The sequence below is a fragment of the Dysidea avara genome, chromosome 4 (genome assembly GCF_963678975.1).
Source record: "Dysidea avara chromosome 4, odDysAvar1.4, whole genome shotgun sequence".
NCBI classification, from domain to species: domain Eukaryota; kingdom Metazoa; phylum Porifera; class Demospongiae; order Dictyoceratida; family Dysideidae; genus Dysidea; species Dysidea avara.
Window position 1 is genome coordinate 20,562,194 of NC_089275.1, and position 140,793 is coordinate 20,702,986.

The window sequence follows — 140,793 nt, forward strand, 5'->3', positions numbered from 1 at the left end:
CAACTCATCTTAAGGGGAATTAAAAAATGCAAAACAGGAATGAACTCTACCAGAACTCGCCTGCCAGTCACTGTCCAGATGCTTCATAGCATCAGATCCCTTCTCTCTAAGGAAAGTCCCTCCTACAACAACACCACACTCTGGACCATGTGCTGTCTCACTTTTTTTGGCTTTTTAAGAGTCAGTGAGTTTACAATTCCTACAGAAAGCTCATATGTGCCTTCTTGCCATTTATCACTTAGTGACATTGCAGTTGATAACAGGAAGAACCCCCATCTACTACAATTGTTCCTAAAGCAGTCCAAAACAGACCCATTCAAGCAGGGTGTCAAAGTGTACATGGGCGCCACTGATAGCCCAGCCTGTCCAATAAAGGCAATCCTCTCATACCTTGGAAAAAGGAGCAGGCAACCAGGCCCACTTTTCATCACTAAGGATGGCAAAGGCTGGACCACAGCTATGTTTCACACAAGGCTAAAGTCTCTGCTGGACAACCTCAAGCTAGATAAGTGCTGCTACAACACACATAGCTTCCGCATAGGAGCAGCAACCTCTGCATCGCTAGCCAAAATGTCAGATTCCCACATACAAACTCTTGGTCGCTGTAGAAGCAACGCATTTCAACGATATATCAGACCTCCTCCCAACGAGGTAGCAAAAATGTCCAAGATTATTGCAGCAGGTTATCAATGACACACTAGACACAACTTAATGTATAATATTCACTTCAGTACATGAATGCCATGGCAGAGTTTGTTAATCCTTTGTTTTTGAAAAAAAAATATTCTCAGACATTTACATTAGTCATATGCACTAAGTGCTGTTCCGGCATGACACTGAACTCACAGACCAGCTACTTACACAAAGATCCAGATACTTGGGCAAAAGGTTCCCCACCCTTGCACATCATGGGGCCCCTTTCCGTGGCTTAAAGGAAGGCCTTTGGTGTGTGGAATGCCTCTAGGCACCAAATTCCTTCCCTGCCCAAGTATCGGCACACCTGAAAAAATATAAGACCTGGCAGGCATTTTACTCCAAAATTTTTGGACTGAAAAATATTTTAAATTCAACAAGGCAACTGGGACCAGGTGTAGATACCAAACCACCACCACTAACACCAGTTGGTGGGAGGCGAAGAGCTACCAGTGCTATATACCCCAGATGGGTCAAAGGTGAGTCAACTAATCAATGAAATGTAATTTAAAATACCTTTAAACAAAGTTAAGGTTGAAGGTGACGGCGGCCCCAAAATAATCATCCGTAGACGCGAGACAATAATAGGAATAACAGCGCTTTAATAAGAGTATTAATGCATGTGCAATAGCACGTGGCGCCAGCCGTTTGACAAGTAGCCGTCAAGTGTTACCCTCCTCTCCCATCCCTGTATCTGTACTTCACCCCATTTCCACAGCCGCAAGATTAAATAGCAACATATGCTCATAATGATACATATCACCGGCAAAATAACGAGGTTGACACACATACAGTGGAATGGCACACATTGTTGACACACATAATTTATACATAACTTCACATAATCCACTGCTTCAGTGGCAGCACAAATATTGCAAACATATTATTACTGACACAACTAGGTGTCACCAGCCAATACTGCATGCTGTGGCAATCTTATTGTGGTGACATGATGTTGTCTAATTTGTTGTACTCATTAGCTCACTGCAGGTGAACCTATATCTCCGCTCTTCTAAGTGGATGTGCAGACAGGCACCTATCATGGGCCATTGCCAGCTCTTCTAAAACACAGGAGTGCCTGGCATGTGACTCTGTCACGGGTCACCCACAGCTCTGCCTTGTCAGTGCTGATACAATTATTAGCCAACACTGCTGATTATATTACTGCTTTTATTGTTACATGTTACTCTGATGTACTCATTAGCTCACTGCAGGTGGCCAAATGCCAACCGGCAACGCCATCATGGGCCACTGTCAACTCCTCCACAAGCATGGGAGCGTCTGGCATGTGACTCCCTCATGAGTCAATGTCACCTCCCCCGACAGGAGTATTGATAAAAGCATGGGAGTGCCTGGAGTGTGACCCCCATCATGGGTCAGTGTCAGCTCCCTCCAAAAGGAGTGTTGACTCGCAGCTATGCCACAGCTGCATAGTGTCAGCTCCTGCCTTTCCTAGTGGAGTGCCGCCCCTATGACTCACTCATGGGCTAACTCCACACATTTCAGAGGGCAGATCAACACATGGCTGCCCTGTGCCAATGTCGGTCATGCCACTCTGATGCAGAGCAGTAAAACAGCTCTAGCTGCATTTGCAGCATCTCCATTCCTGATAGAGGGAATGTGATAGTACCTAGTCTCTAGGAAGGTTGCTTATAGTATTAAAACCCAGTCATGGCTTAAAGGAAGGCCTTTGTTGTGTGGAATGCCTCTAGGCACCAAATTCCTTCCCTGCCCAAGTATCGGCACACCTGAAAAAATATAAGACTTGGCAGGCATTTGATCCCAAAATATTAGAACTGAAAAATATTTTAAATCCAACAAGGAAACCGGGACCAGGTGCAGATACCAAACCACCACCACTAACACCAGTTGGTGGGAGGCAAAGAGCTACCAGTGCTATACGCCCCGGATGGGTCAAAGGTGAGTCAACTAATCAATGTTAAGTGGCAATTTCAGTTGTATCATACATGTCTGGGAAGATACCTGCATGTATAGCAGAAAGTAAACACACATATACTTACACATGTACTTTCATTAAAAGAAAAAGAACAAGGTATGCTATGAATAATACTACTGTTGACTACTGAGGAACTCTTACAATGCTCTATGTCTATTGGTTATGGATACTATCACTTGCTATCGATGTGGTAACTAATGTGGGCAAATGTGAGCTTATAAAATATATTATAGTGCCCATTAATGAATAATTTTAAAGAAACCTCATATCCTATTGTAATGTACACTATACACATATACCTTATCCACTAAGATACATAATTGAATAATGTCTACTTATGCAAAATGTGTTACTAGGCAACACAAGCAATGACACATGTTCGATGGTAAATGCTGCACCAATTGGCAAAGATGCACACAATTCCTTACCTTTAATCTTTTTTACTAATGCTATCTATAGCAACCACCTCCATATGCACAGATAACATGCAGCCTCACAAAACACCTATGCAAATATCCTTACAATCGTATGCATGTAAATGGTACTATATAGGACATCTAATGGGATGGGTACAAATACAAGGAATGCACATATACATAACATACATATACGGTGGAAAGATGTACTGAGAGGCAAGGACAACAGCTGGTGGAAGGAAAATTTGCATATGCCTTGCAATAATTTTGCTGTCATATGGAATGAGCTGCATGATTATATAGCAAGAGAGGCCACACATTTAAGGCTGCCAATTTCAGTGGACCAAAGAGTTGCTGTCACCATTTGAAAACTGGCAACAAATGTTGATTATAGAACACCGTCTGAACTGTTTGTAATTGGAAAATCCACTGTTTGTAAGATTGTAAATGAGACGTGTTGACAAATTGTACTCTATTTATTACCAAAGTGTTAGAATTCCTCATGGAGAAAGGCTTAAAGATATAGTTGAGGGTTTTGAAACTTGTTGGGGTTTTCCACTGGCTGCAGGAGCTATAGATGGGACACACATTCTAATAATATGGTTACAGCACAGTCCGGCAGATTGCTATAATCAAAAGGGATATTGCTCTATATTAATGCAGGATTTGGTAGATTATCATGGTATCTTCATGGATGTATATGCTGGTTGGCCTGGAAAAGTACATGATGCTCCTGTGTTTACCGATACGAAAAGGAAGATGGGATATGTTATTTCCAGACTGCACCATAGGTGGTGTTCAAGCGTGTAAAACTTACCAATGTTACACATCTGTTTGTTTTAGGTTCCATTAGTTACCCTAGGTGATCCTGCTTACCCTGCATTACCTTGGCTCATGAAACATACCCGATAGCTGTTAATCCACATACTACTGATAGACAATGCAACTTTAACTACTGGCAAAGTAGAGCAAAATTAGGTGTAGAGAGTGCTTTTGGAAGACTAAAGGTGATTGCAACAGTGGATTGATTTGCAGATAGATAACACAGTTACAACACTGGGACTTGTCACAATATATGTGAGACACTGTCCTGAAGAGTGGATAAGAGTGGATTTTGAAGCTGAGATTGCAGTACCAATGAGTCACAGTCTCAGAGATGGAGCTTCCTCATCTGTCCGTAATGCTATTATGGAACACCTTTGTACACATTAAATATTCTATGTCTTCTGTAAATTAAACCTTCGATAAACCAGTACATCAAACATTATAAATGAAGTATGGACCCAAGCAATAAAATGTAGTGAAACAAAAGATGAATGATGGTATTCAGTGGGAAAATCCCTACATAGGCATGTTATATTAATCATTTTGTTCAATTCCAAAGTAGGGATTTTTCCATTGAGCTCCATGCTGTAATACCATCATTCATATCTTGATTCACTACATTTTATTGCTTGGATCCCTACTTCTATTTTTTAAATATACTAATTTGTTTGATTTTTTTATTATAGCATACTGCTATACATGTGTGACTGTTCTATTAGGGTGACTGCTGTATTAGAGTTTTGAGTCAGCCTTTCACCCTACTAGGGGATGCGTCACTATTTCATTGTGCTAGCATTATGAATACAACTAGACCAATAATAACAGGGTGTGTCATCATGATAGATTGTTAAGAGGTGTGGTTTCAGTGCTCGATCATTATTAATCAACCAAGATCGTGTTAATAGGCATGGCATTGAACCTATCATGAAGTTAAAGGTATCTACCGAGTGTAAGCGCTTCAAAAAAGTTTGTGGTGTCTAAATATGTCGCTTAAGGAAAGTGTTGATAGGAAAAATTAATGCCCCAATATGATTTTATTGCATAGAGAAGGAAGAAGACTAGAAGATTAAAGGGAAGACAAGAAGCAGAGGGTACACCCTCATTGGAACCCCACAAGGCACATCCCACTGGTAAGTTTATTATTGTGGCATAAAATGGTGGCTGTGTGCTGCTTCATTTGGCCTCCAGCCTTGCGACTGTGGTCAGGCAGGCAGGCAGGCAGGCGGGCAGGCGGGTGGGCAAGCAGGCAGGCAGGCAGGCAGGCAGGCAGGCAGGCAGGCAGGCAGGCAGGCAGGCAGAAACCCAAACCTCTATGATCCCTAATATACAGTACTACCACACTGTATGATGTTTTGGAAACACTTAGCAGCAAAATATGAACACCAATCTTATTGTAGCACTGGTTAGCTTCAAGTGCTTATTATTATTATTATTATTAATAATTAGCAAAGCCCACAGGCAACACACTAATGTCCATTACAATTACACACAATACCAATCAGATTGTTCTTGAAAGTGTCAATGTCAATCTTGTCAAGATCAGAGATAGGTAGTTGGTTCCATTGAATAATTGTTCATGGTAAGAAAGAGTACTTGTAAACATTGATTCTTGTTGGTAAGTGAAATAGCCGGCTTGAGGGGGTGGTTGGAACGAGTGTATGATACTGGAACTGATGGAGGTATATAACGATTGGGTATGACTATTAACCTTCTCAAAATTTTGAATAGCAAAGTAAGTCAAGTCATTGTCCTTCTGTCTTGGAGACTAGGCCATTCATGGTATTTCAGCATATCTGTTACACTGTCGTGCCGTTGTTCACTAGATCTGAACCATGGTTTGTTTAGAAAAAAATGAGTAGCCCGATGCTGGATCATTTCAAGTTTGTATATACTTGTGTTGTGGTGGGCATCCCAGATGGCTGAACAATACTCAATGGATGGTAGTAGTAGTTGTTTGTATAGGTGGTCTTTAATTTCTATTGGTGCAGTGTGCAAGGTCCTTTTTAGGAAGCCAAGAAGTTAGTTAGACTTGCTGCAAATATAGTTGATATGGGGGTCCCAGGATAATCTGTGATGAAGACGGATACCTAAAATAGTTATGTTCCAATACTGTATTGAGTGGATGTTGGACATTTTGTATATAAAGTTGCTTTTGTTGTGATGTAATGTTATTTGTAAAATGTTACATTTAGGAATATTGAACTCCATCAGCCAGTCACTTGCCCATTTAGTTAAAGAAATTAGATCATTCTGCAGAATGTGATGGTCATTTGGTGTTGCTATAACTTTGTAGAGTAACATATCATCTGCAAACAGTCGTATTTTACTTTTGATGTTCATAGCAATGTCATTGATATAAATTAAGAACAGTACAGGGCCAAATACAGACCCCTGAGGGACACCAGATGTCACTTCACAAATAGATGATTTGGAGCCTTCCACTACAACTTGTTGTGTTCGACCGTGGAGAAACGATTTCAGCCAATGTAACATGTTTCCTCTAATTCCATAATATTCTACTGTGTATAGGAGTTTTGAGTGTGCTACTTTATCGAATGCTTTGGAGAAGTCTAGTATTGCAGCATCGACTTGATGGTTGTTGTCCATGTGTTAAGCAATATCATTAATGGTAATGAATAGTTGAGACTCACAGGAGTGCTTGGATCTGAAACCAAATTGGTTTTCTGATAGAATGTTTTGGTCTTCTAAATGTTTCATAATTTGGCTTACTAAAATAATTATGTTTCATTGTTTTGCAGACTACAGATGTGAGTGAAATAGGACGATAGTTTCTTGGGTCAGATTTTGTTTCTTTTTTAAATATTGGAGTAACATAAGCATGTTTCCATTCAGATGGAACGGTACCAGACTCTAATGATTGTTTAAAGATGTGAGTTTACATAGGAGAGATTTCAGTTGCTGTAGTTTTCAGTATGTATGGATGAATGGAATCTGGTCCAGGAGATTTGGATGAATCTCAGTTGGATAATAAGTTATAGACTCCTTGTTCAGTAATCTCAAACATTGGCAAAGATGGAAATAGAGATGGACCTTTATCAGGCATGATGGAGGTATCCTCGGTTGTAAATACAGATTTGAAATGTTGGTTTAATATTTTGGCTTTATCGAATGGATCTGTCATGGTATGGCCACTTTGTGGATTTTTTAAAGTGCTAATGCCACAGTTTCCTTGTTTTCGAGTTTTTAAGTAGTGCCACAATGGATTTTTTATTGTTGGATGCTGAAATTAGGTTTGCTACATAAGATTTGTGTTGATGTTTAAGTTTATAATTCACCTCCTTCTGTAATTAACCAATCGTTTTCACGATGGTGGCACTGTGCTCAGTTGTATACTCTTTACTTTTTTCGTATTAATCACTTTAAAGTAGTAGACATCCATGGTAAATGAGTCCTTGTGCTTAATACTTTGGTAGGAGTATGATCCTTAATGATTTGTTGTAGGTTTTGTGCAAAGAACATCCAGTTTTCATCTAAGTTTTGAGGTGTAGAGTTATTTAACTCAAAGTAAATATGTGATAGTTCTGACAGTTTTTCTCTGATTGTATCCCAGTCAGCTGACTTGTAGAGGTTGATGGTTCGGGGATGTTGTTTAATCATACATGTCGGAGTTTGGACAGATAATATGACTGCATCATGATCACTAAAACCAGGAACTGGCTCGCAGGACAACACAGAATCTGGGTGAGTGGTGAAGCATAAATCTAATGTATTATTATTACCTCTAGTTGGAAAAGTGACTAGCCGAGACATCTGGGTGTCTTTAATGAGTTTTTCATGGAAGTGACATGGCATATATGAGTCTGTTAAAGTACCGTGTTCCCAGTCAATGCCTGGACAGTTGAAGTCACCACCAAGAATGACTCGGATATGAGGGTATTTCTGCTTGATTGCATCTACAGAGGATTGTAAGTCCTTACTGTGTCGGTTGAGTGGAGGGGACAATAAAAAGAACCAACGATTACATCATTGTTCTTGCCAACACGAACATACGTCCACACAATTTCAATAGGTGAGTTAGTGTCTATTTGTGAGGAGTGAATAGTGTTCTTGACTGAAACAAATACACCGCCACCATAGTTGTTTCTGTCTTTCCTGTAAGTATGAAAGTTGGGTAAGGGCCAGATCTCAAAATGGAGACAGACCACGATTGGAGTCCAGAGACAAGATTACAGGGCTGTGCTGGCTCCTTAGTGGTTGATATGTAGCAAAATCTACAGAAAAAATGCCTGGCCAACATTATCAGGCTGTCCACCAGTAGACCACTGATTCTTGCCAAGCCAGGTCCTTCACAAGGCCTAAAACCACCATTCGAGCTATACACACCACCCAGAAAAGATGTCCGTTGAAACCAGCCTCGAGTAGTTTTGAGTGGTGCTGAGTGTCAAAACTACTAATACAATAGTGTAGCTATCCACTGGTGGTGTTAGTTTGATTTTGCCTGATGTGTGATTTGGATCGGTTTTGTAAAATCTGGTCACATATACAATGTACATTACATAAGACACATGAGGATGGATGTATCATGTGTGACACATATTACAAATGTTTCTTCTATAAAGGTGCTTTTCATCGTGTAAGATACTTCTATGATGGTTTTTATGGATGGCAGTTTGGGGAGTGTGCATCACCTTGGGGGGGGGGGGGGGGTCCCATGGTATACCATACTGTATGAAGTAGTACTATATGATACCGTATAACTACCATTAGATAGTGACTTGCACAAATGCAAAGAATTGTCTATATGCATGACACTGAAGGAATTTAATTTTATTTAGTGTTTAATCAATAAAATGTTAGATGAAAGTACTACAAGACATATACAAGCATGCAAGTGTAAAATGTTAACCATTAAAAACTGTATTAAAGTGACAATTTAAAAAAGAATATATACGTATAGCTGTGCTGCATTGCATTAAAAATTATTATAAAATATTTCATTAGCTACTCAGCAATAAATCACTTCTGGGTACAGTATAGTACTTTAAAAATACAGGGATCAGCTATATCCTTGTATATTCGATTCTTAACCCAACTTTCACTTTGAGTTTCTATTTCTCTCAATAGTGAAGTAGTATCATATACCGTATAGCTGGTAATTTTCGAAAGGTTTTTATTTTCGGATATTTCGAAGAGGCCCTTCTCTTCGATAATAAATTCCCACGTCCGGTTTGTTTTTCGAAAATAAATTCCCACAAGTGAAAGCAACCATCCAACTTTCGGCGATTCGTTCGTGTATTCCTCGAGTTTTAGCTCAGTGTTGCTGATGATAATGGGTAAACTGTATCATTACTGTACCAATAACCAGAAAACAGGTGATCCAGAATGGGAATTGATGCCGTCTGCTCTAGAATCTATGGTGATTAGGATACTATGAGCTAGCTATGATCGAGCGTGATCGTGCCAGTGAGTTCACTCCACCCGAGACTCCCTCAGTCTTCTCTCCAGTGCACAGGAATGGGGATTATTCCATTAGTAAGTCAGTTTTCGGCAAACATTCACGCATCTTCATAATTTGTGACACGAATTTCCGTTTATTTGAAATCCATCCGGACTTCGAAATATGCACTCTTCGAAATTAAAATCTTTCGAAATTCAGATTTTGCTTCTTGTACGAAAATTTCTGTTTCGAAAATAACCCGCTATACGGTAGTACATAAATACATCATCCTGTAACCATGTGCTGATAATCTTACGCAATGTTTGCTTTGCTGTCTGGAGTGGATGTCATCCAAACTGTTAGCTATTGTCTGTAGGTAGATCAGTATTGAAGATAGTTGGCTAGTGTGATTGGTTAGATCTGAATTGTTCGGTGTGAACAAATAATTCTGCAGCTGATGTTTTAGTGACATGGCTAAGGGAAATTCTTGCATTCAGTAGAAAAATCTTGAAATGTTGTTTTTAGTATAATACTAGCAACTGGATTTTTTGTAGCAACTGAAAGATTTAAATCCTTCAAAATCTGAGCATTTTCCTGTAATGCTTTAGCTGCACAGTATACTATGACTGTTTGATGCTGATCAACAGTTGTTTTTTTGCAGCATTATTTATCTCAGGATTATTACAATGGTTATGATCCTGGTCAGAACCCTGCACCATGCAGCTGAAAAGAACAACAATAAAGAATTTCAGGAGCAACATGTTTCAGTAATAAAAGTTAGTTGCTATCCAAACACTTTAGTAGGTAATACTTGAACAACTTATCTTATCAAACAAGGATTGATCAGCTGTTTATATACTACATATGTGTGGGAGTGTTAAATTACAATTACATAGTGGGAAATATAACAATCATCAATTATCCTAGCAACAATAGTTTTTAAAGGAAATATAGCATAACAATTTCCACCAATAATTCCTTAGTGAGAACTCACAAAGGATGCAAACATGAGCATTGGTAATGATTTCCATATACGTATGTATTTGAATAGAATAATTAGGGTCCATAGCTAGTGGGGTATATTTCTTCATTGGTAGCATTAATAAAACTGTTTGATACACAGTATAGGAGAATTGTGAGATGTGCATTATCTTAAATATATATTTGTTGACTTGATGTCATGTATTACTCAATTAACTCAGTAATTTTCTCACTGCCTCACTAATTAGACACTTTTCCACAAGCTTTCCATCAGTGTTGTTGATATACAATAGATTACGGGGATATACTATTATCTCGATAAATAAAATTGTTATCGCAATTACAATAAGTCATTTAGCTATCTCGACAATCTCTTTATCTAAATTATCTCCCAGCTTTAGCTGAAAGTTACTTAACAAGAGCATTGGTTATTTAAAACAAGTTGATGTTGTGCTACTTCTAAAAACCAGGCGCCATGCAGCTAGCTAACTCATCTGGAATAACTATAGACAGTATATACTACTATGAATTAACCAACTATGTATTACTACCTTACAATAGGGTAGTTTGGGTTGTGCAATAATATAATTAGCTATTTCTCGTATTTCGTAATTCATGAAATATTCGTAATTTGTTCAATTACGTTGCTATGCATTGCTAAGGAAGGGTTTGTTAAATAAACCGCTTTTACCAACATATTACGCACAAAACTATCTTCTAAACTGTTTTATAGTGTGACTAACGTGTTTTTTCCCACAAATTCTCTCGACAAAGCCTCAAAGCTGCTCTTCATTTTCGTTCGCGTACGTAAGGGATACGCCCCCTTTCAACTCGAAGCGATAGGCTATTGGATAGGTTAACATCTGTTAAAAAGCCTAAAAAGGTTAACATCTGTTAAAAGACTGTTCCACCTCATTCTACTGGATAGGTTAACATAGGTTAAAAAGCCCCAAAGCTGGCCATAGGCCGGCTTTGGGGTATACAAATACAAAAAGAAGTGAAATCTAATCAAAAACAGCCAAGCTGTAAAAAAAGGTGTGCGGCCCTTGAAAAGGCTTTGGTGAAAAAAGATGTGAAATCCAAGGTGGTGGCCAAGAAATGGCTGTGATGGTAGACTAATGGTAAAAATTTTAATAACGACAATTGAGGTGAATTTTGTGCCAATTGACCAAGCGGCACCAAATTCACCTGAACTGTCGTTATTAAAATTTTTACCATTAACATACCATCACAGCCATTTCTTGGCCGCCACCTTGGATTTCACATCTTTTTCACCAAAGCCTTTTCAAGGGCCGCACACCTTTTTTTACAGCTTGGCTGTTTTTGATTAGATATATATATATATATATATATTTATTTATTCAAATTTCTGCTATCTTGTTGTTAGAGCATATCCCAATAGGTAGGATGGCTTCCTTTTGCACTAATTGTATACCATTTTCCTAGGAGCGCAGGAAGCAGGGGGACATAGAATAGTGCCCCAATACTGCATTTGGCTAGCATCTCAACTGTCTTCTTACCATTAACGTTTCAGATTACTAGCTACTCTACCTTTAATTAATCAACAATCCATAAAGATGATTAGATTAGATTATTTTGTGCGTCATGTTCTGTTGTAAGTTTATTTACATTGTTTTTGTAGCTACTTGTACCTGTGTGTATGTCTCTGTAAGGGGAGCACATTTGCAGGCTTTGCCATTTGTGCAACCCTTGTCTTTTTACAGAAATTGATAAATCTAATCTAATCCATAATACATTTACAACATTTTCAGGGTCAGATTGCATGCATTGTAAGACTACTAGCACAAGAGACATTCCTTTTATCTAATAACTATAGTTATAGCTATATAGTCAGTAGCTATAAACACAGTACATTTTTTAAATTTATATATATATATATTTACAGCCCGATTCACAATAGCTATACGGTAGTTCCTTAGTCTTAAGCGCCTTCATTTTTTTAATTTTGTGACGTAACGTAATACGTACTGGAATAGCCATTTCCGTAGTCATGAACATCATTTCCGTTCCACCTCATTTTAATTTTGCGGTTTGTGTAACAAAGAACTTGATACATGGAGTCAACCAGATGTAGATCTACTTGGATTTGTGCTTTAGTAACTCTGTCGCTAATTGCACTGCTATATACCTCGAATCACAACATTGACCATCATGCGTTCGAAGCTTGGCCGAGGGCTTTTTCATCCCCTCCAGAACAACCACAGAAGCTACCGCTTGGAAAAAAGTCGTCAAATTCAACAGGGAAACTCCCACGACGAGTGATAAACAGAGTAAAGTCGGTTGTATTATTCGTCGGCCACGCCCATAGTGGACACAGTATTGTGGGCAGCATATTGGACAGTCATCCACATATTGTTGTATCACACGAGCTGGACTTGTTCAATAAAATGAAGATTCACCCAGAGTGGAGCAAATCAGAAATCTTTAATGCATTTTGGAAAATGTCTGTAAGTGCTTCAACGTCGGGTCTAAGGACTGACAAAAACAAAGCATTCAAAAAAGGCTATACACTTGCTATTCCAGGTTTGTATCAAGGTACATATGAATCATACATTGATGTTATTGGGGATAAGAGAGGTGGTAGGATGACACAATTGCTTAATCGTGATCCTAAATTGTGGAAACAACTCTATGACAGGTTAATATCAGTTACCAGTGTACCAGTAAAAATATTTCATGTTATCCGTAATCCATTCGACAATATTGCTACTTCAGTATTGTTTGTTGCCAAACGTTCTCCAAATTCTACTAAAAGTATCACTGAACTGAAACAAGAGGGCCATGTCTACACATTTGATCCAAAGTTAATTGACAGCCATACTAAAGTGTACTTCAAGAATTACCAAGCCATAGAGGATGCCAAAGTGAGATTCGACCTTGATATAATAGAGGTACATGGTAAAGATCTGATTGCCGATGGAAAGAAAGTTATCAATGAAATGTGTGATTTTCTACAAGTGACCTGTGACGACCATTTCATAAGTGTATGCAGTGATAAGATATTTCCAAAAGAGTCAAAAACACGTTACCAATTCCACTGGGAAGACTATCAAATCAAAAACGTTCAAAATAGAATTGAGAAGTTTAGTAATTTACATAGATATGTTAAATTTGATTCATGATGACAAAATCTGAATTTGTGTATAAGCCTAATTTGTTCTCGTATCTCTTCTGCATCTTGCACCTAACTAATGCGACATGCATGGATACCATGATAATCAACTAGAGCACTTATTTGTGGTCATTTTTATATACATGAGGAGGATTTTAATATGGCAACCTCTCATTTTAGCTATTTTCCAATATGATATCCAACTAATATAAATATAGCCGGCTATTACTCTGACCCCACTCGGGCTTTTGTCGTTGGTTGATTTCTAGAGAGTAGAGACTTGATACACTCTTTAGTTTTCTGAAGCTATGCTACTTACATAGATTGCAATTTGAATTTTGTGCCTATATATGTATTCAAGTGCAAAATTTGATATCAATATATATATATATGTACAAAGGTGTGGGGACAAGGGCAGGGTACATGTCATGATGTCACACATCTACACTAGTGTAAAAATAATTTAAAAAATTAAAACATGGGAATAGAGATCGTTGAAAAGAGTTAAGAAAAAAGGGTCAAACAAGCCAGCATGTTAAACACACAGAGATCTCTATTTGGACTCAATGGGTATAGTAAAAACTAAGAAAAAAAATAGTTTCTCTGTAAATCAGGGGCAGGTAAGTACTGAGAATGCTTCTGTAAAAATGTTTATTGGAGTCCAATAGAGATCTCCCTGTGTTTAACATGCTGGCTTATTGTTTCCATACTTTTTTTCAGTTTCTCAACGTTTTAATTTTTAAATTTACTTTTACACCAGTTTGTTTACTTTTTATAAAGTGTTGGTGGTGCTTGATATTACACAGTATTAAACGTGTATATCAAGTTAGTCATCATGTACAGTAGCTGTTAAGTAGTCAGCCTAATAATAATATCAGAGTTAGCAAACACCAGTGTATCATTTCCTTACCATTGAATATACTTTGTACTATACAGCTTTGACATATCCAACTATAGGCAGTGTATAGCATATCATGCTGTTGTCAGCAATGGTATGGCTTCTGATTATTATATGCATGCACACTTGTGTAGCCATGTGATCACAGTAAGTCAAGTACGCAGTAGTACACAACAACATTGTTGCTCTGGTATAAACTTAATACACTGTAGTTAAATATAGGTAATGATATAGGGTTTCCAAATGAATGTGTTAACATGAATAGATTGGATACTTATTAACACATATTAACATGTTGATTACCCTTGCAGAGACTAAGTCAGAAGATCAATGGCAAAGCCAAGTGAACCTACAAGAAGCAAATTAGGGTGTTATCTCATATATAATATGCATTTAAAAATAGGTCATGGACATGAAGAAAAACATAAGAAGGAAAGTTATGTAGTTTTTATCCCCAAAAAGTATTCGCATTTTGCTCTAGCCCTAGCTGTGAAAGTAAAACAATAATAAGAAGATAAACAAAATGGCATATTTCAGTTATTTAAACAGTATACTTTTGACTTGATATTTTCCAGTGGACCTATACGTACTCCCAAATTAACTTTTAAGCCTTCTTTTGTGAGCTTCCTAAGGTGGTGTTTAGGTGTGTGTTAATTAGGATTTTGGCAAAAAACATAGGCGGTCTCTATTATGAACCGCTACCTTGTATACTAATTCCCAATCACCCATGCACATGTTTTCCACCATAATATCTCAACTTGGTTCATGGGCTGATACACTTCAGAGAGGTATGCCAGTAATCTATGTTTGAAGGGGCATCTTTGAGGAGGTTAGGTAGTGAATCGTTGCTCATGGATTTTTGCCTTTAAAAAGCCACTACTATTGATATTTACATTACATCAGAGGGAGTCACCATTTAATATGATGCATGGAATAATTCAGCAAACTCCAATTCACCTCCCCTCTTGATAAGTGACATATCTGGAGTACATGCACTTTCAGTCATTATGCCAGTATCACCAGTGCATCAAGCAGAAACAAACAACTACAAAACCATCACATGACTTTCAATTAGTCCAACTGAAACCACTCACATGAATTTAATATAACCAGTGAATGAACACACAGTGTCAGCTTTGCAGAGATGGTGACATACTGACATGATGACGTAGAGAAAACACCAGTATAAGCAGTTTGACACCAGCACCCATGCTTTTCACATGGACAACTGTATGTGCCAGCATTCTCTAAGGTTGTTACTTTGATGACATTAAGCAAATTGGACAATATACACAACAGAAAAAGCATCATGGTGTAACTTACACAATACACATTGTGTACAACCAGATTCTTTGCTGACATGCATTATTCCTATCGTATTATATTGTGCTTGATATAATGTGTGCATCTGTTATTAGTTTGTTTAAATTTAGTGGCTATATGTGAGTTTTAATGCACCTACTATTTTTTTCTAACTCCAAATACAAGCAAAATGAATTACATAGAGATTTTATATATAGAAATAGAAATAATGCGTTTACACCTAGTCTTTACTTGGGATGCAGGCGACAGCCACAACCTACATTTGGAGGGTAATATTAGTAATGTGCATTTTGTATGGGACACCTAATACTATTATACATACATACTTGAACTTCAGTGCAAATTTACAGCATATATTATTGCTCTGGGAGTTAGCTATTTACAGTATGCACAAATGTATTCATGTACAATGTCAACTTGTGCCTACATTGCGGGAATCTGTTAATGCGACCATGAACACTTCATAATCAGGCCAACTGCATGTTGTTAAACTGGACGCTTGCATGGTAATGGTTCCGAAAGCACATATGCCAAGCTAAATTAGCACATCTTGGTAATCAGGACACTTCATCATGATTATATATATAACTTCATGATATATGAACTGGGTTTGTTTCTATTTTCTAGGTTCATGCTCATGCTGAATTGCTCTAATTGTTTACAAGGTATTGGGTATGTGGTTGCTTTAATCACTGCATGTCTCTGAGTAAATAATGCTATTGCAAAGATTTCTCTCAATGGCCTGCAGTGACGTCGACTTGAGTGACAGTGAGTCAACAAGCTCATCATCTTTAGGATCCCTAGCTCATGAGAAACATGGTTCAAGGCTGCCCAGGTCCATCCATGGATTTTTGTCCTTCTGCACCTATTCAAACATAAAAATAACATCTTTAAACAGGCTGTAGGACCAGGTGTCCTACAGACCTCCAGCACTTGTGTTATAAAGCTTTGATACAGGTTTTTGCAATTGAATTCGTCGCCTTTGCAATTGAATTCGTCCCGTTTGCAATTGAATTCGTCGGTATTGCAATTGAATTCGTCGGTATTGCAATTGAATTCGTCCCGTTTGCAATTGAATTCGTCGCTTTTGCAATTGAATTCGTCGCTTTTGCAGTTGAATTAGTCGGTTTTGCAATAGAATTAGTCGCGTTTGCATTACAATTCGTCATAAACAAAACAGCTCCAAGAAACCAACCCTTTCATTAAGAGATGAACTATTTATGCCTTGGAGAGTTACACTTGAGACACTAGAAGGTAATTGAAGCTGGTAGTACGCGAAGTTGATAGCTGTCTGACAAGTTAATTAGCTTGCTCGCGAGTGACCACACCCATCGCGAATGGCGTAGTAGAGTTTGGAATGTGGTTGGAGAGGCTGTAGAGGAAGAATTATTGCCTTATAAAGAGTTGTTTACTACTGTTGTACTCGAACAAGTTCTTGTAGCAGCTGCTACATCATGTTTTCATGTTTGCTCCAGCTGCCATTCTTGTTATGGACGAATTTAACTGCAAAAGCGACGAATTCAATTGCAAAAGCGACGAATTCAATTGCAAACGGGACGAATTCAATTGCAAAACCGACGAATTCAATTGCAAACGGGACGAATTCAATTGCAAAAGCGACGAACTCAATTGCAAACGGGACGAATTCAATTGCAAAGTCGCCGAATTCAATTGCAAAAACCTGTAAATAAATTAAACTGAAATACATTAAAAAATATATAAAATCATAAGTGCTTTCACTATTCTGTGTACAGCAGTAGTCACTATAGTCACATTGAGTATATCCTTTCAAACAATTTCATCCTTCACAGTTCATGATCATATACATCTTCTCAGTGAAGCCACCTATCAGAAATACTGCATGGCATACTGTAGCTAGTTGGTGATTTAAACCAGCATATAAGGACCTTGCAATTGATCTGTCACAGACATGTAATTTTGTATAGCTACAGTAGCTGCAAATGTAATGTAGATATTAATATTGTATGCTATAAAAGGAACGATATAGCCATGGGACTATAGAGTTCTTTGCAAATTGCACACATCCATGTACACTTTGTATAATTGATAATTTATGATGGAAAGGATAATATTCACTTTAGAGATATATAGTATAAAGAGAAGTTAACTTCAAAATTTTCTGATTACTATTTGACTACTTAATTTGCTTTTCAAGTTCACCTATGTAAAGGACCACATTTGCAACATAATAACATCATGTAACAAAAAGCTTGGAAACAGCTGCAGCCTTGTTGGACTACACCAAATTCAGATGCAGTGCTTAATAGAACAGTCAGCTGCCTGGTTGTTCTACTAGAGTCATTGACTGTTCTATTAGAGTATATCGATCTTTTTCTGTGATATGTAGTTTGACCACCAATTAAGGATTTGTAGTATGGCTAAAATATTCTTCCTATTAAGTATTATGCTAGCATTATGCTCAATGCTTTCAGGCACCTATTATATGCTCATAATTATGCCAGCATGCATAATCGGCGGGTCCCTATTTGCTTTTATAGATAGCATCAGCCACAGTAAGATACCGCATAAATGACACAAATGTCTTAACCAGCACATACTGGATATATTAAGTGACAATGTACAGAAATTAATTTTATCTACTGGCTATGCTAGCTTTAATTGTGCATTTTAATGAGCTTCATCATTTACTGTTAAATCAATACACAGTTTGAACACATGCAGTTTCCATAAAAGTGAAGCTTGATTGTTGAGGTATAGTTCAACAGGATACAGGGGCGGATCCAGGAGCTGGCAAGGGGAGGGGCACAAAGAGGCTAAGTTGTAGGTGGTTGGGAGAGCCAGATTCTCTGGTTAGTTGTTGCATTTTGAAACAACAAATAATTACCTCTTAGTAGTGTCTCACTGTTGAATTTTGTCATTTTGACCTTTGCTAGTTGTGAAGTCTTAAAAGCTGTGTAAAAGGTCCTGAATGTCTTAAACAACAGCACGATAATGATTTTAGAGGCACTTAGTATGCACGAAGGTGCTGGGTGACAATTTTACAGTTAGTTTGATTTTGGTTCTGCAATAAATGCTAGTAAAATATGCATATTTTCATGAGTTTTATATACCTGACAAAGTTTAGTATTTTGATCAGAAGTATGGCTAGTGGCTCCTCACAAACAAGGTGAAGTGGGTGGGTGATTTGCCCCAATTGCCCCATCCTTATTGGGATATGTACAGTTTACTTCAACTCCTATATACATAGACTGAGTTGGTATATATTCTTGTTTTATTTTTTAAGGCTTTACAACACAAATTCTGAAGATCTCTGGTCCTACAGCCTGTTTCAAAAAAAAAGATGCATTAATTAATAAATAAATGAGCAGATGGGTTTGAGTGGTTAGCACTTTGGTGGCTTAGTGGTTGTGATGCATATTAAAGCCATTGCACTTAGGTGGGTTATTGGATGTAATGTTTGGTCTAAATGTGATAGCCTCAAGGGACAAGCAGACATTCAAGCAATCAGTGTGAATTTGTGAATTCATCACAGCTACTATCATATAGCCCTGTGATGCCACAATTAGTTGCCATAGTACACATCTGTTAAAGATTTTTTGATGTGCTCAAAGTTTTCATACTTACATTTGCCTGCAGCAATGAGTCCCGCCACCATCCAATCCTTCGAGTACTTGTCACATTTCACTTGCCAGAATTATTCTCAAACTTACTTTTGCAGGCCATGCAATTTGCTTCTTGTTCACTTTGCCAGTGATCATCTGACTTAGTCTATGCAAGGCTAACCAATGTGTTAATATGTGTTAGTAAGTGTCCAATTTATTAATGTTAACACATTCATTTGGAAACCTTATATCATCACCTATATTAACCACAGTATATCAAGTTCATACCAGAGCAACAGTGTTGTTATGTACCACTGCATACATGACTTATTGTGCTCACATAGCTGCACAAGTGTGCATGTGTATATGATAAATCAGAAGCCTTACTATTGCTGACCATGCACAGCTGCCTATAATTGGATAAGTCAAAGCTGTATGCGGTAGTACAAAGTACATTCGATAGTAAGGAAACAATACACTGCATGGTGTTTGCTAACTCTGATAATATTAGCTGACTACTTAACAGCTACTGTACCTCAGTACACATGTTTATATCAAGCACCACCAGCACCTCTAATTATCATGTTAGCTGTCCATAAATGAATTTATAAAAATAGTGTAAAAATAATTTTAAACATTAAAACATGGGAATAGAGATTACTGAAAATGGCAAAGAAACAAGAGTCAAACAAGTCAGCATGTTAAACACACAGAGATATCTATTCGGACTCAAAATAATAAACATTTATGCAGAAGCATTCTCAGTAATTACCTGCCCCTGCATGATTTATGGAGAAACTACTGTTTTTTCCTTAGTTTTTACCATATCCATTGGGTCCAAATATAGATCTCTATGTGTTTACCATGCTGGCTTGTTTCTTTACTTTTCAGCGATCACTATTCCCATCAATCCAACGTTGAAACCGGGTCACTACTGCTGACCCGGATGACCCACTGACCCGGATAGCAATCCGGGTCAGACCCGGATGTGACCCGGATTGACCCGGATGTGACCCGGATTAATTAAAGCCGAGACGTGTTTCAGCTAGTCTCGAGCGAGCGAACGAGTCTACATTTTGAGCGTTCCATTCGTGTTGAGTAAATATTGCAACTTCAGCCTAGCTGTAGGTTGAAGACCAAAAAAAAAAAAAGGTCTTCACCTACTGACAATAGCTACCCCTCACCATAGATACCCTCAGTTTCGTGCTACATACTACACTTACTAACAAATGGGCGTGGCTGAGCGTATGTTGGTAATGCGATAAGTGGGCGTGGCTCACGAAAGAGCTACGCGATAGCGTTAATAAGTTTCCACGTCGTCAAACGAGCAATTTCGTTTCTCACGTGATCCAATCCGGGTCAGACCCGGATGACCCGGAGAAAATGTGATCCGAATGACCCGACCCGGTTTCAACGCTGCATCAATCCCATGTCAGTTTAAATTTTTACACTATATTATTTATGATATGTTATATGGCTTGCCTCTCCAATGCCATATAGGCATCACCCTACCTCTAGAGTTACAAAATGAAATGATTATTATTATAGATTTGTAAATACAATGACAAATATATCTATTGATCTGTTAACTATCGTACCCAAAGTCAAAGAGTCAGTTGTACTGTCTTGTGTCAGTACCATTGCAATGCCACTTTTGTATGAGGTATAGATTATTGATTTAGACTTCATCATAATTTGTAGTAATCTACCTAGCAAAGTAACACAATGGAACCACCAAAATTTTTCATTGTAAAATCAAAGTATATAAACAATTCAAGTCTTTTTCCAATGAATCAAATAGTCTTGTAAAATCAGTGTTGCTAGAATTTTGACACAATTATGAACCACATGTTATATTCATGCACCTACGTAGCTATGATTTGTACAAGAAGTACATGCAAGATGCCGAATAAGTTGTTTTACCTGCATAGTAACAGTAACACATCATACATAAACTCCTAATTACTAACTGTACATGATGCACGAGTCACATATACACAAAATATTACTGCACACACAATTTGGATGGTAAAATGTGCAAAAATAGATTACACTTTTTATAAAGGCGATGGCTTAATACAATCTTTCTGTATCTTCATGTACTGCATATGACATTCCTCAATGCACTTCACTATCTCCTTTGGTAACTCATGTAAAGGAACTCGTTTTTGCTCCTCTGGCTTAATTTTAATAAATCCTGTAGATTGATGAAGATCTACAAACCATTTTTCCCCTGGCCATATGCTGGAGTAAGTATATGGACTGGTAAAGCCCTTTTCCCAAGATGTCATGTTTGGATCAAATGTGATGCCTATGGCCTCACAATAGCCCTTCATTGTTTCATCAGGATAAACCTGCAGATCAGCTGCATCAACTACAATAGGACAATAGGAGCGGCTCCTTTTTTTCTCCTTCACAAATTATTGATAAAACTTGTACAGCTCATACAACCCTCCGCCTGGTGGGTCTACACATGGTTGTAGCTTTGGTGCCTTGTAGTTAGAATAAAGCACCTTCTCTGGTTCTCGTATCAAGAAGGTATGATTGAAGTCTGCAAATTTCCCACTGATCATACTCTCCCACATTGATTCTGGCAGGCAGTATGCAAATTCCTTACTAAACACCAAGTCCACACCAGGATGGTCAGCTGCAAGGATATTTTTCATCATTTCGTAAGTGAGATCTTTGACCTCAGCTACTCCTTCTGCTTTCAATCCTGGTGGTATTTCTGGGTCCCTTTCCATTTTGACATGTCCCTTATTTTGACGAACAGGACCGAAATGGTGAACACCGACAAACAGTTCCAGGAAATGCTTCGTCTTATTTAAAGTTGCAATAGAACGATAAAACGGAGTGGAGAGACTTCTTGGTGCTGTCCAGAGTATAACCCTTTTTTCATGGTTGCCATTCATATTGGCTCTGGCCTATGCATGTGACCTTTCGGCGACTGAACAGCTGGCTGTGATGCTTCAGTTCTCTGCGATATTATCAGCAACAAGCTGTCGGGCAAGCTGCCTAGCTATTCCAGTTACAAATCAATTAATCAATCAATCAATCAATCAATCAATCAGGTCACAGCGCTATTCAACAAAGATAAATTAATACAGTAGTTACAGAAGCTTCTGAAAATCCGTATCACTAATTGCTACACCAAAGTATACGAGATCAACAGCTAATCAAAGTGATGTCAAAATACATTGGAGCCTATGGAAAACAGACTTTCGCGGTTAATTTAAGGCACCCCAGTAAAGCCATACAAGAAGCCAAAAAGTGCACTGCATACTTTAGCCTTATTGAAATTGAAAATGGGTTATTATACTTAATGGAATCTTAGCAAATACTAGACAACCATAGATCAAGAAGCCATCCTTGTAATAACGGAAGCCTTCCAAGCAGGAAGTCATTCAACGTTATTACATGAACTCAGTGCGCACATCACTTTAGGTCATTTTAGTATTGTGTTGCTTAGTAACTTGTTCTGTATAAATGTGTCGTATCCTTGTGCTTTTATCAGTTGTGCTCAAGCTATACTTACGTAAGTGGTTCAGTGTCCAGTCACGAAACATACTCCTTCAACCACCCATGTGGCCCTTGCCACAATTTAAAAGTTGCTTTTTGCAGCCTGCAGTCAGTTTTGTTACCAGTAAGTTATACAAAATTAGTGCATTTTTTAAATATTTAACACAGCCACAGCTATGTGTATGGCTAGCCAGTCTATACGGTTAAATTAACACTGTATGCATGGCCTGTAACAGGTTACATATTATTATGAGCTCACTAGCTGTCTGTATTAAGCTCTCTGCTATTTAATTTAACTCTTCAGTTTTCATACTTGCCTAGAGAATTTAAAGTCCTTAAGACTGCTCCAATCTTCAAATCAGGTGATCCCACCTCAGTGAAAAATTACTGCCCAATTTCTCTACCAAGTTCTAGAACATAATTATCATCTCATGCAAAATGCATGGTTGATCACGTTTCGACCCTGCTCAATTTGGATTTATGGACAATCGGTCCAGCATCCAATTGGTCACAATGCAAGAAGAAAATAGCTTCCGGCCACTGACACAGGATGTCAGTGGACCATCAGTGTGCTGCCATATGTCCCAATTCTATCATACCAACATCTGCAACTTGTATGTATGTAGGTATATGTACACTGTAAAGTTAATTATTATTATTATTATTATTATTATTATTATTATTAAAATGTGTTGTGTAAAAAATAGAAGTAGCTGTTGAGTAGTACTGTAGTACTTAGATATCAGTAATGCATTTGATTCAGTTCCCATTCTTATCCATTGCTTCAGTGGGTGTGGCTTATAGTGGCATTTTGAGATGCATGCTTCCTCATTATTCTAGCCTGTAGTAAAAATTTCAAGCTCAAATCTTCACATTACCAAAAGTTACAGCACATTATAGCTACTTGTGGTGCCTTTTCAAACTGTCTTACACTGTACAACTTTTTGTGCCATAAAGTGACAATAAAACAAGATGTTTAAGCTCTGTTTTCAGATCTGATATTCCTAATAGTTCTGTTACAAATCAGGAATGTAAAATATTCAAATTATGCAAAAAAAATAATGGTCTGAGGTCATTACTTTAAAAATGCATGGCCAATACCGTGAGTTATTTATGTGTAGGGACAGTTTTATTGACATCTCTTAATATATTGCATTGTAATTAGTCAATAAACAACACAATAGCTTAAAACATTTACTAATTCCCAGAGATTTTCCTAACTTGACTTTTCCCACAATATCCTTAGAACTTGTCTGTTCATTATAACAAATGTAGCTACAACGTTATGTGCTGCCTATAGCCACAACTGAATTTTTCAGGCATGCATATAAAACGAATCCAGAGGTTACACTCATATTGGCATGGGTGATTACTTACCTGGAACAGGCTACTAGCCTGAAACAGAAGTATATTAACATGGGTACAGAAGTATATTAGGCCACTCCAATTGGTAATTATGTTTCTGGTCCTTTGAAAAGGTGCGGGCGGGCGGAATTCAGCAACAAAGCAACAATGAAGTGACTGCTAAATTTAGAGTATTTTTTTGATTTACTGACTGTTCTATTAGAGTATATCGATCCGAACTATGCACTTTGCCCATTTCTTGCAGGTTTTCACTGATAAAATACAATTCATGACACTTAGATAGTTAGATTTAGCATAGTTGTTGCAGCCCAATATTTGTTTCCGAAATCTAGATTTTTCAAAAAGCTGATGCGGGCATTTTACCCATGTATTTCTGAAATTTCACGTTCTCCAAAAAAGGATGCGGGCGGTGGACCAGAAACATAATTACCAATTGGAGTGGCCTTAACACGGGTACTTAGGATTTGCTTGATACCCTCAGGCTTTGGGCATGCATATAACAGTCAAATCTCTCATTCCCATGTTCACCCCAACGGTATACTGCTGGTTAAGTGTACTATGACCACTGGCACCTGAATTTCAACAGTGCAGTTGCAGTATTTTGAGGGTTCATCCACTTCCAGCTCATGTCCCACCAACATGAGCAGCTGATAAGGTGGTAGCTATAGTGGTGCAGTAACTTCTCCTTTCAAGCACAAGAGAATGATGACACATCATGCATTCATGCTGTAACTGCTGTTATCACTGGTGTATGGCTGTTAGCTCTCATACTTACTGTTCAACTCTTCTTCTTCACAGCCAATGATCACAGTAAAGTTACACAGTATGGTGTATGTCATGCAGAAGGAGCAGCTCTCATTTAAGTTGTGATGATTTATGTATTACCATTAATGATTACGCCAATTTTTACAATTATCCTCAATGTCTACTTGGCTGTAAAAGCTTACAAAGTTTGCAACCAAATTGAAAAGGCCATGAGCCACTAACAGGCAGTCTGAGAGGGTTACAGATGTGAGGATGAAGTACCGCAGCATCATAAGACATACGTAAGAAGCTGATTATCACCCTACTTGCTATCTAGGAGGTGCATTCATTTATTTTATCTTCATGCTACTCTATTTTGCTGAAAGATTTCTGATTGACTCTCAAGTTTATCTTGATGTCCTGAAGTCAGTCATTGGTCAAAACATCACATTTTTCCCATCCACTTGTGTACTTCAAACGAGTTCGCAACCTGATGATAAGGAGATGGAAGAGGTTTTAGAAAATGAACAAAGTCAACTCAGTTGACCCATGACAAAATAGGACTGTATCGATGTGACTTGCCATGTAGCTTACTTTATGTGAATGTGTATGCATATAGCCATTAACATCATAATACAAGTCCTGATGTATAAAACTGTGATTGTCAACAGTATTATACTATAAGGCCACATCAAGTGGAATAAATGATAGGTTGTTTCAAGGGTCTGAACATGCATAATTGATTCACCTTTTTACAGATTGAAAAGGGTTCACAAGTGAATAATAATATTATATAGTTGGTTAATTGTAAACTACAAGCACGATTCTTTCCAATGCATTTCTACTCATAACTGTACAACTCAAAACACACTAGCTATATGGCAAGCTCTACCAGAATTTGACGCCATGCCCCTTTACTTATATTATTTTATGTGTAATATACACTGCTGATTTCGGTTTACACTTTTAAAAATATATATGATACAACTACTGGTATAGCCTATACTCAATCTAGTTTATTGCATTCATTGTTGACTTTATCCTCTGGGAATATGCAGTGTCTAGATTTCTGCTATGATAAACTCTTGTGTTCAATGGCCTGTGAGAAAGCTGAAAGCTTGCAAAGTTGTACAGGTACAGACAGGGCCGCCCACAGGGGGGGGGGGGGGGGGAGCAACTGGGGCATTTTGCCCCGGGCCCCAGCCTGAAAGGGCCCCCAGGAATACCTATTTAAAAGATCGATATACTCTAATAGAGCAGTCAGATATAAATACTCTAATAGAGCAGTCAGATCTAAATACTCTAATAGAGCAGTCACAGTATTCTTCAGAGGAGCGGTGTAGCAAGCTTGTAGATAGGGAGATATGCTATATGGTTGGTGAGGGGTAGCTATTGTCATTGTCAGCAGGTCATGACCTTTTTTTTTTTTTTTTTTTTGGTCTTCAGCTTACAGCTTGGGTGAAGTTGCGATTCATAATGAAACCTTACCTGTAGGGCCCCACTTTAACTCTTTGCCCTGGGCCCCTTAATTTCTCTGGGCGGCCCTGGGTACAGAATCTATATATGTACATCAAGCAGTGGCAATTCTAGACCTGACCTACAGGGGGTGCCAAGTACTGGGTCTTAAGAGTTTATTGTGAAGATTTTGTATTCATGTACTGTCTTCAGCCTTCTCACAGATCCTTAGTAAAAATAATAGCAAGCGCCAATCTTATGGTGAGGAACAGCATGACTATTGTTGTTTGGCTGTAATATAAAGTAGAATTTCAGGGGGGGGGGGGGTGCAAGCCCCATGGTACATAGCTATGTACAAAGTTTCACAACTAAAACTATTAAAATATCACAGCAACGCCAAAGAAACTTGATTACCAGTTTCTTGCTCAGACTTTTGAAAAATTGATGCGGACGGGAAGTTATTATTCATTATTTTCCAAAAGCACAACACACATCCCAAACATGAAGATTTCTGATAAAACAGTGAAATCCCTACATAGCTATATCTATAAAGTGTAGTATAATAAGGATGAAAGTAATAAGCTAGCTTATCACTCTAAAAGCTACAAGTTACATTAATTACTCTAGCATTAAATAAAGTGAAAAAAAAATGCATTAAATAGCTAAAGTATGTTACTAATCCATATAAGAATATTTAGCTATTTCTGTTACTCCTAATCGAGTGATTTTTCCATTAGAGTATAACTGATTGCTCTATTAGAGTAAAAGTGACTGCTCTATTAGAGTATTTCAATCTGAAATACCAATAATGAAATTCCATGCGGGTGTATCAAAAGCATGCGAGTGATGATGAAAAATTGCTAATCAATGTTCATTGGCCTGTGCACTTTAATTGAGAAGTGATAATCTCAGTTCAATCAAGTTTCAAAATATTCATTGTATAAACAGCTAAACATTGATAAATATCATTGTGGATTACTAATTGCTTGATTTGAGGCAGTTTTCTTGTAAGCTCATTAATTAGACAATTAATTGCGTGGCCGGCCAGTAATTTTACATTGTTACAGCTGAACCTTTTCATGAAAAAGCAAGCCAAGTAGTCATAAACTTATTTCTATTTGAGGAACAACTGCACTGTCATTTAATCACAAAGTGTGCTCTAATATATTAGAACACACACGGGGCAAGTGTAACAATACTTGGAAAAAAGTAACAAAGGCTTTGTGTTCACTACTTTGTTAGCCCAACGAAGTTATATGATGCTGGAAACTTAGCTAGAGATAGTTGAAGATATAATAGACATGTTGAGTGTCTACTGTAGTTTAATGTATTACTGATACTGCATCATAGCTAGCTACCACTGGTATCGGCATCGATACTGATACTGTATTGGTATCGGTCCACCTTTAATTACAATCGTCACATGATACTTTGTTTCTGGTATTACATAATTTTGTGGTTGTGCAAGTCTGTACATAACGAGATTGATTTTCAGTTCACTATATGTTATGGTGGCAGCAAACTTGTAAAATCACAGTCAAGTGGCGCACACGTGACTGGATATGGGACTCATTTTTTCAATTTTTTTTTGTATTGAGCTACTAATTGCTGTATTTTTACATGTAGAAATCGAAATACCAGTGTATTATTTGCTCATCTCACTCATATAATTACAATTAAACTTCAGGCCCTCGTCAAATCAATTTAAAATTGAAGTAGGGATCCAAGCTCTATGAAGTAGTGAAACAAGAGATGAATGATTGTATTACAGCATAGGTCGGTGGGTACTTCGGCATTGAAAGAAATGCTAACTTGAAAGTACCACCAAGCTATGCTGTAATACCATCATTCATCTCTTGTTTCACTACTTTTAAAGCTTGGATCCCAACTGCATTATTAATAATTTTAATATACACAAAGGTTGACTCGAGATACTCTAATACAGCAGTCACCCTAATAGAACAGTCACACATGTATAGCTGTATGCTATAGCAAAAAAATCAAACAAACTAGTTACCTACTACCAGGGTGTGTGTCACTATTTCATTTTTTGAAACCATCGAATGAGATCAGGTGTTAAATAATGCGTACAATTACTCAGTCACATGCCATCGCAAAGACCATAAAGTCAAAGTAGGCATGGCAAGGATGGATACAAAACAAAACAAACAAACAAAAACAATTAAAATATGTCAATTAGACCAAGTCAGATTTGCTGCAAGCAAAGAATACTCTCTGGGATGCGGTGGTAGCAATTGCTGCTGCTTTATCGAGTACTGTTTTGGAGTGGGAGAAACTTTGATTTAAAATGTGTTTCATTTCTGTAATAAGGTAATGACAAAAGCAGCCAATTTCAACAATGTAGTACTGACTTGCAAAGCCCAAGCGATCAAGCTCAGCAGCTATTTGTTGGTACTCAGGCTTTCCTTCTTTACACTGACATGCAGCAGTAAGGTCAGTATGAGCAGGTGAACTCCAGTAATGAGACAGTTTTCAGTTCTTCATTATACACAACGATATCAGGCTAGTGTGGGAATACTAGTAGAGTAGGCAGAATTGTGGCAGGAGGTGAATATGAAGGATGTTTGCCATCCAAATCAGCAAATATTTCAACATTGTCTAGCACATCAGTTATCAGACATTACAGCACAGCATCATGACGATAAGTATACCTAGCATGTTGTAAAGCCACAGTACAACCAATCAACACATGATAACAAGTATATAGGACGAAGTGACTGACAAAGAGAACAAGTTGGTCCAGTTTGTATCTGCCAGCAACGTAAATAGGCAGGGTATCTGATGAAGCTTGTAGCACAAATGAGAACTGGCCTGGATGAATTCCTAACAGCAGCCGGTTTCACAATTTTGATTTGGCTTCCAGAGTAGCACTGTTTTCAACTTTACATTCTACTGAGAAAGTGTCCAGCTTCTCTTGGCAAGGTTTTGTTTCTTTAAAAATGGCAAGGTGTTTGCTAGCAGTATAGAGCTTGCAAGCTGTTGGAATAGTGTCAAGTTGTGGTCTGGCTTGACGGATGAGAACTGTGAATCTGAAGGAGGTCAGAGGAAAGGTCTAACTGCAATGGACTTGTATCAGTGGGTCTGATGATTTAGAGATGTTAGCAAGTAAGCTAAATTTACACTGACTTGAAATTGAGGACACGCTGAGACAACAGACACCTGGATAGTTCAAGATTATGCAAGAGCAAGGCAAACATAGCCAGGATTTAGTGGGTAGATTTTCCATTCAAGTGATCAAATCAATACTTACATTAAAAATACAGCTAGGCATTTAGTGGCTAGATTTTCCATTTTAGTGATCGATTAAGAGTTGATTATGCTAGCATTATTAATACAGCTAGGCCAATAATCTAGTAATGGGGTGTGATATCGTGATCAAGTAAATAGATTAGGTGTGGTCTCGGTAGTTCATCCTCGCAGACCCATTCTCCGGGGTGGCGCTTGTAAGTCTTGGTGCTTGATCGTTATGATTTATAGTCAACCAAGATCGCATAATAGGCATGTTATTTAACCTATCGTGAAGTTACAGGTATCAGTAATTGCACAAGTTAAAGCCAAATACATTTAGTGATGTATATACTACTGATAAGAATTGAACTACAGTTCATGTGATTTCCTATCATACACATAATGGCCACCCTTCATGCATAAGTTTGATGAAATCTGGATTCCATGCACACATGCAATAATACATTTATTTGAGCAATGGTGACAAAATTTTGCAATACATCATTATTACTGTAGCCTGGATAGCAATGCTGACAAAGTTTTTCCCAAATTCCTTTAGCACAAATCCATAAAACATACATAAATCTGTAAATACAAATCCACGCTTTGACTTAAAGTGTTCCCATAATATAACTACTATAGTACTAGTGTAAAAACAATTTAAAAAATTTAAAACATGGGAATAGAGATCACTGAAAAAAGTATAGAAACAAGAGTAACAAGCCAGCATGTTAAACACATACAGATCTCTATTTGGACTCAATGGATATGGTAGAAACTAAGGAAAATCAGTAGTTTCTCCAATAATCAGGGGCAGATAAGTACTAAGAATGCTTCTGTATAAATGTTTATTTGAGTCCAAATAGAGATCTCTGTGTGTTTATCATGTTGGCTTGTTTGACTCTTGTTTCTTTACTTTTTTCAGCGATCTCTAAAGTCTGGATCCGCCCCTGGTAATCCTAAGGCTGCAGCACATGTTGCTGTCAGACCTTCAGTGCTGGTCACTGTAAAGTGTTACTACTAATAATTATAATAATAGTGGTAAGAGTGGTCATACATTATAATACTTATGAGTCAATATTTGTGTGGCCCATGCAGTGAGAGTGTTTTTCTCTCTGTACAAACTTTCAGTAACACTCCATAGAATGATTACAAACTTCATAATAATATTACAACTGAAATGTTACTGTATACACTGAATAGTTCCTTTGTCATGTAGACAGCTATATACCACTAGTTGTACGTGTTTACACAGACTGTACACCTTATTAATTACTAGTACACAACACAGCTACCTGCAGCTATAGTAAAAGTTTTACGTATAACCAACAAGGATGGCTCCTATCAGACTTGTAAATGGTATGTATCTGTACGTATGTGTATTAATGTCCATATAATTATACATGATACTCCATTCTTGTATACATGCTATACTATTAGTACTCTTTCAATAATGGTTGAGCCTACACCTTACGGCTATGAATGTTGCAGCAGCTAATGGATACAAAATCGGGTTGTATTTAATTACAGCAAAATTGAGCTGGGATTCTTCATTGAAAACTACTCACATGCATGTGCACCACACATGCACTACAAACATACAAACATTAATATGTACTATATTATACACTATGCCACACTATACGCACATGAACACACACAAAGCTATACATGTCCACATGCATGCATGCACATGTATCATTTCTGTGAACTGTGGTACAGTTCATTCATATACCATCTTATGTACTAATGTATTGTGAAGCCATATAAGTACTCAATAGTAAACAACTGCGCTGATAGACAAGCAAGGGATGGCCGTATATCCAAAAGCTGATCAAGGGAAGCGTCCATCCAGGTCGTTAGTTTGCAATGTTATGAAGCACTCAACTTCCACAGAAAATTCGATACTTTTATCACAAAGTAAACGATTTCATCGAAATTTGTTGCTTAGCCACTCTACTATAACTATACAGTATATCCCATTTAATGCTGTACCTTAATTCATTTATACCGTACTGTAATAAATATATGCAATCACTATAGAAAATCTGTTTATCTGGTTAATGGTGACATCACATGCACTGGTTCAGTCAACAAGTGCTAAAGTGTATCATGTGATCCCTGATGATCATTACTACCCTACCAGTGATAAAACATATACTCTACAACACTACCTCAACAATACCAGCAAATACTTCATCTCTAATGTACAACTACACTTCCTACCAGGGCAATACTTCCTTAATACTGACCTGATAATAAGTAACATCAGTAACTTTTCACTTGTTGGAAACATTTCTGATGGAGAAGTTCATACTGTGATAAACTGTACCTCACCAGCTGGTGTGTTGGTGATTGATAGTGATAACATTTTCTTCGGTAATATTGTAATGTGGGAGTGTAGTAATGATTTAAAGTTAAAGAAAACCACACTCGTTAGAACATTTAGGTTTAATAGTAAGACTCTATTGATCTTAAACAGCACTACAGTTGAAGTCATCCACTTTCATTCTTTGTGCTCATCACATACAGAAAAATGTAGAGTTCATTTAAGAAATACCCAAAGTTTATCAATCCTAAGCAACATCACTTCAAATTGCATTAAAGTAGAATATACAGACTCCCAATTGTCTGCCACAAGCCATGCTGTTGAAATCAATAAGTATAAATCGTATGAATCATCATTGTATTCACTACAAATATCACATAAAAGTAACAGCAATATCAATATAACAGTGTCTGAGTCAAACTTCCACAAATACAAATCAGTGTTATTTAAATGTGATTATTGCAGTGGAGAAAGCATACTTAATATAATTAGATGTGTTTTTACCTCAGTGGAGGAAAGCTATTATAAAAGTTATACTAATTCAATTGAAATAAGTACAGATTCATGCAATAATATTTTTGTTATATCTGTTACTATACTACACTGTGAATTCCAGAATTATCAAGGAAACGGTAGGCACATGATTGATGTTGACATTGACTGCTGGACAAAAGTCAAGTCAACATTGTTGATAAAAAATACTACTTTTCAGTCAATTACTGATGTGTACTCTGTAATATATGTGAAGAATATAATTGTGTACTTCCAACAACATGTAACACTTAGCAGCATCAAGAGTGCTTATAGCATTATTGAAGTACACAATGGCTATTTACAAATCCATAACTACACTGAAATAAGAAACAGTAGTGTGTATACACTAACAAACATTGCAGAAATTTATATTGAAGAATATACAATGCTACACATCACATACAATAATGCAACGTTGTTATTTTCACTACCAATTGACAAGTCATACCCAACAATCCTCAGTGCAGCTAGCCCTATTGAGTCATTGGTATCACCATGTTTATTTCAATATCTTAGTAAACAAGGTAATCTGGACAACCACACTTTTCAAGACACAAAACTCAATTATCAAATTTTACTCCATCACAATTTGGCTAGGCTCTTTTCTGATGTCAAGTACAGGGTAGCTCACTGCAGCTGGACCCCGAACACTGCATTTGTAGAAGCACATTCAAACTATGTAAGCCAAAAAGTTATTCAATTTTACAGGAACAATTTTACATTAGAAGGATACAAGCAAATATGTTTGTGTAAACACATGAATGAAAGCAATTGCCTGCAAGATGAATTGAGTCCTGTTTATCCAGGCCAGACTGTTACATTTCAATTTATATTAGTTGATTCATTATCAAAGGGACTATTCCAAATAGAGGATAGGCCTGACCATGCTTGTAGAAGTCATGATCAGCCAATGGTAAGTGAAATTAATGATGAACAGTGTATCTCTGTTAACTACACAATGCAGTACAGAGAAGGAGGTCAGTGTGAGCTCTACACAACAGTTAAAGTGAATTGCAGTGTTACTAATCCATTTCTACTAACAATTCCGTTAACCTATCCAGTCAGCACTATTGAGGGAAATGCTGACATTTTTTATGTTCCATTACAATCTTGCCCTAAAGGATTTTCACTGTCAAGTTCAGGATATTGTAAGTGTGATCCTGTCCTATCACACATACTAGTGCATCTTACATGTGACATCAATGATGGTACCATACCACGTCCTGGTGATAGTTGGATATCAGCTAATACCATTAACAACAAACACACTTACCGTGTGTCACTAAAATGTCCATTTGACTACTGCCTACCTCACTCAACTTACACTAATCTTTCCAACAATGTTGACACACAGTGTCAGTTCAGTAGGTATGGTGTATTGTGTGGACAATGCCAGCCTGGTCTGAGTGCTGTGTTTGGTTCCTCCCAATGTAAAAACTGTCCCAATGTTTACGTTTTGATTATTGCGCCAATTGCACTTGTAGGAGCTATTGTTGTATGTCTCTTGTTCTTCCTCAACTTTACAGTAACTGATGGAAATATTAATACATTTCTGTTGTATGTTAACATTGTTAGCTTTAACATTCCAACATTTTTTCCAAATCAAGATCCTTCAGTTGCATTAGCACATTCATGCATTTCACTAGCTAATCTTGATCTTGGAATTGAGACATGTTTTTACAATGGAATGGATGACTATGCTAAGATGTGGTTACAGCTAACATTTCCAATGTACATCATCTTCATAGCCACAATACTCATTATTGCCAGTCGTTACTCCACTATGATACAGAGACTGACAGCTCGTAGAGCCTTGCCAGTACTAGCCACACTATTCTTATTATCCTATACTAAGATCCTGTGTACTGTATGTAATGTGATGTTCTTCTACACTACAATCACTCACCTACCAAGTGGACACACTACATTGGTGTGGTCAGTGGATGCAAATGTTCCACTCTTTGGAGTAAAGTTCACAATACTATTCACAGTATGTCTCCTCCTATTCCTCATACTACTACCCTTTAATGTAATACTTTTGTTCACAAGGACTTTGTCCCACCTGAAATTCATCAATCATTTCAAACCATTGTTGGATGCCTTTCAAGGTCCATACAAGGACAAGTTCTACTACTGGACTGGTCTGCAGCTTTTATTAAGAGCTGTGTTCTTTGGTGTATCAGCTCTGGACAGGAGAACCAGCTTGATGGTCAGTATCATATTAGTTGGAGTAATGATTTCCATACATGGATATTTTCGTCCATTTAAAGACAAGACAAATAATAATCTTGAACTGCTTCTCTTACTTAACCTTCAGGTTCTCTTTGTCGTGTCAATTTATAACACTCCTAATGTTGTTGCAGTTAATATATTAATAGCAATGGCTTTTGTGCAGCTAGTGTACATCGTACTGAAACATGTACAACAGCATCTGCCGAACAAGTGCAGTAATGTCATTGATACTGCAAAATACATATTTAAACTATGCTTGTCTTCTTTTCAAAGCTCAACTGCAGTAAACCGTATACAAAATATTGAGCTCAGAGGTATTATACCAGAAGTGGCTCATAATTATAATGAATTTCAAGATTCTCTCATTGGGGTAGACTAACACTCTCTGATACCATATGGTAACTTGAGCAATTTTGTTTACATGCATGAATTTATGTGATACGTAATATAATTGCAGTGTTTTGTTTAATATTTTCAGTAGCCATTTACATGCACACTCACGTTACACACATGTACATTATGTGATGAGAAGAAATAAGTTATGCATATATTCTATAGTTATAGTAGCTACATTATTAATCTATAAAATCACAAAAGACAAATGTGAATGTAGCATATAAGTTGTTTAGGTCCCATATGCCTGCATGCCACACACATGCTCATCACGTGTTGACACCTCAGATGTTACCATGACACTTTTGTTTTAACAGTACTTGCACTTGCACTGATTAATTTGCATCAATGTAACAGTTACCTGTAATGAAACATTTGCATGCCATTTAAACAACCTAACTTCAAGCTGCAAGCCACAGTCTAACTAACTAACCAAACCATCTCATTTGATAAATCACATATAAATCACATCTGGAGAACTAGCATGTACTTGTAAAATCATATAAGTATAGTATTTTTTCAGGAAAGATGATTGTCCATGTAGTATCTCATAGAAGATCCAATGTCATTTTTGTGGCAAAATTGTTCTACACAACATTTAAACTTTTTTTCCATCAATAAATAACTAGTTACAACTATTATGAGAACAAATGGTACATAGTGAAAGCTACACTGTCTATGTATGTGTTTAATAATTAAAAACAGTAATGCGATTATAGGTACTAGCTCATCCCTGATACTTATGCACCTATCAATGTATTGCCCCACTACCCCCCCCCCCTCCCCCCCCCCCCCTCGGGCATATATGGGGCTATAGTGGGGATTTGACACAGCCGAATGTCAAATGCCCCATAGTAGGGCAAACCTATCGTGTCAAATCCCCTCCGCTGGCCCCAGTTGCAACGCGGGATTTACTCGGGATTTGACATAGCGAAGGAAGTTACAACAAAAAAATATTTTGGTGCTTACTGAACGATCGTCAAATGCCCCATAGTGGGGCAGCAGTTTCGAGTCAATTCCCCCTGTAAAGCCCCACTTACGCCCGAGGGGGGGGTGGTGGGGCAATACATTGATAGGTGCATTAATGCTTTCCCACTCAAACTCACTCAGGCTGAAGCCAGGATAATTATATTGTATTTTGTTATTCATGCAAAGTGTAGCTGCATGGGAACTAGCTAGGGTGGGTCAAAATTGATACAGAAATTGCCAGGGAGGTTTTAGCAGCATTCAAGCAAGAATAGCCACATGCATTTATATTTCAGCACATATTTGAACACATCCATTTGCACAAACTGCACGTTTTCAGGCTGATGGTCACATGCTTGAAGGAACACCGGATGCAACATTTCTGTTATTATGATTATTACTTTTTAACAATTCATATACACTGTACATGTTGGCCCTGTATGTTTTGTGCTCTTTCCAGGTGTGTTGTTAATTTTAATTTTAGTAAATAAATAACAGTAAAATGAATTAAATTATCTACCAGTGGGTTATACAGTTGTGTTACATACATTAATCCTGTGGAGAGTTGAGGTACAAACAATGCACCTGTATACAGATCAGCTTACAGTGTTGGAGGCTTTATCAAGAAGGAAGTGCCAAGCCATCTTTGGATTATTTAACCACTAACTACTATAGTCGGTTCACATTCACCCGAGCCCTTGTTTCTTGTTAATCTCTCTTGCTACATGGACCAGTGCTAGCTGTCCAAACATTTAGCAGCACTGTGAAGCCCTTTAAATGCCAGAACTATTTGTCAAAATGTGCTTTGATACAGGCAAGAACAAGTGAGTTATGAGACTTTTAAAATATCCCATACATTTAGTATAGACAATTCAAGCACGCAAACATGTTTACAACATAAAAACATGCTTGTTCCAGTAAAAAACCATTGGGAGTGAACACCTGTTCAACTCTTTGATATTACTATATTTGGTGGGGCTCAGGTGAATGCATACTGACTATAGTGAAGCCATCCTCCATAATCACACTCAATATGCCCTTTACTATATAATTGCTGCCAAACAATTATGACTGCATGTACGTAGGGTAGGTAACAAACTGATTACTATAAGATGAGTGTCAATGTAACGTGATGAAATGCATCCACTTGACACTGAGTAGTAGGAGAATTACAATAAAATTCTAACTGCTAGGAGTTGTGTTATGTATACTGCCATTGAACACCATTCCATGCACATAAGAATTATATTGAGCTACTAATTCACTACCAAATTGTTAGTATATGGCTGTAGCCATTCCACTTACAATACCATGCGTGCTTGCTAAAACCTGCATGAATATTGTTTTTAACACCTATGGGTGGATTTTTGAAGTCTTTACCATTTGTCTGAATTTAATCTCTTTCACTAGTATAATGGTTGCTACATGCACTGGAAACACTTAGCTCATCAGTTATACTGAATTCATTGTTCTATCTCTTGCTTTATAAGGGTAAAAACAATAAACTGACTTGACTCACTTGAGTGTTTATCCAGGTACATGTTCACAACCTAGTAGCTGGTCTATGGAAATAGTGGCAGTGGGCCAGTAGTGCCAAGTGCAACTGGTATTTGGATTAGATGTGAGCCATTTTTCATGCAAGTAAAAATTGCAAATTTAAAGTTACAGAAGACTAAACTTTGAAAGGGCAGTACATGCATGAATGTATGTGGTTGATTGTCAATTTGTGGTCACAATTATGCAGAGTGTACTGCTTTCCTAACTGGAACAATGCCATGAGGTCAGCATTAAGTTCATCTGCAGCTCTGAGCTGGTCCTCCTTAGGAGGAATAGAGTAGTATGATCACTGATCAGCATATCATGTCCAATGTTGGAAGAAAACTGCATGGACATGCAATTAACAGAAGGTAACAAACAACTGTAAAGGTTCAAAAGTAGAAGTGATCATAGTGTGATACCCTGCTGATGTTGCCAATACAAAAGACCATTGAATCCCTCTGCAGTGGCCACATGCAAAAGCTTTTCAGACAAATATGATGTAAACAACTCCAACCCACTAACACTAATATTCCGCAAATGACAGAGAAGACCCTGCAGCTGCTATCAGACCTTTCAGAAGCATGCACTCTTCTTAATATCCAGTGCAATTAATTGCACTTCAGCCGCAGATTGAGGGCAATAACAATGGATCCAGCCAGTAGCATGCACAACTACTGTCTGACATAAGAAATTTTGGAATTTTCTTAATTCCATAAAGGGCCATCGTCATCCAATTCCGCCTCTCAAACATAATGATTCATCGATCTCAGATGATAGTAGCAAGGCCAACATTTTCAACCAATTCTTTCATTCTGTCTTTACTGTTGAAGATAACACAGTCTCTCTGAACTGCGTCAATCCTTGGAAGTCCACCCTGAACTGATCAATTCAATAGATCTTTCTGTGGATGAAGTTCATCAAGAGCTAGTAAATCTCCAGAAAGACAAAGCCGGTGGTCCTAACTGTGTTCCTGCCTATTTGCCTCAAATAGTTGCTGATTTTCTTGCTGCACCACTCAGCAAATTATTTCAACTTTCCTTCTCCACTGGGTCTTTACCCAGGGATTGGGTTACAGCTATACTAGTTTATAAAAAAAGTGATAGTCATCTTTCATCCAACTACCGCCCAATTAGTTTAACATCAATTGTAATTAAAGTAATGGAGAAAATAATTCATCATCAACTTGTCAAAGCATTGGAGTCTCACAATCTTATCAGTAACTATCAGCATGGTTTCCATGGTTGTCGTTCCACTGTCAGTCTGTTATTGACAGCAATTCATGATTGGGCAGCTTGTCTGGAAAGGTGTCATTCAGTACACTGTATTTTTCTTGACCTAGCTACAGGGCCGCCCACAGGGGGGGGGGGGGGGGGGGGGGACTGGGGCGTTTGGCCCTGGGCCCCATGAATACTGAATACCTGTTTAAAAGATCGATATACTCTAATAGAGTAGTCAGATCTAAATACTCTGATAGAGCAGTCACAGTATTCTTCAGAGGAGCAGTGTAGGAAGCTTATAGATAAGGAGATATGGTTGGTGAGGGGTAGCTATTGTCATTGTTAGCAGGTCATGACCTTTTTTTTTTTGGTCTTCAACTTACAGCTTGGGTGAAGTTGTGATTCAGAATGGAAACCTCCTTGCCTATTTTGACGGCCCTGCCTAGCTAAAGCCTTTGACTCTGTGCCTCACTCCCATTTATTATTAAAACTTGAATGTTTAGGAATCAAAGGTGATCTTCTGCGGTGCATGGCTAAAGTATTTCCTTACCAAGTGGTCTCAGAGGGTGATTATTAATGGATCATTTTCAAATTGGCTACCTGTATTATCTGGAGTGCCCCAGGGATCTGTTCTTGGGCCTCTATTGTTAAACCAGGCGCGCGCCCACAGCCGGCCGAAGGCCGGCTGTGGGCGTGCGCCTGGTTTACTGTAATTGTTTCCGTAAAAGTGTGTGTGTGTACCTATCTATCTACCTATGTACCTATCTACCTATGTACCTATCTACCTATGTTTGTCCGTACGCACCCACGTGAGCAAAATCGTTTAATAACGGTGAAAGCAGCTTTTACGTAAGAAGTAAAAGTGAAATGAAGTCTGTATTAAACTTCTGCACAGGTGAACTTTGCTCTGAGGTGGTTTCTTTTCGGCGGACTGAAATACGGATGAGGTGACTTTCCTCAGACTACCTTCCCCTTGAGGTTTTCAGGCATTTAGCAACTGAAATACAACGGCGCAGGCCTCGTACACTGCCAGGAATAGCCTATCGCTTCGAGTTGAAAGGGGGCGTGTCCCTTACGTACGCGAACGAAAATGAAGAGCAGCTTTGAGGCTTTGTCGAGAGAATTTGTGGGAAACAACACGTTAGTCACACCATAAAACAGTTTAGAAGATAGTTTTGTGCGTAATATGTTGGTAAAAGCGGTTTATTTAACAAACGCTTCCTTAGCAGTGCATAGCAACGTAATTGAATGAATTACGAATATTTCATGAATTACGAGAAATAGCTAATTATATTATTGCACAACCCAAACTACCATATTGTAAAGTAGTAATACATAGTTGGTTAATTCATAGTAGTATATTACTGTCTATAGTTATTCCAGATGAGTTAGCTAGCTGCATGGCGCCTGGTTTTTAGAAGTAGCACAACATCAACTTGTTTTTATTGTACATTGATGACATCTACCAATCTATTTCTCATACTTCAGTTCTAATGTTTGCAGATGACATAGCCCTCTACAAGGAAATTGTATCTTCATCAGACCAAGATATGCTTCAAGCTGATTTGTCAAAAGTTTTCGAATGGTCTCGTAAATGGCAACTAAACTTAAATCCTTCTAAATGTGAGACAATCTGCATTTCTTATAAATGTTCACCTCCTCCTGTAAGCTACAGATTATAAATAATCATCTTTTATCCACCAAATCTGTTGTACGATACCTTGGCGTATTCATCAATTCCCACTTTAAGTGGTCGGACCATGTCAAGTATACTGCTGCAAAGGCAGCTAGATCCTTAAATATTCTTCGGCATTCTCTTTATACATGTCTATCTTCTGTTAAAGCTGCAGTCTATAAATGTATTGTCCATCCTATACTGGAGTATGCTTCTCCGGTATGGTATCTGCACTCATCTGGTGACATCAAGCAGCTGGAAAATGTCCAGCGCAGGGCAGCCAGATGGGTTTGCGGAAGTCGTTGGAATCCTGCCTGCAAACAATGGTCCAGATCATCTGACTGTTGCTTAGATCAAATGGAGTGGCCATCATTAAACCAGAGACAAAACTACTTCACTATATCTGTTAAGTACATAACATCTTGCATTACCAATCAGCAATTTCTTCTTCACGGTATTTCTCTGCAGTTACTAGACATTCAAATCCATCAGCCATAGACACCTCTATATCCACAAACAGTCAACCCTGACCCCAACAGAACTTCAGATAACTGAGGATAATTTCTTTGAAACAGAATGTCTGTGAAGTGTCTCACATTTGCTGAGCTTTTCAGAGTTCTACAAGACGTGAGTATATTAATTACGACAGAAAAGATACAACAAAAACTGGGTTACTGACTCTAAGGTTACTAACAATGAGTCCAACACCATCGGTAGCCTTGTTTTACTACCCTAAGGCAAAAACAGCATCAGGTGAAAAGCACTTAGAAAACAAGACACCCCTTTTAGGGACCCACCATGTATCAGGTGTACAATCTTGGTTTATCTCATTTGCAGTTGTACATTTAAAGCTAGGAATTATGATTTAAATTCTACTTCAAATTATCTGCTGATATACTACAGCAAGAAAATAATTTTAGGCAAGCATCCTAATGGATCTGCATAATTATGTATGTGCATATGTATGACCAGCCAGCACTTTTTAAATAATGATAATCAGCTATCTGTTCCTAGAATTAGACAAATGTCTCCAAATAAGTGAATTGTTTGGATAACTGGAACCTATTGATTATACACAGACTTGAATCTGTTCAATTACTCTAATAGAACACACAGTAAAAGTGAAATGTTTAGCATTTCATGGTGTTTGGATAACTGACCCCAACAGAAGTTCAGATATCTAAATAAAAGAAGTGTGTTAGAAACCAGCAATAGTACTGTAGATTACTGACACAAAAACTCATTAAACAACTTTCAAGATACAAGTGAAAATCCATAAAATCAAAGTACCGTACATGCTAAATTTAAAGTACTCCTTTAGGTGCACTACATTATTCAACTTGTATGGAAGAAGTCACCCATTTTCATCTTCCCCATCACATCTACACTTCCATACATGTTCATCTTGTAGTTGGGTTTGTGTTTGTACATCCTCATCAGATCAAACCTGTACTGCTCCATGTGTCTGATGTGAGCCAACTGCTTTTCTACAGAGTAAGCAACACAGTGTGTAGGAGCTACACAATTATACAACATCAAAGCAATCATAGAGCATCTTAGTTATTACTGAAACTCGTCCTTAGTAAAACTGTTACTATCCTCAGTAAAGGCTTCTGGTTGGATGCTTTGTTGAGATTAGTGCATTTTATTGGCTATGCATAATCAAGCCCAAAAATGCCTCCAGATGGATCTTAAACACTTTCCGTGTTATTTTATAACTGAATTTTGTACAGTCTAGTTGTCTGACTATAACTGATGCAACATATAATAACTTGACTATAGTTAAGGCTATGGGCCTGATTTCTAAGATGTGCCTTTTTGTTTCATTACTGCAGCAGCTACAATGGATGCACTATGGACTTACCTTTGTCCTGCTTTTTGCCTCATTTCTTTCTCCACTACCACATAGCTATGTACATAGGTGGTGATTTGCAGATATGAGCAGATTGATTGCAAAGGCATTTCTCAAACTGCTTTAATTTCATTTGTAGCACTGTGTAATGGGATGAAACATAGCTGAAAAAGAAGCAAAATGACCACTTTGCTTTTATTGGCATGCATCCAGACAAAAAAATGTTTAATGACATGTATTTCACCATTCTATCCTTTGATACGGTATATGTGGATTGATTCACCAATCACATTATTTTACAAAAAGTAAACAAACAAGTGCAAGGTATGTAGAATTTTGAATTCAAGTATTCATGGGCAGGGCGGCCCACAGGGGGGGCAACTGGGGCATTTTTCCCCAGGCCCCAGCTTGAAAGGGGCCCCCAGGAAGAGCCCCTTGAATACCTGTTTACAAGATCGATATACTCTAATAGAGCAGTCAGATCTAAATACTCTAATAGAGCAGTCACAGTATTCTTCAGAGGAGCAGTGTAGCAAGCTTATAGATAAAGAGACATGGTTGGTCAGGGGTAGCTATTGTCATTGTCAGCAGGTCATGACCTTTTTTTTTTTTTTTTTTTTGGTCTTCAGCTTACAGCTTGGGTGAAGTTGTGATTCAGAATGGAAACCTCTTTGCCTCTGGGGTCCCACTTTAACCCTTTGCCATGGACCCCTTAATTTCTCTGGGCAGCCCTGTTCATGGGTCATTAATGAATATACGCATAAAATGTACTTTTTGATTTTAAAATAATTTTGTGAGCTAAACTAAATATTGTACTGTACTTCAATCAGCAGCACTGAAGTGAAAAGCTCTTTTAAACTGAAGGGAATCCACTGGTACACCCCCCCCCCCCCCCCCCCCCACACACACACACACACACACACACGATTTACCACTGCTACATTAGCATTATACTGTAAGTATTTAAAACAGGTCTTTGTATATACTAACATTAAGCTAAACCATGCATATAGTCATATACAAAGTTCATTTTATAGTGAAACAACAATGGATACTTTATATCCAAGTGCACTATATGCTCTCAATTAAAACATCGCAAATACTGAAAATATGTATCCATACTTCCTTGCTTTAAGAGTTCTAAGCCTGACACAATGATTCAGATACAGGCAGCAACCAATGACATATTTCAAATGACAGCTAGAGTACACATATGCACACCACAAATATAAATCTGAACACTCCTACAGGTAAATGCAACAAGCACAGTATAGTACATTAAAGTCCTATCACTAACTGTATTATCAGAGACAGGTTGCCAAATTTATTAACCAAACTTCATGTACTATATTAGCTTACATACTCTTTTACAACATAAAAACCTTGATAATGGCAGCACATCACCAGGGGTTAATCTAGGGGGGGGCACAGGCCCCCTCTGGGTTAGCTATTGCCCCCCCTAGGTTTATACCTAAAGCCTTGAGAAATGGAAAGGTTTAATTGATCCCAAAGTTGTATAATCCAATGGTCAATATTCAATGGCATCACAGTAAAATTTCACCAAAATTGAGTAGCTATATTTACACCTAAATTTTCAAAATTTTCCTGGGGGAGCATGCCCCCAGACCCCCCTAGAATCCGAAGTGACTTACTTCGCCCCCTCTAGGTTTATATTCTGGGTTGAGCCCTGATCACACGGGCACTGAGACCATAATATTTTCCAGTCAGCTACATAGTCACTATAAGAATCTATAACTATCTCTTATCTCCCAAATACTGAATGCGGAAAATGACCATGTAGGTCACACAGTCATCATTGCAAGTCAACAGAGCTGTTCTGTACTGTTTAGGGCAGTAAACAATCAGTTTTTAAAAACAATCATGCAGCCATATACATAGCAATTTATAGCTCTAAACTGCTCAGTACATGCCTATACAGTTTAAACCATTCATTTCTCTACACTTATGTACAGTGCAATTTTGCATACAGCCAAGGCCAAATGTGCTTTCAGCGTGTATAGGGATATGGATATATATGGATGACAAAGGAATTATATTTGATGTGCTTCAATGCAACTGAATAACTGCAAGGTAGAGTTTGCTATGGTTTCACCTTATTAATACAACTTTAAGAAGAGAAGCCTCTCTGTATGTGCACATACATACATACATACTCCAATAACGATGTCTGATTATGAATGTATAAGGCAATCAGCCTGGAAATGAATTAATATGAGCACTGAAACATTGTTATCAGAAAGATAACAGGAATTTACTTTAAAAGTATTAGTCTACATGTGCAAATACATAAATACTTACATACTTGAAGAGTTCTATATAAAGTTCAACTAATGCATTGGTACACTGTCAGTATAAGTAAGAACTTTATAGCTTGTTATTACAACATATCAAATGGGGACTGCATTTTGTTAATTTAAATATAATTTTATCTCAATAAAATGTTTTGATGCTTTCATGACTTCTTCTTCAGATATTCATAGCCATACAGTGACCATGATGCAATAACATGCTCTATATATTTTTAAGGTTGTGCTGACTACAAATGACCATTAAAATTTTATACAGTTTTAATAATAGTAAAAGTTGTAAACAACTTTCTAATTTATTGCTCATACATAATTCCTTTCCCCTACCCCCATTCTTCAAATCACTGACTACATCAGGTTGGTATAAACAGCCAACCCAGGAACCAAGGACCCAGAATTTGTGTGGACCCAACTTTTTAGTGGAATTTATGTACTACATGATGTTTATACAGTGTATATACATTCTATACTTGTACTGGATGCCTCTGCCAGTCACAGCAGCTAGTCTCGCAAGGCCAATTCACCTTTTCTCAGTCGTGGTGTGCCTTACACAATGTTTATACAAATTAGAAATCATAAGCATCTCTGAAAAAGGATCTGCAGTTGACCAAGCAGCTGACTGCATTACATGCATTTATAGATCACTTGTGCTGCAATGAGCACACTAGGCTAATACGTTTCCTAGCTACTAAAGTTCAGAGACTTTGTGCAAGCAAGTATTCCAGGGAAATAGCTTTAATAATTAGTGAAGCAATCACTGTATGTATGTTACACCAGTAGCTCAACAAACAGATTTCATGCCTTGCTTTGTGCATATGTGGCTTACAAAGTTAAAGCCATGCCCTTGATTAATACCACCAGTTGCTGGAGGTGTGAAGAATGGGCTGGACTGGACTGCCTATGCTAAGCAGACCAGTCCAGCAGAACCCTTTTAAGAGTAGGTATACTTATAGACTAATTTTTAATTCAGGCACCATGTGAGGCACCATGACAGACAAAGAGTGACAAGACTATATATCTCTTGTTTTATTTTTTATTTATTAATGCTTTACAGCACAAGTGCTGAAGGTCTGTAGGACACCTGATCCTACAGTTGCTCAAAGACTTAAGGTGTGTTTGAAAAGTTGGAGAAAGGAGAAAAAAAATCCATGATTGGACCTAGGTAGCCTCGAACCTGCAGCCATCCGATTTACGCTCGAATGCTTACAGGAGTCTACCAGGCGGTCAGGATGTTTTCTCCTTGTTATTTTCATGTAATTATATCCATAGGAATTCTAGAGAGTAACTCATTATCTCTAAGTAGCTACCCCAAGTAGAACCAAATGGACACTAGTTTATTTATTTAATAATGCTTTACAGCACAAGTGCTGAAGGTCTGTAAGACACCTGGTCCTACAGCCTGCTCAGAGCCACTCTTTACCCTTACCTCTTATTTCAAACAGCATGTTTGATTAAGAAAACACTGGTAATGTATCTAGTGACTGCATGGTGGGCTTGGGCCATTTAGAAATAAGAAAACGTACAATGTACATACTTTGCAAGATTCAAGCTGTTTCATAAGCAAGGTTAGCATGTAACTAAGCTTCTCTTTCTCTCTATACAGCTACCATGCAGGCTGGTATACAATATTGCTTGACTGATGCAGTGATAAGTAAAGATTTGGAAGGCAAAATTTAACAAATTTTAGACTGTTCACCAAATTCACCATAATTTCACAATACCAAAATCTCCCTCTATATGGTAGTGTTGTATAGTTTTTTTTCGTGAAAATGAATGACAAAAACCATTGTCTAGACAACTTGCAATGCTTATACACTTGTTGATAAGGAAGGTTGTAGCTTGTTGATAAGGAAGGTCGTAACTGGGACAGGCTGTTGCCTTATATTTTATTTGCTTATCGTGAGGTTCTTCACGATACAACGGGATTCTCCCCATTTGAACTCCTGTATGGAAGAGAGGTTAGAGGCCCACTTGATGTACTTAAAGAGGAGTGGGAGGCCGACAAAAGGAGTGATGAGAGTGTGGTATCCCACATTCTTTTAATTCGTGAACGGATGGAGATGACCGAGCTTGTAGAAGAGAATTTTAGAGCAGCACAGTAACGCCAGAAGAAGTGGTACAATCGGACAGCTAGAGACAGAACTACAACCGGATGAGGAGGTACTTGTGTTACTACCCACTAGTAGTAATAAGTTGTTAGCCCAGTGGCAAGGGCCATATCGCATACTACGCAGGGTTGGCAAAGTGAATTATGAGGTGCTGATGCCAGATAAGAGGAAGAGGAGGAAGGTATTCCACATGAACATGCTGAAGGAGTGGTACCCACCAGTAGCTACAAGCTTCTGGTCATCAGAAGACATGGAGGTGGATGAGGAAGAGTTTGTACCCACATGGCAGTATCAGGGTAGTGATGCTCCAACCATAAGTGACCAGCTGTCAGAGCAGCAGAAGGGGCAGCTATCTGACTTGTTGGCAAAGTTCAGGACAGTGATGAGTGGTAAGTGTGGACGGACTACTGTCTGTCAGCATCACATCCGAGTGAAGGAGGATACTCCCATTCGTCAGCAGCCTTATCAGTTGCCCCACACATATAGAGATGCTGTAGAAAGAGAAATCGAGATGATGCTTGCTGAAGGCATTATTGAACCCTGTAGTAGTGAGTGGGCTTCCCCAATTATAGTTGTCAAGAAGAAAGACAACACCATAAGGCTGTGTGTGGACTACAGAAGACTGAATGCAGAGACTCGGATTGATGCTTACCCAATGCCACGGGTCAATGACATCCTGGACCAGGTGGGGCAGGCCAAGTATCTGTCCACTCTTGATCTAGCCAAGGGATATTGGCAGGTGTCAGTTGCGGAAGGGGATCGTCCAAAGACAGTGTTTATAACACCACAGGGGTTATATCAATTTTGTGTGATGCCATTTGGTCTCTGGTGCACCGGCAACTTTTCAACGCATGATAGATCACATTATTAGAGGAATGAGCAAGTTTGCCTGTGCTTACTTAGACAACCTTATTGTGTTCAGTATGACTTGGGAAGATCACCTGGTACACCTTCAAGCAGTGTTGAATCGCCTTCAGGAATTGGGCTTAACAGCTAAGCCTTCAAAGTGTCAGTTGGGTATGACAGAATGTGCATATTTGGGGCACGTAGTAGGAAATGGTGTGGTGAAGCCGGAGAGGGACAAGCTTTGGGCAATAGCTCAATTTCCACTAGAAGCAAGTCTGTTCATTTCTTGGACTGTCTGGCTATTATAGGCGTTTCATCCACCATTGTTGCACCCCTCACCGATCTCACCAGAAAGTCAGTTTCGGAACATGTGAGTTTGAGTATAGAATGTATCCAGTCCTTTAGTAAGTTAAAGGAAATATTGTTGTCATCTGCTGTTCTAAGAAATCCAGACTTTACTAGATCTTTTATCTTACAGACAGATGCCTCCGATGTAGGAGTAGGAGCAGTCCTGAGCCAGCAGGATGCCGAAGAATACCATCACCCAGTAGCTTTTTTTAGCAGAAAGCTTTTATCTAGAGAACGAAGGTTCTCCACAGTAGAGAAAGAGTATTTAGCCGTTAAGTTACTATAGGTATTGAAGCTTTTCAGGTATATTTACTGGGTAGAGAGTTTGTGATCCAAACTGATCATAGAGCACTGCAGTGGCTTACAAAATTTAAGGATCACTATAGTAGACTAATGAGATGGAGTCTGGCAATACAACCTTACCTCTTTCAGGTCCAACATAGGAAGGGCACTGACAACGCCAATGCTGACGTGCTGTCCTGGATGCCATCTTGGGAGGATGATCCAACCGGACAATTTAAAGTTCAAGAAAGGGGGAGGAGTGTGATTGAAAACCAGCAGAAGTGTGAAGCTAGCAGAAACCTGAATGATCAAGCCCAAGAAGCCGTTTAAGAACTGAACATTGTTGATTGTAATTTTGATTTTTGTGGCACTACATATATGCTGAGCTGGCAAGCTCTAGAATGTTCTATCTGTTTTTGTATAAATAGGCTGTCAATATTGTATTATGTGCCTTTGAATAGCCCTCAATGAAAGTAGAACTTGACTGCTCGTGCTGTACCGCTTGGCTATCACACCCAGGGAGAAATGAGTTGCAAGATTCTTGCAAGACTGCAAGTGGCTTGCAAGAAAAGGGACATTTCCATGCAAGAATCTTCTTGAAGACTTGCAAATCTTGTACATCATTTCCCCCTGGGATATACGTACACAAACACAGTTCAGATGGATATTTCCAGTACTTGGTGTGCTTATATATAGTGTTTTTCACCACTGCAATTCAGTGGGCATGTCATAATCATGATGGTTGAGACACCACTACCCTATTGTATAAGGAAATAGAAAAGAAATACTTAGATCTATATACTGCAGACTTTATGGAATACTAAACCTAGGTGCTTGGAGCCTTGGTCCAGCTAATAACATTCCTTCCTACTTCCAATGAATGAAGATCATTGATATTAGTGTCCATGCACCAGCTGCAGAGGGCTATAAGTTAGGATTACTACTATATAGTGCTATTATAATTATTTGCCAACACTAGGCCTAGCCAACACATCAATCTATAATTATAGTTCCTCAGCATTGTGCAGTCTTGCAATCCCCTAACCCCATGTATGTCTCAGTGCTTTTTAAAATAATAATAGTTAATGTCAGTTACAATGCAACAGCCAATTACAGCAATGCAACAGCCAATTACAGCAAAAATTTTTTAAAAATCTTACAGCCTATACACTCATTTGCAAATAGCATTATTTAGTACTACTACATTAATTGTCACTCCATTGCTTGTTATGCTGCTAACTCCCAAACTTGGATACTGTTATCACCACTCGTACAGACTTGACCATAGGGACTGACAGCTATACCATAAGCATTGCATGTGAAATCAAAGCAAGAAATGTAGTTACCAACACAGTCAAAGATATGTACACTGCTGCCACTTTTTACCAAGATCAAACCATCTGCATCAATTGCAAGCTTCTGTGGACAGACTGGTTCTGAATTGCGGTTTTTTGTATCAAAATTTCCTAATTCACAATGACCTCCAAGAGTATATGTGACTACATGTTTGTAGCTATCTATAACATGCAACGCATTCCCTTTCAAGTTAACTGCTACATCAATGGGTCCATACAAGTTAATAGTAGTTTCATAGAGACCATCATTCCTAAACACTACTATACGGTTGTTCGTGCAGTCAGCAACATACACTTTACCATTGTGTACTGCAATACCATGTGAGGGATGGCCTAGCTCACCAACACCACTACCACACTTCCCAAAGCTACAAAAGAACTTACCATTGGTGTTGAATCTGTATATGTAGTCACTATGTGGTACACGCAGTGCACCAGCCATAACATACAAGTCATTGTTATCATCAAATGCAATACTCGTAGGCTTTTGGAGATTGTCGTGCTTTATTATCAATTTATTTGAATCAAAATACAAATAAACACAGTGATTATCTTCATCAGCTAATGCCCATCTTTTACCATACCTTGAAAACGCAATATCTAAGAGTTTTCCAAATGCATTAAGTGAGATATTACTGCACTTAAAATTTTGGTAATCATTAGTGTTCACAATAATGCTTCGTTTAATTTTCCGACCACCTATTACCACTGAAAGTTCTGCCTTTCCAGCATGCCACGTAGGTGGAAATCTGAATGAAACTACACAACTACCATTACTGTTATCACCTATCTTTAATGGCTCTTCATTTGTACTTGATGTTAACTTGGCAGATATGTCGATTCCACCTTTGCAGAAGTACCCGTCACTATCCTTAAGTTTGATGGCGAATTCATTCGTTTTGCCTAAGGAAAACTGACTCGGGTAATCTATCTCTGATTTATCGGGGTCTGGTGTCTCATTTGTAACCACACTACCGAGGGCTGGGAGAGATCCACCGATGGGAATAAACTCGACTTCGGGTAGCTCGATAGGAGTTTTCATCACTTCATACTTCTTAGTAAGTTGAGGTATTAGATCGGCAGTCAACGTTTCCGCGTCGTCTATCAGTTTTCCAAGAAATGAGTTTACTCTATCGCGCTTTGCAGTGAATTCGTCTCGCTTAGTTGCATCACAATATTGTTTTTTAACAGCATCTCTCTGCTTCATTAATTCTTGTATTCGTCCTTCGTAATGATCGTTAATTTTCTGTAATTCGTTTGCGATCTTTTCGGCCACCTTATCAATACGATTTAGTTTGTCAGTCAGAGTTTGGATAATTTCTTCTTTGGTCATTTCTTCGTTGGTCATTTCTCAGTCCAGAAGTTAAAATGTGTCCTGGCTGTGGAAAGCGTCCGGTCACAACAACAAATGGGCGTGTTAGTTCAATTTCATCACGTGATTTCAAAAAATTACATCATACATAAAGAGTAAATATTCCTTGCACTCAAGGGTTTTTTCTTTTTTTTTTTTTTTTTTTTTTGTTATTACTGTGCAGAGCCTCCGTAAGCCACAGGAAAATAAAATATAAGCCTTAGGGTTTCCACTCAAAATAAGATGTTTCTTTTGTTGTTTCTCACACAAATTGACCTTTAAGATCAAGCTATGGATAAAGCAAACAATTAATTAGTCTTGCGTAGCCAGACCCTATTTCTCCGCACAGCGCTTATCGATTGGAAATTATAAGCGCCTGCTTCGAAAGGGTCTGGGGACTCTACAATAGAAAAGTTCTATTATATTTATTACTGTGCAGCAATCAAAAGATTATAATGCACAGGTGTGATCATAAAAGTTACTTAAGTTATTACAAAACTCATTAGGGGTAGAGGAATTAATTACATCAGCAGGGAGTTGGTTCCATAATTTGATGGTTGATGGGAAAAAGGAAACTTTGTATGCATCAATTAGAGTCATTGGTTGGTGATAGTAGCCACTCCTTAAACTTGAAAGTTTAGGGGTAAGATCATCTGTAGGCACAATCAAATATCCGTTAATTATTTTGTAAAAAGTACTTAATTTAGCTTGGGTTCTTCTTGCCTGTAACAATTCTGCAGGCGAACCACCTCTGGGTAGGCCGAGTGAGCGTTGATTGGCACTAAACCACTTTCAGAAGAGGTGTGGATGACCACAGTTGGCTTCAGCCTCGGCTATAGGCAAGGCTTCAGCCTGTTCAAACTCTACACCCTCAGGCCTGCCAACCCTCACAGATTTACCGTGAGACTCACGATTTCACTACCAAGCTCAAGGTCTCACAAGCAGTAACCCTAAACTCACAGATTTTTAGTTCAGCCTACCAATTCTCACGGATCATCACCGTAAAACTCACAATTTCTTTCATTTTCAAGCTCAGGCCAGAGTCAAAGCATAGATAATTAATGAGAGAATTATCTATGGTCAAAGCTCTCAGAATGCCCTTTACCTGGCCTTTTCAAGGTCTCAGGGGATTTCCCCAGGTACATAATCGTGGTACAACTAAGCAAGATCATGTGATTGTAAAGGCGGCATTGTGGCGTGGATTCGCCTTTGGCCTTCTATTTAATACCAATACGTTGGAGAGTATTTGTAGCAAGATCTGGAGTTAATTTTAAGCGGTCAGAACTCTAGTATCTTAGTAAACAAGGTAATCTGGACAACCATACTTTTCAAGACACAAAACTCAATTATCAAATTTTATTCCATCACAATTTGGATAGGCTCTTTTCTGATGTCAAGTACAGGGTAACTCACTGCAGCTGGACCCCAAACACTGCATTTGTAGAAGCACATTCAAACTATGTAAGCCAAAAAGTTATTCAATTTTACAGGAACAATTTTACATTAGAAGGATACAAGCAAATGTGTTTGTGTAAACGCATGAATGAAAGCAATTGCCTGCAAGATGAATTGAGTCCTGTTTATCCTGGCCAGACTGTCACATTTCAATTTATATTAGTTGATTCATTATCAAAGGGACTATTCCAAATAGAGGATAGGCCTGATCATGCTTGTAGAAGTCATGATCAGCCATTGGTAAATGAAATTAATGATGAACAGTGTATCTCTGTTAACTACACAATGCAGTACAGAGAAGAAGGTCAGTGTGAGCTCTACGCAACAGTTGAAAAGAATTGCAGTATTGCTAATTCGTTTCTACTAACAATTCCATTAACATATCCAGTCAGCACTATTGAGGGAAATGCTGACATTTTTATGTTCCTTTACAACCTTGCCCTAAAGGATTTTCACTGCCAAGTTCAGGATACTGTTAAGTGTGATCCTGTCCTATCACACATACTAGTACATCTTACATGTGACATCAATGATATATACCATACCACGTCCTGGTGATAGTTGGATATCAGCTAATACCATTAACAACAAACACACTTACCGTGTGTCACTAAAATGTCCATTTGACTACTGCCTACCTCACTCAACTTACACTAATCTTTCCGACAATGTTGACACACAGTGTCAGTTCAGTAGGTATGGTGTATTGTGTGGACAATGCCAGCCTGGTCTGAGTGCTGTGTTTGGTTCCTCCCAATGTAAAAACTGTCCCAATGTTTACTTTTTGATTGTTACGCCAATTGCACTTGTAGGAGCTATTGTTGTATGTCTCTTGTTCTTCCTCAACTTTACAGTAACTGATGGAAATATTAATACATTTCTGTTGTATGTTAACATTGTTAGCTTGAACATTCCAACATTTTTCCCAAATCAAGATCCTTCAGTTGCATTAACACATTCATGCATTTCACTAGCTAATCTTGATCTTGGAATTGAGACAGTTTTTACAATGGAATGGATGACTATGCTAAGATGTGGTTACAGCTAACATTTCCAATGTACATCATCTTCATAGCCACAATACTCATTATTGCCAGTCGTTACTCCACTATGATACAGAGACTGACAGCTCGTAGAGCCTTGCCAGTACTAGCCACACTATTCTTATTATCCTATACTAAGATCCTGTGTACTGTATGTAATGTGATGTTCTTCTACACTACAATCACTCACCTACCAAGTGGACACACTACATTGGTGTGGTCAGTGGATGCAAATGTTCCACTCTTTGGAGTAAAGTTCACAATACTATTCACAGTATGTCTCCTCCTATTCCTCATACTACTACCCTTTAATACAATACTTTTGTTCACAAGGACATTGTCCCACCTGAAATTCATCGATCATTTCAAACCATTGTTGGATGCCTTTCAAGGTCCATACAAAGACAAGTTCTACTACTGGACTGGTCTGCTGCTTTTATTAAGAGCTGTGTTCTTTGGTGTATCAGCTCTGGACAGGAGAACCAGTAGGGACCCGCCGATTATGCTGGCATAATAATGAGCATAATAGGTACCTGAAAGCATTGAACATAATGCTAGCATAATGGGCAGAACACTTGTGCATTACCATAATTTCTTGCTTATAAAAATACACATCACAGAAAAAGATCGATATACTCTAATAGAACAGTCAGAGAAATCAGACAGCTGACTGTTCTATTAGAGTGTATCGATCTTTTCTGTGACATGCATTTTGACAATCAAGGATTTAGAGTTTGTGCTTCAGCAACTTACTGTTTTCCCAAATTTACTAGAAAACATGGGAACTGAGGTATAAATATTGAGCATAATTTGAGCATAATAGGTAAATATTGAGCATAAATTTAAGCATAATAGGCAAAATTTTGAGCAGTGCAGCATAGCATAATAGGTAAAATAATGAGCATAATTGGCGGGTCCCTAAGAACCAGCTTGATGGTCAGTATCATACTAGTTGGAGTAATGATTTCCATACAGGATACTTTCGTCCGTTTAAAGACAAGAAAAATAATAATCTTAAACTGCTTCTCTTACTCAACCTTCAGGTTCTCTTTGTCGTGTCAATTTATAACACTCCTAATGTTGTTGCAGTTAATATATTAATAGCAATGGCTTTTGTGCAGCTAGTGTACATCGTAGTGAAACATGTACAACAGCATCTACCGAACAAGTGCAGTAATGTCATTGATACTGCAAAATACATATTTAAACTATGCTTGTCTTCTTTTCAAAGCTCAACTGCAGTAAACCGTCTACAAAATATTGAGCTCAGAGGTATTATACCAGAAGTGGCTCATAATTATAATGAATTTCAAGATTCTCTCATTGGGGTAGACTGACACTCTCTGATACCATATGGTAACTTGAGCAATTTTGTTTACATGCATGAATTTATGTGATACGTAATATAATTGCAGTGTTTTGTTTAATATTTTCAGTAGCTATTTACATGCACACTCACGTTACACACATGTACATTATGTGATGAGAAGAAATAAGTTATGCATATATTCTATAGTTATAGTAGCTACATTATTAATCTATAAAATCACAAAAGACAAATGTGAATGTAGCATATAAGTTGTTTAGGTCCCATATGCCTGCATGCCACATACATACTCATCACGTGTTGACACCTCAGATGTTACCATGACACTTTTGTTTTAACAGTACTTGCACTTGCACTGATTAATTTGCATCAATGTAACAGTTACCTGTAATGAAACATTTGCATGCCATTTAAACAACCTAACTTCAAGCTGCAAGCCACAGTCTAACTAACTAACCAAACCATCTCATTTGATAAATCACATATAAATCACATCTGGAGAACTAGCATGTACTTGTAAAATCATATAAGTGTAGTATTTTTTCAGGAAAGATGATTGTCCACGTAGTATCTCATAGAAGATCCAATGTCATTTTTGTGGCAAAATTGTTCTACACAACATTTAAACTTTTTTTCCATCAATAAATAACTAGTTACAACTATTATGAGAACAAATGGTACATAGTGAGAGCTACACTGTCTATGTATGTGTTTAATAATTAAAAACAGTAATGCGATTATAGGTACTAGCTCATCCCTGATACTTAATGCTTTCCCACTCAAACTCACTCAGGCTGAAGCCAGGATAATTATATTGTATTTTGTTATTCATGCAAAGTGTAGCTGCATGGGAACTAGCTAGGGTGGGTCAAAATTGATACAGAAATTGCCAGAGAGGTTTTAGCAGCATTCAAGCAAGAATAGCCACATGCATTTATATTTCAGCACATATTTGAACACATCCATTTGCACAAACTGCACGTTTTCAGGCTGATGGTCACATGCTTGAAGGAACACCGGATGCAACATTTCTGTTATTATGATTATTACTTTTTAACAATTCATATACACTGTACATGTTGGCCCTGTATGTTTTGTGCTCTTTCCAGGTGTGTTGTTAATTTTAATTTTAGTAAATAAATAACAGTAAAATGAATTAAATTATCTACCAGTGGGTTATACAGTTGTGTTACATACATTAATCCTGTGGAGAGTTGAGGTACAAACAATGCACCTGTATACAGATCAGCTTACAGTGGTGGAGGCTTTATCAAGAAGGAAGTGCCAAGCCATCTTTGGATTATTTAACCACTAACTACTATAGTCGGTTCACATTCACCTGAGCCCTTGTTTCTTGTTAATCTCTCTTGCTACATGGACCAGTGCTAGCTGTCCAAACATTTAGCAGCACTGTGAAGCCCTTTAAATGCCAGAACTGTTTGTCAAAATGTGCTTTGATACAGGCAAGAACAAGTGAGTTATGAGACTTTTAAAATATCCCATACATTTAGTATAGACAATTCAAGCATGCAAACATGTTTACAACATAAAAACATGCTTGTTCCAGTAAAAAACCATTGGGAGTGAACACCTGTTCAACTCTTTGATATTACTATATTTGGTGGGGCTCAGGTGAATGCATACTGACTATAGTGAAGCCATCCTCCATAATCACACTCAATATGCCCTTTACTATATAATTGCTGCCAAACAATTATGTCTGTATGTACGTAGGGTAGGTAACAAACTGATTACTATAAGATGAGTGTCAATGTAACGTGATGAAATGCATCCACTTGACACTGAGTAGTAGGAGAATTACAATAAAATTCTAACTGCTAGGAGTTGTGTTATGTATACTGCCATTGAACACCATTCCATGCACATAAGAATTATATTGAGCTACTAATTCACTACCAAATTGTTAGTATATGGCTGTAGCCATTCCACTTACAATACCATGCGTGCTTGCTAAAACCTGCATGAATATTGTTTTTAACACCTATGGGTGGATTTTTGAAGTCTTTACCATTTGTCTGTATTTAATCTCTTTCACTAGTATAATGGTTGCTACATGCACTGGAAACACTTAGCTCATCAGTTATACTGAATTCATTGTTCTATCTCTTGCTTTATAAGGGTAAAAACAATAAACTGACTTGACTCACTTGAGTGTTTATCCAGGTACATGTTCACAACCTAGTAGCTGGTCTATGAAAATAGTGGCAGTGGGCCAGTAGTGCCAAGTGCAACTGGTATTTGGATTAGATGTGAGCCATTTTTCATGCAAGTAAAAATTGCAAATTTAAAGTTACAGAAGACTAAACTTTGAAAGGGCAGTACATGCATGAATGTATGTGGTTGATTGTCAATTTGTGGTCACAATTATGCAGAGTGTACTGCTTTCCTAACTGGAACAATGCCATGAGGTCAGCATTAAGTTCATCTGCAGCTCTGAGCTGGTCCTCCTTAGGAAGAATAGAGTAGTATGATCACTGATCAGCATATCATGTCCAATGTTGGAAGAAAACTGCATGGACATGCAATTAACAGAAGGTAACAAACAACTGTAAAGGTTCAAAAGTAGAAGTGATCATAGTGTGATACCCTGCTGATGTTGCCAATACAAAAGACCATTGAATCCCTCTGCAGTGGCCACATGCAAAAGCTTTTCAGACAAATATGATGTAAACAACTCCAACCCACTAACACTAATATTCCGCAAATGACAGAGAAGACCCTGCAGCTGCTATCAGACCTTTCAGAAGCATGCACTCTTCTTAATATCCAGTGCAATTAATTGCACTTCAGCCGCAGATTGAGGGCAATAACAATGGATCCAGCCAGTAGCATGCACAACTACTGTCTGACATAAGAAATTTTGGAATTTTCTTAATTCCATAAAGGGCCATCGTCATCCAATTCCGCCTCTCAAACATAATGATTCATTGATCTCAGATGATAGTAGCAAGGCCAACATTTTCAACCAATTCTTTCATTCTTTCTTTACTGTTGAAGATAACACAGTCTCTCTGAACTGCGTCAATCCTTGGAAGTCCACCCTGAACTGATCAATTCAATAGATCTTTCTGTGGATGAAGTTCATCAAGAGCTAGTAAATCTCCAGAAAGACAAAGCCGGTGGTCCTAACTGTGTTCCTGCCTATTTACCTCAAATAGTTGCTGATTTTCTTGCTGCATCACTCAGCAAATTATTTCAACTTTCCTTCTCCACTAGGTCTTTACCCAGGGATTGGGTTACAGCTATACTAACATTGTACCAGTTTATAAAAAAAGTGATAGTCATCTTTCATCCAACTACCGCCCAATTAGTTTAACATCAATTTTAATTAAAGTAATGGAGAAAATAATTCATCATCAACTTGTCAAAGCATTGGAGTCTCACAATCTTATCAGTAACTATCAGCATGGTTTCCATGGTCGTCGTTCCACTGTCAGTCTGTTATTGACAGCAATTCATGATTGGGCAGCTTGTCTGGAAAGGTGTCACTCAGTACACTGTATTTTTCTTGACCTAGCTACAGGGCCGCCCACAGGGTGGGGGGGGGGGGGGGACTGGGGCATTTGGCCCTGGGCCCCATAAAGGGCCCCTTGAATACCTGTTTAAAAGATCGATATACTCTAATAGAGCAGTCAGATCTAAATACTCTGATAGAGCAGTCACAGTATTCTTCAGAGGAGCAGTGTAGGAAGCTTATAGATAAGGAGATATGGTTGGTGAGGGGTAGCTATTGTCATTGTTAGTAGGTCATGACCTTTTTTTTTGGTCTTCAACTTATATTACAGCTTGGGTGAAGTTGTGATTCAGAATGGAAACCTCCTTGCCTATTTTGACGGCCCTGCCTAGCTAAAGCCTTTGACTCTGTGCCTCACTCCCATTTATTATTAAAACTTGAACGTTTAGGAATCAAAGGTGATCTTCTGCGGTGCATGGCTAAAGTATTTCCTTACCAAGTGGTCTCAGAGGGTGATTATTAATGGATCATTTTCAAATTGGCTACTTGTATTATCTGGAGTGCCCCAGGGATCTGTTCTTGGGCCTCTATTGTTTTTATTGTACATTGATGACATCTACCAATCTATTTCTCATACTTCAGTTCTAATGTGTGCAGATGACATAGCCCTCTACAAGGAAATTGTATCTTCATCAGACCAAGATATGCTTCAAGCTGATTTGTCAAAAGTTTTCGAATGGCCTCGTAAATGGCAACTAAACTTAAATCCTTCTAAATGTGAGACAATCTGCATTTCTTATAAACGTTCACCTCCTCCTGCAAGCTACAGATTATAAATAATCATCTTTTATCCACCAAATCTGTTGTACGATACCTTGGTGTATTCATCAATTCCCACTTTAAGTGGTCGGACCATGTCAAGTATACTGCTGCAAAGGCAGCTAGATCCTTAAATATTCTTCGGCATTCTCTTTATACATGTCTATCTTCTGTTAAAGCTGCAGTCTATAAATGTATTGTCCATCCTATACTGGAGTATGCTTCTCCAGTATGGTATCTGCACTCATCTGGTGATATCAAGCAGCTGGAAAATGTCCAGCGCAGGGCAGCCAGATGGGTTTGCGGAAGTCGTTGGAATCCTGCCTGCAAACAATGGTCCAGATCATCTGACTGTTGCTTAGATCAAATGGAGTGGCCATCATTAAACCAGAGACAAAACTACTTCACTATCTGTTAAGTACATAACATCTTGCATTACCAATCAGCAATTTCTTCTTCACGGTATTTCTCAACAGTTAATAGACATTCAAATCCATCAGCCATAGACACCTCTATATCCACAAACAGTCAACCCTGACCCCAACAGAATTTCAGATAACTGAGGATCATTTCTTTGAAACAGAATGTCTGTGAAGTGTGTCACATTTGCTGAGCTTTTCAGAGTTCTACAAGACGTGAGTATATTAATTACAACAGAAAAGATACAACAAAAACTGGGTTACTGAGGCAAAAACAGCATCAGGTGAAAAACACTTAGAAAACAAGACACCCCTTTTAGGGACCCACCATGTATCAGGTGCACAATCTTGGTTTATCTCATTTGCAGTTGTACATGTAAAGCTAGGAATTATGATTTAAATTCTACTTCAAATTATCTGCTGATATACTACAGCAAGAAAATAATTTTAGGTAAGCATCCTAATGGATCTGCATAATTATGTATGTGCATATGTATGACCAGCCAGCACTTTTTAAATAATGATGATCAGTTATCTGTTCCTAGAATTAGACAAATGTGTCCAAATAAGTGAATTGTTTGGATAACTGGAACCTATTGATTATACACAGACTTCAATCTGTTCAATTACTCTAATAGAACACACAGTAAAAGTGAAATGTTTAGCATTTCATGGTGTTTGGATAACTGACCCCAACAGAAGTTCAGATATCTAAATAAAAGAAGTGTGTTAGAAACCAGCAATAGTACTGTAGTTTACTGACACAAAAACTCATTAAACAACTTTCAAGATACAAGTGAAAATCCATAAAATCAAAGTACCGTACAGGCTAAATTTAAAGTACTCTTTTAGGTGCACTATATTATTCAACTTGTATGGAAGAAGTCACCCATTTTCATCTTCCCCATCACATCTACACTTCCATACATGTTCATCTTGTAGTTGGGTTTGTGTTTGTACATCCTCATCAGATCAAACCTGTACTGCTCCATGTGTCTGATGTGAGCCAACTGCTTTTCTACAGAGCAAGCAACACAGTGTGTAGGAGCTACACAATTATACAACATCAAAACAATCATAGAGCATCTTAGTTATTACTGAAACTCGTCCTTAGTAAAACTGTTACTATCCTAAGTAAAGGCTTCTGGTTGGATGCTTTGTTGAGATTAGTGCATTTTATTGGCTATGCATAATCAAGCCCAAAAATGCCTCCAGATGGATCTTAAACACTTTCCGTGTTATTTTATAACTGAATTTTGTACAGTCTAGTTGTCTGACTATAACTGATGCAACATATAATAACTTGACTATAGTTAAGGCTATGGGCCTGATTTCTAAGATGTGCCTTTTTGTTTCATTACTGCAGCAGCTACAATGGATGCACTATGGACTTACCTTTGTCCTGCTTTTTGCCTCATTTCTTTCTCCACTACCACATAGCTATGTACATAGGTGGCGATTTGCAGATATGAGCAGATTGATTGCAAAGGCATTTCTCAAACTGCTTTAATTTCATTTGTAGCACTGTGTAATGGGATGAAACATAGCTGAAAAAGAAGCAAAATGACCACTTTGCTTTTATTGGCATGCATCCAGACAAAAAAATGTTTAATGACATGTATTTCACCATTCTATCCTTTGATACGGTATATGTGGATTGATTCACCAATCACATTATTTTACAAAAAGTAAACAAACAAGTGCAAGGTATGTAGAATTTTGAATTCAAGTATTCATGGGCAGGGCCGCCACGGGGGGGGGGGGGGGGGGGGGGGCAACTGGGGCATTTTTCCCCAGGCCCCAGCTTGAAAGGGGCCCCAGGAAGAGCCCCTTGAATACCTGTTTAAAAGATAGATATACTTTAATAGAGCAGTCAGATCTAAATACTCTAATAGAGCAGTCACAGTATTCTTCAGAGGAGCAGTGTAGCAAGCTTATAGATAAGGAGACATGGTTGGTCAGGGGTAGCTATTGTCATTGTCAGCAGGTCATGACCTTTCTTTCTTTCTTCTTTTTTTTTTTTTTTTTGGTCTTCAGCTTACAGCTTGGGTGAAATTGTGATTCAGAATGGAAACCTCTTTGCCTCTGGGGCCCCACTTTAACCCTTTGCCCTGGACCCCTTAATTTCTCTGGGCAGCCCTGTTCATGGGTCATTAATGAATATACGCATAAAATGTACTTTTTAATTTTAAAATAATTTTGTGAGCTAAACTAAATATTGTACTGTACTTCAATCAGCAGCACTGAAGTGAAAAGCTATTTTAAACTGAAAGGAATCCACTGGTACACTCCCCCCCCCCCCCACACACACACACACACACAAGATTTACCACTGCTACATTAGCATTATACTGTAAGTATTTAAAACTGGTCTTTGTATATACTAACATTAAGCTAAACCATGCATATAGTCATATACAAAGTTCATTTTATAGTGGAACAACAATGGGTACTTTATATCCAAGTGCACTATATGCTCTCAATTAAAGCATCGCAAATACTGAAAATATGTATCCATACTTCCATGCTTTAAGAGTTCTAAGCCTGACACAATGATTCAGATACAGGCAGCAACCAATGACATATTTCAAATGACAGCTAGAGTACACATATGCACACCACAAATATAAATCTGAACACTCCTACAGGTAAATGCAACAAGCACAGTATATTACATTAAAGTCCTATCACTAACTGTATTATCAGAGACAAGTTGCAATTTTATTAACCAAACTTCATGCACTATATTAGCTTACATACTCTTTTACAACATAAAAACCTTGATAATGGCAGCACATCACCAGGGGTTAATCTAGGGGGGGGGGGGGGCACAGGCCCCCTCTGGGTTAGCTATTGCCCCCCCTAGGTTTATACCTAAAGCCTTGAGAAATGGAAAGGTTTAATTGATCCCAAAGTTGTATAATCCAATGGTCAATATTCAATGGCATCACAGTAAAATTTCACCAAAATTGAGTATATTTACACCTAAATTTTCAAAATTTTCCTGGGGGAGCATGCCCCCAGACCCCCCTAGAATCTGAAGCGACTTACTTCGCCCCCTCTAGGTTTATATTCTGGGTTGAGCCCTGATCACACAGGCACTGAGACCATAATATTTTCCAGCCAGCTACATAGTCACTATAAGAATCTATAACTATCTCTTATCTCCCAAATACTGAATGCGGAAAATGACCATGTAGGTCACACAGTCATCATTGCAAGTCAACAGAGCTGTTCTGTACTGTTTAGGGCAGTAAACAATCAGTTTTTAAAAACAATCATGCAGCCATATACATAGCAATTTATAGCTCTAAACTGCTCAGTACATGCCTATACAGTTTAAACCATTCATTTCTCTACACTTATGTACAGTGCAATTTTGCATACAGCCAAGGCCAAATGTGCTTTCAGCATGTATAGGGATATGGATATATATGGATATGGATATATATGGATGACAAAGGAATTATATTTGATGTGCTTCAATGCAACTGAATAACTGCAAGGTAGAGTTTGCTATGGTTTCACCTTATTAATACAACTTTAAGAAGAGAAGCCTCTCTGCATGTGCACATACATACATACATACTTCAATAACGATGTCTGATTATGAATGTATGAGGCAATCAGCCTGGAAATGAATTAATATGAGCACTGAAACATTGTTATCAGAAAGATAACAGGAATTTACTTTACAAGTATTAGTCTACATGTGCAAATACATAAATACTTAAATACTTGAAGAGTTCTATATAAAGTTCAACTAATGCATTGGTACACTGTCAGTATAAGTAAGAACTTTATAGCTTGTTATTACAACATATCAAATGGGGACTACATTTTGTTAATTTAAATATAATTTATCTCAATAAAATGTTTTGATGCTTTCATGACTTCTTCTTCAGATATTCATAGCCATACAGTGACCATGATGCAATAACATGCTCTATATATTTTTAAGGTTGTGCTGACTACAAATGACCATTAAAATTTTATACAGTTTTAATAATAGTAAAAGTTGTAAACAACTTTCTAATTTATTGCTCATACCATATGGAGGGAAACTTTGGTGCCGTTAAAATTTGGCGAATTTGGCGATTGACCATGAATTCGCCAAATTTTCCCCATCCAAATATTTTGGTGGCGAAGAAAATAGCAAACCAAGCCTCGAACTAATCAATTTTCTACTCAACCAAGGGATGGTGGGCCAGGCATTACGCTAGAGCCAAGCCTGCCTCGACTACCTCACTAGGTAGCTAGTTACTGTACACGTGGTATCCTCAAACTTCACCTCGAACGGGAATGACAAGTAGAGCGAGTCCTACCATGTTAAGTACGATATTCGCTATTCCAGATCTACTGTCTATATAGTATTACCTTTTAGTTGATAGCTGACTCCAGGCGGCGAATCGCTGAGAGGCGTGACACTCTAGTTCTCGCTTCAGGCACAGCGATTAGTGATCTAATTAATTCAATACGGTGTGCGCTTTGCTAAAAATTCGCCAAATTTTATTTCGCCAACAGTGATATTTTGCTTGATTCGCCAAATTTCCCCCCCTCCAAAGTTTCCCTCCGTACGATACATAATTCCTTTCCCCTACCCCCATTCTTCAAATAACTGACTACATCAGGTTGGTATAAACAGCCAACCCAGGTACCAAGGACCCAGGATTTGTGTGGACCCAACTTTTTTGTGGAATTTATGTACTACATGATGTTTATACAGTGTATATACATTCTATACTTGTACTGGATGCCTCTGCCAGTCACAGCAGCTAGTCTCGCAAAGCCAATTCAGTCGTGGTGTGCCTTACACAATGTTTATACAAATTAGAAATCATAAGCATCTTTGAAAAAGGGTCTGCAGTTGACCAAGCAGCTGACTGCATTACATGCATTTATAGATCACTCGTGCTGCAATGAGCACACTAGGCTAATATGTTTCCTAGCTACTAAAGTTCAGAGACTTTGTGCAAGCAAGTATTTCAGGGAAATAGCTTTAATAATTAGTGAAGCAATCACTGTACGTATGTTACACCAGTAGCTCAACAAACAGATTTCATGCCTTGCTTTGTGCATATGTGGCTTACAAAGTTAAAGCCATGCCCTTGATTAATACGATTAATACCACCAGTTACTGGAGGTGTGAAGAATGGGCTGGACTGGACTGCCTATCCAGTCCAGCAGAACCCTTTTAAGAGTAGGTATACTTATAGACTAATTTTTAATTCAGGCACCATGCGAGGCACCATGACAGACAAAGAGTGGCAAGACTATATATCTGTTGTTTTATTTTTTATTTATTAATGCTTTACAGCACAAGTGCTGAAGGTCTGTAGGACACCTGGTCCTACAGCCTGCTCAAAGACTTAAGGTGTGTTTGAAAAGTTGGAGAAAGGAGAAAAAAATCCATGACTGGACCTAGGTAGCCTCGAACCTGCAGCCATCCGATTTACGCTTGAATGCTTACAGGAGTCTACCAGGCGGTCAGGATGTTTTCTCCTTGCTATTTTCATGTAATTATATCCATAGGAATTCTAGAGAGTAACTCATTATCTCTAAGTACCCCAAGTAGAACCAAATGGACACTAGTTTATTTACTAATGTTGTGACTTACAAAGGTATCTAGTACAAACTATAGAATGAATAAACACTGTGAAGTATGTGAAAGTCCACGGAAAGTTGTGTCCCTGGTCCTTGGTCCCCAGGTCCATTGTTTATCCCTACCCAATTACATCTACAGCCAGATATTTGTATAACAGTCTACACTACACTGTACATTTATGTTTCAATGTAACTTGCAGCAGAACAATGAAAATGACATTAGTTCTCTAGCTACTAAATTAAAAATTCTTGATAGTACTCTGTGATGTTTCATTTCTTTTTCTTGAGTTGCAGCTGCTTTAGTAGAATGTTTTTAGCTTGCAGTGCATATTGTTCTTTAGCATCAGCGCCACGATCTAGCTTGCATCTTGCTTTGTATGCACTTTTAATTATTGATGTTTTCAGCTGGCCATCTGGACTCAAATGCAGGTAATTACAAGCCCACTTTCTCATTTCAGAATCTTCTGTATATGACCATGGTTCTTGGGCTAGTGTTTCTTCCACAAGTTTATATTTCCTTTGAAGTTCTACTTGAGTTTGGTGAAGGTGAGCTGTGTCACCTGAAAGATCTTTCAACCTCAATTCAATGATGTCTATCTGTGTCAGCAGGAGCTGCGCATAGTTGTGGTTGATGCCCATTACGTGAAACTGATCAAGCACAATTAATAATTCTTTGGAGAGACTCTCCTTTTCTTTTTTAGACATTTCTTTACGTGTTTCACATGCCCTTATCAAGATTTCAGCTCGTTCTTCCATGTTTTTAGCATCAACATATTTTGCCTTCATCGCTTCATCAATAAGCTCTTCTTCACACTCCTCACTAACATGCATGACCTCGTTATGGAAATGATGTGAGTAGTGATGTTTGCATTTTGTACAATATTCAGTATCATTCATGGCGGCACAACTCTTGAACCTCGCTTTATCAAAACTCTTTGATAGGTAACAAGAAACATGGCAGTTTGAATAACAGTTAGGTGAACCACACAGCGTGTTGTGACGTTTTGTTTCTACAACTTTTTGCCTTGTAAATTTCTGAGTGGTTTTGTAGTTTGCGTATAACTGTTGCTGTTTAATAGCTGCATTTATCTTTTCTTGCTCTTCTCGTATGCGTGTGTCTTCTCTTTCTAGTTCATCATACCGCACCAGTATTGTCAATACCTTTTTCTCTATCTCCTGCTTCTTTTCATAGAGTGCAATGAAGCAATAGGTGCAGACTTGTTTGAATTGCCTAATGGTACCATGCATTTGCCGAAGAACAGCATGTGTTGCTTTAAATGATGCAACCATATTTTTGGTGGCATTGCTGGACACCCTTTGACTTACTTGTATTTTATATTTAGCTTTGTCAAGCCTGCAGTATGGATTCTCAATATAGAATATTTTGTTTGGTGTAAGAGTATCTTGAAAGTAGTGATTGAGTTCACCAATGTCAAAATTCAACTCCAGCTCATCGTTGGTGTTGGTGAACACCACTATCAGGTTATTCATTATTTCCCTAGGAATTATAGTGGTTATTTCTGCAAATACATATCTTATTGCTGCATTAAGACGACCCTGACGACCATTAATGACAAGGCAAACACAATTGATGCTTTCAATTCGTTGTAGTTCTTGAATAATTTTCCTGACATTGTCACTATCTTGTTCCATCCCTCGGGTATCCCCAAATCCTGGAGTGTCAATTATTCCCATTTCCAATTTACCTAGGGTTGTTCGATATAACTTTGCTCCAGTTGTTTTGCTTTCCATCTGCCTTGCTTCTGGGTTTTCTAGTTCAATGTCAGTGAACTGATGTATTCCATTCTCTATTCCTTCACCTCCAACTTCCTGCAATTTGGCACAGTTACAGAAGAGATTTACTAGAGAACTCTTGCCCGATCCTGTCTCTCCAATAAGTAGCATCTTGTACAGGCCATGTAAGCATGTTTGGGACTGCCATGGGTAAGATTTATGTTCACAGGTTGTTCTATCAACTGGGTTGATCAACCAAGAGAATATTTCCAAAGCTTTAGCCATCAGTTCCTCACTGTACAATAATATTGCAATGCACTGCACTGAAATTACTTTTATACACACTGTCCCTAGAATTGCACAGGCTTCTAAATTAAGGTATAATAATTTTTATCACAGCTATAAGTGGCTATAGGAAGAAGCCCAGAAATATACAATATATGCTTCACAATGAGTTAGGGGACTATTTGTTGAGGGAGATTAGGTCGCTATCACCACCAATCACATCATTGTCTTAAGTACTGTTAACTGCTGATCCTCCTCCATGCAAACTGTGTATCTTAATACTGTACATCTTTGACAATAACGAAATATAGAATTCAAATTATGAATGTTAGTTACTGCTACTGCTTAAAGCGGATGAAACAGAGAACCACATACACACACGTATTTTCACATACGTACACATGCACATGCTGCACAGTAACATATTTTACATAGAGAATGAATGATATATATCATCTCTGGCTATTAGGTGTATGCACTGGTAATTTTTGGAGGAGATTATTACATACAGTATGTGAAACTTAACTGTGCTTGTTAAGCACACGTGCATGTAAATAACTGCAATAAGTTTCTGATAGGAGAGCATAATTCATGCCTACCATGCAATTTGAATAGCTATGTTCAGTCAAACAAAAATCAAGAAAATAGCAATCCTGAGAAGTCAGGTGTGGCTATTGTTATTACAGGCAGTAGTACCTGTTAGACACTTGTCTGATGAAATATCAAGTGTACTGTGACATTTCTGGTTTGTTGTTACAGTCTCTTGCTACGATACTTCATAGCATGAGCTAATTGCAACTATATGCATTTTGCAAACAGGTGTCTAGTAAAAGTATGTCATGTGCACTTAACAGGCAATATGCATTTAATAACCAGTTTAAAATTTGGTTAGTACTGTTGACCTGGATGAACCAATACCCATATAATAATCCAGAAGGGACCCAGAAATAAACCTTGCTATGATTAAGGGCTATATATGCCAACATCATGTAGCTCTTGATGCACAGCTGCATGCCTCTGTTTCCAAGTAATGAGGTAGCTATAGTAGCATTACAGGTAATCTTTTATATTAAATTTTATAGCTCTCTTGTACTAGTCAATAAGTGGATGTGGTTCCATGTGAGCCCAGACAGCAACACACAATTCTTCCATGTTGTTTTACAATTTGAAACTGCTCAAGAACTATTATTATCCTCCAGTTCTATTCTTTGGACTGGTCAAAAGATTTCATTCCACCACAAACCATCTAAACATTTTATTAGCAGAACACAAGAAATACATACATGATATGGCCTGTAATCATAACTAGTGCATCTCGGGGGAGGATCCATCCATCCTTTCCTTTACCTCCCTTGAGTTTTAGGGCAACATTCACACTAAGGGAACTCATGCTCTAATGAAGGACAGAAAACCACTGACAGTATGAGGTCATAGGCAAAGAAATTTGAATATTGTGAGATAGAGATACTCTAATAGAACAGTCACATACTCTAATAGAGCATTCAACCGATTATTTTAGTGATATTTACTGCCTTGTTTCAATACACTGAGCACACACAAAAATCAACCAGGGTTTGTCTCCAAAAACTGAATTTCCTAGGTTAATATATGCAGTTAAAGCACATAAAATGTCCCAAATCTTATAGAAGAAATGTCCAACTAGACTTTTAGAATGTAAGTATGCTTCATCCATCAAGCTATACAGCCCCCAATCATGAGAAAAAAATAGCTTGTGTGCCATAGAGTTTTATTTCCTAACAGTATAAACACTGTTTTTTTTTGTTTTTTTTTAAATTATTAAGGCTTTACAGCACAAGTGCTGAAGGTCTGTAGGACACCTGGTCCTACAGCCTGTTTAAAGTTGTTACAGAAAGTGTGTTTGAAAAGGTGGAGAATGGAGAAAAAAATCCATGACTGGACCTGGGCAGCCTCAAACCTGCAGTCATCCGATTAACGCTCGAACACTTACAGGAGTCTGCCAGGCGGTCAAGATGTTTTCTCCTTGTCAATCTCATGTATATGTATATATCCGGAGAGTGACTTATTATCTCAAAGTACCCCATGTGGAACCATATGGATATTAGTTTATTTATTAAGGCTTTACAGCACAAGTGCTGAAGGTCTGTAGGACACCTGGTCCTATAGCCTGTTTTAATTTTATCATAAAATTCTTGCCACTCTTGAGGTGCTCCCCTAAACAGTGTCTCTTACATTCACCAATGACTATCACCGTTGAACAATTCAACAATCATTAACTGTGATATGTATATGTATAGATTGCTGGATATGAAGGGAAGACAACAGTGAAATATGTTACCATGCTTTCAGCATTAGACGTATGATTATCTAAGTGATACTGTTGGAAAATACATTAATAGACCGTTATGTTGTCACTAGTGTAATAAAAAAAACTATTAATTTAGTGATAAAAGTGACAAAAAGTAAACAAACAAGTATAAGGAAAACTATAAGAAGTAGTGAAACAAACTATTTTAGTCAATACCCACAACTGAATTAGGGATTGAATGTCCAGTGATAAAAGGTAGTGAAACAACAAGAGATGATGGTAGCTATATGAAGGGAAATTCTTACTTGGCATTGTAGCGATGTGGAAAAATCTTTAAATTGGCACGTTCTTTTAATGCTAAAGTAGGGATTTTCCCACATTGCTATGCCAAGTAGGGATTTTCCCTCATAGCTCCAATCATTTGTTTTGCTACTTTTATCACTGGAACCCTATATAATTTTAATACACTAGTTCATTAACTTTTTTGTTAGAACATAGCTTTAAAATACACGTATAGTTGTGACTAGGGAGCCGCCAAATGTGCTGGCATACTTATGAGCATAATAGGAGCCTGAAAGCATGCTAACACAATAGGCAGAACACTTGTGCAATACTATCTGTTCTATTAGAGTATGTTGATCTTTTCTATGACATGTGATTGACAAGCAAGGATTTATAGGCTGTGCTTATAAATCCTTGCTTATTATTTACCCATAAAGTGCAAATTTATTAGCAAAACATGAGAACTGAGGCATAAATATTGAGCATAATTTGAGCATAATAGGGAAAAGTTTTGAGCAGTGTAGCATAGGTAAAACAAAAAGCATAATCGGTGGTTTCCTAGTTGTGACTGCTGTATTGGAGTATCTCGATCTCGCTACAGTTATACTATGCAGTAGGGGGTGTAGTACAATACTTTGCTTTCTGCGGAGCTAGACCATTGAAGGGCGTGTCCTCAGCACTGATCAATAGAGGTGTGGTGGCATGTCCTGTCATTAACGCAACTGCAATCATTTAATATTCCCAGCTTAAGGATACTACAGTCCATTTAGCACTTAAATATCCTTCTTCAAGGAAAGTGTTGATATGGATGAACACCTTGGTATGGTTTCCAGGCAACTATTTAATTGAAGACAAAAGGAATGGCAAAGCACAGAAGGCAGATGTTTGTTGGAACTACAAAAGAGACATCCCATTCATGAGTTTGTTGTTGTGGCGTAAAATAATGACTGTGTGCTGTTTCATAGGCCTCTAGCCTTGCGAAGGTGGTCAGGCAGTCAGGCAGGCAGGCAGTGAGGAGTGAGGCAGGCAGACCAAAATACAGACTTTGATGATTTTCTTACATTCTATACCCGGCCACCTGTATGTGTTTTCTTGTTTTAACGCTGTATTTAATGTTGAACCACCCCAAAAACACCTTCGCTGTAAAAAAGGCGCGCCCAAGAAACTACAAGTACCTGGAACCCATTGTAAAAAACAAAAAGAAAAATCAGCTTAGCTGAAGTGAAAAGTAACTGGTAACTTAAAGAGCTGATATCTGAAGCGGCCAAGAATACAATTACTAAAGTTTAATCCATGCAAGAACACCTTGGCTATAAAACAGGTGTATACATGAAAGTAACTGGCAACTGAAATGGCTGATATCTGAAGCGGCCAAGAATGAATGGTCATATACAACTAATTCAAAAATTTAACACTGAACCTTTATAATTCAGCTGTGTTCTATATTCACTCTTGCTGCATCGTAAAGTAATTTCTTTTAACTCTAATTGGCTGGTAATTTGGCCGCCTTTTTTTGCTCTATTATACTGACTATTAAAAAAGGCGGCCAAATTACCAGCCAATTAGAGTTAAAAGAAATTACTTTACGATGCAGCAAGAGTGAATATAGAACACAGCTGAATTACAAAGGTTCAGTGTTAAATTTTTGAATTAGTTGTATATGACCATTCATTCTTGGCCGCTTCAGATATCAGCCATTTCAGTTGCCAGTTACTTTCATTTATACACCTGTTTTATAGCCAAGGTGTTCTTGCATGGATTAAACTTTAGTAATTGTATTCTTGGCCGCTTCAGATATCAGCTCTTTAAGTTACCAGTTACTTTTCACTTCAGCTAAGCTGATTTTTCTTTTTGTTTTTTACAATGGGTTCCAGGTACTTGTAGTTTCTTGGGCGCGCCTTTTTTACAGCGAAAGTGTTTTTGGGGTGGATATCACTCATTTTTGTCAGTGATAGACTCTATATTTGGTTTAAAAGGTAATTTTTTTGGAAATGAGCAATTAACATTAATGCAGAATATTATCTTGGAGAGTCAGTAAAATTCATACATAATAATGATTGTTTCATAACACCGTAAATTCGGAAGTATGAATTTACGGTGTAGTATGACTGTTCTATTAGAGTAAATTTATCTTTACTGCCTGCACGTGATGAATATATCTCATATCTGGGAATGTTAAATGCTTCAGACACCTAATTAAACTTGCAAGTGCCTAATTAGTTCACAGTTGCTACACAGCTATAAATACATTTGTAATTGTTATCATCATAATCATTTAACCATTTTTTAATATTTTGGTCGCAACTTCAGGATTAGAGCAGCAAAGAAAGGAATAGAGGACTCAACCATCAAGACTTGTATATGGGAGATGGAACAGTATTGCGATGGACAATGCCGGTACTAACCCCTCAAGGGTGTTGCAGTACAGTATAGATACAAGACCAGAGCCTCGATCGTCACCTTTTGACTGTGGTCACAACTTCAGGATTGGAGCAGAAGAGAAAGGAATGAAGGACTCAATCATCAAGACTCGGGGAGATGAAATAGTATTGCCATGGACAATGCCAGCACTAACCCCTCAAGGATGTCACAGTGCAGTATCGATACAACCACTCCAACCAGTGCATAAGACCAGAGCTCGATCATCACCTTTTGACTGAAATTTTTATACTTGATGAAGCAATTAAAACAAAAAAGTTGTAGTACTTATACTTTCCTGAGGGAACATGTCCCCAGAGTCCCAGACTCCCTTGCCTGTTCAGCAGAATAATAGGATTGAGCCTTACTACCACTTTCACCTTTATTCTTGGCCTGAATGTACATATCAGCAACATAATACAGTAGCTGTAGACAGCAACATAATACAGTAGCTGTAGATAATGCTAGTTAATGCCCCTAGGCAGAGCTATAGGGGTGGGAATTTTTCCCTACTATCATACTATCATAGTAGTTCTTCTCGCAGTTCTTTGCCTGGCCATCATCAACTGCTGTCCATCAACTGCTGTCAAAACATTAGTCTCGTCCCCCAGACCCTTCCTCAAGCATGCTTATCACACAAAAATAACTTAGTTTAGTAGTGTACAAACAATTATTCATTGACAGCTTATACTACACTTACCGCATTGTTGAACCATGTATACCACCAGAATCCACCAGATTGACAACTAACACGTGATCTATTTAGGGGAAATCTCGTGGAAAGTCCCTAATTACCTTAAGCGGACACTCATGATACGTGGTTTTAAATTGAATGGTTTAAGAATGTAACTGGATGGTGAGGCGTACTTTAATCGGCTCGACTTTACTGAGAAACTCGAGCCCCTTGTGAGAAACTACATCGCTTGAGCAACGCTTGAAAAAGTAAGAGTCAAGAATACTGAGGGACTCTATGATATATGTCGGTCTTGAATGCTAACGAAACGAGGAGTGAAGTTTGTGCAACGTGTCACATCGCCACACACTGATTCACCGTGTTTGTGCGATAGGGTTTTTGGACCTGTCCACCAGATGTTGAAAGGAAATTCATTCCAACTTGTGAAGTTGTTGGTATACTCATTGTTGGGGTCCATGGGGACATCGATGATCATTTACCAGTCAGCTGTAAGTAATGTCACAACAGAAGGAAAGGAACCATTTCCATACCCCTATGGCATACTGATTTTCCAGGTCAGTTTATGTACACCCAACCACAGAAATGTAGAACTTTGGTTGCAGGTGGAAAATAAACACCTTTTTACTCAGTTACAAGAGATTCACCCAGCTGGGATAAAATGTTGAAGTGAATGTCATTAGTACCTACTTGCGGTTCATCAGGTATTGGACAATTCCAAGTGTCCAGATTATGCGGTTGTCCTCATGTTCAAGTTTACACGTTTAGGCAAGTTCCACAACATCCTATAATCTATTACTATATCAGTGTGGAATAATGCTTATATAATATTTTTCATATTCCAGGCTTTAGGTATGTGTATTGTATTTAACACCTGCTAGTTGGTTTTTGCAGGCCATCTGGTCATACTGGTTTATCCACTAGCAGTTGAATGTGATCATGGTACATATGTAAGTTGAGACCATGCAGGAACAAAGATGAGACCATGCAGGAACAAAGATACAGGTGTCATGAATTTCAGGTCAGTTGACATTCAGAGGAATTGTATTATTGCAATTGTTCTTTTTGTAGTTATCAGTGACCAGTTTGTGATAGCGTACTTTTGTTTGACTAATGACCAAATGTTCTGGTTTACATGCTTACCCAACAGTTATGTTACTCACTTAACCTGCATATGGGATATATATTTTTAGTTCATTTTGATTATTCATCCTTTATTGGTACAGCCCGGCATATTGATTTTTTGCACATTCTCTTTTTAATTCAGTGCCTGCTGGATTGTTTTGTCAGATATCGAAACAGATGTCTTTGGTGTTGCGACCGATGTTCCAGGTCAGTTTGCATGTGTGTTTAATTTAAGGTTGACTTCAGTGCCTGCTTATTCTTTTACAGGTCTCGGTATTGAGTGTCATGAATTTCAGGTCAGTTGACGTGCAGAAGAATTGTATTATTGTAATTGTTGTTTTTGCAGTTATCAATTATCACTGTATACTAGTGATGTGAATTTGCAGGTCAATCTACTCAGATGTATCAGGCATAGTGTTGATGGGTTCGAACAAGTATCCAGTGTAGACTGTAGTGGCATCAAGGGTGTTAATTTCCAGGTCAGTTTACATGTTGTGATGTTAGTGATTTTTTCCTAGTACCCAGATATTAAGTGTATTGTATTTAATGCCCACCTGTTATGTTTTTAAATTATGGTATATCAGTGTAGACAGTGCAACAGTAAGCCTTCTGTGTTGTAGTAACTATTTGTTTCATAATATTATGCTGTTGTCCCAGAATGGCACAATTTTTGGGCAACCAGTGTGAAGTCCAGTAGTACAAACATTGTATTATGACCAAGTTGTGATAGCGTACTTTTGTTTGACTAATGTCCTAATGTTCTGGTTTGACTAATGTCCTAATGTTCTGGTTTAACATGCTTACCCAACAGTTATGTTATTCATTCACTTAGCCTGGGATATAATTTTTGTTCATTTTGATTATCCATGCTATTATTGACACAGCCCGGCATATTGATTTTTTGTACATTCTCTTTTAATTCAGTGCCTGCTAGATTGTGTCATCAGATATCGAAACAAGTGTTTTTGGTGTTGCGACCGATGTTCCAGGTCAGTTGCATGAGTGTTTAATTTAAGGTTAACTTCAGTGCCTGCTTATTCTTTTACAGGTCTCAGTATCGTCATGCTGACATACAAGAAATCATCACTATTGTTGGAACTATTTTTAGTCAAGTCTTGATGTGATGTTAATTAACGTTGTTACACATTGTTGTATGTTTACCATATGGCAAGAAATTATCATGGCCATCATGAAATTTGAATATTGTGTAAGTTGTGTGGACCAACCCCAACTCATACATGGTCACTGGCAAACCACGAACCACATTCGAGCCACAACACCACCAACCACATTCGAGCAATCCATTACAAAATTTTGTTGCACCATTTGTGTGTGCATAATACTTAATGAAAGCCACAACACAAGCTACATGGTACATACTACATAGAGGTGGTAACCCCTAAAGGCTTGTTACCTTTTGTATTCACCTTACCGGCCTTTGTGGTTAATCTATTAAAAATTACATGTAAATAGAGAATTGAAGAGTATGCTTAAAGCACCTTCGCTAGTGATTTTGTTCTTCAAACCATAAGACAACTGGCGATTTATAAACGCTCGCATGGGGTGTGGTACTAAATGGAATTTAAAAGATTTCTGCTTAAAACGCCATCCCTAGGGAACTTACGGTTCAGCACGCTGTCTCAACTTGTTTATCAGGCATTAGAGTTTGTGTCCACGTCGTGTCTTTAAAAGTTATTGTAGGGATTAGAGATTGATTGAAGAAAATACGTGTATAGGCAAACCAGGATTGGATAATGTCAGTGCTAGATGGACTATACAAACACGACTATGTTGACTGGTATAACGTGACAGTAGTTGTAACATAAGGTAGAGAAATAAAGTGAAATATGCCTATTTTTTATTTTGCGATGGTTATTTTTTTATTTTAGCGAGGTCGCAAGAAAACTATAACGACTCCTAAAGATTTTTTATCACGTAACGCAATACAAATCTATTGAGAGATGTTGCATAATTTAGGACTAATATTGCGAAACCGGCCCTACACGTAAATAACTCACAGTAGTGGCCGCGCGTCTTTTAATTGGGCGTGCGCTTTGTAGTTTCTTGGCCGCGCGACTCACTACCGTGAGTCTTGATGTAGTAAGATTATTCCATAAAAGTGATTTTGATATTTCTATGATGGTTATAGACACAGTATTTTAGTGACACCCATCACTTTGGAAGGGAACACTATTAAACATTACTACAATACTGTTTGATATTGTTGATTATCTTAGTTTGAAGTGTCACTATGAACATTTGTTGAACTTTTAAGAGTTCTACAAGACGTATATAGGTATAATAATTACAACAAAAATAACAAAAACTTTACATTTGAATATTTACACAAGTACCAATGTTACATACCTTTGTCTTGATCAGAGTCGATATTAGACTTTAGCTTTTCCACTTCCCTAAACAGTCCCCATAGCTCATTCGGGATTTTTCGGGGCTGAAGCATCTCAAACTATGGTACGTGTTACACATAAAAAATATCAGCTGCATTGTTTGACCAAAAAAATGTTACCTCTCCAACTGCCCACTCAACAGTCTCAATCCTTTCCTCTTCATACTCTTCCTCCTACATATGTACATATCCAGCATATACACAAATGTCATACAGTACAGTAGTATTGTAGTAGCAGTGGCAGATCTAGATGGGTTTCTGTGGTTTTGACAGAAGCCCCCTTTTGAATTTAGCTCAGTGGCAGTCCAACTAGCTTCATTGACAATTTGTCATAGCAAACAACTATATACCACTAACTAACACCATGATTTATAGCTATTAAACTCTCAGCAACACTTTACCTTTTACCTCCCATTGTGTTAAAACGATTGAGATACTCTAATAGAGCAGTCAAGTAACTACTCTAATAGAGCAATCAAAGCTACAGCTTATTATAGTATTTAAAAGCATTGGTTTCGTAAAGTAGCCAACACAGTACGATCTCAGAGCTTCTGAAATCTCAAACATTTCTGGAGAAATGTCCTCAGATTCCATAAATTTCAGCTATACCAACTTTCAGAAACCCTCTTTTAAATATCCTAGATCTGCCACTGAGTAGGGATGGCAAAGGTGATTTGAGTTATTCAGCTAGTTAAATTTACACATCCAGTGACCCTAATTTGTTTACTTTTTTTTACAAACCTTCCTATACTAGGTTGAAAAATTCCTGATTAATTCACATATGAAGTAGGGTTCCAGCAATAAAAAGTACTGAAACAAGAAATATGAATGATGGTAGATAGTCTATGTGGGAATCCCCACATTGGCATGTTACCATCATCTGTTCAGTGCCAAAATTTGGGATTATCCCACATAGACTAACTAACATCGTTCATATTTTTTTACTAAATTTTATCACTGGAGCCCTACTTCATTTTTAAAGTAATTGTACTCATTAGCATAGCTACGATATACACATGTGGATCTGTGACTGCTTTATTAGAGTATCTCAATCTCGCTGCAGAGCTATATACATATATGCAATAGATTAAAGGAGTGTGGTTCAGTGTCATCTTTTTTTGCTTGCAACTAAGTCATTAAGGCTGGTGGTCACTCAACTCTAATCAGGGCACGGTGGCATGTTCAGATTGTTTAAAGGTGTGGTCCTATGCAATTGCTATATAAGCACAGCTACAAATATGTATCTACTCCCTCTTAAGTGCTTCAAATAGTTTTGCAGCATCTAACCACCCCTTCCTTTGGTGCCAACCCTTCCTATTTGGATGAATTAGATAATAAATAAATAAACTATGTCCTCTAAAAGTGTCAATATGGAAAATTAATGCCTCAGTATGGCTTCCTTGCATGAAGAAAAAGACGACCATGTAATTGAAGATAAAAGGAACGGTGAAACACAGAAGGTTGACAGTCGTCAGAATCAGAAAAGGCACAGGCCACCTGTGAGTTTGTTATTGTGGCATGAAAGATGGGGGCCGTGCACTACTTTGTTTGATGACTGTGGTCAGATAGGCAGGCTGGCAGGCATGGGCGTTCAAAGGCGCTGCTTGGAGTTTAATTCGCATATTGCTAGGCAATATCATGGGAACACGGTTTGCACATGGCATTGATTCCCAACCAGTTCAAAGATACGATACGCTTTGACTCATTATATCGAGCAACACGTAACATTTTATTGTGGGATTCAGTAATAGTTTGAGCGTAGTCATAAAAGTATGACGAGTTGATTGTTAACAAAGTATGTATTATCTATGTACTGTATGATAAATGATCACTAAATAATTGTTTGGCAATGTGTGAAAGCGTATTTCTACGCATCATGTGAGTAGACCACAAAACAATTAAGATTGCTATATTGAAAACAGGTTAGTAACTTATACCATGGGCATGAGTATACATCCTTGATGGATCAGGCATTTTAGACTCTATAGCGGTGCTACACCCATCTACGTGCAATTATTGAAGTTAGTGCTTGTGATACAATGGCAAGTGGGTTAATCACCTACACACATCACTTAATTTCTATGTACCTCATATATCTACTCAATACATACACTGTAGTAACAGTTTATAATTTCATAGATTGACATATGGTACCGCTCAAACGTAACGTCGCACTCACTTGCGCGCTTGATTGCAAGTGATTAAAAAACTCGCTAATTAAAGGATGTGGCACCTGTTTCCTTCACGAGTTTACAAAACAGGATGAATACTTGTGAAGGAAACAGGTGCCATGCCCTTTAACTAGTGAGTTTTTAAATCACACACAATCGAGCGAGTGTGATGTTACGTTTGAGCAGTATCGTTAGTGTGTGTTTGTTTACAAAAAGTTATCACATTAGCATACAGTGTACTAAGTCCCAAAGGCAGTCTGCATTAGTTCGTGACTCACAGTTTGATCAATGTTCTCCTTAAACATCCTTTTGTAGTAGGGAAAATCATAATACTTATCCTGTTAACAATGAAACATGCACAATGTAATGAGATAGTTGCTCAAGTTCTAGGTATTGATCAATGTAATATTTAGTTATGTGTGGAGATGTAGTTATAGAACTCATCAATACTGTAGACTAATTTATTTATTTATTTATTTATTATTGCTTTACAAACACCAGATGCAACATTACAATAGCTACGTATGTACAAAAATAGTGTGGTGTAATACATCATTTGGCTTTATATAGTCAATGGAGAATACCCATGTTCATTAATGTTCATACACAACTGTTTACAGATATATTACTCCTGATAATTCAGCCTAAAGCCCTAAATTATTTATTTATTTATTATTATTAATGGTTCTGAAAAATACCAAAGTCTTATATAACCATACAAATTAAATTACATAATTATAAAGCTACTGTCTCTCCAATAAATGTCTAGTAATGTCTAGTATTATGCTGGTCCCATATACAGCTAGCATAAATACCAAACTAAAAATATGTATAATATAATATGTATCCTAAAGAAAACACCAAGGAGGGTTCAACACAGAGAAATGAAATTGTGTTAGTAATATGCAGCTGTCCTATAGTGAAAAAGTTGCATGTTAGAAATAAGTGCCTGGATCACAATTCAAGGCAATACATGTTTAATACATATACGTAAATTTGGTCAAACCTCTATTGTACCTGTATGTATTGGTGAAAATCAAGAAAAGACTTTTCTTTCCAGTCCATTTTAGAGAAGAAATCAGTTATGACATCAGCTAGTATTCCATCATAGCTGGCAGGATGATCAGGACCAGTGGATATTGCTAGCATGTGCTTATCCTGTGCTGGATTTGATATCCCTAAATAATTTAGATATTAATCAGATAAATTTATTATCATTAAGTATGGTAGTAGTTAATAAGTAGGGATCGGTAAGAAATCATAGGGCTTCGCAATTTTTGCACTTAAAAACAGCTTTGCAATACATTTTCCGGAAAAAACCACCTGGAATGCATTAGTACAGCTGTAATGATGCTGTACCTTAGTTAAATGAAGTGAAAAGTCAACTCTGACTTTCAATGCACAATGAATTTTAAAATTTTCAAAATTCAGCTGCATTTCATCCGTAAGACCAAGTTGCGCTAGCTGTATGGCTCCAGAAATTTCAGACAGCCAAGGTAATGATGTCAGATTCACAAATCTGTTGTTGTGATTACATTTTGTCCACTGCACCATGCTGTTTGCGTTCTTTATCCCCGAATGGTAATTGTAGTTGCGGTGCACGTTACTGCCTCACCACGTGATTATTGCACGTGATTTTAATAAAGTTCCCTTGTTTAGGATGATTATGAACTGGCGTAGTAGTCAAGGAGTCACTATCTCTTGTTGCTTTATGGTTTCCAGTTTAGCAGTAATCATGCCTTTGAATGGAATGAAGGAAAAAGCTACAACCAAAAGCACTACGTGGAAAACAGAGCAGATAGCTGAGAAAAAGAAGGAAAATCAAGCACTATACAACCACTACGGCAGTGGCCATAGCAGGTTTTGCTGATTAAAAAGTATAGATCAATATACTCTAATAGAACAGTCATCAAACAAGATACCGCACTTGAAACACTCTCAGATGCAATCTCAGAGTCACTACAATTTGAATTTTGATCCAGATGGGGGAAATCCAGACCCCAAAAAAGCATGCATACTTAGTTTGGCATACAGCTTTAGTAGTAACTCTATTTAGTGGTAACTTGACTCTAGCCATTACTTTGCCTGACCAGCCCTACAAAATATCAAGAAGAGTTAGGAGGCCATGAATTCTATTCTAGTGTTAAAATTCAGTGAAAGGATGTGATTGTGTACAATATAGCTAGCTAGCTAGCTAGACATAAAAAGTTAACAAACTAGCTATTAAAAAATTCTAAATTCTAAAAGAAAGTAGGGATCAATACAATGCACATGCAATAAAAAGTAAGGAAACAAGCTTACAATTGAAATAAGAATGATCCATGCAACAAAAAGTATTACTAAGGAAACAAATCAGATAAGATTAGATGACTACTTGCTAAAATGAGACGCATTTTAATCCCTTCTTTTGGCTAATTTGATATAGCTAGTCTCACTTCAAGATGTTAGCCCAAAGTAGGCATTAAAATGCATCTTATTTTAGCAAGTAGTCATCTAATCTTGTTTGACTTGTTTCCTTACTTTTTGTTGCATGGATCATTCTCAGTTCAGATGTAAGCTTGTTTCCTTACTGTTTATAGCATGTGTATTGTATTGATCTCTACTTCCTTTTAAATTTTTTAATAACTAGTTTAATATGTACGTAGGTACCTGTACTTGTGAAAGGGCTGACAATGACAATTAGACATGTGTAAGGAAAATTAGAATACAGTACAATAGTACTGTATGTATATATTAGGGATCATGGTTTGGACTTTCTTTTCCAACAATATCACCCAATAATCAATCTTTATAATAGCTTGGTGGTATTTTGATCTCTAATCCAACTTAAAATTTCTGTTTAATAATTAAGTAGGGATCATAGTCAAATCTCCACTAGTATAGCAGCAGGTGTGGAAGCTCCCTACTCAACATTTAAAATTTTTTTTTTTTACATTTGTTTGTTGGTAACATACTCTATGACCAACGAACCAACACATACCACATCAGAGGAAAGAATAGTGTTGACCAGAGACATCTATATATATAAAGCTGAAAAGCTGTCTGTCTGTCTGTCTGACGGTCACGCTGCTTACTCACCAGACTTGGCGCGAATCGACATAGTCTGTACTGATAATGAAGCGCTCATCATCCGCCTACTCTAAGATTGTTATCACGAGTTCACGCGTGCTTCCGTTCGGTCTCTACAGCACGTAGAAGGCCAAGGTGTAGAGAAAACTTGAGTAACATTCCTTTGAAAACCACAGCACATACTGTTCAAGTGGTAGAACGCCTGACTAGCGTGTAAGAGGTCGTGGGTTCAAATCCACGTGTTGACAGATTTTTCTTTCTACTCAGTACCTTTTTGTGAACACCTTTTTAAAACACGACTTTTAGCTCATCATATCTTGGCATGCAAAGCACGTATCGAGGCGGGACTTTAGCGAAATTAAACGCCCATCATCTGGTAGTCTCGCGGCGCCCGACCCTAAAAAGAGGGTCTGGTGAAACTGTGTACAAAAAGTTTGAGCTCTGGAATGTTTATTGGATGACGTTTTACCTGTTATGTAAGTGCACTGTTTACGTCACAACATCCATTCAACCAGATCCGCTTACAGCATCACCAAACTAATAGCGCTACTTTATTTATTCAACATTAAAACAAACCCAACAGAATTGTATGGCTGTTTTCTCAATGAGTTTAAGCGGCAGAGTCACCGGATGTAATTAACCGTAAGCCGCGAATCTTTTGAAATGTACGCATTACATAATTAATTTGAAATAGAGCGATCTGATTGGAGCTTCCAACATTCCGGCAGCGCCAAACTTTTTGTACACAGTTTCACCAGACCCTCTTTTTAGGGTCGGGCGCCGCGAGACTAATCATCTGGCAACTCGAGTGTTGTTGTAGCAAATCAATACGTGCTTTTGTTCGCTCTTTATAGGGCGATGAAGGCACTGGTGTAGGGAAGGATCACTGAAAAGTTGAGCTACATTCCTGTCAAAACCACTGATAAACAACTGTGGCGATTTGTGCACCTCCCTTAACCCCAAGTTATTATAACCAGCCAGGGTTCAATCCCCGCCTAGGTCATAACTTTTTTTCACTTTTGGGACCTTTTTGATGCACCTTTTTGCTCTATCTGTTCCATGCAAGTCTTCATCTACAAACTCTTATGCTCAGTTTTTCAGCACTGGCACTGAATTACCTCACATAATAGGGACTCTTATAGCACTTTTGGGACAGGGCAGACAAATTGCCAACATATTTGTCCATCTGTGTGTTGGTCCAGTGTGTTGTATTAGAGTAGGTAAAAGCTTCTTTCACCAGTATCCAGAATATCTACATCTTTGCTTTAAGCACATAGGTGTGCACTGACATGAAAAACTGTTTGTTCAGACTTACCTCAATACTGCTGTAGTAATAGGCAGCTTGCATGATTGAACAAATACTACTGTGCATCTGAAAAATGATAATACTGGAACCATGCAGATCCATAGTTTACACCGAGGAACTGCATCTGACCTGGCACAACTGTTTCACTATCCTGCTTACATGCTTTCACTCTAAAGATTCATACATTACCTTATTGGTCAATTACACTGCAGGTGTTTCAAAACTGGGTTTTTGTATGGCAAGAGGTATATGTGTCACTGCAACATCAGAACTGAAAGTGCATAGGACAAGTTCTGAACTTTTGCTTGCCATCCAGTAACTATAACTGCAAATTGTGTTGACTTTAAATTATGCTCAAGTTCATTTCTCTTTGTGACAGTCGGTAAGGTAAACATCAAAATGTAGAAACTGAAACTGAAACTGTACCGTGTGTACAGAACCTGTATGTAATGTAGGGTATACTGTATACAATTGCCTTAGCTCGCATGCAGTTTAACTAATTAGCTAGCCTTGCATGCATGCTTCACTATAAATTATTATGTACTGCATAAGGATCATGTACTTTAAAGCACTACCGATATACATGCTACACAGCAAATATAGAACACTAATATTTATGCTTGGTTCCCAATATATTAATTATTGTTGCATTAGTTCTCATGTAAAGCAGCAAAGGTTTCGTTTGTTCTATACAGCACGTTGAAGTCACTGGTAGGGAAGATGCACTGAATAATTAAACTACATTCCTGTCAAAACCACAAACAATAAACTTTAGTGTTTCACATCATTAATGACATAAAAAACCTCATGCTCTTTAAAAAATGTGACATCACCATGTACCCTACATAGCTACATTAGCAGTGCTGGTGTTTAATGCTTAGTCCCTCTTCGTGGCATTAAAATGTTTAATGTGGAGATGGTCCTGCACATAGGGCAGGTACCAATGCTAGTATATTATAAAATTCAATTGAGCGACTTAGTGTGCACCTAGTAGATCAATTATTAAGCAACGTGCAGGCCATTCCAGTATGATAGTACTGTATTAGGGATCATGAAGATTTGGGCTAGTTTTCTGGCCAAAAATATCACTCTAAAACCAGCCTCACAATACCTCCATGGCATCTTGGCAGTACAACTTTGGTAGAACGGGCCGAAGATAACCGAAAACAAAGCGTAATAGCCACTTTACTATTGATATCTGGGGCACGAGAGTTCAGCTGAAAACAAAAAAGCCTGGTGCTAATTTGTTTTCATTCTAATGCGGTATGTGCTGGTGGGTTCACCAGTCACAATAATATTTTTAAAAAGTAAACAAATGAATTTTAAATTTGATTAGAAATAAAAAGTAGGAGGTTGCCTATACGTGAAGATACACTAGTGGACATTAAATCTCTATATCAGTCGTGGGTAACTAGACTGAATTAGAGATTTACTGTTCACTAGTATATCTGCAGGTCTAAGCAACTTCCCTTGTTTCACTACTTTTTATTTCTATGATCCCTAATCAAACTTAAAATTCCTAATTTTTCTTATACACAGTATTATAAAACAGTACTAAAAGTTCCTCTGCAATCAATCCAGCCATTACAGAAATTGTGATTAAATGCACACCTGACTATCTTTTCTGGCCAAAACTATTACCCCAAAACCAGCCTCACACCACCTTCGTGGCACCTTGGCAGTAAAACCCAAAAGTGTCTACAGAGTGGCCAAAAATGCTTCCAATAAATTGCTACAAATTTTTCTATTTTTTTTTATGTAGCAGAATTTTCTACTGACTGACGAACTGTCTGCCTGATGCCTGATGCCTTCAGACAAGAATAACTCGACAACTGTTATGGCTGAAAGCCTGATTTTTCACTATTAGGCAGTGTGTCGCTTCAACACAAAAGGTACCTTATGGCATTCTGCAGTATGTACAATGCATGCTTCATGGACTTACCAGTGTCCTCCCTGTGTCTCATTTGTCTTTGCTGACAGTGCAAGGTTTTGATTTGTGGTAGGGAAAGAGTAAAGAAGTCCTTCTCCTAATGTTCTTCATTTGTAATGCTGTGTAACGGGATGACCTTAGCTGAAAACGAAGTGTAATGGCCACTTCGTTATTTCATTAATTGATAGTGGGGGCAAGCCTGGCGACATTCTTTCTTCTAATGTGGTATGAGCTGGTTCACCAGTCATAACAATGTTACAAAAAGTAAACAACAAAAAATTAGGAATTTTAAGTTCGATTAGGGATCAAAGTAATAAGAAGTAGTGGAGGCCGACTATAGAGTAACTGATCATTCTACGGACACTATCACATGGACATTGTTAGGCCACTCCAAATGTAACTGTATTTTCCTGTCCTGATAGTTTCAATATTGGTGAGGGTGGGAGGTTATTAATCATTATTCACTAGTCGTACCCACGCAAAATGCACTCAATACTAAGAGCACTGTTATGTACTTTTGTGTGAATACATTTAATACATTTGAACATTACAGTTGATAGAGGAGTAAATAATCACATCATTACATACCAACAAAGACATTATATTGGCATAGCTATTGATGTGCACGCATAATTTCAGCAAGTGTCACTTATCATTTATATTGTCATATATTGGTGAACTGGCGCACCAACAAGGAGTGACTTATGTCACAGTTTTCATAATGTAATTGGTTGGCCTTGTGCACTGGACTTTATGCTCTAGCTGAGCATTTGTGCATGCAGTACTCATAAAGATGGTGTCACAATATGTCCCATTATAAAGTTACAGGCTGTTAAAATGCCACATACACTAAACAGATTATTAGTTTTGAGCGGCAGACAAATGTCACAATTGGGATGTACTCTACTTCATTTGGATGATGATGTTGCATGAAATGACAATATAATATAAAGTGTCTGAGTATGATATGAGGCTTGCCTGGACAAGCTGATTTGTGCATTACTCAGAGGCATGATCAATTTCTATCACCAATGGTTGGTGCATCACCACAATGAGCTATATTCTAATTCAACTTGTGTTTGTCACATATAGTGGTTTATATTGACCATTTAATTAGATTGTGTTGTCATTGTGTGTTCTATTAGAACTGAATTGGAGTTCCATTTCTTCATCCTAGTCATGGTACCATGATTGAGTTGTTTACTTTATTGCATAACAAAATGTGTACAAAATTATTTAACGTCTTGTATAGTACAAATTAATCGGCTGTAGCAAGAAGGTAAACATCAGGATGTGTATTTGCTTTATTAATAATATGGAAAGAGTTTTTTGTTAGTTGCTTCAGCATAGACAAATCCTTCATACGAAGAATGGTACTTAAGTTACTCAAATAGAGGTCGCATGCATAGGGATTATAGCTATTAGGGTAGATGTACATTCTATTAGGGTAGTTCAACAGAGTTAAAGTGATAGAGCTTCTAATCAGAGCTTCAGCTGTCCCTGTAGAGTTAACCGTGTATCTCCCGACATTGACTGTATAATGGCAACTCCATGATCTTGTCCATGATTCATCATCTGGTAAGGTAGACATGTGTTCTATTAGAGTAATTGAACATAATCTTCTGTTCTTCATCGCACACAACAGTGTCAGGCAGAGAGTGTATTGCAGAAATCTTGTCCTTTTCTTTGAAGCTTTCCTTGCTGGTATTACTTTGTTTTACGGTGAATAGCGGCAGAGTAGATTATAACGGTTGGCCATCGGACATTTACCGACCAACTGGCTCGAAGACCGCCCAATTACGTACTGAACCGGTCAAGGATGGCTGACCGATTTCCACTAGAAAGATTGATATACTCTAATAGAACAGTCAGTGACTCTAATAGAGCAGTCGAACAGCTTTTAAAAAGGTGTACCTAAAAAGTTTAAAAAGCGAAAAAAAATTGTCTGACTTAGGGAATCAAACCTGCACCTTTCAATGAAGTACAATCTGCACCATTCTGCCACATGTCCACAGACGATTTTAGTGGCTTCTAAAGGGGTTTTAAATGTCCTGCAGTTAAAACATCACATTGGATAATTATCATCGTAATGTTGTTATTACAGATTTATTGTGTATGTGGTTTAACAATGTAACAGTGCATAGCTGCTGAAGGAGTTTTGGGTGTCAAAATACTCATATCCGAGCTTTGAAAATCCAAAATTTATTTCAGGGGTATGTCCCAACTTGGCATGCTTACGCATACTGCTAAGCATTGCCATACAATGTCAGATACAATGTCAGATCATGTCAGATCAACTTTGACTTTGATCTGACATAATGTCAGATCAACTTTGACTTTGATCTGACATAAAGTCAGATCAACGAAGACTAGTTATAATCCTCTCTGAAGGGCGGAAGGTAAAAATTTGACACACCTACTCAAGGACTCTCCCTTTTATACTGGTTGGTGTGACTGCTGGATGATACCATATACACCAGATCACATGATCAAATTCGCCGATGTGATTGGCTAAATAGTGAAAAAGCTATTTAATTGTAAGCTTTTAGATAAGGATGTCATATGTCTTCCATTAGCAAGCGTGTGTATTGGAATACCGTGAACCTATTCCGCAAGCTAAAAAATTTAGTGGAGATTTGTAAGAGAATTTTACCCACACTCAAGGTTATACAGTACGGATAGGCATGAAAACCACCTTATGGCACACTGATTTGGATGGGAGGAATGTCTAGCAAGTTTGAAATGATTAGGGGGGAAAACCCTAGGAGGAGTTGTGTTTGAAAATTTTATGGCCTCAATTTTAACTTTTCCTCAGTCTGGCAACTACAGTGGCAGGGTGTGATCTAACAATGGCACACTTGGATGGCTGTTAAGGTCCAGTGAGTTTCAGAGATATTCGTGGCTTCTTCTGTTAGCAATGGCAGTTTAAAGGGAGAATTTCCTTAGTTTAGCAAATCACCACCAAACCCAGATAGACAGATTCACCTTCAATCGTAGATTACAATGGTACCAATGCAATCGGAATCTGACCAAGAATGACAGAACAGTGCTCGAAAAACATGTGCTTGGGCGTTCGAGAATTAATATTAAAAGATGTGATTGCTCTATTAGTACAATATCTCAATTTCTAAGGTCATGAACTGGCTTCTTCATAAGCTAACCCTAGCTAGCAACCACCAGAACCATTTTTTTGGTTTTCATCATGCTTCATTAGCGATGTAAAATGGAAGGCATCATGGGTAGTTTCTATATAGTAGCACAGAAAGTGGTTTTCGTGTGACAAGCAGGTGCCTAGGCAGAGGACGGGGAAACTACAGTCTCATTTGGAGTGGCCTTAGGACCCAGCTACTAGCTGAAAATAACACCGCACTACTTTGTATAGGCTTAAGCCAATTATGCTTTGAAAATAGCCTACTATGCTTTTGGGAATGCAGTGCTCAAAAATTCTGCCTATTATGCACAAGATTATGCTTTCAAAACCAAGATTATGCTCTAGAGTTGACTATTTTATTAGAGTATATCAGTCTTTCCTGACTGTTGTATTAGAATAAGTGACTGCTCTATTAGAGTATCTCGATTTTTTCTTGAAGTGTAAACAATCAGCTAAGAAACAAATAACATTACACATTTTCGTGGTATGAAATGCAGTATTAAGACATAATGTGTTAATGTTTTGCAGTGTGTTTGGTGCACGCATTGCAAATTTAATTTTAAAGCTTGATGCTTTTGCTAGCCTATTATGCTTGAAATTATGCCGGCATAATTGGCGCAAGCCTAACTTTGTAGTACTTACAATACTTCTTCTTGTATTAGAATTGTAGGAGCATAGCACAGCCATTGTGGATTTGAGAGCCAAACTTTTCAAGGTCTTCTAGACCATCAATCAATGGAGCAGTGACGCATATACTGGACAAGAAAGAAATAACTTTAAAAAAATATTTATTTTCCCTATAGTTAGTCAATCCATGCGGATCGTGCTACATAGTCAACCCATGTGGATGGCAAGCAGTACTCAACCTTTCCTTCCCCCTTTTCACAATCACCAAGGTGCTGATTAGCTAACTCTCAATGTACAGACTATACCAAGGCCACCTATGTACAAATTCCAGCGCTTTACTTTAGTAAACAGTCCATTATGACATTTCAAATCAAGTTTAGCAATAATATATTTTATAAGAAGGATTTTACATAGCATACATAGCTTAACTGCTCCAAATAATCTTATTTCAGTAAAAATTCATGCTTTATAAAGTGGCCTTTGGGTCAGTGCTAGACTGATGTAGCTGGCTAAATCACTTACTTACATGGCACCAACTTTAGTAAAGCTGACTCTATAAAACATTGCTTTTACCATCAAAGTCATACTGCTGCAACACGCATGATTATTCAGCCAGACATTTGGGCATCACCTCCTGTGACCACACCACCCTCTCTGCAAATAAACACTAACACAGCTATGGTATCTGGATTTAGATGTAGTCTGTTTGTTATATGGTGTCCGGAATTTGAAATAATGTTCTACACCTTAAGATATACTACGTAGTTAGTGGACATTTAATCCCTATACCCATGACCAAATTAGGGATTAAATGTCCACTAGTACGTATATGTGCAGGTGTAGGTGTCTTCCCTTGTCTCCTACCTTTTATTTCCTTGATCCCTGATCGAACTTTAAATTGCTAAATTTAACTTGTACTTGTTGAAATTATGTCCTGTGGCTTTTGTTTGTACAACATATCCAAATTAAATTACACATAGATATGACGAAATAATCATAACACTTACTTTTGGTTGCTTTTTCAATAACATTTCCTGAATAGCATGCCTGACAAATGAACAATGTTTTCTTAGCTTTGAGCCAGAAATCTGACAAATCATCATATTTCTTAGTAACACCTGTTACTTCTTTTTGACCTAATCCACCGCTAACCACTTGATTAAGGAACACCAACCTTCCTGCATTTTTATCATTAGATGGAGGCATCTGAGAAGCATCATCAGGATCTGATCCATGGCCAATAAATACCACAACAACTACAAATTAAAGTGAACAGAGATTTTCAAATATGTACGAGTTACCTTCTTTTTAAGTTGGTTACAATGTATTAATTAAACATTTTCAAAATTTAATCTAGTATAGGCAAATTTTATTCTGACATTCTATTTAGAACTGATGAGCAAAGCTGAATCTTATTAACTATCTTACTAGGGACCTCCAAAGAAGACCACTGAAGGTTAATTGATAATTTGAAGACAATCCACACTTGTGCATATTATACATAACAATTTATTTATAGCCACATCAAACAATTATATGGCCATAGCATATTTTTCTATTTGTTAATATATGTGAATTACAGAATTTGTGAATTTGATCTGGGATGAGAAACTGATACTCACATTTAATCAACTGTCCTGAACTTGTACATAACATGCGTATAGCACAAAATACAGACAATCAGTATAATCTAACAACATAAATTCAACTATGCACGTAAAAAGGTACTATAAACACTCAAATGTTCCACATATCATTGATTGTGTTGTACTTATATATTTTTATGCACACAATGCACATATGCCTGATAATAACCTCGATCATCTTCATTTGGACAAGGTCGCTTATTAAATTTTGCTCGCTGCTGTATCTGAAACACCTAGTGTATAAAACAGCAAGTCACATAGCATGTGTATAGCAAGTATTTCGAGCATGCATGCATACGTACATATAAAGTACTCTACTTATCCAGGACCTGAGCAACAATTTTTAAATGGTCAGGTTAACATATTTTTATACGGTGGGTGCAATGTAGGACAAGGTGTATAGAGCACACACAGCAGCATGTGTAGTAAGCCACACCTAAGCACACTCCTCTAGGACACAGCAAGTTTAAGAATGTATGTTTAACCAGGAGCAGTAGGAAAGAGGGTAACTGACTGCTTTATTAGAATATCTGACTGCTCTTAAGAGTACCGTAATGATGAAAGTTTGGCGAGACTTAAGTTTGGTGAATCAAGACAAACGTTTGACAAATTTACCATGCAGCTAATATGGAACTATATACTGAATAGCTGATTGGCAAATAAAGTTTGGTGAATATCCTCGATTTGCCAAATTCACCAAACTTTAGTCACTCCAAACTTTTGTTGTTTACAGTGTTACAAAATGTGGTCAGGTTGAAACCTGTTCAACCAGACTGGTGGTGCTATTATCCATTTATGCAATACACAAATTCAGGGGGTGGACAGCAGAATAAAAAAGTATGTATACATGGTTGCATATCAGAGACTGCACTTTCTTCTATGACAAATTGTGTTGCTTTCAAAAAGTGCTATGTTGCTTTCTTCAGTGGGAATACTAATAATAACCACATATGTAATCTTTATGAGTATGGCAGTAATTGTGATAGTCAATGATGAGACCTATTAAATTATCCCTTGCTTTACCCTTCATTTGAAACAATTATTCCAATTACACTATACCTTGTACAGTGATCATAGACTTATATATGTCATATGTCAAAACTGTTTCAGCTTCCTTGCAGCCCTTGGATAGCATGTATGATGATAAAAATGACTGTTTAATTGGAGTGTTTTGTTGCTGCACAGCTGTAAGTTCTATTAAAGTAAATCATATCATAGAGCTTTAAATGGGCATTTCCAAACTAAACACATAGTGATTAAGTACATTAGTTCCAATAGTAGGGATTGCAATTAATCCCAAATCACATGGTTTGTTTTTGTAATTGTATTGTTAATCCAACAGTATGGAGTGATTCTGTTGACAAACTGATGTTACCATATTGATAGATGCCCTATTGCATAGCAACGTGGTTGCTAGCACCCATTGCCAAAGATTTTAGTGACATAGCAATGGTTGCAAAGCGTGATTACCCTTTTGCAGTGGTTATTTATGTTGCTTAGTAACAGTTGCTATGGTTGTCATATTAATTAGTGTTCACTATGTGATTAGTAGGTAATCAAACACATTTTCATGCAATTAGGAAATAATTGTAACAGCCAAAATTGCAAACTAATCGTGAACATTTGCATGGAGAACTCTAAGAAGAATAGTGGTGTTAGAATCTACTCTTATGTTCTGATCAACGAATGCATTACAATATCATAGCTGCAGTTATTATACCTTTTGAGGGAATATCAAAGTCATTTTAGAGACATTAGTCACAGTATCATGTTGAAATAGTCTGCTACATCCACCACTGACACAGACTACATGTTCAGGCTTCACCAACTGTTTGGATACGAAACAGTTGTAGATTTTCTTCAGCTCTTCTCTGGCTACTTTTTCTTCTTCAAAAGATTTTTCTCCTCCATTGATAAGATACAACCAGGTGCATCCTGCTGTTATATAAAACAAAATGTCACGCTATGGAGTATCCAAAAGTTTATATTAAAATGCATTAGTTCTGCAGTGATGATTTTTTTAGCTTGATTTCTGTTCTTTCCCTTATTATACAGTATGTCTCAGTGTCTATGTCTTTTCCATAGTTAAATTGAGCTAGTATCATGCGATTTGTTGATCTGTAATCCACTAAACACAGCTGGATTCCCTCAGTAAATTCCTATAGAACTTAATTAGGAACATGAGCAGATTTATTTTTCTATATCAGGTTTTTTTAAAGATGATATCCTCATATGGTGGTTTGGCTATCACATTATGACAGCTATTAGCATGAATGTGACTATAGCTTATATTATAGCTCTACATCATTATTAAAAAGTATCACGCCTGATTACAGCTATATATAACATTTCTAAGTAGCTAGGTATGTAGTTTATTAGAGCAGCTAAGCGACAAATTTTGATGAAATTGTTCACTTTGTGATAAAAGCACCAAATTATCTGTGGAAAGTAAGATATACTAAATCATTTGAGATACAGCACCATATCATGAAAAATCATTTCTTTTAGCTCAGTTGTTAGCCCATTTCTAGGAAACCATATAAAGTTCACTAAAAATCTTTGTTGTTTGTTTTAATAGCATGAATCTATATTTCAAATTTACAGGATATTTTTCAAAATGTGGTAAAATAAACTGCTTTTAAACACTTCTAATGGAGCCAATATTTCAGTGTAAAAAGTACAGGCACAATCCAATAGAAGTAATATATTGCACATCTAGGATTTGTATACTGAGCTCCGTACTTCTTAACTTAATGACCTGGATGGACACCTCAGCTGTTGGATATGACTAGATGCAAAGTTTCAGTATACTGTATTAATATTGAGCACTTCATGGCTTTCCAAATACATCAGTTTTATTCGTCAGATTTTTGAGCATGATATGATTGGTAATTTTAATAGTATCGTATCTAATATAGGGCATAGCCAGAATTTTTTGAAGAGGGATTCCAACAGCAGTATTGAGTTACTAGAAGCAAGGGTCTGGGGGCATAGCCCCCAGCCGCTGAGAGACTTTCAATATTTTAATGAACGAAAACTCAGCAAATTGCTATATTTTATGCAAAAAGTACATTAATTTTAATCATACAGTACGATAGTAACTGTATAGTACTAGGGACTACAAAGTAGTAGGCGTGGCTCACAAAATAATATCACCCAAAAATCAGCCTCAATTTTCCCTTACGACGATGAGGCAGTATTGGTGAGGTAAAACTAAGCCCAAACAAGTTTCAGATCGACCCGAAACACTTTCAACAAGTTGCTACGGAATTTTACAATTTTTTATTCAACGGAATTTTCTACTGACTGAGTAACTGACTGACTGACTGACTGCCTTAGCCGTTATTGAGTTACACTTGCCTTCAGACAAGTGTAACTCGATAACGGCTAAGGCTACGGCCTTGATTTTTTCACTGTTCGGCGTCGCTTTAGCCCGACAGGTGCCTTTTGGCATACCGTAGTATGTACAATGCATTCTTCATGGACTTACCAGTGTCCTCTTTTGTGTCCCACTCATCTTTGCTGACAGGGAAAGGTGTCGATTTGGCGCGAGCACGTGATGGCTTCCATTCGAAATGGAAATCGTCCGTATTTTTCATCGTGGCTATTTTGATATGTAGAGGTGCTTTTCAAATAGTTTTTGATTCGTACTGCTGTGCAATGTGTTGAACATAGCCGACGGCGAAGCATAATGGACACTTCACTTTTCAATGATAATTAATATGATTGGGGTGCACGGCACGATTTCTTTCTTTTGGTATGCGTAGATTGTGGAGGTGCTTTTTGAACAGTTCTTGATTCGAAATGCTGGTTGAATATAGCTGACAATGAAGTGTAATGGATACTTGATAATTGATATAGCTGGGGCGCGCGGTGCCTTTTCAGATGCGGTATGGGTGGGTTCACCAGTCATAATAAAATTATTTACAAAAAAAGTTAACAAACAAGTACACGAAAAAATTTGGAATTTTCAACTAGAGTAGGGACCATAGCACATCGATAAAAAGTACTGAAACAAGTTGGAGTAGTCCATGATATTAAATCACTGTAAAACAATAAGAAGTGTTATATCTCTACTGTGCTCAAGATACCATAACGGAAATGCACAGTAGGGATATAACACTTCTTATTGTTTTACAGTGATTTAATATCATGGACTACTCCAACTTGTTTCAGTACTTTTTATCGATGTGCTATGGTCCCTACTCTAGTTGAAAATTCCAAATTTTTTTGTGTACTTGCATATATAAATGCCCCTGGGATGAAGCTAGTACTAGATAAAAGCTACCTAGTGGAAACAGACAGTATAGCACATACAGACACATAATGAATTAGATATCTGTAAGCGATAGTTATCCCACTGGTATATTCCCAAGTGATAAATTACTGGAGTTCAGTATCTTTAACACTGCACACCAAAGCTATAGCATGCAGTACAAGGTCATGCTCAGTTTTGAATTTAGTGTTAGAATTTCCACTTCATTAACATATGGATATTAATGTTACATGCATGTTCTATTAGAGTATATGTGACTGCTCTATTAGAGCAGCTACATGCCTGACTGATTTATTACAATATACCGATCTTTTCAACAAGTTTTCAAGAGCTAGGGCTCATGTTACCTCTGTAGCTATAAATCCTTCCCTGAGAGATGAATGCAAGCTTTATAAATTGTTGTGCTGTGCCATACACTATTACTCACTCATTTTGTCCTGCCACACACCAAACTGTGTGTTAGGGTTCTGCTGTAAACTCAGAAGTCTAAATTGAACCCCTTGGAACCTCCTATACGCCCTTGTAATATGAAATAGTGAATCAAGCAAATATTGCACCAAGTTTGGTGCTTTAAGTTATTGTCAGTCATACACAATCTGAACTACACAGGGAAACAAAACTTTGACTCTGCATGCCACACTACATGTATGATCAGTACCACTTCCAGTGCTGGCTAACATGCAGGTTTACAACCAGTTAGCTACACCATGTAGCCACACCCAACCAAACATAACTACGTAGCTGGGCAGATCAGCAGAGCTAAGCAGACTGGTGTTTCTGTACCAACACTGTTTCTTCTTTTGTGTGGTGGTGGTGGTGGGAAAAAAGCAGTCTGCACATTTGCATATTTCTGAGCTGGGTATGCTGAACTACAAGGGCGTCAGAGTAGGTGCGACAGTGAGGCCAGAGCCTCACCACTTTTGGCTGAAATTTAAAAAAAACTTTAAAACTTGAAGCTAAAACTATAATGTAGTGAACATGGAATACTTAGCATACATTTAATGGCAACAATTGACAGAATAAAACACTTATCTAACCTGTTTTTCATTCAGAACAGCTTCATGTTGACTTCGTCCGTATTAAGCGCCTCTAAAAATAATTATCATTATGTTTAGATTTCGCTTTGTGTCTACTTTAGAAACATATCTTATGCTTTATCTCTTATTAATAAACTGAAATGGTAAGATTTAAGGGTTAAACAGGTACTTTTTGATCACTGACTAGGCCAGCTAGCTAACTAGCTAGCACCTTTCACCATAGATATTATATACTACGTACCCGGGATTGCGTACCGACTTCGTTAACACTTATCAACACTGCCAATCCGCATTGTACTTCAATATACGGTCTTCCGTTAGTAATCGTAAACATTTCCCATAAAACTGGCCACCTCCCAGCGATTTTACTAACATGAAAGATTTAATCTCTCCAACATTAGGTAAACAGTGAAAGGATACACTCGAACACTTCTCAATAGACTGAATTACCAGGAAAACGCTTGATATACAGCATAAGCATCACACAAGTGATTTTACAAGCCTCAAACTTGCCACCATATTTCATTGCATAATCACTCAAAAAACCAAGCTACAATCGTCATGCCTACCTTAAACCATTCGTCTGTACCAACAGCATCATAGTAAGTGACATATTTAGCCATTTAACAAGAAATGAGATCCCCAAACACCTTCCAACAGCACTAAAAGCGGATACCACTTTTACCACTCAGCTCGTGCTGATTTTCTGGCTTTGACGCTTAGCTGATCAGGATCTGTCCTCTAGCCATTGGAACTGTAGAGGGTAACAGATATGATGCTGTTGAGCTTCAATACTATGTCGCCTAGTACAACACTTGCGCCTCACACTACAAAGGAAAAGTATTAACGAGTACAATGATGATCGTTTCCTTGAAAACCGGCGGTACGCAATCCCGGGTACGTAGTATATACTACCTATGCTTTCACACAGTATTCCAACCCAAAACTTCCTCCAGAGAACATCTCAAGAGTGTGCAGTTTCAAAAAGTTCCTGTGGGAGGCATTCCCCCAGAACCCCTCTAGACTGAGCCTCACCCAGGGGGGGGGGGGGGGGTCTGACACCAACTGGAATCCGGGTAAGTAGAATTCTAGGAAAACGGGAACGGAAACAACCAGCGGAAATGCCTGATAAAAAGGTCATCATGCCATTATAAAGGTTGGCTTTTATCGCACAATGCTTGTTTGCAGCATTGTTGGATTCTTCCGCTAAAGTGATCAAAACACTCTAATAGAACAGTCACCTGTACTAAAATACTCTAACACAGCAGTCAAGAAATATTTTGTTACCTATCCCATCAGAGACCTACATTGATGGCCTGTGAATTGATGGGCTATAGCTGTCATAGATTAGATATAAACTAGCTAAGTCATCAACATTAATAGTTAGCTACTCCCTTGAAACCATAAATTTATACCAATATAGCATACCAGTAATTAAAAGTTTACAAAAGGATTCTATTAACTGACAGTTATTGCATATAGATGAGGGAAGTTGTACCTGCAACCTCATGAAAATGTCACAGCATGGGCATGTGGCAGCTGAAATGTGTGTAGGTGCATGGCTCCAATGAGGAGACTGAGGACTATACAAGCAGTCATGGGGATCTTGGAGTCAATTTCAGCTTGACAAGTATACCAATGTTACATGCATACTCCCGTCATATGACTTCTTATCTGGAAGCAGTATAGGTGCAGTTTTCGAAGCCTATAATAGGCACTGCCAGTTAACTAGAGTACTTTGTGAATCTCAGTTTTCATATCAGTATTATTTTAATGTTTAACAGTTGAATATTCTAAAAATTTATGGTTTCAAAGGAGTAGCTAACTTTTGATGTTGATGACTTAGCTAGTCTATACACCTAATATATGACAGCTATAGCCCATCAATTCACAGGCCATCAATGTGGGTCTCTGGTGGGATAGCTAACAAAACATTTTTTGACTGCTCTATTAGAGTATTTTACTACAGTTGACTGCTCTATTAGAGTGTTTCGATGATTTTAGCGGAAGAATCCAACACTGCTGCAAATAAGCATTGTGCGATAAAAGCCAACCTTTATAATGGTATGATGACCTTTTTATCAGGCATTTTCTGCTGGTTGTTTCCGTTTCCGCTTTCCTAGAATTCTACTTACCCCTGAAATCCGACACAAATCACTTGGAATCCCACAATGGAATCTGAAAATTGGGAATCTGGAATCTCAACAAACGTTCTGTAAGTCCGATTATTTCCGTATAAATATACTGTGTATTATCTCATGTGCCAGAGGAGGTTGGACGCGATTTAAGCGCCCCTAAAACAAATTAAGCGAAACTCGTTTTATAGAAGAGGTTTATACATCGATCTCAGTTTAATTCGATAAAGTATCATTGTTCTGATTATAGAATACGTACGTGACAATTCTGGAGAAGTTCTACACACCAAACCGCAACTTATTAATTTCACCCCAATCACCAAGCGCTTTTATAAAACAAAGTACATCACCTTAAAGCTTACGTGAAGCACCATCCGAATACTATCAACCCCAGTCAACCCCATCGTTTTTCAAATTTGTACTATGACTATTGAACGTCACGTGAAATACCAAAGAAAAGAATGCAATTAAGGGCAATATATTTATGTGGCGCTTAGAGCGCGTCCAACCTCCTCTGCTCGTGTGCTGTGTTGCAATCAGCTTAGTCTCGTGAGCACGGTGCACATGTCTCGACACGTTTGTACAGGCCTCGCCAATAATCCAATTAGCTTGGAAGCCAGCTGAATGCACGTGTTGTTAGCTATGTAAATCTCCAAATTTGAAATCTGGAATCCGGAATCTTTGCAAAAAAATGGTGAGATTCGGAATCTTACACGCGACTTTTGGGTGGTGTCGGACCCCTCAGCCTCACCACTTTCACTTTTACTCTGACGCCCCTGCTAAACTATATACCCCTTCCGAGGTCGCTTTCTTTATCCAGTTGGACAGTCACTCACCATTTGATTCTGCAGGAGTTGCAGCCATTCCGCCCGTCCGTGACACAGTGGAGGTGATTGATTTCGGGATGAAATACAGTCAGCAGGATCGTCAGTAATTGGTCTCTAATCCTCAAGCGAGGAGTTAAGGAACAGAGGAGATATCCTGAGACAGACAAATCAATTTACGACGAGCCACAAAACGATTTCTTAGATTTCGAAATCTGCTCATAGAACAGGGAAATCCAAACTCAAAATTATCGGAGTTTGGCTAAATCCAATTTCAAAATTAATTTTGCAATTATTGAAGCAACAAATATAGATGTTAAGAAGAAAATATTGAAATATTTTTCTATTAACCCAGCTAACTATACTGTATAAATTTTGCATAATTGTTTGTATCTTTGCAACATAAATACTCCATTTTGGAGGTTTGCACTTTATTTAATATAAATAAACTACATTAGTACGTTTCCACTGATACTCTACAAATTAAGACTTGTACAAAGATCAATATCCAGGTCTCACAGCCCAGGCAGCTAGAATAGATTTCTTGCATCATTGCCACTAAAGCAGTTAGCACTTAACTACGTTCCACATAATTTGCTCTATATACGTAGCTAGGAAATGCAGCTTGAATTTTAATATATATAAATTCAAAATATGTGTATTTAACAATACAAAAGTGCTACACTTTAAATCCCAGTTTTCTAAGACACTCTTTATGTGCCTCTATCAGGTCTTTACAGTTCTCTTCTCCTCTCTCAATGATACACTCGTCCCTTGGCTTCCTGGTCTCTGGACAGGCACAACAAGGTTTCAACTTCTTTGTCTCCCCTTCATCTTTTGTTGATGATGCATCATCTTTCTTCTCTACACCATCTGACATATCCACTATGAAAATATTATAAACATACATCTCCATACTCCCACTCAGACACATGTCATGCATCTGGCTATGAAATGACATGTGCTTTAATGGTCTCACTTATTTAGAAAATAAGCAATACTTTTTAACAAAAAGGAAAATGGGAAACCGAGGGGTCTTAATCTTGTACAAAAAAACTAACAAACAAGTACACAAAAATTTGGAATGTTCAACTAGAGTAGTGACCATAGCACATCAATAAAAGTACTGAAATAAGCTGGAGTAGTGCGCAATATTAAATCACAGTAAAACAATAAGAAGTGTCCCTACTGTGCTCAAGATACCATAATGGAAATACACAGTAGAGATATAACACTTCTTATTGTTTTACTGTGATTTAACATGCACTACTTCAGCTTTTTTCAGTACTTTGTATTGATGTGCTACAGGGGCCTCGGGCAGGAGGGGGGAGGGGGGTTTCGGATGGTTTGGGCAAACCCTCTTTTCAGTGACAAATTTTTTTAAAATTAAAAATTGCATTAAACTTTCAGCCTTGAAACTCTCCAGTAGGTATACAGACATTGTCAGCAGCCCCTTGAAAATCAAATCATAATAAAGGTGAATCATTAACAATGAAACAAAGCAATTCTATAGGGTGTATCACGTGAGCAATTGTGCACATAATTTCTGTTGGAAACGGCGGAGGTCTGATTGTGAAAATGGTGGAGATTAGTTTAAGGGCAGCAGCTGCAGTATGATTATGATTATATACTGGGTTGAGACAGCATAGTTGATAATTGACCCGGGTAATTAGTCGTGATATACTCGTGTCAGGTTAGTATAAAGTATTGAATATGATACATTTATACTGTAAATGTCTGTTTTAGTGCCATGAGGCAAGCACATGATGTTTCGAATGCATTGGAGTACAAGCCAGTCTAGTGACGAGTTGAGAGAAGAGCCAAGTATGTGTACGCTTAATTTTTGTCTAGAAACTGGCTGTAGGGAATAACCTGGGAATTACCCAGATATTCCACTTCCAAATTCAAACCCCCTTCCAAAATTTCCTGGTTACGACCTTGTGCTATGGTCCCTACTCTAGTTGAAAAGTCCAAATGTTTTGTGCACTTGTACAAGTTAGTAATTAATCATTAATGAAAGGGGCCATAAGTCATATACTACTCTATAATGTTGCAGTATGAATATTAATGTCATTCACACTTGGTACATGTGATCAGTGCATTGAGTGCTATTGTGCTACCCAGTGGTACTACAATCTGAGGGAAATAGTTACTCTTCAGAATTTTCAAAACATTAAAAATTAACTTAAGGTTGTGCACCTAAAATACGAGCGATTTCCAGTGCTTAGAAAGTTAGTTCAAGTAATAACGCAAATGATGGAGCATACTTTGTCATACGTAGCAGAGCACCCTAGCTAAGTTACACAGTTATCCTGGCCTACGAATTTCGAGTCCTTTACTTTACGGTGCCATTTTTGTCACAAGGATGGCATGACTAATGCAGCCCATCAAACAGGATCAGATGACAGTAACCAGCATCCGTAAATGCATTTTCCTGACAAGTAAATGAAGTAATGGAACTGAGCGAGTACAACTTATGCTCTCACATGCCACCTGTCACTTAGTATCTGGCTGGTTAATAAGAATACGTACCTACGTAGTTTACTATGCTGTCCAGAGGAGGTTTTAAGCGCCGTTGAAATAAAAAATTATATGAAAGTCTCTTTATGGAGTGGAGTAAACAGTAGTCTCAATATAAAACAGTGAGACATTGTCACTTCTGTTTATGAATACGTACATTATCAATATCAGTTATATGAAAGTGGTTTAGTATTTTCATCTGAAACTCTTAAGCGCTTTTGCATATCTCCTTAAAGCTTATGTGAAGAGTGATCTGAATATTGAGTCTGCTCCGGTCTACCCCACCACTTGCTTATTTTGTATTGCAACTATTGAGGGTCATGTGAAACACCAAATACATCTATGTAATAATTTAGCATGTCCAACCTCCTCTGCATGGTGTCATATCTAAAAACTAAAACAAAATAACCTAGGCTCTTTTCCAAAACAGTAGGGATAGCGCATTATACATTATTTACTGGCTTGCCGCATGGGCGTAGTGTATTTCACGGACTGGACTCATGGACTGGATTCGTGGACTGAGCTGGAAACAGCTTTTAAACAATAATCCAGGCATTATCCGGCTGCATGTGATTTCAAAAAAAGTTTTAGACTACTTAAGATCAAGTTGTAGTAAAGAATTTGTGATCTTTTATGGATAGATACAAATAATTCAGCGGAGCATACAAAATGTACAGCAGTAAGACCACTATTTTATGATTTTCTTTTTTTCATCAGTGCCCATATGAATTTTTACTGCTGCACGTATTTCCCCATCATCAAAGAGTTAACCATTATTTCATCTGATAAACCTAAATATTTAGGATGTACAGTTCAGTTTTCAAGATTGTTGCACTCATACGGTAACTACGTACGTACCTTCCAAGGGAATGTGAAAGATTGGTGTAATGAAGTTTACACGTAAGAAATTGACCTTTGAATGAAACTGATCATGTGACGAAGGACAACTATATGTAGAGAGGATAGTTGCCAAACTAGCTGTAGCTATGTTGAGTCAGCTAAGTTAGCAAAATTGACTGTTATGCTGAGAGTATCAGGCCCTGGAGGTATGAAATAAGTCTACAAGGGGGTGATATACAGGCACTCACTGTAGGTAGATCTGTGACCACGGTCAAAGTCTAAGTCAAAGGTCAAGACCACCAAATTTGTGCCAAGTCAATGGTCAAGGGTAAAAATTTACAACCCACAATCAAAAAGTACTGAAACTGTTGCTAGATCATTGGTCAAAGATTGAAGCTTAGTCACAGGTCAAAGCAAAAATTCAACTGGCCAAGACTGACTAGCCTCGTACCCAGACCACTTTTTTTTCTTTTTGTGTGGGGGCGGAGAAAAAAAGGGTCTGGTGGGCAGCCGGATCTACAACTTTTGGGGATCGTTGATTAGTGGTGATGAATAGCAAAGTCCTATTAACAAAGCAACAATAGGAAATATGGCGCATGTATCCAATGATGTAGCCTTGCCAAGCTTTTCTATTGTTGCTTCGTTAACAGGCCTTTGTTATTCATCACCACTAATCAACGATCCCCAAAAGTTGTAGATACGGCTGCACAAAAAATGTATTGGAGACCCACCAGACCCTTTTTTTCTCCGCCCCCACACAAAAAGAAAAAAAGCGGTCTGGGGGTGAGACTAAAGACTGACTATGGTCGCAGATCTCCCTACAGCACGTACCTACGTGACAACCCCTTGGTCTAGCTAGCTGGCTATATTGTGGCAAGTGCTAGTGATAATGAACCTCCTCCCTGCACTCTACACTTGGAATTTTATGAAAATCACCCTAACAACACAGAAAAAAAAACACCCAATCAAATCACATTTTTTTAAAATCTGCAGACTGACAAAGTTATAGCACTCATTCATATCAACCCTGTCACTAACAGACTGAGTCATCTGTAACTGTGCAGGGTGCTGTGCAAACAGAGTGTAGTGGCAACAGTAAATCAATGTTGCATCATATAAACAAACAAATTGCCTCTTCGAAAGTGCTAATTATACTGTATACACACAGTCACATGCATACCTAGTCTTTACACAGCAGAGTAACAGCAACAGTAAGTTAACTTCACGAAATCTGATGTGTATTCTATCTAACGCCTACCGGCACGTGGGGCGTTTTAATAGGAGTCTCGTATTTGTAACCGTGCATAACTTAGGAACATTGTTGAGTTGTAAACAACCATTCGTCGAAGCCGCGGGGTGGTAGCGATGCCTGGAGTAGAGACAGCGCAACAACCAACTCCCGCGACTGAGTCTACGGAAGAGAAACCAGCAGAGGAAAAGGAGGCTCCGGCACCTAAGCCAGTGGTAGGAATCATCTACCCGCCTCCAGAAGTGAGAAGTATCCTTGTAAAATTGATGTGCTTTATTTAGAAGTATTTTGTGTAGTAATGACAACGCTATGAACTTGTACACATAGTTTCCATGTGGTTTTTCCCAGTAAATTAAGACTATTTGGTGTTTTCATCAGAAAATTGTGGAGTGCTGGTGGGTGAATCATTACCATTTTTCTAAGTATATCTAAGCTATCCACCTGAACTCTCCGCATTGAGTTAGTTAACCATATGGAAAATTTTATGCAATATTTCCTTTGATGTCTAAATCCAATAAACGCCTGTGGTGGAGTTACTAAATAGTTAACCTGTGGTCTCGCCAGTAGTTGTTTACTGCATTCATCAAAAAAAAATCGGTAAAGCCAAAAAAACAAAATTTCCTTACTGTTAGCTTACTTTCTGGACAAGACAGGCATCATTAGCATTCAGCTAGGCATTCAATACCAATGTTTGGCATGGTGTGGCACTGACACAACAAACTCGAAAGATAATTCTCAATGCTAGCACTCACGATTTGCTTCTTAATAGCTTACTTTCTGGACAAGACAAGGGCTTTTCTAGCCCAGCATTGTAACTACTTAATACTGATTGTAGCTACTTAATACTGGCACTATAGTCGCACCACAAGTGGCACCACAAGTGGCACTGACACAATCAACTTGACTTAATTAATAAGGCTGGATAAATCCCAATGCTAGCACATACCGTTTGCCACTTTCTCTCACTCTTTCTTAACCTAAGAAATTTTCTAAATCACTTAGAATGAGTCAACACCAGTTTCTACACTATGTAGAGCCCCTCAGACAATGTGGGCTTGGCTACCCACGATTAATTACCGCGGCTGCATTGACTAAAACTTATTGTAATGTTCACCAGTTACCAACCCCTTTGTCATCTTCAAATGTACAGTCTTTGATGTGCAGACAAGCATAGGGGGAAATGTAGTAGGTACAGCAATGGAAACACGTGTAGTTCGCTGATGAATAACAGAAAATCACCAAATACTGGCCTAAGCCAATGTGTTCCTTAACTAAACTCAGACATTGTTGACAAGACAGCAGATTTCGTAGCAAGAAATGGTAAGCGACGTTTTGCTGAGCATCCTGTGGTATTAACTGATTACCAATAGGACTGCAGTTTCAAGAGAGGATCCGCCTCAATGAGGCTGGCAATACGAAGTTCAACTTTCTCAACCCAACTGATCCTTATCATGCATATTATATGCATAAAATTAATGAAATAAGAGAAGGCAAAGTTGGTAAGTAAAATGTTTGGTCTATTACAAAGTGTTACTGATCTGTTGCCTTTCAATAGTTCAAGATGCTGCACAGAAGGTAAGTCTGCTCTATGTAATGTTGTCACTGTTGACCTAACGTGCTGTATTGTACTTCGTAGGTTTTAGTTTGTGTCTACTGTAGTGTGTATGTCACTATTGTGAATTGTAATGGGTTGTGTGGACACACTATGCTAATGGTACATGCCTGCAGGTGTATGCAATATTCCTTGTCTTGTAGACAGTGTTGAAGTCCACAGCTCCTGTTCCTCTGATGCCAGAGCTTGAAGTGCCCAACGAGCCACCACCAGAGTGGGAGTTCATTGTTGATCCTCCCTCCATTTCTGCTGTTGACCTGTAAGTGAAATACATGTGTGCACACAGGGTCAGTGTCTCAGTGACTAGTATCATTATAATGTGTGCATGTGTGTGTACATGTGTGTGTGTGCTACTCACTACATGTGTACATGCTGTAGTGCAGTATGTTATGGCTGTTACCCTTATAGGGACATTGTTAAGCTGACTGCTCAGTTTGTGGCGAAGAATGGCACCTCATTTTTAGAAAGACTGATGCAGAAGGAACAGAGAAGTTACCAGTTTGACTTCCTCAGGAAACATCATCCATTGTTCTCCTATTTTACAAAACTGGTAGAACAGTACAGCAAGGTGGGTGAAGGGGCTGGTCATATGTTATTATTGTCACCATGGATCATAAAATAGTATTTTTCATTGGAAGTGTTCAATTTTTACTAAAAAGCACTGTCCATACTCTCGATGTTGTATGTGTTTTAATGCTGTGTATGTGTGCCTTTTGTATTTGCTTTATTCCATATGTTCACATGTACTGCAGGTTCTGTTGCCTTCTCGAGATCTCAAGGCAAAGTTACACCAAGAAGTTGAAAATCCATACCAGGTGTGTCCTCAATCTGTTTGTGTGCTTACCTTGTAATTTATTAGAATTTTATGTATGAACAGTTTTGTGTTTCATTGTGATACTTGATGTCCGCATACAGTACCTACTTGGATGCTATGCAAACATGCAGCACTACACAGCCTGTTCAGCTTACAATTTATATACCCCCTGTATATACCATTAGTATGGCCTCAGATTACATGTAAAAGGGAAAAGGCTTGTGAGCATTAGAATAGAGATGATCCCTAGAGCACAGCACTACCACTCTAGTGTCCTGGAACTTTTTTTTGATATTTGGTTAAAGGATTGTATTGAACAAGCTACCACTTTACTGCTCTATAGTACACCGTACATTATCTTGATGGCTAAAACATGCACAGTACTCTGCATACACTCAACACTTGTACAGACACATTATATTCTTGTGGTAGATCCTGGACCATGTCAAGGTGAGAGTGGACTGGACGAGGTTCCAAGATCGGATCAAGAAGAGAGAACAAGAAGTTGTGGAGAAGGAACGATGTAAGTGGTCAAGAGCAGGTGGTATAATCTGTGGTAGCATGTATTAGATTCTAATATTGTAAAGTAGTTTCATCAGGCTAATAAAGTGAAAACAGTTGGTGCAAATTGTAGTATCACACACACATACGCACATGCACACACACACACAGATGTACACACATACACACACACACACACACACACACACACACACACACACACACACACACACACACACACACACACACACACACACACACACACACACTTAACCAACAATTTGTACTGTAAACCACCTGTATGAGTACCCAATAGGAACAAGCCTACTATGTACAGCAGACAGGGTCTTCCCAAAAGAATGGTAGAGTGATACGGCACCACTTTGCTTTGCTCTAAATTGTTTTGTAACAAAATGATTGGTAGCAAATTAACCTGTTTACTACTCTCTTGCTGCAAAAAAGCTTGGCAGGTTTTATAGTAGAGTAAAAATTGGTGACTGTACAGTGTTAGATGTGATATGTTTCTGTACAGTGGAGTATTCCTCTATTGGCTGGCATGACTTTGTTGTGGTGGAGACTATCAACTTCAGAGATAATGAGACAGGTCAGTGAACTATGTGAGTGTGTGTAATTTCTACTACACTAGTATTGCTCTGTAGTGGTATCGATACTTTGAGGGCCAGCATGCTTTCATTTTTGAGTTTTGCTGCTATGTAGGGTTATAAAAATGTCATTCCCTTGAAGCTCTAGTTACATAATATATGTATATCAAGCCAGACCTATACTATAATAATAGTCCAGTATATAATGAATTTTATTGATTCCTTTATCTACAAAGCTAATGGCTCTTTCACCCTTCACGTGGTAATTAACCATATAAATTGTTTCCTGCATAGGATTTCTACCAGCTCCCATTGCCCCTACACAGTTAGCAGCGCGACTGTTAGCTCAACAGAAGTACGAGAGGATACAGGTAAGACAATACCATGTGTCAATGTAGTATTTATCTTGTGTATCCCACCTACAGGAGGAAGGTGGAGATGTACAAGAGATTGAGATGGAAGTGGAGGAAGAAACTGATACAGAGAAGGAGGAAGCTAAGGCTAGAGAGGCTCGAAAGAAGGTCAGAATTGTATATTTTTGCTGTTGAAATAATGGAGAATGAATCGTTCAGCTTGACATAGGTCAGCTATGGATTGATTAAGAGATATTTTTAGCCATGATATGTTTGATTCCCATGCAAGGGGTTGAGGCCCGTATATAGCCTTGATGTTAAGGTGGTTCTATTAGTGAGGTCATGAAGTACACTTTAGCTATTTTGAGACCTACTTGATACAGCCATTGTAATGAGTTGGTCTTATGGAAATAGTCTCTAAATGAAGACCCTCATATACTGAATGTATACAGTTCACTGTGTATATAGTAGTACTCTGCACGTAGATTGTCATGTTGTTTATCTCAGTTATGTGTATGCTATTAATTTCACACTCCACTAATGCAGCCGGAGAGAGAGGCATCCCCTCCACCACCCGGAGCTGTACAACCACCTCCCATTGTGAAGAACTATGATCCTAAAGGTGACCGCCATCACTGTATACTACTGTTTTAATGTCGCCAAACAGTTTTGATATTCACGATATTGTTATGTTTTGATATGTGTGTATGTATATTTAAAGTGTACCTTTCTACTTGTCTGTTTGTCTGTCATTTCTCTTTTATGTTTTCCTCCTTCTGTGTGCTTATAATTTGGCTGATTAGTCATTGTTGTTTTCTTGATCTTGTGTCATTCCAGCCCCCAAGCCAGTTGCAGCAGCACCTATTGCCAAGGAGCAATTCCTGATTTCACCCATCACTGGAGAGCGTGTTCCTGCCAGCAAGATGGCTGACCACATGCGCTATGGTATGTAGCAGGACCTGTTGTATGCACAAGTGAACACTAACTATTATATACATACTGTATGTGTGCCTGTATGTCTCTCATATGTACTAATAATATCACAGGACTGCTTGATCCTCGGTGGAGGGAACAGCAGAACAAACAAGTTGGTGACAAGAAACAACAAGATGAAATCTTTGCTGTTGGTACGTATGTATCTGTACTTGTGTAATGCAGCTCATGAACGCCGCAAGGCACCTTGCGACACTTAGTAGTACAGTAGACCCTAGCTGTGCTATGCATGCTCAATATGCTCCAATACTTTGCCAACATACTACACTTGTGTACTGTATATATGCATAATAGAAGGTATACTATCTTCAAGTTTTGCTTTGCCTCTTGTTTATTGTGTGTAACTGCTTTCTATTGAAGGAGTAAGTTTGCGATCAATTAGCTGTTAAACTAGAAGAACATACAGTAGTGTAGAGACTTTGCACAATTTTTGCTTGTTAGTAGTGGTGGTGGTGAATTGACGCACATACTTAGCACTTGGCGAAGTAATATACATTTATCTCTTAGGTGGTCAGATTGGTCCAAGCTTGAAGAATCTAGCTGAGAGACGTACTGATATTTTTGGTAGTGAAGAAACTGCGATTGGTAGAAAGGTACGTACATGCATGCGTGATACTGTATTATACCTTGAAATTAAATACTTGAGTTTGGTTAGCTATGGATTAAGTATGTAAGCACATTGATGGCCATGCTGTAATACATGGCTAACATGTGTACGTAGTACTGGTAACGCCTGGGCTTTATTTATTTAATTCAAATACTTTCTACTGTCTACTGTTGTCCGTTAAGTGGCTGAGAAGGTACTGCCAAGTTAGAGCATAAGCAACAATTTGATAGTGACATTCTGGGTCTATGTAAAGCTTGTATCAACACAACACAGGGCTTTCAGGTAGTTTAGCTCCCACCAGTAACACTAAGCAATGTGTGCCCTTGAGGCCATTGGTACTTTAGCTACCTAATGTGTTTTCCCTACAACTAAAATTTGATGGGTTTAAAGTAGTCTGTTTTGTACAACGACTGACCAGGCTGACCTGTTTTGTATAGCCACGCCTGTCAGTTACCTGTTTTGTCCTGTATGACATTAGAGAAAGGTCTTGATAGAGTCTCAATAATATTTAGAGAATACTTATTCAGCCAATCAGATTTGAGTATTTATTTTACTGAATTTGGTTAACAACATGGACTGTTGTTCTCTTTAGATTAATGAGGAGGAGATGAGAAGACCGGATGTGGTACAGTGGGACGGTCACTCAGCAAGGTGTGTGGTATAATATGGTTGATGTTGTCCCAAGTTATGAATTGTTCATCTTATTGCATGGCATTGTGATTCTTCTCAAGTTCTTGATAACACCAAAGTTTGCTGTAATCAATTCATTTCAAGAACTTGGAAGAGTGTCTACACAATATTGAGGCATACATGTATATACATACGGTGAAACTTTTCCACTATAGAAGGCTAAGCACTTGCAATGCTGGAGAGTAGTGAATCCAGACCTCACTTCTTTACTGAGATTGTTTCAGTATAGTGACCATGTCACATACATACATACAGTAGGATGCACAAAAGAAACTTTGCAATTAGAACACATATTTTCATGAACACTGCTCCAAGCGTATATTGTGAATCATTCATGACATGTATGTCATGAACTTGTTGTGGACACTCATGAATTAGTTGGTTGCATATGGCTGCACAGCTTCTTAGACTGCTATTGCTTCTTTTCTGAAATTCATAGAGCCCAAGTTGACGAATCATCATTAAGTTCATCACTACCAATTAATATTCGTGAACTTGGTCCTACTTTCATGAGCTAGTGAGTAATTTCATGAACAGCTAAGAGCATAAAATCACCCATAAGTCATTTAAATTGTATCTGTAAGCGGATGTCAAAAATGGTTTTAAGCAATTTTGCGGAACTATGAATTCTTAGCTTAAAGGAGTATGCAATATCAGCTATTGTAGAGTGTTTACTTTTAGAAGATGGAATCCAAGTATCCAAGGAAGGTGTTCAACTGTTCTTAAAGTGGTACAAGGAACATGGAACAATTGCTAGAAAACCTAGATCTGGAATGGTGTGTTGCTTTACACCTGATTTTCAAAGAAGAATAGAGCAAGCCATGGAGGAAGATGACGAAACTTTAGCTATACATCTGCAAGTTAGACTGCCTAAGACTGGCTAGTTACGGTGTGCAGGGATTTTCTAGGGGGGGAAAGGGGGCATTTTGCCCCTCCTGAAAATGATTTTGCCCCCCCCCCCCCCCCCCCCCCCCCTGAACTCTGCCTCAACCAGCCCAATGATGAAACAATGATAAATTGATTTGAAATCATAAAATTTAGTCGATGGCTAGCTAGCTACAATAAAACAAATTTAGCCTAATTTAAGTTCTCCCCCCCCCCCCCCCCCCCCCCTCAATTTCTGAAAAACTCGGATTGCCCCCCCTGAATTTATTTTCTAGAAAATCCCTGCACAGTGTGTGTACATATCATTGACCCTGCGAAATAGGCGTCTACTAGGATGGATGTATCGTGGCCCTGCATACTGTCAGCTAATACATTCTGTTAATAAAGAAAAAAGGCTCTAGTGGGCTCATAACCACCTACATGATGCATTTGACGATGTAATCCAGACAGATAAAACTAGTGTCCAGTTAGAAACACACTGCCGTTTCTGCTACAGGAAAGAAGAATTCTAACCTAAACCGAAGCCACATCCCAAGTATCCCATAAAGATACATGTGTGGACTGGTATTAGCAAGAGGGGTCCTACTAATGTCGGAGGAAAAATGGATACTTCGCTATTCTGCCAAATTCTTCAAAGAACGCTTTTACCCTTTATTCAGGACAAGTTTCCATCTCCAAGCTCTCACAAGCTGATGCAGGAAAATGACCCTAAACATTGCTCTCACTATACTTAAAATATTTATGAAGACAATGGGATCAATTGGTGGCATACACTGCCCGAATCCCCTGACTTAAACCCGATCAAAAAAACATCTAACATGAGCTTAAAGAGTATTTATGTTGAGAGAATAAGCCTACTACCAAACAAGAGCTAATTAATGGGATTTCACAATTTTGGCTTTCGATAGATGAATGTAAGTGTCAACGTTATATTGGGCACTTAAGGAAATTCATTGAGGTGAATGGCAGTACTACTGGCTACTAAAGAAACACTTAATGTGCAGCACGTTTGTATCCATTTATGTGTATAATTTTTTTGCTATATTTACTGCCATGTTGTGAATGTGCTAGTAGTTGACGTTGAATGTTTTAATCTATCCTGTTGCTGTTTGTCTCATTCAACATCATGTTAGAGATTTTTCCACAACATTAAAGGCAGTGTGTTTAGTAATGTATAGAAGATTTGCACCAAAAACTTGCATTATTTGGACCACATTAGAATTGCTTGCATCAAAACAATTTTTTTTATTTGTGTAGAGTGAAGAGGTAACAGCGTAGTTGCAGTATATTGGAGAAAACATGGAAAGTTTTTTTACGTTTTGTTTACTGAATGGGATGTCGTACAAGAAAGTCCTTTATATGCCCTAATTATAGTAGTGAAATTCAATTTTAATAGAATGTATTCTTGTGTAAAAAAAACCCAGCAAAATTTGTAAATTCTTGAGGAATTGTTATGTAAATATTAGAGGTGTATCGGTGGCTGATATAGACATTTCTACTATATCGGTGGGAGCCGATATTGCTGCTAAAAACCGATATGATACACCGATATACAACTGAACTATCTTGAGGACACTGTCCAATGATCAAGCCACATTATAAACTCTATTATTTAGCTAACAAGGACGGGAAACAGTAGTTATCTTCCTTGTCTAAAGCAGTACCCTACACGAAGCCATCTAAGTGCATGGATACTTACTGTTTTGTTGTCACAAAGCTTACCAACCATACAACAAACACTCATAGTGGTGGGCATGGGGAAACAGCAATAAGATGAACCAAGAGAACAGCATAAAACAACCAGCCATCTCTACAAGCCATTAAAATGCGGAGTAATCTGGACTAATCTGGACTAATCTTGGCTGGGGCATGTATTAAAATATTTGTGGGTGCCTTATAGTGTGAGCTATCAATAGAGGCCACACCACCATGGGTAACCAAGCATAGCCAATAGTCTTAAGACTGTCTTCAGTAGTTTCTTCAGTAGTTAAAATAAAGTTGAACATGTCATATGTGGTTCCTCAAATATAAATAGCTACACTTAGTTATATTGGATCGGTATCGGTGTTCAGACTCAGTATATCGGTTTATATCGGATCGGTTCAATATGTCCCTATCAGTACATCTCTAGTAAATATAGTACGAAAGTCTCCGTGTTGAATTACTTATTGTTATTGCGATGTCCCAAAGTGACACCATACTGTAATGCTAATTAAGTATAATTACTAACTCAAATATATGATATAAACTTTTTAATTTGATTTAAATGCCCAAAACAACTTACAAAAGTCCTAATTTCCTAAAGTTCATAGTTTTGAAATAGTTCAATGATAAACTCTTGGCTGAAGTTTTCACTTTGTGTAAGCATTTGACATGATTTTTTAAATTGATGTACGACATGATTCCCATATCTCCTCAAAGTCAACATCAGATGTATTTGGTTGTCTCGTGCTCACTGCTGATTTAATATACTCAAGCTTTCTGTTGTCCATTCTCCCTGTTCCAGTGTTTTTCTTCCACTTAGGCTGCATTTTATAAGCTCATCATGTCCAAAAACTGCTTCACGAGCTATGGCTACTGCTAGTTCTTTTAGTTTATTGACATCAGTGCTGGGATGGTCAGTCATGACTTCTTCAACAGGCTTAAGTTTTGGTGGAGTTGAAAAAGGTGGTGGGAGAGTGGTAGCTGGTGGAAGTAAAGTTGCAGCTGGTGGAAGTAAAGTTGCAGCTGGTGGAGGTAAAGTTGCTGTGTTGGTGGAACTGAAGTTACCACAGATGTGGACAAAGGTAGATTCCAACTACGTATTGGTTGAGATGATGAGCCTGTCCATGAGGATATGAATTTTAGATCATCAGCACTGTTTTTCAACTCACTTAGCAGCTCATCAGATGAAAGCGATTGGTTGTTTGCCGAGTATTGGTTTATATCTACTGGAAAAGACACACTTTCTAACCCTTGACTTGAATGTTGCAGAACAGTAGATTGCAGGTGCTGGGCTGGTTCCTTATATATTCCTGGTAACTCATTCTACTCTGACTGTGGTTGAGTTATTTTCTGTTCTTGTTGTAGTGGGTGGTTGTTGTACTTGTTCTATTGGTACAGGCTGGGTTTGGTCAATGGACCATGGATTGACAGCTGACTGAGGAGTGCTTTGTTGTACAGGTGACTGCTGAGGTTGTTAAGTACTGCTGCGAATAAAGACAAAGAGGTACTACTGTTTGCGTACTCATCTGGAGGTAAACTTGTAACTCTGCCTTGGGCAATTGGCTCCCGCAATGTAGGTTGTTGCTAGATATTAGTTTGTACTAACGTTGAAAGAACAGTAATCATCTGCTGCTGTTGGTCTAATAGTTTTTCAAAGCTATGATTTATAGTATGCACATTATAATTAGTTATGCACACAGAAAAGGTAAAAATTGCTTACCTTTAGTGTACGTACTCTCCTTCTCTGACATTTGGTCGACATGACTACTGCTAATGTTTCTCTTGGGTGTAACAAGTGATACTGCACTTGTATTTTGACATACATACTGGTTGTGAAGCTGATATGAATATATATCTGTCTTGGAGATATTTGTCACAGCTGCATTGCCTGCTGCTCCTGATCCATGTCCAGCAATGGGATAAAATGTTAGTCACCTGTGTATAGTTAATGATGTTTATCAAAAATTACACAAGCACCTTTTGTAGCTTTTCCACATTTAGGAGTTGCCTATGTTTTTTTTTCTTTGATTCACCCTCCACATCTGTGTAATTTTAAAATGCGTACACACACTTAGTCTGCTAATCTTGACTCAGTTAAACATGTAAACAAATTACAAAATGTATTCTTCAACATTATACCTTTTGTTTCCCGCTTTCTCTTAGGCTTTTTCTCAACTTTTTGTTTGCCTATGAACACATGATATATGAGAATAAATTTAGTTGTGGATGCTAGAGTGTTTTTGTGTACTCACAAGCTGTTGATGGATCCACTAATGCTGCCTTCCAGTTAGTAACATTGTCCTTTTGGTGCCATGCAAGTACAACCTCATAACCTGGCACCAATGCTGATGGCTCAAATAATTCTTCCATGTACTCTGCATCAACCCAGATTTCATAGCCAACCCATCGCTTGGAGTTATTTCCTTCATACCTCACACAATACTGCTGGTGTTCTTCTGTGAGTGACATTGTAGTTAAATTGTTCTATGATGGTTGATGGATTGATACTTAGCTGCTACACAATTGCTGGAGTTAATTAGCTACAGGGCTGCTGTTACAGATTGTTGCTCTTGCTGCTGATAGCCTACTGTAGATTGTTCTTGCTTGAGCTGCTGCTATTGCTGCTACTAAGCTTTGCTGCTGTTATAGCTGCTTGTTCTTGCCGCAGTTGTAATGTTGTTCTCAATGTTGTTCTTGCTGTTACCTGCTGTTACTCTTGCTAAACAATACTATATACATTGTGTGACTGTTTATGTGCAGCCAAGGAATGTAGGCTAGCTCACATATAACAAGATTCATCATTGTGATAATGAAGCAAGGCTTGTCTTTATGAATACTAAATGAGATTCATTGTGTCAGTCATTCACCAAGAGAGGCACACTTTCATGAAGCTTCATTACAATGAAATTCATTATGACAGTCCTTCATGAAATGAAAGTTCACAAGCAAGAGACACACCTAGGCATGCAATGGCTTCTTACAATGTCATGAACTTAGGGAACTCAGAAGAACAAGCCAGTATCTATATAAGCTTGATGGCTGATACGGATAAACTGTCTTGTATTTTATTCTGTTTAACGAACTTTAGAAAATGGAAGAGGTACATCTTCATTTGTTACAATACAGCATATTTCAGGACAAATTTTAAGCATCAGTCTTGGCGAATATTGCTAGTGTTTACATGCTTCCATTTTCAAGTGGCTCTGTCTGCGATGCTTGAAGAGCCAGAAAAGTTGGACCCTTCGTAACTCTTGTGGTGGCTCCATCACAATTGTTTCAATACCAGCGAGTTATGTTTCCATTATCCCCTTACAATGTTGCATGTATTTGTGGCTATATGGAAACCAGAGGGTGTCACTGTACAACTATGCTGTAAATGTGCAGTAGTTTATCTGTTACTACACTGTATTATAATGGAGTGTATATTGTATAGTATTGCAGCTACCCAGAAGGCTGCTCAATCTAAGATCACAGTGGAGGATCAGATCAAGGCCATCCAAGAAGCTCACGGCCTACTGTAAGTGTGAACTACTGTTGAGTGTTTTATTTTGTCGCTTGAAGTTGAAGTATATAGTACACTGTATGTTTATCTGGAGTAGATGTTATGTATGTACTGTATGTCCCATTCTGGGGCCTTGTAGTACACCGCTTATTGCTAGTATGTATGGCTGACAGAAGCATCTCTTATGTATGTGGTGGAGGCCACATTGCATCAAGTTTCCTTTATGCTGGCCTTGCAAGCCAAAACAGGGCTTACATGTACATCTCATGCATAATGATGGTACAAGAGAGATGCTTTGCTACCAGACCAAGTCACTGAATCAGATTCTGTTGTCCTATTTACCCTCCTAAGGGAGTCCACTCACTTGGCTTAAATGAAAGGCTTATAATTAGGTTACTCAAAGCTAAGTAGGTGGATTATGTCTCCCATGGAATACTGTGGTCGGTATGGAGATCTCCAGATAAGCAGTGGAGATGTGTGTATGTTTGTACAAATATATTGTATGCGTTTTAGTTTCTGTTGCTATCTCCTCCCACAGGTCAGTGGAGCCTAATATTGGTCCCAAGATACAAGCTCGCTCATCAGCAGAAATTATAGCACCACCAAAGCCTCCTTCAATGACCACACCATTATTAGGCACCCCGGGACACATCTCTGCAGCGCCACCAGTCCCTCCACCTTCAAGTATGACTTCAACTCCACCCAGTAGTGGGAGCATGACGGCATCCGGACTACTGCCGATACCGTTCAACGCAGCACCCCCTGTCATGCCCACTGCTGGCAGCAACTTCCCCCCTCCCATGATGATGGGTGAGGAACCATTTGCTAAGAGACTGAAGATGGACCTCACTGATGGATTAATACCAGAACAACAGTTCATTGCCCAGCATCCTGTAAGTTACACTGTAGTGTAAGCCTGAGGTAAATTTGATCGTATTAGTATATGTAGTAGGAGGATGGATAGCTATGGTATTCAGGATTAATAGTGCGAGCATTGTAAACAGGAAGGAGTAAATTAGTGCGAAGCGAAGCTGAGCACTATTTCCTTCCTGTTTACAATGCGAGAACTATTAATCCCGAATACTACAGCCATCCGTCCTATTGCAAATTAATCCGACCACCATAGTAACTGTTGCTAGGCAACAGAAATTCCAAAATAACTATTGCAAAAGACCAATCACACTTACAACCATTACCTAGCAACCGTCACTATGGTCTCAAAATGACTTTTACCTCAGCAATGGTTACCTAGCAACTGTTGCTAAGCAACCACATTGTTGCTATGCCATGGAGCATCTATCACTATGGTAACAATAGTTGTCAAGTCGGACATTTATTTCTAATATAAACACACCACACTATTTTAGCCAATCAAATTAGTATTATAGATTTTGTTAAGGGACCATGACAAACAAGTGTAATACTAATTCTATTGGCTAACCACTTGACGTATTTCAATATAATACGTCAAGCTGCTATTGAGAGTATTATATTGTAACACATTCAGTTGTTGAATTAACCCATATACGTAACTGTCCTAAATATTATTAATTCAATATCCTGGTGTTCATGTTTTAATTTTTTTTTAAATTTACCTTAAACTTGATGGTTTAGCATTCCTCCTGTAAGCCTATTAGTTCAAATTATAGACAAGATTTCTGGAACCCTAAATTATTGTTTTCTACATCTGGAATGCTAGTCACTCGGTTAATTGTTCAGTTAATGATTAAGTAGAGGTTGAATGCAGAGAAGATCACAGATCCCAGCTGTTGTGGCTTTATTGGCACATGCCTAGACTGCATGTTGTGGGGGATCAAGTCTGGGATTTTTTTTCAAAGTTTCAGTAACATGTTTTTCAGTAACATGTTTCTGACTCCCTGTATTCAAAGGCTTTAGCCTTCTCACAGGTCCCTAGTGAGATAGCATTAATAATAAATAATAAGTTCTTTTACATTCTTACTGTTATTCAGCTTTACAACCGTGGGATGACGGAATTCTTGCCTTTTTATGTACTGTTTAAGTATGTGGCTCTAAATAGTACACACTACATGTATTGTATTGCGTTGTAGGGATCAGTGACCTTCAAGGTTCAAGTTCCAGTTGTACTTGACAAGCCAGAGTGGAAGTTGAATGGACAACAGTTAACCATCACTCTTCCCATTACTGATCCGGTGAGCTTTATATAGAGTATGGCCTATGGTATTATACAGTAACAGTGCTGTAATTATGTGTGTTCAATTAGAGTTTATTTTCTTGTGATTTAATATGCTGTCCCCATGCACACACACACACACACACACACACACACACACACACACACACACACACACACACACACACACACACACACACACACACGCACACACACACACACACTTTAGGGCTGAAACGAATGTACAAATACATCCTCCGAAGCTTCTTTTGAAAATGTTACCGAAGCTTCAAGGTTTTGTTACAAATGTCATATCAACAAGTAATGAACACAATTGATGGTTATTAGGGTGTACACTGTAGTACAAACTCCTACACTTTGTTTTACGTAGCTCCATTGTTTAAACTATACCAAAAAAATACGCTTCCACAAGGAGTGACAATACTTGTGCAACTGGTTTGACATGTTATACATGGTAATGAAGCTTTGGTGGGATAAAGCAGCATCCAAATGGTAAGGGTGGGCATTATACTGATTTTTAGTTATCGTGTTGAAACTGAATCACTAAATATTTAACATTTAGTAATACCATATATCGACATACCTAAAATACTGGGAGAATACCAGATTTTCAATTATTTAAACAATGTATGGCAGAACTTGTTAGCAAGAGTGGAGCAAAGAGCATACATAGCATGGCACTACTAGAAAAGCACTTATGGGAGACCAGTCAGATATGGGAGTGCTATTTGTCACCTCTGTCTAAAAAGTTTACCTCCAAGTGGTTTTAAGAGAAAACATTGTGTAGTCTACAGTGAGGTTATTGATGCAATGGAAGCTTATACATATTTAGGTGGTATTTGTAACACCACAATATTTATGATTACAATACCGTGGCATGATCTCGGGCATCGTGCGTACATATCAGGCAATGCACTCCTTACAGTGTTACAACTATTACATATCATGCCACGGTATTGTAATCATAAATATTGTGGTGTTACAAATACCACCTAAATATGTATAAGCTTCCATTGCATCAATAACCTCATTGTAGACTACACAATGTTTTCTCTTAAAACCACTTGGAGGTAAACTTTTTAGACAGAGGTGACAAATAGCACTCCCATATCTGACTGGTCTCCCATAAGTGCTTTTCTAGTAGTGCCATGCTATGTATGCTCTTTGCTCCACTCTTGCTAACAAGTTCTGCCATACATTGTTTAAATAATTGAAAATCTGGTATTCTCCCAGTATTTTAGGTATGTCAATATATGGTATTACTAAATGTTAAATATTTAGTGATTCAGTTTCAACACGATAACTAAAAATCAGTATAATGCCCACCCTTACCATTTGGATGCTGCTTTATCCCACCAAAGCTTCATTACCATGTATAACATGTCAAACCAGTTGCACAAGTATATGTACGCACGATGCCCGAGGGCGAGTGCGTACATATCAGGTAATGCACGACTTACAGTGTTGCAACTAATATGTTACACTTCAAAGTAGCTTTTTAAGCTTTTGAAGGTGCTTTTTAAAGTAATTCTAACCCTTTCAAGTTACTTTTACAGTAGTTTTAAGCTGCTATATTCACGTTTAAGTTAAATGCCTTTGATGTGGTTGATGGTGCCTTTAATGTGGTCTGGCATTTGTCCAGGATCCTTTGTGGTGGTTGAATATATCATTATGGTTACTATATCAAAGTTTCACATTAGCTCTTACCAGGGGGGGTAGGTCATGACGCATGCATGACGTGTGAATGTTGCGCAAGTTCTAAAAAAATTCACGTGAGCTGAATAGTCCCTGTACAAAAAGTAGAGGTAAGGGCACGTGGTCTGTTTTGATTCTACTCAGTTTACTGTTTACAATGGTGTGAGTCACGATCCTAAAAGCACTTCGGTTACGGAGTTATTGGACTTAATGTGATGACGATGTGTGGTGGTCATGACTTACGCTTCAACAGTAGTAGTTATCATCAGTGGTTATATTACAATCGTTGTTGTGTGATTTATTACTTTCAACAATTAGTATAACTGTATTTAATAAAATTGTTTTTGTTAGCGCTTTGTAGTGCACGTGGTCTTGGCCTACCCCCCCCTGAGCTCTTACTATAACACTAGTACTTACTATGTAAGGTTTTCAAAATGTATAAGAAACCTTATCACCATGAGACAGTTTTGATTGTGGGATTCGGTTGGTCTCAATTGAGAGCCACAGGAGGGCTCAATTGTAGGCCACAGGAGATCACTGAAGCCCACAATGTAAAGTGGATGTTGCTCATATAGGTTTCATATACATTTTACTACAGTATTCAATAGTAAGAAGCATTAAAGCTGTACAGTTTATGGAATGCAGTAATGAGTTGTCAGCACACTTTGCAGTGCAACATCACATCTAGATGTTGCACTGCTAAGTGTGCCACATCACATTTGTAGCATAAAGAATTCCTTTGATCTGAGGTGTGAAAGTGTTACATTGATCAATACCACCCACCCCTATCTGAATGTTATGAAACTGAACAAAGCTTCAAACTGTTTGTCTCAGCTTTAACGTGCACACAGGTACACATGCTACACAAATACACTAATGCATGTACCTGGTTTTTTTTCTGCCTAGCTACATATGTGTAATTCATTCATTTATCATTCTTGTCAGGTGTCAGTGATCAAGGCTAGAGTAGCTGATGAGCTAGGGATGCCAACTGGCAAACAGAAACTTCAAATTGGGGTGAGTGTGAAGTTCACTTTACACTATGTTATATAGTTCCACTGTCTAATGCAGTCAAAATACACAGTGAATTACATAAAAGTTACAAAAAGTGGTTATAAAATGTACAAATATGAAGTTTAATTTTAGAAGGATTGTACCTTAACATGGTGTAAGCTTCAAGTTTGAATAATAGTGGGACCTTGATTAGCCAAATCCAAACTATGGACATGACTGTTCTATTAGAGTAGTTTGTCAACAAAATGTATGTCATATTCAACATAGCTTTTGTATGATAGAGTTAAAGCACCTCCACACATGTGTACGGAAAATACAGTACGAGGGTGTGGTTGAGAAGCTAATACAGCACGAGGCAAAGCTGAGTGCTGTATTTGCCTCGAGACATCTCCCGAGTACTGTATTTTTCGTACACACAAACAAGGCGGTGCTTTAAGTGTTATATTGTACTTCCTGGTCGTCTGGCTCGGAGCGATTTTCTCTAGTACTCAAACCGCTGCGATTTTCTCTAGTACTCAAACCGCTGCGATTTTCGGTGATAAGGATATCAGTAAGTGTTTATCTAATCTATTTCTAGTCGTAGAACGAACTAATAGGATTAGTTTGGCTGGTTTAGCGATTTACAATGTCACGCACGTGATCAATTGTGCTGTTTTAGTGGAGTCGTGTTTAAAAAGCTTCGTGATCAGATGATCAGTAAGTGTTTATACAATCTATTCCTAGCCGTAGAACGAACTCATAGGATTAGTTTGGCTGGTTTTAGCGATTTACAGTGTGTTGTTTACATAACATTCCTTAAATAAATTCTCCGCATAACTGTACTGTGTTTGTCCAAGTGTGCTGTATTTGCCCAATTAAGTGCATAACTGTACTGTATGACTCATACAGTACAGTTATGCAGTTGATTAGTACTGTATGGACAATACGATACGTGGCATCGCTTTGATCCTCCCACGCAAAGTACAATATATGAAACTTATGGCTTATCTGAACTGATTCATTTATCTGAATGCTTCACAGATTGTTAATCTCACTGTACCTGGGGTTAAAACAGTTTGGACAACTTGTATACTAATAGCACAACAATAATAGTGTTCTGAAAGTGTTGGATGCTACATTATACAACTTATCTATTTACTTTAGATGCTCTTCATCAAGGATTCCAACTCACTGGGATTTTACAATGTCACATCTAGCACAATGGTTCAGCTGGGTCTGAAGGAGAGAGGTGGTCGCAAGAAATAGTAACACTTCTAACACACAGCACACAACAGTACACATAAACTCACTGCTATATACCAACTTATGTTTTGTACTTATGTCATAGTGGTCATTACATGATGGTACAGTGGTTGACCGGCTTCTTATGCCATGTGTCTGAGCTCTGTTACTGTGAACGTAGGGGTATTAGCTACACATTTGGTCACTTATATTGGACAGGTACCTACAGTGTAGACAGGCATTGCTGCAGTCATTAATATACAATGAATGGATTTACCCCCCTGTAGAAGACCAGCACAACATTTTCACTCCTGGTACAAAATCTGTATGACGCAGAGCAATTGTATGTTAGCCTGAACAGTGATTAATACTACACTGGTCAAAATTTAGGTTCAGTGGTATCATACAGTATGGTAGTCTGTATGTGTATATTAGAGATTGTGTATTGCCAAATTCATTACAGCTTGGCAGTATTGGATGTGCCTTTTCACCAACTGCAGTACATACAATACATGCATCCTGGACTTCCCTTTTTCCTCCTTTGTGTCCCAGTTCTTCTTGCTGACAACGCAAAGTGTCGATAACAAACAAGTAGAATGAAAAATTAGGGATCAAAGAAAGAAGTAGTGAAACGAGAGGTTGTCTATACCTGCAGATATACTAATGGACATTTATAGCAAGGTAGCTTAGCAAAATTATTGTTACAGGGTGGATAAAAACACCATTTTGGTACACAAGTTCTTTATGGTGTACTGATCAATATTAGAAAGGGTGTCCACCTAACCTAGACTGAGAACAAAATGGCCATCAAGTAGTCCCAGTGTAGTGCATTTGCATACACTTGAATATGCACTTAATTTCCTTGAATTATTTCTTTGGCATGCAATATGTACAGACTTGTCAAACAAAGGTAGATTAATAAATAGTACTATAAGTTAGCTTTTGCATGTGTGCAATTTGAGTACTGTAATTTGCTTCTTTTTTTTGTTGTAGAATAATTTTCGTATGCAAAATTTGTATGAAAATTTCTTACACGAATTGAGTAGTCATTCACGTAAATTGTATGAAAATAGTTTTGTGCGAAAATTTTGTAGCACAAAAATAAAGCGAACTATGGTAGTGTTCTTTATGGGTCTAATCTTAAAAGTCATTACTGAACTGTTAATATTTGACACTCACCTGTACATCTACTAGTACTTGCCAAACCAGTGTAGTCCTTGTAGATGTTGTGATCCAGAGGTTGCTGGTCCCCTTATAATCTGATGATTAAAGGGGTTTGGTTGGTGTACAGGGCCTCGACTGCTGCATGCATGGGAAAGCCTGTTAACTTTGTAAAGGGTTGAGGGCCAACATGCTAGCTTAAGTGTTTTTGTTTGGGTGATAACACGTGGCACCTTGCTGTTCGTATTGCTGCACAAGGGTTACTTTCATTGATATAGCTCCTGTATTCCTGCCAGCTTAAATGTTATGTGTGCGTGAGCTATAGCTTGAGAACTCAAGCCAAATTTGTGTATGATTGACTAGTCCAAATTACTCTTGATGCAATACTGAAACAAGATGACTATGACATTCCAAGCATTTCCTTTGCATTGCTCTGCAAACCTTGTAGCATATTTAGGGTATATATACATAATTATATTATTACTGTGTGGTATATTAAGCCACAGAGCCATCACCACTTTAGAATAGACTGTCTTGATGCAATGTTCAGTAGTAAACTAGTTTGTATGGTGGATCATAGCTCTGAAGTAACCACATGGACAATTCAGTCTGTTACCTGCTTTGCATTACAAGTAGCTCCATTATAGCCAGGTATGTAGGTTTGTTTGCTGAGATATATATATATATTTCTGCTGAATCTTGAGTTGTCTTGCACGCTGTCTATTCATGTGGCACTCTATAAATTCATCTAAAGTTGCATTGTGGTATAAGATTGCACCCTGTGTAGTCATAACAGAGTGGACCAACTCCAGGAGGTTGTAATCAATTACAGCACTATCCATGACATGCAGTAGTTGAATGTACTTTTACAAATTCAAAGAAATGCTTACAAACTAGTACAATTGATTTCTAGATCATCAACACATAATATAATGTTGGAAGTACAGTACACCAAAAATGTAAACTGTTACAATGCTGAGCTACCATGAAATTGTCATGGTCCTTGCAAGTTAAGGACAAACAGGTCAAAAATTAGACTTACTGTACACACTGCATAAACAACTTATATTAAGAGAAGCCAAAAGGAGTGCTGCTTTCCTTACCCCTATATATATATATACACCCAAGCCAGAGAGTGGGGGATCAGGTAACTTCGGAAATGAAATTGTACTGTGACGTTTGAATAGTACAGCAGGTGTGAATACCATTCTGAGGTCTGAAGTCATATTTTCTAGTAGATTACAGAATAGTATAGCGGCGTAGCCCCCCGGCCCAAATTGGCAATATTGTGCACTTTTTCATAAAACCATGAAACTTTCCACATAAATAGTACTCCTCATGACATGTAATTTTAGATATAGTGCCATTGCTGAGTTGACCCTTGGTGACCTTTACGGCCATTTTTGTACATAAAATTGATCATTTTTGTCTTTAACTCCCTGAGGCAGTAATTAACTTGTTAAAACATGGTACCAAAATAAAGATCTTGTTGATAGAAACAACTTGGTTTTCAATAGGTGATTTCAGTACAAAGTTCTATGGTTATTTTTACTAGCTGCAAAATTTGATAAATTTACCTGCCCTCGAGGTGTGAATTACCTGTGGGCAGATAATTATGCATAAATTTATCAAATTTTGCAGCTAATAAAAATACTCATAACTTAAGAATGAAATCACCTACTGACTTCAAATAAAAACCAAGTCAGCGAGATCTTTTGTTTGGTACCATGTTTTAACAAGTTAATTACTGCCTCAGGGAATTAAAGACAAAAATGATCAATTTTCTGTACAAAAATGGCAGTAAAGGTCACCAAAGGTCAAATCAGCGATGGCACTATATCTGAAAATACATGTATTGTTACTATTTGTGTGGAAAGTTTCATGGCTTTATGAAAAAGTACACAATTTTTTGGTTGTGCCGCTATGCTAGAAGGTCTGTTATGGCATTCTCACTGTGTTTTTACAGATTAATTATTAGCTACAGCGCTAGCCTTTTAATGGAGATATATACAATATCAGTGGTTGACTGCTCTATTAGAGTATTTAGATTTTTGCTGATAAAGGTACAAATTTTTTCTGAAGGTTTGTTGAAACCATTTTTAGAAAGGGTGCTATGCCCCAATTATTAGTGGTCACTATTTACATCGCTTCGTAATGATTTCTTCAAACTTTTGATGCTACATAAGCTACCCTATAATCCCTATACTTCAGTCTAACCAAATTTCTAATAGTGTCACACTACGTTAAAGGGTGCCAATCCTAAATTAGCCTCATGCAGGGAGGGAGATGCTATTACTCTCCCTCCTACATCCTTCCCTGCATGTGGATGGATTTGGCACATTTTGATCACAGTGTATCATCAAGAGTTAATAATAGTGGGGACCCTCCCCACTATTATTAACTCTTGGTATTATGAATATATTATAGCTAGTTTCTTAAATTATAGTAATCCTTCAAGTTATATTACCAAAACAATCTAAAACTGAAACAAATTGGGAATGATAACTAAAACTAAAACAACAAAGACAATAATTATAACCATAGCATAATGTATTGTTTTTTTTTTGTTTTTTTTTTTAAGTTATAGATTTAGTTTTAGATATGTAAACAATACATTTTACTAAAAGTATACTTTTAGTTTTAGTTATAATTAAGTAAAACAACACACAATAGCTATAGTGTCTATTGTTAATTGCAGTTGGGATAGCTGTTGAAATGCAAGAACGTACTGTTATTATTAATAACAGACGCCAAATGTACTCTCTTCCCTCTACAATACCCATTAGAGCCATTCACAATAACTTACTTGAGTATTGACAAAATCAACTCAGTTCACATGGTGGACTTGCTCAATTCAAAGACGTTTCATAAAATACCTTTAACTAATTCAAGTATTATAACAGAATGGTTACTGCATGCAAAATTTATTCAAGTGCTTCCCATATTCACAAAAAAAATTATCTAGGAGAATAAGTGTGCCCATGGCATGGTGCTGCACTGCAAATGCTAGCTTTTATACTGAGCACATAAAAACTAGCATATATTTGCAGTGCAGCACCATGACACTTATTTTCCTAGATAATAATATATATTTTTTTGCAAATGGGAAACACTTGGAAGATACTCTAAATTTTTGCGTGTGGTGACTGTTGTATTAGAATATTTGAATTTTAAGTTAGCTAGGTCTTTTTATGAAAAACATTATGTGTTGGTTGTCCTTTGGATACCATGACTACACAAAACACTTTAGGATCATACTGTAAACTGACCACTTATGAAAATCACCACTGTAATTTATTCTACAACTCGTGTCACAAAACCCCACTCAGTAAGCATAGTATTTTATTACTGCATGGTAATGGTGGTATTTGTACTACGCTGTACAAAAATGTCAGTATTATAACTGAATCCCTATACTTTTAGGGCTCCAGATACCCTGCTAATACTGACAGTCAGACATGCCAACTCTCACGCATTAGGCGTGAGTCTCACTCTTTGGCTAGCAATCTCCTCTGTTTTCACTCTTTCAGCTGAGTTCTCAAATCTGATCTGCTTCATAATTAGCCCTGTGCTTAAAATTGGACAACCTTGTACTTATTTATGTACCCTGCACTTGAGTCTAGTCCACATTTCTGGTAATGTTTCAGGTCTCACTCCTAAAATTGTTGAGAGGTTGGCATCCCTGCATACCATATAGTTACTACCCTCCTCCCCTGCTTAATCCATACTATTTATAGCATTACTCATGATCCATGCAGGAAGGTGTACTGATGCAGGTTGCTCCATTATGGCTCTGATTCCATTGTATTTCACAATAATTGGTGAGATTTCCTGCTAATAATGTGGTCCAGCGCCTAAGTAAAATAGCACCAACTTTTTGTGGGGTTACATTAGCACGTGTACTAAGTGTTTTTAGAAGTGAAGGCATGTAAAAAGTTGGAGTCCTATTTTGAACCTTGTTATAAAACTTTTACAGCTAGGCTTCCTTATAACGATTTGCATATCTTTGTGATACTCTTACACAGGTATCCTTAAAGTACAAGAACTCTATAACATGGATTACTGGTGACTTTAACTTACCAATTATAGATGGATCAAATAACACCATTTATGGCTATACATAATTGTTCACTCTCTTTATGCAATACATTTTTAGACTTTGTTACCAGTAATGCAAACAGCAATAATAATTTTAGACATATCATTTACTAACCATCCTTCCTTAGTGTCAAGCACCATGCAACATACTCTCTAGTATAAGTGATCACGAGGCTGTTTGTGTGTCCTCATCAATGACCATTAAGAACACACCAACCATTCCAACATTTATTGTATGGACCAAGACTGATTTCAATTAAATATTTTATTAGCATGACAACTTATTTTGCTAGATTTAGTCCAATTTTGTATATATAGCTACTAGATTGATACTACATTAAAATTATTATTTTAAAGATGATACAGCATCAATGCATTGCCCCGCAATATTGTGTTATCCACCACTTTAGGCCACTCCAAATAAATTCTCTGTTTCCCGTCCAAGCATATTTGCATGCGGGCGGGCGGGCGGTCCATTATTTCATTATAAGATTGGCAGCTTTTCAAGCCAGTATTTTCCTAGCACAACCCAAAAAGGCATGTTTCTTCCTTTTTAAATTGCAAAAATAACACAAACGTGAAGTTTGTACTGACTTGATAGCACTGCTGACTCATGACCATTACTGAGCCTGTCAGTATGCAAGATGTAAAGGTGTTTAATCCTTTTGCTCCCACACACTGTTCAGTGTCTTTACCCCAGTGTTACAGGCGTGCTGAGCTAGAGAAGAAGAGGAAATATGAAGAAAGGATCTGTGAGGTGGAGCATGGGACATTCTCTCCCTTAGTGTTTTCATGTACTGGAGGCATGGGACCCCTGGCCACAGTAGTGTACAAGAGAATAGCCACTCTGCTGTCAGAAAAAAATGGACAGTCTTACAGCATGACCCTGCACTGGTTAAGATGTAAACTGAGTTTTTCACTACTTTGTGCAGCCATCACTTGTTTGAGAGGTTCTAGATCTTCCTACCATCGCTTTAGCTTTAAAGAGTCTGCAGCTATTGACCTTGTTTGTGCAGAGGGTAGGATTAGCTCATTTGACTGACTTTATCTTTTGTTAAGTAATAGTTATAACTTCTCAATGTGAATTTTTAAATGTATATTGGAAGTCAGTATGCAAGAATAACCCGGAAATAATGGAAGAATACGGAATAATGGAATATTTAGAGCTGACTGTAATCAGATGCGGGTGGTGGATGGGAAACAGGGAATTTGTTTGGAGTGGCCTTAGCATGGACATTCAATGATGCTGCTCAGGGTTTAACTTGCATATTGACTGGGCAATATCAATCCTGTACAAGAATTATGGGACTCATTTAAAGCTCCAAGTACCTATCAAACCTGTTTTTCTGGCAAAAACAATCAATCCTGGGCAACCCCATTAGGCTGAAGGTCTACCGGTGCTTTGGTGGCAATTTCAGACTGAGTTTCCTAAAAATTCTACTGTATTGATTTGATAAACATTTTTGCTATTAGTGAACTTCAGGTTCTCAAGGAGGAACAGCGACATCTGGATGTGATCCAGTAGCTTCTAGCATATCGTCCATGTAAATTACTAGTTAAATAAGCATCTTTGTAAAACCTTTGGGGTGTGCATATATAAACCAAAGGGAAGACAGTTGAATTGAAAGTCTTCCTCCCCAACTTGCAATTGAAGAGCCAATCGAGGGGCTATACTATTGGGACTATAAAGAAGCAGGGGGGGGGGGGGGGGGGGGGGGGGCTGAAGCCCCCCTTCACTTTTAGGCTTTACTTGATCATATGACTTGATCAATATGCTGAGGATTGTAATGAAATTTTGTCTTAGCACAATTATATGATCGCTAATAATACAAATACTCATAAAACCACCTTATAAACATCTTTCCAATGTATTATCAGTGAATTTATGCTAAAGTTTATGCAACAAGGACCCGGATCAGTATTGGAGGTGTACAAGATCGAGATACTCTAATAGAACAGTCACCTAACTACTCCAATAGAACATTCAGTGTAACCATAAAAGTTGATTCTGTTATGCAAATCTTCCTATACCTATACATACAATGAAGTGCATTGGTCTGTTTAAAAGGTTTGATTCATCTACTTGTGTAGTAATTACTGCATGGTACTGGTATGCTTAATTCAGGTACACAATTTCCATTGAAAATGCTCTCAGATTCAATATCGTATCATTCAAACTCCAGTTTCAACATTATTTATTCTATCATGCACGCAATTGTACATCACACTGCTTGAAGGTTCTTAGTTTACTAATTTGTTAAGATGCCTTACTGTAGTTATACTGATAGTAAAGTGTCAGTAAACTTAAGTATATGGAACATAATTATTTTACTAAGTTTTAAACTCTCAGTAAGACATCAGTGAATGCGGGTTTACTGAAAAACTACTAAAATAACAAACAATTAACCTTTCCATATACTGGGGATATACCACTCTAGTAAACTAAGATACTTCAAGCAGTGTCATGTGTTTGGTTGTCTGAACCTACCCAAACCTTTCCATTAGCAAATGCTGCAGAGAGCCATACCAATAATCTAAAAGCAGTATATAAAATATCTACAGGCATAAATATGCATTTTATGTGGAAATGTCTCCAAATTGCAGTATTTTAGCATCTATTTTTCAAAATTTCTTGGGGGATTTCCCAGTCCCCCTAGTTCCCTTGCACACCTCCACCCAAGAGATTAGTACCTTGAGTTAGCCTTCCTTTTAGATCCACCCCTGTGAAGGCACACTTCAGTGGTCATCTAGTTGCTTCTCCTTAGGAGAGATTTCACTGTGTGTAGTCTCTCCATCTTGAAATAATCTGATTTTACAAATCTCTTTAGTTGATGACCCCATCTTTCTTTGGTACTATGAACATATTCAAGTAGAACCCCTCTCTTGGAACTGAAATTTGACAAATAGCCTGCTATTGTTGTATAGCGCTAGAGAGAGAGGTGCAGTATGGGTAGACCCAGGATGGTGTACTGAGTAGTAGAGCTGTGACCTGGACCACATGTACATAACCGATTATTGGCTCCCTATAACGATTGATTAACCGATTAATTGGCTTAATGATTATTTTTACATTTTCTATGTCGTTTTGTACATTAACAGTGTTTTCTTAATCAGATGTACTGTTTGACATAAGAGGCAAGGGGAAAGAGTGGCTTTATGATGTGTAATTCCTAGCAAACAAACAATAAACAGCCTCCTTGTTCACTTTATTCTCTTCATGACCAAAATTGTGTGGTCCAATTGTATAATTGGTTGTTGTATACATAGCCCGATTATCAATCACCCTCAACAATAACCGATTGATTAACCGATTATTGCATAACCGATTCACAGGCCTACTGAGTAGGCTTTGCTACTGGACAAATTGTCTGAATTGGCTTCTCTAAAGCCTTTTGTGTACCCTTCAGAACATTCAGTGGTGTGAGCTCTGACACCTGTTGATTGTCTAAATTCTGGAATCAAGATGTGTTCTATGGCACCTTTGGGGTCACTGTTAGGTGTGTTGACACCCTGGTTACCCTGGTGGTAGACCCTGCTGTTCTAGGTGTCCTTTGAACATTCATACTTTCAAATGACATACAATTATATATGGTTTTCCAGTCCTGCTTGAATTTTTAAAATTATTTTTACTTCTGTCCCACCTCCCCATGACTGTGAGGGGTGGCTCTTCTGAAAAGACTGCTGTTGTCCACATGAAGAGGACGAGGATTGTTTAAAGTTACTTACCACCTTCATGCAGTCTTTCAGTTTGTGCTGAAAGGAAGGACCAAACAGAATTGAAGCAACATCCTTGAATGTGTCTTCATCATCAACAAGGAAGGGTAGTCTGCTCTCTGTTCAGACACATCAATACTTTTGGCATCACTCAGTGGAGAAGTGCATGGAGTGACTGATTTCCAATCAGTTTAAGAGCTTGCTTGGCAGACACCTAATTGGCCTGGGCTTTGCCAACAAACAATAAAATAATAGCTAGTGATATTACTAGGGTACACTGTTTTAGAAAGGAAGCATCTAAAAGTTGGCTAGGGAGTATTTGAGATAATAGAGCAGTCAGTGATCTTTCTGGTGAGAAATCCCCTTTTAACTCCTCAGTCCAAAATAGTGATTGTCATGGTAATCACTAAACTTTTTTATGGTATCTCAGTTGATATACACAATTACCCAAAGTTCCATTCCTACGAACATAGATATACTAGCTCCAGGTGGTGTGTGTGTGTTTGTGTGTGTGTGTGTGCGTGCGTGCGTGCGTGCATGTGAATAAACTTTACTGGCCAGGAGTTTGAAAATTTTGGCCAGCTACACATGACAGCATGTAAGATAGACACTGGGATGGCAATGTACATGCTCTACTGATTCATCATTGCTACTGAGTGCAAGATGAGCTTCCAGAGGACAGGATGATCTATGAATGGACTGGGAACATTAGTGACATGTCTTGTTTCTGTGTCATCCTTGCATTGGGCATCACAGTGCGGTTAAAAAGGTTTTAATCAGAAATGGAAGATATGTTCCTCTACTTCCTCATGATTCTAAAATTGTGTAGTGAGCATGGTTATGATAACCTTTGTAAAGATCAAGATACTCTAATAGAGCAGTCAGATATATTCTAATAGAACATTCATAACGAAAAATTAATTAATTTAAATGGGTGTTTAATGGATGCTATGATATAAATGTATGACTACACCTGGAAATTTAAAGTTCATTTGGATATACATATGTATTTGGATCACTACAATGTCTAACTAGCCATAAACCATAAATAAAAGACTTCAGGGAACCAAGCATATATTGAAAATATGCTATACTAAGACCATGAGTCTATCTAGTTAATTTTGAAGTACTTTGATGTTCAAAGTTTGTCAGTGGCTGGGAGCTGTGCCCCCAGACCCCTGCACCCATAATTCATTACCATATCTGGAAACCACCTTTGAAAAATCCTTGTGCTTGGCACCATATTTCATGCAATTCCAGAGCGTTGGGCTGCTACTTATCTATGCACTTGTTAGCATAGCATAATACAGTAGCGCCACTATAATATTATAGTACAGTAGTAGAGATCTTGAAGGTTCAGGCTTTCTTGCCCAAAAATATTAATCCTACTTTGCTAATTCACAACAGACACTTCCTTTTTTTACCAACCACAGCACATGCAATGTATGCATCATGGACATTCCTTTGTGTTCCATTTCCATCTCCACTATCGCTTAGGTGTTGATTGCCGTAACACATCATGACTTTAGTGTTGAGAATCGTACTAAATTGATTGCAGAGTCACTTTCTGATGCTGTTCTGCATCTGTAGCTCTATTATTATTATTATGATGTGAAAGTGTCACTTTGCTTATCTGTTAATGTGACTGAATTTTGGAAAATCACCCACATGGGCACATTTGATACCTAAAATATTTAATGATCAAATCACAATCTTTATAGTGCAAATCTACTTGTTGATTATTTTAAGCCATTCTCAATACCTTAAATTACAAGAAAATTCTTGAAATATTTTGCCCTGCTCTTATTAGCAGCCTACTAAACGTGAAAATTATTTTACGCGCACCCATATGGGTGATTTTCCAAAATTCAGTCACAAATAGCAAGGCACATGCTTGGTCACGAAATCAATTTCTATGGTATCTTCCTTTCCTTTGTTGCAGCACACACTGTAATAAATTATGTCATTGTAAAACAAGTAAACAAACAACTATAAGGTTATACTTGTATCACTGGTAATTATGTGATAACTACTCCACAAGGGTGACTCTTACCTTGATAGATACTTTGACTGGTTGATATAAACTTTCCTTGAGTACCATTACTCAGTGTGTGCCATAGCAGCTGATTAACAAGTGTCCATCTGGTGTATGGTATATTCCAACTGGATTTTGTAACTGGTATAGGGGACATTATAGTGAAATCACAATCAAATACTTCAAGGAGAATTGTCCTTGTGTACTAAATATTTGGACTCTATGGTTGTAATCAGTGATGAACAACTACTATTGTTCATTGTTAGATCAATAGGATAATGGAAGTTATCAGGTTCTGTGCCTTAAGCTTGTTGTCCAAAGCAGTACAAGAATTGATAATTTTTAATCACCTGGATTCTGTGGTTGCTAAAGTCACACATGAAGAGCAACTGTGACTGTGTCAACAGCAGACCATAAGGAGACCTGAACTGGCCATCAGCAGTAACTTCACTGCCACAGAAATTCCGTTTAGTGTAAAATTTCAAAATTTAGCAGAATTTTCTACTGATTAATTGACTGATTGACTGTCTGACAAGTGCAAGCTTTTTCAGTAATTGATAATAATGGAGCATGTGCTAATACAAAACAATAAGCCTGGTACAATTCTTTATTCTACGCGGGCTCACCAATTATAATAATGATACAATAGCAAGCAAGTACAAGTAGAATTATTTAGTTTGATTAGGGATCAAGGAAAAAAATGTAGTGAAACAATACACCTAAAGATATACTAGTGGACATTTACTTCCTAATTTAGTCACGAGTATAGACTGAAATAGAAATTAAATGTCCACCAGTATGCTGTGTATAGTGATCTCCCTTGTTTCATTACTTTTATTTCTATGATCCCTAATCAAACTTGAAATTCTTAATTTTTACCTGTACTTGTAGCATACATAACAATACAGTAGATTATACATTATAATATAAATGAAACGTACATAATATGCATAGACTATATATGTTAACTACAACTATATGCATTTATATTAGCACACATGCATGTATACTGTACTTATTAAATATGGTTCATGTCAGTGTCCATTAACTGTATAATGGATGCATTGGTAAACACCCAAATTTTAACCACGTTTCATTATGTTGATTAAAATAACACATCTTTCACATATCTTAGCAAAAGTGCCAATGGCATAGAGGTAGCCTGGATTGAGTACTGTAGCTACTAAATATGATACATTTACAGATAGTATACTTGCTGATACCAAAATGATTAGAATTCTTATTATGTCTTTCATGTATTTGTGGCTGTTTGTGGTCTCTGTATAGCCATTATTTCTTAAAAGGACAAGTAGTAAAAGTCCGATACAGATGAACACCACTATTTCAGCAATAAGTAAAAACATTGACAAAGTTACACTAATGTACAGCATGAATGGTGTCACTTTAGAGATAGTTTCTATTGCAATACAATAGCCATCATAAGTCAAGTAATTTGCATCCTGAAATACCACAGCCACTCTGCTACTGTTGATAACTACGACTACACAAACTGCTACAGTTACTGATCTCCAGAAAAACTTCCTAATAGATCCCTTTGACAGTAGTGGACTAAGCCTATAACATCGGTAAAATGTGTAGAGTATTGCAAGAAACAATTCAAATTCAATGACCATTGCACAGTGGCCAAGACTTATAGCCAGAAAAAGAGTGGTGATGCAAAGAGCATTGGGAACCTTTAAGATGTATCTCATGAAAGAATGAATAGTTGTTAGAGCATTAAACAATATCCATACAACAGTTGCTGCCAAGAGTAAACGAAATGGAAGTGACGAGCACATCTTTTGCTTAATAATAGCAATTAATATTGAAATGTGGATGATGAATGCAACTATACTGAGAACAGAATTCAGTATGTGTAATAGTGTGCTTGTTTTAGGTTCAATTCTTTGTCTGCACAATTTATCATTGACCTCAAGTAGCTGCAGTGTAGTGGTTGTACAGCCCAGATGATATTGATCATTATGATATGCAATATTCAATTCATCTCCAGTCTTTATCATCTTCACTATACAGTTATCAACATGACAATATTGTGTAGCATCAATTATCACAACAGTACTGATATTGAGGTCATCATAAGGAATTGTACAGTTGATAAGATCCAGTGGACATCCATTAGCTGCAAGGAGTACTCCAAGCAATAAACTTGTAGTCAGCAACATTTTGAGGGTGTGAATGTGTAGTGAGTGATGCTGCTATTTATATGGGTTTGCTGTTGACATGTTACATAATAATGAAATTAGTTGAGTTAGTATATAGTTACTTGAATATTCTTGGGTGCACAGGCGCAAAACCATATTAGACTAGAATTGGTAATTGAGCAAATAAACATTATAACATTGTTTGGTTTTGCTGACCACGCATATATTATATGCTATTAAAGCCTATTATTCATAATGACTAATTGTACTATTTCATAATACAGCAGGGACTTAAGGAAACAGTATTTTATGTAACCATGACAATATAACTATTTTTGCAAATTGAACAGCACTGTAAATTATGGTATGCTCCCCGCGGCCACTTAGTATGCGTACTTCACAGTATGATGTGGATACTATTGAAATAATCTATATACATCATAGTTATGAGAAACAGTGCATGTACCCCAAGATGACCATAAACTAATAAGCTTATATATATCTATGCAACCGTATACTCATTCAGGTCACAAACATTTTATTTATTAGCATAATAGATTCACTACATAACTAATTATATTACTATTACGTGTTATACACGTAGTATAGGAAATTAGATATTAATGATTATATATTCTTCTTGGAATTCAGTCTATATACGCTGGCGTAATGACAATATGTAAACTGATCACTACTAATCAAGCTACATGTACACATCTGGTGTAGTAGTGTAGTTTACATATTTATAAAACATGAATTTGTATCATGATCACAAGTTGCTATCAGACCTTCAGTGCTGGTCACTGTAAAAGTGCTAACAATACTAATAATATTGCTACATATGTATGTATAGCTAACTGTGCATCGAAACATTTAAAGCACATGTACGTATCATGTTTTAGTTAAGTTGAGTCCTATACTTTGCAAAATGACTTTAACTTTGAAAGCTCAAACAATAAATCTCATTGATTCTAAAGTTTTGAACATTTCTGTTTTACAACTAGGTGTATGTAAAATGTTTCAATCACTACATTTTTCTTATAATAACTGATCATGAGCTTTGTAGCGTTCTATCATGTTCCATCATTGTGTGCACAGTGAATCAGTGATGCTTCATCAATGATAGACAAACATCAGTCCATTAAAACTTCTGACTCACAGGGGTGGCGGAGAAGGGGGGCTGCAGCCCCTGTGAAAAAAATTATGAAGGAGCTTAGCCCCCCTGAAATTATCTATAGCTGTGATAGAGAACCTAGCTTAATAGCATCATTCGAGATACTCTAATAGAGCAGTCACAGCATTCTTTAAGGAGCAGTGTAGCAAGCTACATATTTAGTTATAAATAAGGAGATATAGTGTAGTTGGTAGAGGGCAGCTATAGCTAGCAGGTAATGACCTTTTGTTTGGTCTTTGACTTACAACTAGGCCATGGCATCACCGAGCTAGACTCCCAGCCCCCCTAAATATAGATTCTTACCCAGATCTTCTAAAAACAGTAGCTGTTACACTTGAAGTATAAGGATAAAGAACTGCACCACCAACGGCACCAAGCCGTAAACAACCTGCTGTAGCCATCTTGACAACTCATCAATTTTATTTTTATTTTTATTAGTTTAACCAAAAGGTAAGGTGAATACAAAAGGCAAATATGCCTATATGAGTAACACCTACAAAAACAATACAATACAAAACCAAACCAAACAACTAAGGATACATTACAAAGACAATTACAGTACATTGAAATAAAAGCCTACATTAAAAACATACATGACTTAATCAGAAACAAAAAGAAAATTGTATAACATTCGCCTAAAAGTAGTGCGGCGTGTAGTTGACAGAATGTCAAATGGGATGGAGTTCCACCAAAAAACACTGTTCACAAAAAAGGAGTAACGGTAAGAGTTTATGGAGGACTGCTTGCATAGAATAGACAATGAGTGTGATCTGGTAGAGGCAGCAGAAGAAAAAGTGAAGTAATCGCTAAACTTTAGAGATATATGATGGTGAAGAATATCATAGATAATTGTCAATGACAGATGTTTACGTCGGGTGGAAAGAGATGGCCATGATAGCTCTGTACAGCATTCCTCAGATGATTTGGAGTAATCCTCAAATCAAAATGCGGAGTAATCCAGACAAGCAGAGTAATCCTCAGACCAAAATGCGGAGTAATCCAGACAAGCCTTTGTGGGAGCATGTATTAAATGTTTGCGGTAACTAATTGTCTGGTAGAGGCAGGTATCTGGTAGAGATGTACTTTTTAACAGCAACTCTGTTTTTCAAATATTAGAACACACTAGCTATATGTCAGTAATGTCACATCAGTATAACACTGTAGTTTGACTTTCACCAAATATAGAAATTTGTATACACAGTGAATGTAGAATTAGTGTCGGCTCTTTAAGGTAGCTACAGGTAAATTGGATATTACTACAATTATCAGCTAACACGCCAGTCACAACTAGCTATGACCACTTCATTATAGTATCGTGATACAGTATCGTATCGAACAGTTTATTGATGGTGATACGCGATACACAAAATTCACTGTATCGCAGAACACTAATTAGTGGTAAACTGTTGGGTATACGGTAAATGTAGGAATTCATTATTAGATGCTGTCATATGCCTGAGTTTGTATCCTGCTGATCTTGTGGGTCCAGAGACAAATTCTACAAAGTTTAATATGTTGAACTTTTCAGATGGGAATTTTACTGACTTTATAAAAAACATGATGTCAGCTAGATCGTAAATATACATGTCATTGAGTGGAAGAAGTTTCAGTCTCAAAAGCCTTTCTTTGTAGTTACTGGTGTAGTCGTTAAGAATATATTTGGTTGCCCTCCTTTGCACTCTTTCTAATAGCTCAATATCAGATAGTAAAATAATAGGGCTTCCACAAGCAAGAACAATACATAAAGCTTTGCAAGTCTACACTATTTAATAGCCAGTTAGTAACTCTGACAGAGCAGTAAACATTTAACATTTATTTAGGCATAATAATAAAATAAAGCGTCCAAACAATTTTTTTTCAATAGCTATTAACTTAAAAAAATTGTTCCAAAACCAAGTTGTATTATCCACTCAGATTGAAAGTACAAATTTGCTAGTATAACACAGAGGCTGAGACAAAAAAAATTAACCATAATCACGTCAGCATAACAGGTTAAATTTTTGAGCATGCACTGCAGCATCCGTAAAAGCATAATAGGTTGGTGCCTAGCAGCAAGCATTATGTCATAAGAGCCTCCACCATAATTAATTACAACTGATACACACAAGAGATCATGCAGTACATGTAACAAAATCCGTCTGTAGAAGTATAGCTACGTATATTACTTCCAAACAACTACAGCTACAGTATAACATAATAAAGTAATACAATAATGAGCTACACTCTTATACATGCTTCATTGTTTGTCTTATAGTTAAATATCACATCATCAGTTAATTGTTTGTGGTGACATACCAACACAGCTAAGATCCCATGTATTTGCAATTGCACATGGCACAAAAGTTGAATGTGGAAAACTTTTGTCAAATGTGCATAATATTTTATTATAGCTTTATTTTTAAATAACTTGTTGGAATGTCTGAATGTCCCAACATGCAAAAATCATTAGCTAAACTGAATGATTAATTTTGTAACTTTGATTCCCAGTATCTGTCTGTCCAGCAATTAAATGACAAACTTAATAAGAATATATTTTTGTGATCTTTTATTTACTCGCAATGTCGTTCTTTCTTGTTTGACTAAATACTAAACCACACACGTACAAAGTTATACAAATATTATTATGTAGTACAGAGCGTATTATTATTGCGTATTATTATGTAGTACTGTATATATACTGGATACAAGACACAAACTTGTTACTCTACATCAGGCTCCAGCTAATGTAGCTACTAAATAGTTTGCAGATGTTTAACACAGACAGATGAATTCATGGTGTGTTGTTATACAAGTACATATATATTCAGTGTAATAAGATGTGCTCTATTATGTTGTAGTGGAAGTTGAATGGACAATATCATTCTTCCCATTACTGATCTGGTGAGCTTTAGCTATACAGAGTATCACCTTTGGTAATGGTAACAGTAACCGTTTTCAAATTTCAAATAAAGATATTTGGGCATTCGGTACGTACATATAATACCGTACACTCTATATGTACTACCTTCTTACACAGACACAGACACACATGCATGTGCAGCCACTCATACATGTAGTCCCACACTATGCGTATACACTGTGGTAAATTAAAGCTTATGTTTTAATTAACTGCATGCTTATGTGTATTCATCAAGTTTCAGTTATCATTCCTTGCACTCTCATCAGGTATCAGTGATCAAGTCTAGAGTAGCTGATGAGCTAGGGATGCCAAATGGTAACAGAAACTACAAGCTGGGGTTAGCGTGAAGTGATATGTCTACACAATATTGATAAGAATACAATGCTCTAACTAAACAGTAAGTTAACCAATAAAACTACTTATAAGATTTACTAATCTGAGGTTCTGAGCTTTAATTTCAGCAGAGTTTTACCTTACATAATGCAATCTTCAACTATGGAATAGGATCAATTCTCAGTTGACCAAATTTTAATGACTGTTTTATTAGAGTACTTTGTCAACAAGTGCATGCTTATTTAGGGTAACAGACCTTTGTTTAGAAATAAAGAATGATTTACTTTGCATATATAGCTAAGAATTTGTGATTGAATTGGTACACAAGTGTTCCTATACTATATAGTGGTTGTCCCATGTTTCTCAGAGAAATAATATTTTATAGTTTTAATTAGAGGTGGCACACATCCTCTTCAGAGTGCTGGACTGCTGTACTACTGTGTAGTAGGTTTGCGTTTTCCTGTACAAAGTATCATCTATAAACCAACCTATTTTTCTGCCTGACACATCCAACCACAGTACATACAATGCGTGAATCATGGACTTACCTTGCAATTGCTCCATTTCTTTCTTCACTATCGCGTAACACATCATGGCTGATATCAGATATCACAAGAATTGTCCTGCAGTAGTTGAATTGATTGAAGTGGTGCTGCTCGTACTGTTATTTGCCTGTATAATGGGCTGGGTGCATGGAACATAGCTGAAAATGAAGTGGAATGGCCACTTGGCTTATCAGTAATTCATAGTCACAACAAGGCACACACTTGACCACTGAATTAATTATAATGTGTCTGGCACCTTTCTTTTGTTGTGGCATGCACTGGTTCACCAGTAATGAATTTGTCTTGTGTTTTCTGAGGATCTACATATATAAATTATTTCAATATCCTTTTTCATGAACATATTATATAAAACAATTTTTTTGTCAAATCTGAGTATCTGTTATGCAACTATCAATAAATTTCTCCCCAGATAACTACAGATGTCATGCATTACGTACTAGCTAGTTGTAAAACAATTATGATGATGGTCATTTTAAAAGTTAGATTGAAATAGCAACCTGCACCACAGAACAGTGGTAGTAGATCCAATCCTGTGTGTTATATATTCTTACACAATTAACTATAACATTATACACTTTATTCTCTTTGACAAGCCACTATTATACATTTTCTAAAATCCAATAACAATAACAAGAAACAGTGTATAGTTCAGTTTTTTAATTAAATTTGCTTCCAACTGAACTCACTGATTCATCTTGTAGTTACCCACATTAATTTTGATTTAAAAATAGTTTCTATAGATTCAATCTTGTGATAGCCATTTTCCAAAAATTTCCAGGGGAGTATATATGCCACCACAGAGCCACCTAGCTGGAGAATTCTATACATGCTGAGTGCACGTACTGGTGAGTCTACTTGCCCTCTCCACTCACACTTACCCTCTCTACTGTTTGGACAGCTAGTGTAGTTTGAGCCTGCATGAGACTGTAAATGTGACCGGATTTGCGAAAAGCTATACTTCAGAACACTAAAATTGATCATGTACTAGCTGATACCCATATGTTTTCACTACTAGTTCAAGATGTTAGTTGAATTTAGTTACTGGCTGTGGTCTTTAGTTATATTGACAAACTGTAGAATAATGTTATCACATAAAAAGTGACATTTTTTACTCAAAATTACTACCAAACTCAATCTTAGTAGGCCAAATTGCAAAATTTTCCTGTGGTGGTATGCCCCCAGGCCCCCTAGATGGAGCATGCTCCGCACACTAGTTGTATCAACTTTCTTGCCACATAT

The 140,793-nt window shown here is 37.7% G+C and overlaps 4 protein-coding genes and 1 long non-coding RNA gene across 9 annotated transcripts; 2 read left to right on the forward strand and 3 right to left on the reverse strand.

Annotated features, from left to right (window-relative positions):
* Nucleotides 1-41,623: 41,623 nt before the first annotated feature.
* LOC136254197 (uncharacterized) lies at nt 41,624-44,672 on the reverse strand. Its single transcript, XR_010700355.1, has 2 exons — nt 44,597-44,672; nt 41,624-41,912 (listed from the first exon to the last, which is right to left on the reverse strand). It is a non-coding gene; the product is annotated as an uncharacterized lncRNA (long non-coding RNA).
* A 4,743-nt stretch (nt 44,673-49,415) lies between these two features.
* Nucleotides 49,416-50,891, reverse strand: LOC136253655 (E3 ubiquitin-protein ligase TRIM71-like). Its single transcript, XM_066046315.1, has one exon. It carries the CDS (start codon nt 50,889-50,891, stop codon nt 49,416-49,418), a length of 1,476 nt encoding a protein of 491 aa, XP_065902387.1.
* A 9,301-nt stretch (nt 50,892-60,192) lies between these two features.
* Nucleotides 60,193-98,642, reverse strand: LOC136254199 (uncharacterized). Of its 2 annotated transcripts, none has more exons than XM_066046871.1 (9): nt 98,450-98,642; nt 91,886-92,100; nt 90,335-90,398; nt 89,527-89,775; nt 79,454-79,614; nt 78,715-78,774; nt 76,386-76,439; nt 76,226-76,325; nt 60,193-60,450 (listed from the first exon to the last, which is right to left on the reverse strand). In XM_066046871.1, exons 1-9 carry the CDS (start codon nt 98,475-98,477, stop codon nt 60,299-60,301), a joined length of 1,083 nt encoding a protein of 360 aa, XP_065902943.1. In that variant the 5' UTR covers nt 98,478-98,642; the 3' UTR covers nt 60,193-60,298. The 2 variants fall into 2 exon arrangements, with proteins under 2 accessions (XP_065902943.1, XP_065902942.1); XM_066046870.1 differs by having other exon boundaries at nt 91,886-92,103.
* On the forward strand, nt 72,198-75,059 carry LOC136254194 (uncharacterized). Of its 4 annotated transcripts, none has more exons than XM_066046864.1 (9): nt 72,198-73,055; nt 73,110-73,290; nt 73,339-73,501; nt 73,628-73,754; nt 74,001-74,065; nt 74,126-74,154; nt 74,245-74,337; nt 74,783-74,847; nt 74,907-75,059. In XM_066046864.1, the coding sequence occupies exons 4-9, from the start codon at nt 73,711-73,713 to the stop codon at nt 74,980-74,982; spliced, it is 372 nt and encodes a 123-aa protein (XP_065902936.1). In that variant the 5' UTR covers nt 72,198-73,055; nt 73,110-73,290; nt 73,339-73,501; nt 73,628-73,710; the 3' UTR covers nt 74,983-75,059. The 4 variants fall into 4 exon arrangements, with proteins under 4 accessions (XP_065902936.1, XP_065902937.1, XP_065902938.1 ...); XM_066046865.1 differs by having other exon boundaries at nt 72,198-72,984; XM_066046866.1 differs by having other exon boundaries at nt 72,214-73,290; nt 74,205-74,337.
* A 4,387-nt stretch (nt 98,643-103,029) lies between the features above and the next one.
* Nucleotides 103,030-121,515, forward strand: LOC136254200 (splicing factor 3A subunit 1-like). Its single transcript, XM_066046872.1, has 21 exons — nt 103,030-103,295; nt 104,328-104,366; nt 104,417-104,545; nt 104,602-104,621; nt 104,802-104,917; nt 105,067-105,226; nt 105,411-105,473; nt 105,905-105,995; nt 106,506-106,577; nt 106,870-106,946; nt 107,001-107,096; nt 107,475-107,550; nt 107,766-107,873; nt 107,975-108,055; nt 108,429-108,514; nt 109,121-109,179; nt 115,241-115,324; nt 115,848-116,202; nt 117,379-117,480; nt 120,123-120,194; nt 121,335-121,515. Exons 1-21 carry the CDS (start codon nt 103,163-103,165, stop codon nt 121,434-121,436), a joined length of 2,121 nt encoding a protein of 706 aa, XP_065902944.1. The 5' UTR covers nt 103,030-103,162; the 3' UTR covers nt 121,437-121,515.
* The last annotated feature ends 19,278 nt before the right edge of the window (nt 121,516-140,793 follow it).

What these genes read in the sequence shown, in the direction of transcription:
- LOC136254199 (XM_066046870.1), bottom strand. Translation starts at nt 98,477, where the DNA reads ATGGCTGCAACTCCTGCAGAATCAAATG. An exon ending in TCCAAATGAAGATGATCGAG is followed by an intron (nt 89,776 to 90,334) that starts GTTATTATCAGG and finishes TTTAATTTGTAG; the next exon opens with TTGTTGTGGTATTTATTGGC. An exon ending in ATTTTCACCAATACATACAG is followed by an intron (nt 78,775 to 79,453) that starts GTACAATAGAGG and finishes CATTGTTAACAG; the next exon opens with GATAAGTATTATGATTTTCC.
- LOC136253655 (XM_066046315.1), bottom strand. Translation starts at nt 50,891, where the DNA reads ATGACCAACGAAGAAATGACCAAAGAAGAAATTATCCAAACTCTGACT.
- LOC136254194 (XM_066046864.1), top strand. Translation starts at nt 73,711, where the DNA reads ATGAGACCATGCAGGAACAAAGATACAGGTGTCATGAATTTCAG. An exon ending in ACAGGTGTCATGAATTTCAG is followed by an intron (nt 73,755 to 74,000) that starts GTCAGTTGACAT and finishes TTTTTAATTCAG; the next exon opens with TGCCTGCTGGATTGTTTTGT. An exon ending in TGTTGCGACCGATGTTCCAG is followed by an intron (nt 74,848 to 74,906) that starts GTCAGTTGCATG and finishes ATTCTTTTACAG; the next exon opens with GTCTCAGTATCGTCATGCTG.
- LOC136254200 (XM_066046872.1), top strand. Translation starts at nt 103,163, where the DNA reads ATGCCTGGAGTAGAGACAGCGCAACAACCAACTCCCGCGACTGAGTCT. An exon ending in TCCATTTCTGCTGTTGACCT is followed by an intron (nt 104,918 to 105,066) that starts GTAAGTGAAATA and finishes TTACCCTTATAG; the next exon opens with GGACATTGTTAAGCTGACTG. An exon ending in CAAGAAGCTCACGGCCTACT is followed by an intron (nt 115,325 to 115,847) that starts GTAAGTGTGAAC and finishes CTCCTCCCACAG; the next exon opens with GTCAGTGGAGCCTAATATTG.